Below are 144,179 nucleotides of genomic sequence, written 5' to 3'. Positions count from 1 at the left end.
ACTGTTTGGTACTGTTGAACTTGGGTGCACGTCTGTCCACTATTACAATACCAAATTGGAACTGCTTGAACTTGCTGTATCACTTATGGTTTACTTTATTGCTCTATATGGTTCTGTGTTGGTATGTTACCTTTCATTACATTAATGTTTCAGTTGTCCTCACTATATCTCTACTTTTTGGTACTGTTGAACTTGGGTGCACGTCGGTCCACTATTACAGTACCAAATTTGGTACTTTTTGGTACTGTGTTGAACTTGGGTGCACTCCTGTCCACTATTACAGTACCAAATTTGGTACAATTTGGTACTCCTTGAACTTGCTGTATCACCTATGGTTTACTTTATTTCTTGGTATTTTTCAGTTTGTCTATTCGTATTTGATACGACCACCTTGAACAATGTCTAGAACTACATTGATAACATGAAAGGTATGCCAAACATAGATGCTATCTGCCTCAAAAATTAAAATGTTGGGCAACCTGGTTAGCTCCAAGAGGTTTCAACAGAATTAGTCAGAGGTTTCAACAGTAGAGATCAAGATACCAAGACAGTCTGAACAAGAGAAGTGGTTTCCATTATGTATAGTATCGGGTTACAAAATTCCACTATTTACATGATTATGGAAATCTGCTACCTCGGGGGATCAAATTTATAGGAGTACCCCTCCATCTGTATGAAGTAATCAGTAATGTACCCACAAATTGAAGGAGTACGAGCGGAAGTGCGACGCGAGAGAGTGCGAGAAGAAGAGCACGACGATATGGTGAACTCGCTCTACTGTAATGTGTAGAGCATAGTGAGTTCTTATTAGGTTTTTACAAAAGAATATGTGTACATACCTGGCGGCCCGCCCACTTACCTGGGCGACCACATTGGGCTTTATACCCCAACAACCTCCCACTTAAAGTCCAATGTGGTACTTTAAGTGTGAGAGAAGCTACTATACAAGCTAATATACAAGAGATGTAAAGAAGTGATGTACTACCCTACACCTAACTGCTTGCGAAAATGCGCAAAGCTCTCTGAGGGAAGTCCTTTTGTAAGTAGATCAGCAGGATTTTCTGTGGTGTGAACTTTGACAAGCTGAAGTTGCTTATCCTCGAGCATTTCCCTGATGAAATGATACTTCACATCCACATGCTTTGTCTTTGAGTGATAAACTGGATTGCGAGCCAATTGTATAGCACTTTGACTATCACAATATAACACAGGCATCTCTTCTTTGATTCCCAAATCTGTTACTAGTCGATTAAGCCAAATTGATTCTTTGCATGCCTCTGATGCTGCAACATATTCAGCCTCTGTAGTAGACTGAGTAACACAATCTTGTAATCTAGAACGCCATGATACTGCTCCACCAGCCAATGTAAAGACATACCCTGACGTAGACCTTCGGTTGTCTAAGTCACCTGCATAATCTGAGTCTGTAAAACCCTTTACACTTAGCTCCTGACTCCCATAGCATATACGCATACTCTTTGTAGCTTTCAGGTATCTCAATATTCCTTTCACTGCCTCCCAATGTTTCTTGCCTGGGTTTGACATGTATCGACTTACTACTCCCACTGCAAATGCAATGTCTGGGCGAGTAGCAATCATTGCATACATCAAACTACCCACTGCAGACGCATATGGAATCTTATCCATTTCAGCCTGTTCTTCCTCAGACACAGGACAATCTTGTTTGCTAAGTTTCACATATGGTGGCAATGGAACACTCAATGCCTTTCCCTTCTCCATATTGAAACGTTGCAAAACCTTGTCAATATACTATGTTTGAGATAACCAAATCAACTTCTTTGATCTCTCTCTCTCAATGCTCATACCAAGTATATGACTTGCCTCACCCATGTCTTTCATGTCAAACGATTTTGCCATCTTTGACTTCAAAGCTGAAATTTCTTCCAAGTGCTTGCCAGCAATCAACATGTCATCCACATACAAAATAAGGATCAGCCAACTACCATCCTTAGCCTTCTTTGTATATAGACATTGATCCAACTCACTACGTTTGTAGCCTTGAGAAAGCATAAACTTGTGCAATTTATGGTACCATGCCCTCGGTGATTGTTTTAAGCCATAAAGACTCTTTAACAACTGGCATACCCAATCTTCCTTGCCTTTCTCAACAAACCCTTCTGGCTGCTGCATGTAAATTTCCACATCTAAATCACCATGCAAGAACGCTGTCTTGACATCCATTTGGTGCAACACCAAATCTAATATGGCAACCAATGCAAGAAAGCATCTCAATGTAGTCATCTTGACCACCGGAGAGAAGACTTCATCAAAGTCAATGCCTTGTTCTTGCTTAAAGCCCTTGGCAACAAGCCTTGCTTTGTACTTTGGCTGACTATCATGAGCGGTGATCTTATACCTGTAAACCCATTTACAAGGTAGAGCCTTTTTGCCCCGTGGTAATTTAACTAGCTTCCATGTCTGGTTTTTATGCAGAGCTGTCATCTCTGACTGCATGGCCAATTGCCAATTCCCGGATTCCTTCATTTGCACTGCTTCCTTGTAACAAGAAGGCTCATTGCAATCAGTCAACATGACATAGTTCATAGATGGAACAAACCTATCAGGAGGTCGCGTGATACGTCCAGATCTGCGCACAATAGGTGGCTCAGGCTCAGCCCCAACTTGTGGTTCCAATCTATCCTATCCTTGCTCCTCTTGAGCCCTGACATTTTGTCTTGCACGTGCAGGTCCATCTTCTTGGAAGACAACTCTTCTAATCTCCTCAACCCTCTCTGGTTTAGAATGATATTTGGATTCATTAAAGTGAACATCATTGCTGCGGACAACCTTTCTGGATTCGGGATCCCAAAGTCTGTACCCCATCTCACCAGAATTACCATAGCCTAGAAAGATGCACTTTCTACTCTTTGGCTCAAGTTTGTTCCTAAATTCCTTTGGAACGTGAGTATATACCTCACAGCCAAAGACTCTGAGATGCTTGTATGAGAGCACCTTGCCTGACCATACCATCTCTGGCACTGAATCCTTCTGCAAAACCTTGCTAGGAGATCTATTTACAAGATGAACAGCTGTTGATACAGCTTCAGCCCAAAACCCATTTGGCAGTTGTGCATTAGACAACATACTTCTGACCTTCTCTTGTATGGTCCTATTCATCCTCTCAGCAACACCATTTTGAGGAGGATTGTAAGGAGCAGTAAGTTCACGTTTTATACCTTTTGACTCACAAAAGTCCTGAAAGGCCTTTGAAACATACTCTCCACCATTGTCAGTGCGTAAGCATTTAAGCTTCTTGCCACTCTGATTCTCCACAAGTGTCACAAACGTTTTGAAAACACTAAACGCTTCATCCTTGTGCTTGAGAAATTAAACCCATACTTTCCTCGAGTAATCATCTATAAATGTCATAAAGTAAGAAGCTCCCCTAGAGATAGGTTAGGCATAGGTCCACACAAATCGCTATGAACAAGTGCCAACTGTGTATCTCTTCTACTGCTTCTATGCTTAGGTGGCTGCTGTGTTTGCTTACCATACAGACAATGTTCACAGAATTCAAAATCATTAAATGAAAATCCAGGCAAATAACCAGAACGAGACAAGATTTCCATTCCCTTCTTGGACATATGTCCTAACCGGCTAAGCCACAAAGAAACGTTCGGCTGCTCGGTTACATTGATTACATTTTTAGAGACATTTGATACATAAATCATGTTAAGTCCTCAGACTTTACTCCATGTGCTACTATCATAGAACCCTTGGATATCTTCCACATGTTCTGTCCAAAAATGGTGACGTAGCCAGCATCATCAAGTAAACCTGTGCTGATCAAGCTCTTTGTAATTGCGGGAACATGTCTCACATTCTTCAGCGTGAAAGAAGAGCCATTCTGAAACTTCAATTGAACATCTCCAACACCTAAGATCTCACATGTCTGCCCATTTCCTAGCCGAACATGATCTTTAGTGGTCACATAAGAAGTAAACCACTCCTTGTTTGGAGACACATGAAGTGATGCCCCTGAGTCTATAATTCAGTCACTCAGTGCATTTCCATCAGATGCTGTAAGAAGAGCTGAGTCCATTGTATTCTTCAAGAAGTAGATGTCTCCTGACACTAGATTGTCATCCTCTGCAACAGTGTTTGTCACATTTATTTCTTGAATCTTCACTGAGGACTTGTTCTTCTCACCATGGTCTTCAGCTTTCTCTTTGCCTTTTTCTGCTTTCCATTCTCTGCAGTCTCTTTTCATGTGACCCTTCTTGCCACAATGGTAGTATTCTATGTCACTCTTGCCTTTAGCACTGCGGGACTTGCTACGAGACTGATTCCTCTTTCCACCTTTGTACTTTTCTTTGGTCCTTCCCCTGACAACTAAGGGTGTTCCTTTGCCTTTGTCCATTGTCTTTCTATTGGTTTCTTCAGTAAGCAGACTTCCTTCGACACCTGCTATGTTCAAACCATCTGGAGGTGCAGAATTACTCAAAGCTATGCGAAAAGTGTCCCAACTTTCCGGCAATGTGATCAACAGGAACATAGCTCTAACAGGTTCATCAAACTTGACACCTTGAGCTGACAACTCACTATAGATTGTGTTGAATTCATTCAGATGATTGGACATAGGTGTCCCTTCTTTCATCTTCAAGTCAACAAGCTTCTTAAGCCAGTATACCTGTGAAGCTGCACTCTTCTTCTCATAAAGATCACTCAGCTTTAACCATGCTTGATAAGCCGACATCTCATCTACTACATTGAAGTAAACGCTTTCTGCCAAAGTCAGCATAATGGTAGAAAGTGCCAATTCATCCATTTCGCTCCATTCATCTTCGTCCATATCTTCTGGTTTTATCCCTTTGAGCTTTATAGGTTTTATCTGCTTCTTTTGTACCAACACGTGCCAAATCTGCTTCTTCCACAATGGGAAATTGGTTCCATCCAGCTTCTTGATATTGTAAAGAGCAGTGTCCTGTGATCCAGCCATAGCTACGCTTCACAGTGGTTTACTTTCCTGGGAAAAATTCGGCAGAGTTTCCTCTGTAAACTGACCTGTGAACCAATATCAACTTGTCAAATGAACCAAGAAAGCTTCAGATTCTGCATAAATTTTGGCAGAGTCTCCTTTGTAAAATGGCTCTGGTGTACTCAAAAACAGACCAAAAAACAGCTCAAAAACATTATCTCTCTGACACTGTAAGCTGCGGGTAAACCTGTCCTGCACCTGTATTGTCTCTGACTGTCCTGTCACTGTCCTGTAATCATAGACTGCGACAATGCCTCAACGGCAGTAAAGCAATGATGCAATCCCAACTGTCTAACTCACAGTCAATACATCCTAGCTACCTATCTAAGGGTGCTCGAGGGATCGCTCCAAGACCTGTATCACCGAAAGGATCTCAACATTCGAGAATCCCCTAGCTCAATAAAACCTCACTCGACCCTCAACAAAGGCTGCAGTAGATGTGACAGTACATAGACTTCCCACAAAGTCATACATCCACAAATTTCCCACTGTATGCTGTAACCGCTGCGGCGGTTGTTTGCTGCGTGACTCATAGCCAGCAAATCTTCAACAAACATAGATCATCTCTGACAATACATCCCATGTGGAAGTACCTGCAATGTCAGGATGAAATCTGGAATATCAAGCAGCAAACACAAGCTACCTGATGAACTAGTGGATGTCGCCTACAGATTGTGTGTAGATGCGCCTGTGTCGTATGTGACACGCCTCCAAGAACTGTGAGCCGTCCTTCGATGTGTAGACAGCCACAAATCAACACTCTGGGATTGTCGATATCCTCAGCACCTGCAGTCGTAGGCCGAAAACCCCAAATTTGCAGAGTCGGATCTGCACCCGCCAAGACCACATAGTCGAAAATGGCCTACCCGGACCTTTGTCGAAGCCGAACGGTGGACAAGATGACCTCAGAATGAAAATCTGAGAACACCAAGTCCTTCGGGTATTCCACAGGAGTTGGGGCCGTGTCTTCGCCTGTCGAATTTCACTCCAATCTAAGCTGGTGACTCTAGCCTCCTGAAGTGCTGCCCCGAACCTCGATCTGAGCTCTGATACCAATTGAAGGAGTACGAGCGGAAGTGCGACGCGAGAGAGAGTGCGAGAAGAAGAGCACGACGATATGGTGAACTCGCTCTACTGTAATGTGTAGAGCATAGTGAGTTCTTATTAGGTTTTTACAAAAGAACATGTTTACATACCTGGCGGCCCGCCCACTTCCTTGGGCGACCACATTGGGCTTTATACCCCAACAGAAATATCGTCTTCAGTGTCAAAGACTGGGTTTTTGCGAGTGTACGTTGTTGGGTACCGATCCCTTATCCGCCCGAGCAACCAAGGCAAAAGAAAATCTAGCAAGTAAAACGGGTACTCGATTACTACTACCATGGGATCGTATGATCGGATTGCCATACAGTTTTCATAGTCATTTTAAAGAGACTTGTATCTACAATCATCTACAAGAATAGTGTTGCTGGCATCGTACTTCGGGTGCCTTGCCCACAGCGTCCGTAGCTTCTTCAGGAAAACAGGCTTATCGCCCATGTGTTTGGGCACAACCGACACCTCCGACATACGGTCCCGCCATATTTCACAGTCCTCTTGGGAGAGAATATCTGCTAATGCCAAAAAACGAGGTTAGAGGTATGCGTAACTTATGTCCTGCAACATTCAAAGCGGGCATGCTTTACCTGCAAAATATTTTTGCCTTCTATGGTTGGGAAAGCACGCGTTCACCATGTGTAACAGTTTTTCCCTTTTACAGCAGGACCACAACACTAGGCTGGCTTTCTGTTTAAGCCGTAGGATGAACTGCTCCGCATCCAGCCTTACAAGACAAATTACATTCCCTACGAGATGGACTACCCGTGGCGTGTGCTCCTTTGGCAGGCACTCAAGTTCCTCAGGGATTTCGCTGCAGCTGGTTAGTAGCACGCCATTAAGATCAAGCACAATCATCCGCCCGTGTCTAGCAGCCACATCAGGCTGCAACAATGTGCTTGCCGGTGTCTCGTCTAGCCACCAACTTACTACAGCACCAACAAACATAATGACACCAACAAACATAATGAGTGGGGACAAATACACAGTGCAAACATCATATCTAAAACAGAAAACTGGTCCAAAAACTACCAAATTTGGTACTGTATTGCACAAGTGATAAGGACTATCCGAAATCACAAGTTCAAGAAGTACCAAATTGGTACTGTAATAGTGGACAGACGTGCACCCAAGTTTAGCAGTACCAAAAAGTACCAAATTTGGTACTGTAATGCACATATAGTGAGGATAACTGAAACAATAATGTAACGAAAGGTAACATACCAACACAGAACTAGATACAGAGAACAGATAAAGCTCAGGGCCAAAAAATCAAGTTGACTAAGTCACTAAAACGCACAAAGTGGGGAATACAATAGATTCTCACTGGCTACAGTTTGCATGCACGGGATAATTGATCACGGGTGCGATTGCGCTTCTTTCTCTGCAAACAGAAAAGTTCGTGCAGGGTCACGGAATCAGGGGAATCACCTCTCCGCTTCGAAACAGCATCGACAACAGTAGAGTCAACGCCCCCGTCGGTGCTGTCCACAACAATATCATTCGCAAGTACTTCTTCCTGCTCATCCTCGGCCTCCCTCCGATCTTTGTTGCCTTCCGACCCCTCTTTGACCTCCCCTTCACTCCCCTTTGTGGTTTCCACCCCCTCCCCAACACCCCCCTTTGTGGGTTCTTCCTCTCTCTTCTTGGTCGTTGCTTCATCGAGCTTTGTGTTGACAGCATCCTGGCTTTCCTCCGCATCCAGCTCCACAACAACAGGGACTTTACCTTCCTCCTTGTCCTTAGTCTTTTTACCATCTCTGGCCTCCTCCTCAATTTTACTTTCGCTGTCACCTGTCTTTTTATCATCTCTGGCCTCCTCCTCACTTTTACTTTCGATGTCACCTGTTGCCTCACATCTTTGTCCCGTCACATTGTCTTTCCCTACAGAATTACCTTGCTTCAGATCGTGGAGAACATCTGATATCTCCCTTGTCACCTCATCCACGTCCCATATTCGACTTGCAGCCGACTTTGTGGCGTGCTGGTCAGCAACTGCAGCATCCTGCTCCTCTGCAAACACAAAGAAAGACAGCACATACTAACTTGTATGAAAACCTCACTGAGTTGCAAGTGCGCATATGTATTCAAAAATGCACACATACTTACTCTTGAAAACTTGAAGCCCACTGGCCCAGGACTTTGCCAAATCAAAGATTACCATATTACAACCCGGCTTGACACACTGATCCCTGCTTTGTAACAGAGCACTGAAGCACAAGGGATGATACTGGTGTCGGCACTCTAGCATGAAGGTTCCGACTATATGTGCGCACTCCAAGGGCTCACCGCATGCAACACACATACCAAACACCGGGATCACATTTACCGAATCATTAACCTGGGGCCTAGGATATAGTAGGAACCTCTTCCCAAGCCTGATATCAGACAACATCTCCTTCACAAATAGAGTATGCTCTTGACCTTCCTTCCATTTTTTCTCCAGAGTGTCATACTCAGCCTGTTGACAACCAGCGGTCCCAATTAGTTTCAAAAACTACCAAGAAGTCATACCGAGACTGGTACTTCTAAGTACTGTACTACGAAACAAAACCCAAACTACCAAAACCACCAAAACTACCAAACTCGGGAATCATATGGTACCAAAAACATATAAATACCCTCAATGCAGAACTAAACTACCCAAACCTTATCAAAACCTCACTGAGTTGCAAGTGCGCATATGTATTCAAAAATGCACACATACTTACTCTTGACAACTTGAAGCCCACTGGCCCAAGACTTTGCCAAATCAGAGATTACCATATTACAACCCGGCTTGACACACTGATCCCTGCTTTGTAACAGAGCACTGAAGCACAAGGGATGATACTGGTGTCGGCACTCTAGCATGAAGGTTCCGACTACATGTGCGCACTCCAAGGGCTCACCGCATGCAGCACACATACCAAACATCGGGATCACATTTACCGAATCATTAACCTGGGGCCTAGAATATAGTAGGAACCTCTTCCCAAGCCTGATATCAGACAACATCTCCTTCACAAATAGAGTATGCTCTTGACCTTCCTTCCATTTTTTCTCCAGAGTGTCATACTCAGCCTGTTGACAACCAGCGGTCCCAATTAGTTTCAAAAACTACCAAGAAGTCATACCGAGACTGGTAATTCTAAGTACTGTACTACGAAACAGAACCCAAACTACCAAAACCACCAAAACTACCAAAAACTACCAAACTCGGGAATCATATAGTACCAAAAACATATAAATACCCTCAATGCAGAACTAAACTACCCAAACCTTATCAAAACTATCAAAAGCCACTTTTTGCAACACTTTCAAATAGTACCTAAAAGTACCAAAACCACCAAAATCAAACTACGAAAAGTCACTTTTTGAAGCACTTTCAAATAGTACCTAAAAGTACCAAAACTACCAAAATCAAACTACCAAACAAGCTTTTTGCATCACTTTCAAATAGTACCTAAAAGTACCCAAAACTACCAAAATCAAACTACCAAACAAGCTTTTTGCAGCACTTTCAAATAGTACCTAAAAGTACCCAAAACTACCAAAATCAAACTACCAAACAAGCTTTTTGCAGCACTTTCAAATAGTACCTAAAAGTACCAAAACTACCAAACCCACTTTTTGCAGCACTTTCAAATAGTACCTAAAAGTACCAAAACTACCAAATCAAACTACAGAAGCCACTTTTTGCAGCACTTTCAAATAGAACCTAAAAGTACCAAAAGTACCAAAACTCCCAAAATCAAACTTTCAAATAGTTCCAAAACAACCAAGACTACCAAAGAAACACTTTTTGCAGCACTTTCAAAAACTACCAAAATTACCAAAATCAAACTACCAATTACACTTTTGCAACACTTTCAAATAGTACCTAAAAGTACCAAAACTAGCAAAACTACCAAAGCTATCAGAATAAAACTACCATAACACCTTTTGAAGCACTTTCAGAAAGTACCTTAAAGTACCAAAACTTCTTCATAGTACCAGAAATACCAAACCATAAAACAAAAGTAAACCATAAACTACCTAGAATAAAAACATTTCTACCATGAGAACCTAATACTACCAATCCCACCAAACCAAGCATAAACAGTTCTATCAAAGGTACCTAACACTACCAATCCCACCAAACCAAGCATAAACAGTTCTACCAAAGGTACCTAACACTACCAACCAACCAAACCAAGCATAAACAGTTCTACCAAAAACTACCAGCACCTGTTTCTCTAGAATCTCCTTGTCGAGCAATGACGTATCTTCACTGATTCTTTATCGACGTAGCATCCTTCGACTGGCAACCAAATCAGCTTCTATCACATTGATTTCTGCGTCATCGCCAGTGTTGGCCTCTCTCAATGTTTCCAGTTGGGTCTCATATTCCTTGATGTCGTCCATAATCTGCTTGACAAGTTTATTGGAACCCTCTGCCCTCAAGAGTGTTTCCTTCTTCTGCTTCAGAGACATTGTCAGCTCTTTTAGCCTATCGGCTACCCCGACACATGTCCGAGGGACTCTCCCAACCATAGCTTCAAGGTCCGCAATATAATCAGGTGTCTTCTCCTCATGACGCTGTGGGGGGACTTTTTGTGTAGGGGGCATACTACCGACTGGCGTAAGTCGGGGCTTCTTGGTATTTGACGGGTGGCCTCCTTGGGACGCACCGTTTTCCTTTCGCCACTTCTCAACCTTCTTTTCCAAGCCTCCTGGTCGGGAGGAACACATGTTGAGTACACTCTCACCAAACCTGGCCCATGCAACCCTATGGCTCGCAGGGTCCTTTGTGGCTGCATGACACTTCTCATATGCAAAACAGCGGGAAAATTTTGTAGTGATCTCCCCACATGATGGTGGGGCTTGGTACACCTTATGGAACAAGAACCTGCATTCATTCTGAAGCCGTGGCTGCACGTGATTTAAGTAAATCTTTGTCTTCTTCTGGCTGGAATACCTGAATACAGTGAGCCACTGGTCATCGGGGATGTCATCTTCTGTAAGATCCTTTGGCAGCACCCCCTCCATGCTCAAACCATACTCATCATGAAGCTCTTGTGCTGTATAGCAGAACTTTGTCAAGATAGGCTACTCCTCCATCTTGTTTTTTCCTGCGATGTGGAAACAACACGCAAGTAAAGACATGCCCTCATTATATGCCTCATTTCAGTTGTGCAAAACAAAACACATGGAATGAAATGAATGTATCTCATTCAGATGACAATTACAAAATTCAGTTGTGTACAAAGCCAAATTTGGTAGTGGTTAGTATCAAATTTGGTACTGGTTAGTACCAAATTTGGTTATGCTGACATCCCTACTGAGCTTCAACTTTGTGCTATGCTCATGCACAACATATACTGATTTTTGCACTTGCATGCATGCAAGTTAGCAATCTAAAGAGCAGCTTATACATGTAACTTTGTAACTTTCCTAAACCCTAAATTCCTAAGAAGATCCCAAACATGCACATGTACTTGTTGCATGCAAAAAACGCAAATGCAAACCTCATCAGATAAAAGACATGCAGAAGCTTGCATGCATGGAAAAGAAAATAGGAAAATCACAAGAAAACGCACAGCTCTCATAGCACCTACCTTTAGATGTTGTAGATGACCGTGGAGTCTCATCATCGGCAAAAAGAGGCCCAGGCTTAAATGAAGTCTCCATGGACACAACAGGTTTCTCCCTCTCCACAAAGGAGGCCCCCTTGCTAGCCCTCGTATTTGGGGTGTCGATGTTCCGAGGGGATTTTGCATCCATTGTCCTCTTCTTCTTTTTCCCATTGTCCGGTGACGCTTTGGCTGCTGATTTCCTCGGTGGCGTCCTCATCTTCCTGATTGTGAGTAGCCGGGGAGCTTGTTACCTGCAACTGTAGTGGTTTGCAGAAGGCGATGTAGTAAGAGAGCAAGGCGGAAGCTGAAAAATGTGTTGAGCAACTGTGCCACTCACAAACGCGGTCTGTGATGGGACTTTTGGCACGGTTTCAAAACACCACTCCCATTACTTATTGTCCCACCCACGTTTTCTTTCACGGAAAATTTAAATCATACAAATTTCCCTCCTACCATTCTTTAACATAGATGAAAAAAAAGGTTCCCTCCAAAGTGTGGACATATGTAGAAGTACCAACCACGTAGAAGCAAAATAGGTCCTTTTTTTGTACCACCAAACCATGCTTTCACCCTTCAAGCTATGATGTGCTTATTTTTTATGGCATGACTTATGGCTTATGCTTCTTATCATTTTATTTGGGGCATTGAAAGTTCCCTCATGTGCTCTTGTGTCCAACCGCACACTCTATTTCACCCTCCACTATTCTCTCTCTTCTTTTCCTTCCCGTGGCAGCATGAGGCATGCATGTTTATTCACCCTACACTTTGTGCTTCTAAGTCCAATTTCACTCATGCACATTCATGGCTTAAACTTAATGCTGCATCAAACACGAGGATTTCCTCCCCAATCTTTGCTTTCCCACTCTGACGTACTACAAATTATTGTATAAAAAAAGATGTAAAATTATATATTTTTTGCATAAACCCCTAGGGAGGGGATCTCTCAATGTGCTAATGGCTTTTACCAGGTGCAATTTAGGCCTCTCTTACATAATCGATTTAAGAATGCACAAAAATTGTTTGCTTGATAAGCCTACAAAACAACTCCTCAAAGTAGCATTAATTAAAGATCGATCTTATTTTATAAGGGTGCAATACAAACCAATGTCTTAAGAGACGACTCCTACCATTGCTCTTAATGCCATTCCAATGCCATGGAAAATCTAATAGATTTAAATAGATCTTACCTCTAACAAACTGAGATCTATCATTTTGCAAATCCACCTAGTTAGAACAAACAATCATAAGAAATAAAGTTACTATCATATGGTTTGCTCAATTCATAATAGAATTTTCTATGAATATTAGCTTTAGAAGTTGGGTAAGTTTGAGTAAAAGAAGACTTATGTCATAGTCCTATGTATAATGTTAGTGTAAAGTAGTGAATTTATTTATGTTGAATACATTTAGGAACTTATTGTGTCCATTTTGCTAGATTGTCCCTGCTCATCTTTATTACTCTATCTTCGTAAAGAGAATAGCTCGACAACCGAGCCCTTGCGGTGAACATAGATATCGAAGATGGCATGCAAATATACAAAACGTCACTTATGAACAAGACCAGGTATTCTCTTAAAGGCAAACAGAACAAGATAATCCTATTTTTACAATTTATCTTTAAAAAAATAGAAAGCACGAGAAGAAAGGTGGGAATAATGAAAGAGCCGTATAAAACTTTTGCAGAATGTTTTGTGAAGTTGAAAATGTCATCAGACATTGGGCTTGTAAATGATACATATCACACCATCTTTTGGCAAAGGATGGGTCTACAATTGTTTATCTAATAGGCGTGCCCAATTTTCAAGCAGGTCTCATTAAGAGGAATCAAGCAAGATTCCTCGAGTGTCGAGTGAGGAGAGAGAAAAAGCAAGGAAAACTTGATATGACGGTGCCCACCCAGGTGGCAGTAATCGACTCTCGAGCATTCAGGTGGCAAGTATTGAGAGCAGTGCAGAGAGAGAGAGAGAGAGAGAGTGGGATATTTGCTTCTGCATGAGATTGGGAAATGCAGACAGTATTCGGATCTGCCTGTATTTGTGCACGTGTTGAGCGTGACGGATGCGTCTCTCTGTCTCCTACTATGGAAGGAATGGTACGTGCTGCCTTGGCCTGTCATAGCTGCAAATCGGCGCGAGTGTCTTGTTTTTCGTAGAGCTGGGCGCATCGTGGAGGGTGATTACCATCGGAGTTGCAGGGCAGAACGATGGCGCACCAAGCGGGGAAGGGACAGGGGAGAGAGGCGCGATATTGCGCGCTTTTTTTTTGGGGGGGGGGGGGCAGATCTACGCAGATTCCCATTAATAGGTGGCCAAAACGTTTTTTTCATTTGTTTTGATAAGAATCTAGCAAGATGCTTGGTTTGCATTCGAGGAAAAGACAAACTTTTCTTTGTTTTTTATTTTCAGACTGATGTAAAGGCATTGGAAAAGTTGAAATTGAATACTTTGTGCATTTGTTTTAGCTTAAGAGTTTGTTTAATCTCAATACTTCATAAGGGAATACGTAGGTGCTGGACAAGAGGCACGATGGCACGTGGATGTGAGAGAGAGAGAGAGAGAGAGATAGGGTAAAGGGAGATTTGAAAAAAAAAAACGGGGTTGAGTGTATTTTTACCAACTGAAATCGTAAAACCTCAATTAGATTTGAGCTTGCATTGAAGAATAGAGAAGTTTTAGTGCCCTTATTTTCTTAGGTTAGGGAAAATGTAATTTTTTAACCTTGAATTATGGGAGGACAAATCTACGTAAACAAGGGCATGACGCGTGGAGCACAGAGACAGAGCCATATCCTATGTCAAGGCGAACGTGCAGAGAGATTTTCGCATTGCTGTTTGCAATTGGGAGAGGCCAAAATACAGAGGAGCGTAGGCACAAAGGGTTGCTCTCACGAGGCTGAGACTCAACATGTTCAAGCTACCTGTGTGGTAACGATCCAGGAAAGAAGCGATCGACGTCTCCTGAACAAGTCAAGAGGAGGATGGAGCGTTCGGCTTGAGGTGCGGCTGAGGTGGATCTCGCTGTCATTTGTTTATAGGTCAAGCCCAAGCTAGAGCCCGAGGATGTGTGTGTGTGTGTGTGTGTGTGTGTGTGCGCGGGCGCGCGCGCATGTGCACGTGCGTAGGCCCCAATCTACAGATGGCATGAAGCGGCGAGGACAGGACTGCGCCATCGATATAGGGAGGGCTGGTGCAAATAGGAGAAAGGGACGAGGACTGTATGCAATGGCCTGCTTGGAGGGGAACTCCAGTGATGCTAGCATTAGCAAGTGACCAAGGGGGGTGGGGCAAAGCTGAGGCAATGCTAATAGCAACAGTCAGCATGCGAATGTGAGCGTGCGGTGACGAGATTGCATGAAGAGAACCAAAGCGATGGGTATGTTGTGCTGTATAGGAAGCGAACATGCAGAGGTAGAGGGGAGTAGAGCAAGCGTAGGAATGCGCTTCACCTCGTTTTGCTTCTAGATAGAAGATTCCAAAAGCATCGAATCTTAAAAATTAATAGGTTTCTTTCAAAATGGACCCACTAGCAGCTCCTAGTAGAGAGAGGAGTTGCCTCTTCAACAAGCTTAGAGAGCTTTGGGTCACCGAACGACAAAAGCATCATCAAGAACTCGTAACAACCTTATCCTTCCTAATGCTATTACCTTGCGAGCGTTTTTCCAAGCTATTAATCTATGTGATTTTTTTCAATTAGAGTCATGTTGCCACGATCTTAGGAAAGTGGTTTATTTGAGGGAATCTTATAAGATCCCCCTTTAAAGTGTTCACAAACATCCGACCTTTAGTGTAGTTTTAATGGACAAATTTTGAAACTTCATGGCCAGTTTGGAAGGTCGCCTTGATGGAAACCGGCTAGATCTTAGTGTAAAAACCGGCAAGGAGGAAGAAGGGGCAGGAAGAGGCGAGGCATGCAGCCTACAAGCAAGGAGGAGACTTTTGAGCAAGACAAGAAGTGAAGGTGTTTGCAAGGTGGCATGAGGCAAAACAAAACGCAAGCAGCAGAACTGAATATTGACGCTGGCATGCAGAGACAACGTTGGTTGCGTTCATGCTTACATGGAGGATACAAAGGGAGAGCAGGGTTGCGTCATTCAGAAGCATCTTGCACGGAAACTAATGGGTTTTTTTTTTACACCATAAATGCCAATTTTGGGATCATTAGTTTTGCAGGAATCATAAGAAGACGCCATTCAGAAAAACCGATCAGGGAGAAAAGGAAAAGCCTTGCCAAGTGGACGTGGAGTGATTTTGATTTGGGAAAATTACCAAAATATCTCTTTAATTTGTGGAAATTCTCAAATTATCCCTCAAATTTCAAAAATTCTCAAAATGCCTTTGAATCTATTTTGGTCAGATTGTTCAAGATTTTGTAATCTTTATTCCTTTTTGACAATTGAGATCCGTTTTTGAGTGCTTAGCACCTAATTTGTCACAAATTGTCTCGCAATTATGTCTAAAAATGACGATGTGATTCATCTCGAAAGCCTAGCATATTATAGTGATAGACAATCAATCTCTTTCTTTTCTTTTTTAAGCAAAACTCACAATTGTGAGTGAATTAAATTAAACAACCCGTCATGCTCGTGTTGAGCCATGACATCATCCAGGGACCAAAATTACACCAGCTATCAAGGCAGCCATCCTAACCAACTCGCCCCCTTATCCTTGATACGTAAGGTCCATTATCATGTTCTTCTAAGATCTTTTAATTACCAAAAGCCAAGATTTTCCCCCGTCCTAGGCATACCCTCTGCTGACCACAAGGCACAAGTAGTCCTAGACCAATCCTCCGAGTGTTGCTTGCGCCCGAGCATCCATATTAGCACTTTTCTTTCTTGTATAATTTATTTTGCCACCTCAAGACCTCCTTCAAACACACGGCGGTTCCTTGTCTGCCATACATTATGTAAGAAGAAGTACCTGACGATTTGTGTGCTGGTGAGGATGGCAAGACCACCTGAATTCTTCCCTCCAAGGAATAGCTCAGCCTTGTAAAAACCGATTTTCCATGTTCTTTGGACCCACTTGCATATTTTCCTTGCGAGGCCTTTGATAGTTGGGCAATCCATGAAGAGGTGGTCTAGATCTTCACTAGCCAACCTGCACCCCAAGCATGGATCTGACCCAATCCCTCTTTCCTGAATCTTCACCCCCGTCGGTAGAGCACCCCAAATTACCTTCCATAAAAATACCTTCATGTGTTGCGGCACCTTTGGCTTCTAGATGTTCTCCATTACTTGCTCCCACCTTTCCTCCGGCCATTGTTTTTTCCATATCTTGTTAAGGGGGCTAGACCAATACTTCTTATGCATCATTGTACAGTAAATGTCTTTAGGATGGGGTTTCCATAAGAGAGTACTTCCGGGCCATTTCCATGCATTCCAGTCAAAAACTCCGAATCACAGATAGGCATCACTATGTTGTCAAGCTCTTTCCTCACTTTGTGAACCAACATGACCTCCAAGCTATTCAGTTGGTACTGGGTAACCAGAAGAATGGTGGTTTTCTAACTCTTGTTGTCATTGTCCCAGAAGTGCCCCAGTCGATTCAGACCCTTATTATTCAGCTTCCTGGCTGTCTCTATTCAATAGGGAATTTGTGGCAAATCTACAACTTTGGAAAGCCAGGGGGACCAATGCAAAATGGAGTTCTTGAAGTATCTGATTTTTTCTTCCCACTTTAAGACTCCTGCTGCTCTATTGCATTTTCTCACCAATTCTCTTGAGCTGCCCCCCAGTTTTAGGGTAGTCCACGTCGGGGCTAACAGCTTGTCATGAATCTCCACCCCTCTCCACTTTCCACCTTTTGAGCCAAGTTTAGCTGCTTCTATCGTATCTTTCATCATGACAACCCAAACTTGATCTTGTTTAGCCAAGGAAACAACAAATTTGGCGCAACAGGCTTCTGCATGGGCCACAGAGTTCAGAATTCCGAGGCCTCCTTGATTCTCCGGCCGAGCAACTAATTCCCAATGGGCCCATTGCCATGGCCTGGATGATTTTGTGTTGTTTTTTCATAAAAACCTTGTCGCTGGTTTTAAGAACTCTTTCCAATGGCACTTAGCCATCTTGAGAAGCGGGCTAGTGAAGGCAATATAAGGAATCATAAAGGCATTTATCACTTTTATCCAACTTGGGAATGGGAGAAGAGCATACTTCCACCTACGCATTTTTGTTTTGATTTTTTTAAGCACCCACTCAAATCTTTGCTTGTGAGTTACGTCCACCCCCAAGGGGGCTCCCAGATGTCTGAAGATATTCCCTTTTGTGACAATCGCCCAAGACCAGTCAGAAGGGTCACATGAGCCATTTTCCAATAGGGAGATCAGCCTTAACTTCTCTATATTACACTGGGACCCCGAAGCTACTGAGAATAGTTGTACAATCTTCAGAGCTTTCCTGATGACCTGGGGGCACGCCTTCAAGAAGAGGAGAGAATCGTTTGTAAAACGTTTTGCTAGGAGTTGGCTATTTCCTGGCAAAGCCAGGCCTTGCAACTCTCCTCGTTCCGCACTAGCTTCGAGCGTCGTGATTAAAGGATGTGATCCTATGGCGAACAACATGGGGGCCAGAGGGATCCGTGCTTAATAGACCTTTTGACCTCAAAAGAGCGCACAATTATATCATTGAAAAGGAGCTCTGACTGGCTTCCAGCTCCCAGTACACTTATCAGGCGACATAGGCACGGCCCAAAGCCCAGAGCTTCCACGACGGCTTCTATATATGTCCATGTTATTCTGTCATAAGCCTTATCCAGGTCCAACTATAGCAGTACACACTCTTGATTTGTAAAAAGATACAAACTATTTTATCTTTGGAGAAAGAGGTGTGTGTGGTGGATTGTCAAAAAAGGCAAGGGGTATTTTGGGAATTCTGGAAAATTTGAAGGACATTTTGGAATTTACGATAAAGTATTCGAAGGGGGAAAGTGTAGGGCGCAAGCAGCGGAGAGATAGGAAGAGAGAGGAGGAGATTCAGGGGAAGATTTTTTCCATGAAAGACACAATGGCAGCGACCTGCACACACACATAGATGCCATTGATCTGTAGAGCAAGCGTTGGATAGAGCCATTCGGACAGTCTCTCTCTCTCTCTCTCTCTCTCTCTCTCTCTCTCTCTCTCTCTCTCTCTCTCTCTCTATGTTGCACCACCACAGCCCTCTGGATGCAGTTGAATAGCAATGAAGCTCAAGCTAGTTCTATTTGGCGGGCCACGACCGTCTCGATCTCTCTTAACTATTGTGAGCTCCATGCCTTGCAAGTGTCCATTTGCATCCTTTGCATCATCTCTCTCTGTACAAGGCATGGCCTGCTTGCATTGCATTGCTCGTTTCTATGTAGAGGAGCAAGTAGGAGTGCGACATCGCCATCGTCAAGGAACTCAAGGGGGAAGCTTTGTTGAGGCGCATCTGAAGTACAGGGATCTGGAGGGAAGCTTTGTATCTTCGCAGGGACATGGGAAAAAGTGGAAGGTATGGTTTTGCAAGCTAATGAAAAGGTATCTCGATGACTAATTAATTAATTATGTAGCTTGTCGCCTTCGCCTCCGGTAGAGCAGCATCCTCTCACATACAAGGCCTCATCACTATATCACACGAGCATGCTCAAATGGGATCAATGGTGGAGGAAAAAAGCGCGGGGCACGTCAATCATGGGCCGTCAGATCTCACGTTGCCCCGAATTTATTAATCGACCCACATTTACAATATGAAATACTCGAATCACCTATATTTCAACATACGCATGAGGGCATAGTGGTTATTGCACATGGCTCGTGGTGGGGAGGTCGGGGATTCAAGACATGCGGTGCGGATTGACCCGAATTTGCCCGAATTTACTTTTCTCCCCAAATTACTAAATGCCCCGAATTTACAAATGTGCATCTGACGGCCCAAATCACCTCAGCCGTCGATCCCATTTGAGCATGCCCGTGCGAGATAGTGTGGAGACATACAAGGTGCCAACGTCAAGCCGTGTGTGCGCCGCACTAACCTTCGTTTTGGTCAACCGGCACTTGACTAGCAACAGGCTCTGGACTTCTTGCCATGAGAGCATGCAGCCCCATATATAACCAGTGCCAAATTTGGAATATTTCATGCGCCAAGTTGCATATTGTGGTGTGCTCACATGTGGACAAGAGTAGAACCCAAATGAGCGTACCTTGCCTAGAGCAAGCACCTCCTTATATTATGCTAGAGAGTTGGTTACAACCATAACATGTCCGACAACACTAGGTGGCCGGACTCTACCTACACGATCACACACCACACCTCCCCTTTTAGGGAGAAAAAGATGGACATCTTTTTACAAGATTGAATTGAAAAGGGACTCGACATGATTGAAGGGACTGCATCAACTTCAACGCCTCATCTGAGGGGAGTGAGCTTACAATGGCTTAGGCGCTAGAAATTGAACTTGGGAGCTAAACTCGATATCATGCCAATCATCATCAAGGCATGGAACTCGTACATCTTGCTTATGCAAACATTAGGTCGCTATCCCAATGAAATGGACAAGACGAGGAATGACTATAGGAGCGACGGTAAAAGACACAACTTTTTTGTGCGACATATTGTATCTCCAAAAGGGGCTTGGTGTGTGATGATAACAAATACTAGCTGCAGGTGAAAAAACTCTCACTAAAAACATAAAGAAAGGATGAACTGTGTGGTTTTGTATGATAACTATGAGAGCATAAAGACTGGGCACCTCTGCAACCAAGATGTAGCAACTCCCGTTTCTTTGATCATGCTGGAACCAAGAACATTTGAGAACCAGTCGTAAACTGAACAAAATATCCCGAGAGAATGGGCTCGGTATAGTAAATTGATCATAGGGTGCTATAAGAAACACTCAGAGAAATCAACATGTGATAACCAGTTGGCCAGTGTTTTGGCTGGCCTGGCTTGGAAAAGACCAAGCGGAGGGTCCCGGGCTATTGCATCTACTGCCATCGGCTATGTCCTGGGAGTTGCAGTAAAGCCACCTCGTTGTATGCAACTTTCAAAACATTTTCTCTTCGGGGTCTTCTGCGTACTAGGCCAGGTGCAGAGTCTTGCAGAAATGTGTTCTTCTATAATCCCTTGTTGTCGGCATCGATTTCTAGCCAAGTGTGGATCTTTCCTGCGTTGCAAAATATTGTACCTTCTGGCTTTTCTATGGCAAGAGCAAGAGCACTGTACTCAGATTCAAGAACCGGACTTGTCTGCAGAAAGAGGCTGGCTAGGTTAGCTTGTGGGACACGAAGCAAAACGTGAGCAAACGAGAGAAGGCAACAGGTAGGATTGGCTGCTTGGAAGGATTGTAGCATTGATGGCGAAAACTCAAAGCTTAACGAATCTACCCAATTTCTGAGCTGCGCTAACATCAATTTCTTGAAATTAGCAAGGACACCCTTATACTTAACGTCTATGTATTTGGCCATGGTGTAGTGACTGGACCCAGATTTCCTTCCATGATGCAGCAGTCACCTCCAAGCTCATTTGAAGATAATTGGGGTAAGCATATTCCAATTTGCTCTTTACTGTAGCAGACTTCTCCTTCTTGGGAGCGGCTTTCTTCACCGTCTTCTGTGCAGATGGTAGCTACAGTGATGGTACATGTTGACGTTCAGCAAGAAACATGCAGATCAGTCGATAGAAGTGCAAAGCTATTGTCGAGGGCGGATAAAAAACACAACAAAAGATGGTCGCTGCCTATGTGTGAGGTGATCAAAGGGGAGAACAGAGGCTGGAGCTTGTTCTTCGTCCCCAATCATGCAAGTGACATACTAATCAGACAACTAGTGATGAAAACTGATAGCAGGGCTTGAGAGGGGAGAAGCATGGCTAGCGAAGCTACAATTATGGCTTGAATTACAAAAAGGAAGGAAAGGGTCGAAGCATCATCAAAAGGTAGGCCTCGGACTGTTCAATGGTTGCACGAGTCTAATCCTAATGGCGAGAGCAGTACAAGAAAGGCCTACCCGGGCTTATAGATTATACTCGCCATAGCTACCTAAGTGCTATAGCCGAGAAAAACCAAAGTGAAACGAACCAAGAAACTCTTTACTTGCCCGTCTCCTCCACCAATGTGGTGTGTTCACATGTGGACAAGAATAGATTCCAAATGAGCGTACCTTGCCTAGAGCAAGCACCTCCTTATATTATGCTAGAGAGTTGGTTACAACCGTAACATGCCCAGAGCAAGCACCTCCTTGTATTATGCTAGAGAGTTGGTTACAACCGTAACATGCCCGACCACACTAGGATAATATCAGGAGGTGCTTGCTCCAAGCAAGGTACGCTCATTTGGATTCTACTCTTGTCCACATGTGAGCACACCACAATATACTCATAGTATACATCCGCAAGCAGAGAGGAGCTTTCTTACGTTTAATTTACATAGTTAACATTAATTTTTATATATTGAAAAGACTCTAATCAATCAAAAGAGATACTATCTATCTTGTGCAATTAACATGCATCTCTATACAAGCAAATGCATAGCAACCTACAAAAATATACGAAATAGCATACAAACGAGGAACATAGCAAAACATGCATACCTCCAATGAAAATCATGTGATGCAAGAAGAGAGGGTGAGACTAAGAGAGATGCAATGCGAAGAGTGGACATGCATGCTTCATGAGGATACGACTGTAGACTGCATGCGGAGCAAGACATGGCATACACTCTTCATGCAAAGGAAGAAGCCCCGTGCATGCAGAGGAGTGATAAGCCACCAAGTGTGGGGTGGGAATCGCAAATGACAAGAAAAATAGAAAGGCGGAGAGGTGGCGCTACAGGGGCTGAGGGGTACAAAGTGGAGCAGGGCCGCCAAGGTTTGAGGGGGAAAATGCGTGAAGAATGGGCTGCCTGTGGCAGTGAAGAAAAGTCGCCATTTGCTTTGGGAATGAGAGAGAGAGAGAGAGAGAGAGAGAGAGAGAGAGAGAGAGAGGTCTGTAGAGGCACCGATCAGGGCATGAAGGTGAATAGAAGTAGAAGAGGTTGCTAAGGATGTCGAGACCAGCTGAGGGAAAAGGGGTGTTGATTCCTTATGACAAGAGGCCATGAGCTACCGGCAGCACCAAGGGGAGACTCCAGATGGGGGCCAAAGGAAAGTGGTGCTATATTCTACTGGTATGAAGGGGGGTTGGAGAGCTCGAGGGGCTGAGGCCAAGGAGGAGGCGTGGTTGAGGGGAGGGAGCAGAAACCGACAGCAGAGGCACCGAATAGGAGCGCCCCAAGCCCTGCACCAAAACTCGACCCTGCATCGCCCTCATTCGACGCCTCTACCTGCCCTGGAGAGTTCTGCTTACGCCCACAGCGCTGCCTGCCATTGCCTATTCTTCAAGCTTTCCTTCACATTTGGGCGCCCATATTAAGCCCTCAAATCCTTCTTTTACCCCCCAACCCTCTTCTCAAGTATTCGAAGCCACTATTCTTGCCGCAAAACTTCATCACCGCTCCACCGCTTCATTGATCAAAGCACTGGATTCACTCAGAATGTATTAGATCTGCTCAGGACCTGGAATTTGTCTTATGTATCATGGCACGAGCCCATCTCCACCTTCGCCATGTTCGTCATTGTTGATGTTACAAATGATGTTTTCCTATGGCTATTGCACAAAAGCTCTCAAATATTCAAGTTGTCACGGTTATGCATGGATTGCTACAACAAGGTTCTTTCAAGATTCAAATCGAGCGATTTTATTATCAACAATGAGCACCAAATCGGCTATTCTCTCTCTCGCTTCATTATTGCATGAAAAATTCACCTTCTATAGCCTAGTGGAAACACAATTTCCTCCTGTTTTGGCATGTTTATCTTCTTTCAAGCTCTTTCTAACAACCAAAGCTCCATCAATGATCAAGTTTATATGGAATTTTTGGGACCACGTTTCAAAACTGATGGTGATCTTTCAAGTGCACAAAACGCACTTGTTGCAACTGCCACTACGGATCTTTGCAGCTACACTAAGTTTTCTTTTTCTTCCATACGTTTGGACTTCTATATGATTGGCAACTTATCTTGCGGTCAAACAAGCGCTTTTCTCTCGATGACAAGGACTCTTGAAATCCACTTGCTGCTGACATGTTTACTATGATAACAATTTGCAATGTTTTATTTTGCAACCTCATCGTTGTTTTCAATTTTTTGCAGGATCCAAATACCTCCACACTAAGTTATACATACCCAGGCTCAGACACACCAGATGAGCTCTCCTATCTTCATGCAACCTCTTTCACATCCAACTCCATATACTTCCTATCTTCATGCAACCTCTTTCACATCCAACTCCATATACTTCTATGATTTCTTCTTATTCTCTTTAATAGATTTTTGGTACTTGCATTGTATGTTTGGGTGATACACATAGCCCAATTTATACCCCCGATCTACGGCCTCAACAATCTCATTGTCTATGGCACACCCTCATAAGGTAGCAGCTTGATATTCATATTTCCAAGTTTATGGTTATTTTCAAATTTTTGCATGATACAGATTTTACAGTGGGAAGTTAATTTGCCACATCCATGCCATGTCAAGCTAGCAACATGTAAGAGGTGTTTCTTGGAAGTACCTCCCTTCCATTGATTTTTTATATGCATTAACGATGTACACCTATGGGGTCACACCTCTTGGAGTTTATTTATGGACATATGCAATAAACTTTTGTCATGCGTTTCTGCTATGATTGGGTAATTCCCTCACACCATTTGATCTTGCCAATCCTTCTCTAATCAAATTGCTTGCACGTTACGGTAATTGCTTCCTATTTTTCCTCCCTGTTTCAACAATGCAATATAGTGTCACCTCTCTCTCTCTTATTCTAGAAATTTGGTCATGCATACACCAAATCACCGCTTATAACAATATACACTTTTTTGGGTAACGAACATCACCGCTCCTAAAACTATCTAATTGCTTCAAGCCTCTTGCACGGAGACTAGACAGTTTGATATTAAAGTATTCTCTAAACTCTTATTGTGATTCACAAATTTTCACACACAACTTACGCCATTCTAAAGCCCTACCATCCCCAGATGGCTATCTATACGGTAATGCCACTAGATGGTCCAATTTAAGATCCTTCGGCATGCCAGTTGTACTCCACACTTGGCGACTTGGTAAATTGCTTCCTCTCCTCCTCCTCTCTAACACTTGTTCTTGTAAATGTCATCATCACTTATTTGTTCCTAATTTTGTTTCGGCTACCATCAATGCTTTAAAACTTACTCTCAGCTATACAATACACCTCACCAAGCACACCCTCAACTGACACAAACCCTTAGCCACATTACACAGAACACTGGTCGAGACATTGTACATTGTTAGCATGGGAATGGGATTATATGGTTTGGAATCTACTGAATGGAAAAATTTCTACACATGTTAGAGCTCTTACGCCTGAAGAGGGCACGACTCTTTGCTCCACACCTTGTTATGGAAACTTATGGTTATTAATACATGTGTATTATGTTATGGAAATTTATGGTAGTCGATACAAGTGTACTAGAGTACCTACTCCTAGTAAGGTAGGACTCTCCATGGTTACATTATATGTGAGAATGGCCCACCACATTTGGTATGGATTGATACGAAAGGATATGATGAAGATGGATTGGTATGGCAGGGAGGAAGGGTGACAGATGGTGATGGCAGGGTGGAAGGGTGACAGATGGTGATCTTATTGAAACAACAATTTTGACCAATGTTGCACTCCGTACCTATGCACTTTTACTTTATTTTTGTACCCCCATCAGACCATACACATTTTTGCACTTTTAAATTTCTCCCTGCTAATCATTGCTAATCTTTTGGTTTTTAGCTACACATTGTGCTATCCAAGAATGTACCCAGTACCTCACCACACCATGCTACCTTGCACGGGACCCCACCACTTATGTACCTTGCAACTGAGGATAGTTGCTTTCCCAACCCTGGAGCATGTTATGGATAAGAGAACTTAGAATGTGTACCCTGTGTAGGCTAAGGATGTGTATAAGCATTGATCTAGCATCGTTATATGGTAGAACTAGATCCTAGGGCTCACAATGAATGCACACTTGTGAAAACCTTAAATGGATTGTATAAAAGAGAGGGATCCCTCTCACTTGCTCATGATGATGGAATGGAACACTCAAGAATATGCATAGGGGAGATGAGCTCCTCCTATGCAGGGGAGATTCAACCCCATGCTATGTTGTTCTTCTCTCTCTCTCTCTCTCTCTCTCTCTCTCTCTCTCTCTCTCTCTCTCTCTGCACAACATCCTTGCTCTAGAGGAATGTGCAGATGGGTGTGCAAGAAGACCTTCTCGGCAACCAAGCCACCCTCTCCACAACACTTTCACTACAATCGCCATCTTGGGTCTGGATCATAGAAGGTCATGCATAAGACTTTGAAGGTTAATGAAAGTTGTGTAATATCTGTCAATCAGTCCCCGATATCCATATCAATGCTCATTGCAACCTATGTCAGTATATCCTTGACAAGCACCTCTACGCTATGTGCATATGCATCATAAGAACTACTAGTGCATCCTCTACATCATCATGACTACTCATTAGATGTCGTGACATCACCATATGAACCTCTAGCATGTAGAGGAATGCATCAATTTAACAAGGCTACAATTTAACACCTCCCATGAAACAACTAGGTTGATACTTAACAAGCCACTTTCCTAGAATGTACATGTGGGTGCTAAAGCAAGCTTAGAAAAATACAAAAAGAAGTCTCATATATTATCATCACCTTTGGCATAGGTGCAGGTAAAACATGACAAACTATGTTTTTCAATATTTGCTTAAATATGTCGTCCTTGTCAGATGATATATGGGCGTCCATACACCAATCCTTATATAATATTGCTTGCATGTTTAACAAGTGGAAAAGAAAATTGCATTTATTTAAATAAGTGATGTGTCTCAGTTTTTGTAGTTTTGCAAAACGAGAGGCATAGCATGCTTTTCAACCTTTCTATATTTGTGTGCATAAAATACCTTTGCTTGGTTCAATACTAGCAAAAACTCCTATCCTGTACATGGTGCAAACACAATCTTGAAAGTAATAGGAACCTTTACATATTAACAAAACAATTTTATCTACTTTATTTGTTTGTGCAAACAATAGTCATTCTTCGTGTATTCTCCATGTATCATCCATAAGCGATACATTTGAGCCATATGTCTAATAGAAACCAAGTTCATTTGTGATGTTGGGGACTTCCACCCCTCGTAAGCAAAGGCACATTTCTTGTGGGCATTGTCAAATGTGCAAAAGCCAATATCATCCCTAGTCTATTCATATCAAAATTCTCTAGAGACTACAAAATTTCAAATTGTTGGCCTAATAAGTAGTTATTTTATTAGCACACCCAAATCCATATACCATACATTGTTACAATTAGGTATACTTGTTATGAGCTCTCTACAACATCTACATTCGTAATTGTTGAGGCATGGTTACTTTGCTACTTTCTACCATTGATCCCTTTTCCTAAGACTCAAAGTAAGTTAATGTGCTTTTTGTCCCTAGGATTTTAGATTAATTTTTTTGGTACTTTGTGCACCAATTTTTGCGACCCCCCTCCATCTCTAGATAGTGCTTGTCCACCTCTACAAATAAGATGACTATTGGTGACCTGGATCACCTGGACCATGACAATCTCCTTAAACTTGAACCAGTCCTCTATGTGTTCCTTTTCTTGGAGACCTTTTGACACATGTATACCCTCTTAATGTGAAACTAGGGTATTGGACACATCTCTACTTTCTTGGAAAAAAACTTGTATTTACGTAGTGGGTACCTAATGCCCGCTCGGGTGCCCGAAACCTTGAACATCCATGTGGTTTTTTTATTCTTCCTTTTTACCTTTTCTTTGTCAACTATCCCATATCTTCCTTTCTATCGTAGCTGCTTCCAACAATTCAATATTGTTAGGGTAAAAGTGGTGCGGCTTACCCCGGGTTGAAAGTGTCAGATTGTCCAGTTATCTTCCCCTTATTCCTTGTACATATACAAGAGAAGAAAAGTCTCTTAGTCTTCTACTTGAGAGGTTAGCTTTACCCACACACAATCTCCATCTTTTCCCCTTCTCTCTCTCTCTCTCTCTCTCTCTCTCTCTCTCTCTCTCTCTCTCTCGCGCACGCACATCCGCACACATGCTCTTTTACTAACAAAGATGTCACATTTGCCTCTAATGTTCCTCTTGCTTGTACATTTGGCATAGGAGGTTACATTCTTTGCCTTTGGTTGCTAGATGAGAATATAGTCTTTCATACCACATCATGTCCCGAGTGGTTTAACACTTTCTCTAGTGGGAGTCTTGGTTGAGTACACTTGGCCAATGGTTTGACATTGGACGAGTAGGAGATGTATGTATGCTATTACCCAATGATGCATCATATATACTTCAGCATGTACTTTATATTTCTTAGCTAAGAGCAAGTTTGACTTTGGTGAGATAATTAGCAAATGGTGGATGCCAAGTACTCCTTCAACACTATGAATCAATACTTCAATAGGTTTCCCTCTCTATAGGCCTTTTGGTATGTGATCAGCTTGTAAATTCCCAATGAAGACCAATCGTATGATCGAACTAGGTAGGAGAGAGCATAGAATTGGATAGACTTGGTGTTGATTTAGAAGATTAAATGATTGTGGGCTATATGGCTACAACGGTGCCCCACTTATGTACTTTGACATCAATGTCACACCCCTTCCAAGTGACCTTAATTTTTACATCTCATGTTTTGATGATGGACAAGATGAAAGATTTCCCTTGATTTTATGATCCTCTAGGGATGTGTTCATTGAGAAAATGGAGCTTGCTATTTTTTTAATGACCTTAATAGCTTGCTAACTCACTGAAGAGACATGCTGATTTGTGAGTCAGCCTAAATAATTGTATCTTAAGGTAGATTATATAAGAGCATGTTCATGACACTAGGGACACTGGATCTTCGAAATTCAAGAATTTTTCTTTTTTTCAAAGCCAAAAGACATTGTCAGCTGCTCAAGTCCTTCACTAGATTGTCAGCTTGCTATCTTATCTATTCCACCTTACACTATCAGCTCAATTTTTTTCAAATCCAGTGCAAAACTTGACTCCTTCAGGACAAATAAGATTGACACCCCTTGGACAATTGCACCTTTTTCAAAAGATAACCTCATACATTACTAAACATAATTGCCAATTAAACCACTAATGCGATGTGCCAAAGGTTCACTCTTAGGAATTTGACCATATGCCCACCACAAGGGATGGAGTGGGACTGTCAGGGAGCATTGAAAGATGGCCAAGCACCTCAATCCACAAGCTTATTGAGACGAATGATAAGAATGGCCACACCAATTCTACGAAAAGGATACTGTACAATCCTACAAACATGCATCAAAATAAAGATGCAGCCTTTAACACCCCTGACCGAAGGTCAAATATACCAGGCGTTTCTAGCAAATAGTTGTTGCCATTGGGAGCCCTGAACATATAAGGAAAGGGAGAAATGTTAGCTAGGAACTTTGAAGATAGTTTCCCTCTACAAACTATTAACGAGGCACTTACTGGTCCCAATTTCCCTGGCCATCCGTCACCACAAATTCAAGTCTGGCAGCTTTGATCTTGAATTCCTGCAGCAGCAATGATTGTTTTCAATTAGATTGTCAAAACTTGGGCTCTTTTTTCTCATTTTTCGGGCTAGAACCGGCAAGCCCACAAGGGGAAAAGAGCCTCCAGCCGCCAGCAAGCCAGCAGGGGCAGGAAGAAAGTTCATCCCCCCAGGGGTGGGTGGAGGGGCGGGGGGTTAAAAAGTCTTTTCATGCCATGTCATTTATTACATGTCCCCTTGTTAGTCATGCCACCTGGAGGTGACGTCGGGGGATGTGTGTGGGCTTTTCAAAACCAAACCCCAACCTTGTTGTTTCAAAGAAACAATTGCTCAATCAGTCGTCCCAAGTTCCAGCTCTCTCTAAACCTCAAGAACTCAATCATAGAACCATTCATTCTCAAAGGTTGCTGATCAAAAATCTATAACCCCTCAGCCACCCATTTACCACTAGGGGTGGTGCGATTTGCTTCATCCTTCAAAAGCCCTTTATATATTACTCATACCTTGATGGATCAGTAAGATGTTGGCCTTAACAGTAGTTGCAAGCAATGCACCACTTCTTTCATAATTAAGGCAAATATAAAATGATGGAAGAACCACTGCTAGGTTTGAGTTCAAACACTATCTCATACACTCATGGCTCCCTGCTTGAGATTAGGTTGTTCAAGAGTGCTAAAAATATTTCATGGTCATTCACAACAATCTACTCCTCGTTACCTGCTAACATTCTACCAATCAAGTACTTGGTTCCCAGCACAACGAGAATTTCTTCTCTGAACGTTCAAGCTTAGTCTCTAGTACAATGATGAAACTAGCCAGAAACTTACCTTCCGGTACTTTCCTTCAGAGTCGCTTGCATCCTGCATGAGAATACCAGGTACTTTTGTCCACCTGCATTTACGAATTCTAGGACAAATTACTACATTTTCATTTTCTTCTGTCTCAGACGTTTATGATGCATATAATCATACAGAACAGGAAACCACAGCCCTTGGCTACAGCAAATCACACCAGGATTCAGGACATTTGGGCATGACATCAATGCCATCTCCTAGAAACGAGGCAGATGCAGACAGATGACCCTGTGGTGATATGCCTCTTTTTTTTTCATTTTTGAGAATAAAAAGTAGCTGTATACTGAGTACAAGTTGACCTCTAGGGATGCTCATGTGAGCCTGTCACACAGAGGAAGTACATAGTGCCATGTGAGGTGTCCTTGATCCATTCAGAAGAAAAGTTAAAACTGGAGAGTGAACCCACCGCTCGAGAAACTCTAAGATGCTCTACCACTGCCCTACAAGAGCTAGCTGTTGTATCCCACTGACTACGCAAAGTGTGCTATGCCTCCTCCTTTTCTCGGCTAGTATGCACCATAGTCCCCATATACTTTTGAAACCTTTTATATAGAACGGGTTTCAAAAATATTGAATCATTTTTTCATCAAAGTTTGCTACGTCTCCATAGAATGCACCTTCCCCTTGAGAGAGTTGATCTCTTCTCCTTAAGGCCGCCACCTCCTTCCACTCTTGTTTTGGAGCAGCAGGAGTTGTATTCTGAGACTTCTAGGGATGCTCATGTGAGCTGGTTGGGTTTGACCGCTTTAACCATTTTTGAAGGGCCATTAAATAGAAAACCCGCTTTCAACGAAGGGTGAGTTTCCATGTCACTCCGTAATTTTCACGAGCAAATTGCATATGAACCTATAACAGGTTACATTCCTGCAAAATTCAGATTGTTTGAACTTTAATTGCCTCATGAATCGGCATTGCCAAGCAGTGGAAGTTGGAAATTGGTATTTCTCCAGAGTCCAAAAACAATGAGAGAAAGAAAGAAAACCTTTTAACGTCTATGTGAGGTCGAAGTCAGCCTATGAGACAAATCAAGTATACATGTGTGTATATCCTCTGTTTGTCGAAAAAGACAAAACAGTTCAGACTGGTACAAAATAAAAGAGAGAAGGATGTCTTGTAGGTGATGAGATCTATGGGGATGGGTGGTGCTCTAGTACTAGGGATATGTGCATGTCTATATGCTGAGGGTAGTCAACCATGCAAATGCATCAATCTAGGTAGCTCCATCCTGTGCTAATGGGGGGGTGTAAAATGTAGTACATGGGGGGGGTTGAGAGCAAGGGCTGCCCTGATGAACGCCTCTAAGTGAGCCATCATCTGGGCTATGACTGTCCCCCCCCCCTCCCCCGCGGGGGACTCTATAGGTGGCTGCAGAAGTGTGTCCCTGTGCCTCTGTATCTCTAGCAAGTAGCACCCCAACTGTCTCTGATCTCAAGAGTGCATGATATCTCGAAGGGTAGGCTACTCTCTGAATAGGGGCTCGTATCAACCTTTGATATCCGCATAAGCTTTGCATCTACAAACAAAATGCTCCTCACTCTCCTCTTCCTCTCTGCATACTCTACACACTCTCTCCTCCATGGGAATTTCATGAGCTCGCCCCACCTTGATCTCTAGTCTGTGTGATGACACTCTGAGCTGACCAATTGCCACCCATGAGTTGTGTAGCATGTAAGTGTCCATATAGCATGATCGTTGTATGAACCTGTCCTCCAGTATGGTAAGAAAATGTCTCTGTAGTGTGACATCTACAAGGGAGATGTGCTCCAAGTCTGTCTGATATAGAGCTGCCAAAGGTCCTGTCGGATCACTATGTTTCTCTCACTCTCTGAGAGATGAAGCTGGGGGGAGTCCGGGTCGTACTGGAAAGGTGGCAAGCTCTCTAGGTGAAGACTGTGTGCTCCGAACCATCCTCTAATATGTGTGTACCATGCTTTGTCGTATCCAGCATCTAATATCTGTATAGCTGACTCAAGTGCTCGTTGTGTGGATTTGTCGGTCAGGAGCTTTCTCACTCTCTAGATGAAGCAGACCGTCTGGAAGAGTGCCTCCACTACCATTTTTGGGGGGGGGGGGGGGGGGGGGGGGGGGGGGGGGGGGGGGGGGGGAAGCTCTGTCTTGATGATGCCCGGCGGCATTGTGTGCTTTCCTTGAAACAGGCAAGAAATTATATAGATCTGTGGTCTCTCAATCCATGCCCAGTAAATCCTGGTGCCCACATTGTTGCTGCTGCGTACATCAGGGCTGGAGTGACTAATGTGTCGAGTAGCTACCCCTTCGTGCGGGGCTCCTGAAAGTGTGCCTGATGTCATCTCATCTCTAGCATGGCCAGTGCTGCACATCCTCTGGTGAATCTGTCAGTGGCGGCCGAAGCCATGGAGAAGGGCCCCTATCTACTGGTGAATGTAACTCCTAGGTAGATGTAGGAGGTAACCACCTCGACTGGTTCTCATGCTGCTGTAAATGTGGTTGCTTGTCGAGCTGCTCTGGAGGTGTGGAAGATCATGATCTTGGTTTTCCCAAGATTCACTATGAGTCCCCTGTCTGTACAAAACTCATCCAAAGCTCTCAAATGGCTCGGTAGGCCTTTTGGCGACTCTGAAATCAGTACATTGTCATCAGCATATAGCATGATGTGGACTGTGGTACCTACTAGGATCCCTCGCTCCTAGGATGTAGTCTGCAATCTCGTCGATATAGAGTCCGAAGAGGGTTGGGGAGAGGAGGCATCCTTGCTCAACACCAATAGTGCTAGCAATAGACTCTGACATACCGCATGGGTAGCGAACTCTTCCAGTCACTCTCTCATAGAGAGCATAGGCCCATATCATCTCTGAGGGTATCCCCAAACTCTAGAGTCGTCGAAAGAGCCTCTCTCATGGGACGATGTCGACAAAGCAACAGTAAAGCCTCTTCTTCTGCACCTTTGCCCCATCAATGAGGCAACGCACAGAGAGAAAGAAAGAAAGATTTTTAACGTCTATGTCAGGCCGAAATCGGCCTATGAGACAAATCAAATGTACATGGTGTGTATGTCATCCGTCTATCGGAAAGACAAATGAAACAAAACTGATACAAAACTGAACTGAATGTAGGTAGTGGAGTATCTGAGGAGGGATGGAGCTCTATCTCTAGGGGTATATGCATGTCTATATGCTCAAGGTAGTACAATCATGAGAATGCATCAAGCTATCTAGCTCCATCCTGTACTAATGGGGGGATGTAAGATGTGGTACATGGGCAGGTATGGTGCCAAGGCTACCCGGATGAAAGCTGTCGGGTCGGCCCTCATCTGAGCCACTCGCTCCTCAGTGGCACGGCGCTCCCGGGCTCGGATCTCCTCGATCTGTCGGTGGTGGGAGCTCGCGCCCCTGTAGCCTGTGACTCGTGGTCGTCGTCTAGCTCGGCTCACCTCCGCCTGTGGGAGTGTCACTCCCCTCTGAGTGTCTGGTGAGGGAGGGGCGGCAATCCTCTGAAAGAAGTCTGTGAGCTGCGACTGTCTCCCCTGTGTCTGTGTAGCTGTGTGTGGCTGTAGTAGTGTGTCCTGATGGCTCTGTATCTCTAGTAAGAAACGTCCGAGCTGTCTCTGATCTCGAGAGTCCATGATCTCTCGGAGAGTGGGTTGTCCTCTGAATAAGGCCTCATACCTGCCTCTGATCTCAGTGTGTGCTCTGCATCTACATACAAAGTGCTCCTCACTCTCCACCTCCTCTGTGCAGGCTCTGCAGACTCGCTCCTCCTTGGAACACCAGTATGTCTCCCGATCTCAATCTCTAACCTGTGTGAAGCCACTCTCAGCTGACCAATCGCCACCCGTGAGCTATGTGGCATATATGTGTCCATGTAGCGTGGTCTCTGTATGAACCCCCCAAACAATATGGTGAGAAACTGGTCTCTGTAATCTGACATCCTCGTCCCCAAGCCAGGTGACTCCCAGACTCTCCTAGTGTATAGCTGCCACAGATCCTGTCTCAATACCAAGTTCCTCTCACTGCGAGAGAGGTGAACATATGGTGAGTGGGGGTCGTACTGGAATGGTAATAGGCTCTCCATGTCAAGACCGTGTCCCTCAAACCATGCTCTGACCTGTGAGTACCATGCTCTCTCATGCCCACTCTCTGATAGCTGTATAGCTGCCTCAAATGCTCTACGAGTAAGTCTGTCAGGAGGTAGCTCTCTCATCCTCTGGATGAAGCAGACTGTCTGGAATAGTGCCTCTACAACCATAGGTGGTGTGGCGAGCTCGGCTCTAATAATGTCATGTGGCACTGTCTTCTTGCTGCGGAGCAAGCGTGAGATCATACATACCTGTGGCCTCTCAAGTTGTGTCCACTGGTCAGCTGTCAATCCTGGTGCCCATACTGCCGCCGAGTACATCAAGGCCGGGGTGACTAAGGTGTCGAAAAGCCACCCCTTCGTGCGGGGCTCCTGAAAGTGTGCCTGGTGGCATCTCCGCTCTAGCATGGCCAGAGCTGCATATCCTCGGGTGAGCCTGTCAGCAGCAGCTTGCCTCATAGTGAAGGGTCCTGGTAGGCTGGTGAATGTGATGCCAAGGTAGACATAGGAGGTGACTACATCAACCTGTCCTCCTGCTGCTGTGAAGGTGGCAGCGCTCCTCACTGCACTGGATGTGTGAAAGATCATAACCTTGGTTTTGCCAAGGTTCACAGTCAACCCCCTCTGTGTGTTGAATTCGTCCAAGGCCTCAAGATGGCGTTGCAAGCCCTCGGGTGACTCTGAAATCAACACAATATCATCATCATATAACATGATGTGGACCGGAGTACCTGCCAAGTCGCTCCCCTCTCCTCCTGCTCGGAGTATGTAGTCGGAGATCTCGTCGATGTAGAGCCCAAAGAGTGTCGGGGAGAGTGGGCATCCTTGCTTAACACCAATGGTGCTAGCAATGGTCTCTGAAAAACCGCCTGGGCAACGAACTCGACCCGTCACCCTCTCGTAGAGAGCATATATGGCCCAAATCATCTCTGTTGGTACCCCAATGCTGTGAAGGCGCTGGAAGAGTCTCTCGCGTGGGACTGTGTCAAAGGCCTTGCGGAAATCCACAAAGCAGCAGTAAAGCCTCTTCTTCCGCGCCTTTGCCCCATCAATGAGGCAGCGCAGAACGAAGATGTGATCAGTGGTGGAAAAAGCTCGTCTGAAACCTGCCTGGCCTGGAGCTCGTAAACCCTCGATCTCTGCGTAGCAGCTGAGCTGTGTCTCAAGTACTGCTCCATATAGCTTGGCCATCGTGTGGCCAATCATGATAGTCCTGTAGTTCCCTGTGTCCAGGGTGTCGCCAGATTTGTGGATAGGCACTATGGTGTGCTGTGTCCACTCCTCTGGGAAGCCCTCCCCTATAGCCCGGTTGAAGACATGTGCAATCAACGGGGCTATAGTGGAGGCCGCATAAATGATGTGCTCACTCTGTAATCCAGTATGGTCAGCTGATCGTCTGTGCTGCATGCGGCGTATGGCCCTCTCTACCATCTCTGCTATAAAGAAGGAGGAGCACGTGGGGCGTGGCTCGTGTGGCTGTGGGATAGGAGGCTGCCCTAGCACCTCATAAAGTCGCTCTGCATAATCATGCCATATTTGTGGATCCTCAATAGCTGTAGTCGGACGTGGCTCGCGCAGGGTGCGCCATGCCGTCGCACTATCCATGCTCATGAATAGGCGGTATAGCTCAAGCTCCTGTGCCTCTTCGAATGCTCGCCGCTTTTGGCGTGTCAGCGTCTTCATATGCCGTCTGGCCTCTCTCTCTATGATCTCTCCTAAGGCTCGCCGTGCACGGAGGCGTCGGTATAGCTCTCTGCACTCATCATCATACCAGCGGTTCTGAGGCATAGTCCCGGGTGGGGGGGGGGGGGGGGGGGGGGAGTGCGTCCTGTGTGAGTGGTGTGTGGAAAAGAGCTAATAGCTGAAGTGTGGAGAACGGAAGAGATATGTGATGTGAGAACTCAGAGTGGTGTGGATGGGTGGAGGAGGCATAGGCCATGCTCGACCTCGGCCGAGTAAAGAGAGACTAGCTCTTGTGTGAAATGGATGGTGGTGTGTGGAGTGTGTGCTGTGGAGCTGTGTGGGATGGTATCTCCGGTGATGGAGAAAGAGAGGTATGTGTGGTCGGCTCCGATGGGTATGGGTGGAATGGTGAAGGATGTGATAAGGTGTGTAGCCTCCCTGGGTCCCAGAATATAGTCGACTGTACTCCCCCCTCCCTCTGCAACTCCATGTGGCATACAAGTCAGGCCCCCTGAGGTGGGCCACTGGACCATCCCGTTATAAATAACGAGACGGTGCTGGGAGCCAAGTCGAAGTAGATGTCGTCCGTAGGCTGTGACTGGAGCTCTGTCTGCTGTATCTCTCATAGTAGCCTCCTCATCTAGAGTGTGTAGTGCCTCTGGGTCCTCGTGGTCATATGCCTCACACTGCTCACTGCGCGTACGAGCATTGAAGTCTCCCATAAGGAAGACTTCACCCAGTGTGGAGTACTCCATAATCTCCTCCGTGAGGCATGCGTACGGTGACTCCTGCTCAATAGGGGCGAATCTGGAGCCTGTGGGAGCAAAGTAGCAAAGGGCAATGTAGACGATCCTGTCTCGTGAGAGCTCGAGGCGAATCCACATGTAGCGGGCCTGTGGGTCCCGGGCAACAATCTGTAGTCTGCTGTGAAGCCCCTGTCTAAAGAGTATGGCCACTCCTCCTGAGCCGCGAGTGGTGTGCTGGCGCATACATCCCCGATGTAGAGACTCCCACTGGAATCCATGTATCCGTGGTAACCCTCTCTCTGGGCTCTCGTGTGTCTCTGTAAGTAGAATGATGTCTCGACCTCTCATCACCTCCTCAAGTCTCTTTGGGTGTGTCCATAGGTCTCCATTGCAATTCCAAACCGTGACATGAATCTCCTCGTGTGTCCCACAGGCCGCGAGTCCCTATGCGATGGTCTTGCCATCAATGATAACCCTACCATCTCGATATACTGCCTTCTTCCCTTCTTTGCGGGCTTGGTGGACTCTAGGCATGCACGCGCGACGGTGATCTTGTTGCATCTTTGTGAGGTCATCATCAAGATAAATCGGGGGGCCTTCTAGCCCTCTCAAGATGACCCTCTTTCGGAGGAAAGAAGTTCGAGACTCCTCGGAGGCGAATTGGAGGATGAGAGCTCTCTTCTTTGGATCTTTGCCGGCTCTCCAAACTTTGGAGAAAGGGATCTCTTCTTCCTTGTATCCCACTTTCTTGCATAAAGCTTTCCCATCGCTCTCGGGTGTAGACCCTTCTTCTTCTTTGATGCCGGTCACTCGCACATTGAGAGGGCGAGCTTGTCGCATCTTCTCCTCCTCGATGGTTGTGTGTACGATGAGTACCTCATCTTTTTGGGCTTCCTCTCTTGCTACCTTCTTGATGTTCTTTTTGACCACTTCGACCCATCCTTCTTTGGTGGCCTCTAATTTGTCCTCAATGCTTGCGGTGAGGGCTTTGGTGATCTCCTCCTTGAGGGCTTCCTTAGCCTCCTCTTTAATCTCTCCTTCCTCGGGGGTGAGGGATGTGATGGAAGCATGAAGGAGATCGATTTGTGCCTTCATCTCTTCTTGCTCTTTCCTCCATCTCCCTCTCCTTCTCGTTCTCCCATTCCCTTCTCTCCTTCTCCTCTTTGAGATTTTGGATTTCCGCTCTCATGTCCTCCTTCTCTTCGTTCCATAGCTTGATGAAGGTGGCTTTCTCCTCCTCCCATATCTCTCTCTCCATCCGCCATTCTTTCATGTCCTTCTCCAATTGTGCAAGCCTCTTGTTCGTGAGCATGAAGGTTGTCTTCATTGTCGATGTCGGCGTCTTGATGATGGGGGAAGACATGGTTGTCTTCGTAACTACCCTCTCTTCATATTGTGAAGAAGAGGGGAGAAAGGGAAGAGAGGGAGTACGTGTGTGTATGCGTGTATGTGTGTAGTGTGTGTGTGGGTATGTATCCGTGTGTGTGTGTGTGTGTGTGTGTGTGTGTGTGTGTGTGTGTGTGTGTGTGTGTGAGAGAGAGAGAGAGAGAGGCTGCGTGAGAGAGAGAGAGAGAGAGAGAGAGAGAGAGAGATGGCTGCGTGATGGGGAGCGAGGAGGGGCTGCGTGAGGGGGAGGGAGGGGCTGCGTGAGGGAGAGAGAGAGAGAGAGAGAGAGAGAGAGAGAGAGACCTGCGCGCTGCTTGGCACCTTTGCTCTGCGCGCCCTCTGTGCCAGTGGACCTTCCCTGCTCAGCAGCCCGCCAGAGAGCCCTTCACCCTCGCGCTCAGCAGTCCCCGCCACAGAGAGAGAGAGAGAGAGAGAGAGAGAGAGAGAGAGAGAGAGAGAGAGAGAGAGAATTTTAACATCGTAGGAAGCTATCCCAAGAGACCTCAAAGATCTATCCAATGAGAGTTGAACTCAAGACCTGTTATTCAAGAGCGAAATGGCATAACCAATCTACGACATTTGGGTGATACAAAAGTTGTACCATTTTCCTCTTCCTATTAACACACTCATACACCCACATATACACACACCCAAGAAGAAGAGAATTTTAGCATCGTAGGAAGCTATCCCAAGAGACCTCAAAGTTCTATCCAACAAGAGTTGAACTCAAGACCTGTTATTCAATAGGGAAATGGCATAACCAATCTACCACACTTCGGTGATAGAAAGGTTATACCATTTTCCCCCCCTAACCCCCCCCCCCCCCCCCCCCCCCCCCCCCCGAGAAGAAGAGAATTTTAACATCGTAGGAAGCTATCCCAAGAGACCTCAAAGATCTTTTCAATGAGAGTTGAACTCAAGAATTGTTATTCAAGAGGGAGATGGCATAACCGAGAGAGAGAGAGAGAGAGAGAGAGAGAGAGAGAGAGAGTCTATGTAAGGTGCAACGGAAGTGAATGTTGAACTTTGCTCAAGATGAGTGCTCCGAACTGTGCTCAAGGTTCCTTTTACTTACGGAAGGGAGAGCCTTCCGTTCCTTTAGTGAGAGAGTGCAAATGATCACAAACAAAGTGGCAAACACTGTGAATGCAGGTGCTCATACTGAGAGATAGAGAGAGAAGAATACAACACTAGAATGTTGTCAAAACCCTCCTCCGAAGGCCCCACTCTCTATGGCGAGAGCGGTCTAATGCTATTGATTGCACAAATCTCTACAATGTTTTGAACTTACTGACGATGTTGACGACGATGAGGACGACGACGAGACGGGACTGAAATCTGAAAACGCTAATGGCTGAAATCTGCAAATCTTTATTCATTGAATTCTAACTCTATGTCGATGACGACGGCGATGCCGACGCGCTGAAAATGCAGATGCTGAAATCTGCGTTTTCCGGGCTGAAACTGTAAATGCTCGTTGAAGTGACCGTGGAGCGAGGATCTGCTGCGAGAAGGTGAGATCTGCAAAGTTCGGGGGTTCTACTGCGGAGTCTTGATGCTGAAAACTGAAAATGCTGATGCAAAGGCTGACTCTGTCGCGGAGGATCTGCAAAACGCTAGGATGTTCTGCAAATTCAAAAACGCTAGGGCTGATGTGTGTCCTGCTGCACACGCTAATGATCTTGATCTGTCTACTGTCGCCAAGCTGCTACAAATGCAAAACGCTAGGAGATCTGCAAAGCTGAAGAAAACGCAAGCTGTTCTTGAGTGAAAACGCTAAGTCATCCGTCCCCGGGGGGGGGGGGGGGGGGGGGTCTTGCTGAGAAGGTGCACTGTTGGATGTCAGGTCCCTGCTGCCTCTTCTGCAAGAAGTGCTAGCGCTAGGTTTCTTATGTACTTGCTTATCAAAATTGCCCTACTTAGTTCCCAACAAAAGTCACTTAAAAATAATAAGTGAAAATTGGCTAAAATAGGGAAAATAGATCTATGCACTGTAGAAATGCTCCTGATGGGTTCTGATGGAAATCTGATGATCATGCTGGGTGCAACCAAAGGATATGCATCTACTCTTGAGTGTCTGGACATTCACGATCCGCGAACAGACTCACAAAAGTGTCAAATCACTTCCTAATCTAACTAAATTGAACCCATGCCATGAAGTAGCTTGTCCACGTACACATAGGGTTAGATGTGCACGTGACATACCCTCCTTTTCAAAGTGAGGTACTAATACCAAACTGTATGGCGTCGAGGGAGATCGCCAACAGTGTCTGGAATCCTGTGAAGGACTCTTCGCCGGCCCACTCCGATGTGTGGGTCATGCGATACTTGAACTTCATAAAGGTCTGCAACGCTTGCTTCTTTGGGCCGTGCCGAAAGCGACTAAGTCCTTTGTGACTCCTTCAATGCTTGAACTTCGTCTATAGTCATGCGTCTACCTTTTTCAAGAATCTTCGAGGATTAAAATTCCTGAAACCACTTCCAACACAAAAACATGAACATACCCATTCCACGTAAAGTGATTGGAAAAATTCTAGTCTTCTCTAAAGACTATGCATGCAATGTAGATGAACAAAGAGAGGGAGTGCCAAACCGTTCATCAAACACACGCAAACAATGGGGTCGAATCTTGACTTTCTGATCTAAATCAATCAACTGTGGCAAATCACAATGGAAATGCCGATGCTTGATGCTCAATCCTTCTTGTGCTCTTTCGGATACTGTGTCATGCCAAGGAAGAGACATGGACTGTGAATTCCTTGAATGCAAACATTTCATCTTTTGATGAGTAATCCGCATACATCCGTGCTCATTCATGAGTGAATCGTGCTCATCGTGCAATATGTCATGCCTATAAAAAGGGATCACATAAGGACGGTGACTAAAATACAGAAGTATCACGAATGAAACACTCATACAATGCGTGCTGACTAATCATTCGTACACATAATACTTCCTGTGGGGGTTCTTTGGAACTCGACTCGAGAGCCAAGATCAATTCTTTGTGATCTATAGAATCTACAATGAGGTTAGCTTAACTAGAAAAAGCATCAACTAAACCATCATCCTTGTGAACAATCACATCATTATCCTGCAAATCATCATGCTCGTGAATAATCACATCTTGATCATGCAAATCATCATTCTCGTGAATAATCACATCTTTATCATGTAAATGATCACGCTTATCATTATCATGCAAATCATGTGTGTCATGCTTTGGAAAAGAAGAGACTGAGAGAGTCTCCTTCTCCGCATTCTTTTCAATCTTCGCCTGCATATTAGAAATGAAAGATGAAGAATGAATAACTTGCTCTCCACGAATGACAATGGGAGAGTCACTTTTGGCATTGAAAATGAACGTATTTTCCGCCCAATCAATGAGAGGGTTATGCTCATGAAACCATCGAATGCCCAAAAGCATATCACATCCTGAAAGAGAAGAGACTACAAATTTTCTACGGAAGGACGATTGTTGAACAGATAACAAAACATCAGGTACTCTTGCGTGATGAGAGTCACTTTTGGCATTGAAAATGAACGTATTTTCCGCCCAATCAATGAGAGGGTTATGCTCATGAAACCATCGAATGCCCAAAAGCATATCACATCCTGAAAGAGAAGAGACAACAAATTTTCTGCGGAAGGAGGATTGTTGAACAGTGAACAAAACATCAGGTACTCTTGCGTGATGAGAAAGTCCATATCGAAAGAGAAGCATGACATCTCGAAAGGAAATTTCTTGCTAACCTCCAAGCGGGCTCTTTCGACAAGAGAGTCAGTAACCAAATCATGCATACTGTCTGGGTCAAACAATATGACAAAACGTTGACCCTTCACATGACCATAACACTTACTGAGAGACTCATCAATGGAAGGATCATGATAAACTTGGGCCACACTCGTGTTCTCATTTATTCCATTGACAAAGGAAGTGGGTTCTGTGGGTTCTTTAGATTCATTAGAGTCAAGCTTACGACATGTTCTTTTTGATGTGACAATGAAAACAACCACCTTCCTTAGAATAAATGCTTTGTTCTTCCGACGTGATGTATCCTCCTAAAATCCCTTGTTCCGCCTTTTCATTTGGAGTGAGCTTAGGTTTAGCAATTGTGTTAGCTTTACCCTTAGGTTCATTTCAAGAATTCTTTTCTGAGAGACTATTGGAAGATTGGTTAGAAGAGTTACCGTTCTCACCATTCTTACCGTTCTTACCTTTCTAAGGAATCTGAGTGGTACTTGTAGAAGTCTTGTTTTCCTTAGGCTTTCCCTTGTTGTGCTTCATCTCCTGTGCGAGAGCAATCACTACCGCCTTGTCGAGATCGATTGGATCGAGGACTTTGACATCAAACCTGATATAGTCGTCCAATCCGAAAATGAAAGCCTCCTTGCGCTAATCATCCGATTTACGTAAATGGGTTCCGAGCTGCAAAACAAGATTAGAGAAAAACATAACTAGCACACCATTTTGCTTGAGACTTCCCCAATCCTCTTTCAACCGTGCGAGGTACTGTGGTGGCATAAACCGCGCCTTGAGCCTGTCTTGGAAGTCGGCCCAATGGAAGGAAAGAGGCGTGCCTTCCTCGACTTCCTCTAGGTGCGTGGTCAACTGTGCCTCTTGCCATGCGTGGTACCAATTAATGGCATCACCGGCAAGGTACATAGCTGCCATCAAAACCTTGCTATTTCCTGTCTTCTTAGTTGTCGCAAAATAAGCGTTAAATTGATGCAACCAAGAATGAATAATCGTAGCATCCAGCTTACCATCATACTTACTGAACGTGATCTTCTCTATGACAGGGTTGTTGGACCAACTCTTGCATGCATAAGTCTCTTTGTATCTCACGCTCGGCCGCCAAGGCCGCTCGTCTTTCTTCGGTCGCCTTCTTTCTTGGGTTTCCTGTCACTCTTCAAAAACATGATTAGGAATCAACACGCCCAAGAGGACTTGGGTTACGTGCGACCGCAACAAGCAAAAAAAAAAATTGTGATTCTTTCTTTGAGTGATACAAAACACTGCCAAAGCTCTGATACCAATGTAAGGTGCAACGGAAGTGAATGTTGAACGTTGCTCAAGATGAGTGCTCCGAACTGTGCTCAAGGTTCCTTTTACTTACAAAAGGCAGAGCCTTCCATTCCTTTAGTAAGAGAGTGTAAATGATAAAACAAAGAAGCAAACACTGTGAATGAAGGTGCTGAGACTGAGAGATAGAGAGAGAAGAATACAACACCAGAATGTTGTCAAAACCCTTCTCCGAAGGCCCCACTCTCTATCACGAGAGAGGTCTAATGCTATTGATTGCCGACGATGCTTTGAACTTGCCGACGATGTCGACGACGATGAGGACAACGACGAGACGGGCTGAAATCTGAAAACGCTAATGGCTGAAATCTGCAAATCTTTATCTGCTTCTGACTCTATGTCGATGATGACGATGCGACGACGATGCGCTGAAAACACAGATGCTGAAATCTGCGTTTTCTGGGCTGAAACTGTAAATGCTCGTTGCTCTGACCGTGCGACGAGGATCTGGTGCGGGAAGGTGAGATCTGCGAGGTTCGAGGGTCTACTGCGGAGTCTTGATGCTAAAAACTGAAAATGCTGATGCAAAGGCTGACTTTGTCACGGAGGATCTGCAAAACGCTAAGATGTTCTGCAAAATCACAAACGCTAGGACTGACGACAAGACCGGGCTGAAATCTGAAAACGCTAATGGCTGAAATCTGCAAATCTTTACCTGCCTCTGACTCTATGTCGATGACGACGGCGATGATGACGATGCGATGACGACGCGCTGAAAACGCAGATGCTGAAATCTGCGTTTTTCGGGCTGAAACAATAAACGCTTGTTGATCTGACCGTGCGGCGTGCGGCGAGGATCTGCTGCGAGAAGGTGAGATCTGCGAGGTTTGGGGGTTCTATTGCGGAGTCTTGATGCTAAAAACTGAAAACGCTGATGCAAAGGCTGACTTTGTCGCGGACGATCTGCAAAACGCTAAGATGTTCTGCAAATTCAAAAACGCTAGGACTGATGTGTGTCCTGCTACAAAAACGCTAATGATCTTGATCTGTCTCCTATAGCCAGGCTGTTACAAATGCAAAACACTAGGAGATCTACAAAGTTGAAGAAAACGCAAGCTGTTCTTGGCTGAAACCGCTAAGTCATCCGTCCCGGGGGGGAGGGGGGGGTCTTGCTGAGAAGGTGCACTATTGGATGTCAAGTCCCTGCTGCCTCTTCTGCCAAAAAGTGCTAGCGCTAGGTTTCTTATGTACTTGCTTATCAAAATTGCCCTACCTAGTTCCCAACAAAAGTCACTTAAAAGTAATAAGTGAAAATTGGCTAAAATAGGGAAAATAGGTCTATGCGAGAGACCTCAAAATTCTATCCGACAAGAGTTGAACTCAAGACCAGGAAATGGCATAACTAATCTACCACACTTCGGCGACAGAAAGGTTATACCATTTTCCTCTTCTTATGTCCCAATTGACCATCAAACATTAGAAATCAAGTGGTCTTGGATGGGCACACACACTCGAATTTTGCCCAATTTTTTTGCAAATAACACACCCGCACACACGCACGCGCGAAGAAGAGAATTTTAACGTTGTAGGAAGATCTCAACTTCCTTTGTTTGTTCTAGTGACTGGAAATGGACTATGCATCCTAAGAGATCATGGATGCAATGCAGATGAAAAAAGTGACGGAGAGCCAAACTTTTCAAAGAGTGCTTGCCAAAAATGTGATTTAAACTTGATTTTCTACCTAAAACAATCGACTCTCGTAAACCACAAAGCAAATACCAATCCTTGATGGATAATCGTGCTAATGCTTGTGATGTGACTGTGTCTACCAACTTCCAAGAGCATGCAACACGTTTTGACACAACAAACAATGGTGAAAACACTGTATTCCTTGAACGCAAACTTTCTACCTTTTCGAACATGATCTTTATACCTTTGTGCTCACTCGTGAGCAAGTTATGTGCATCATGAAATATGGCTTCCATATGAGAAGGTAACACATAATGATAGCGACGATAATACAAGAGACTTTCTATCACGAATGAGAGACTCGAAAAATGCATACCGACTTTTCATGTGAAGAAAAGATACTTCCTGAATGGGTACTTTGGACCTCGATTGGAGAGCCAAGACTTATCCTTCATGATTGAATGCAGCTGCAATTGGGTTCGCTTTACTAGGAGCCACCAAATTACTCTACATAGGGAGGCCATCTAGCTTGAGGCGCAGGAGGTAGTACGGACTAAAGCCACTTGAGGGCTTGATGTTCAATACTGACACTAAAATCTCTAACATAACAAAAAAATGCTTCTTGTGCTTTAGAGAATGGGACGACAAAGAGAGGTCCTTATCATGCAATGACTAATTCTTTTTGGAACTATTTGACTGTGTACTGAGAGATACTACTACACTGCGTGTTTTCTCCTCTTTCAAAACATGAGAGTGAGATATAAATGACGGGAGCAATACTCTACTTGCAGTGAATGGCCATGGCACCTTAGAGAGAGAGAGAGAGAGAGAGAGAGAGAGAGAGAGAGAGATGAAATGAAATGTTATATTAACGTCTTCAAAAGGCCAAAGTGACCTATGAGATAGAGAGAGAGAGATGAAATGAAATGAAATGAAATGTTATATTAACGTCTTCAAAAGGCCAAAATGACATATGAGACCAATTTGTTACAAAATGGTGAATCTAATACCATGTCTGGGTACAAAAGAACTAGATGCTACTACTAGAATCATCCTCATCTGCACTCTGGATATCGAGAGAGTATGGCTCGAATCCTCTCCTCTCCTCGATCGTGACCGTCTCGATCTCCGTAGCTCCAATGCTCGGTCGATGAGAGTGCCGGTAGTGGTCGAATGAGTGTAGACCGAGCTCTACAATGATGGCTGCTCCTCTTGCTGTCCCATATCTAGTGAAAAAAAAATCTGTAATCTGTCTCTGGGACTATCTCTCTCTAACTCTCCCCAGTAAAGTGTCTCTATATCTGTGTAACTCAAGTAGATATAGCCCAAGACATCTCTGATCCTCATAACTCTTTACCCTAGAGGAAGGACCGAAACCTTCTCTGAATAAGCAATGGAAACAGCCCCGTATCTCATAGTACATTGTGCAATGACATATGTAATGTAGCTTTATCTCATATGTAATGTAGCTCTGTCTTTGGCTCTAACTGGCATAAGCGGCATATCCTGTTGTCTACTGGTATCCCTCTAAATCTACGAGTCTCAATCTCCAGCTGATGTGAGGATGTGCGTATCTGACCAATGGCACACCGCAAACCATGAGACATCTGTGTGTCCATGTAGCTGGGTCGAATCACAAACCCATCTCTCCTATGAGGTGGAGAAGATTCCCTCTATAGAAAGCCATCGTCGTGCCCAACTCCTGTGGCGGCTCTATCCATGTCCTCCTGGTATCCAGCTAGATCAGGTCCTGACGAATGAGTCTAGTAATCTCCACGCGTGTAAGAGACATCGAGAGTGCTTGAAGAGAGTACTGGAAAGGGGGTAGCCTATCCATGGTGAAACCATGCGTCTGAAACCATGATGTCATTTGTGCATACCGGCATGAAGTGTCCCCCTGAAGAGCTAATTGTCTGGAAGACTCAAGGGGCAGTCGAGCATATCGGTCTCTAGTAGTATCCCAGACACAGAGAGAGAGAGAGAGAGAGAGTTTTCTTTCCAATTAACTTGTGGATCAAACTCAATAACCACTTTATTCCAAAAATCCTATCACATCCAACAAGAGAAGAAACAACAAACTTGCAACGTAAAGATACTTGTTGAACAGAGACAAGCACACTAGGATATGCGTGAGAGTTCATTCCAGAAGCAAATCTGGAGACCAGAATGGGATCCACTAGAATAGCACCTAAACGTGCTCTCTTCACAAGAGATTCACTAATCACATCATGTATACTGCTAGGATCAAACAAGATCACAATGTACAAAACATTCAGATGACCATAATACTTCATGAGAGACTCATCTAGATGATCATTAGAAACTTTGGGCACATTAGTTTGCTCGTTTATGATACTAACAGAAGATGTGGGTTTTGTAGGTTCTTTTGTGAGTTCGTTCTTAAGAACTCTTTTCGTGTGACCTTTAATGTGACACTTAAAACACCCACCTTCTTTTCCATACTTGGTTCGTTCTTCAAGACTAACCAAGCTCCTCCTATTTCTGAGCAGATTTTTCATCAAGTGTCAACTTAGGGATTTCCTAAGTTTTAATCTTTCTTTATTATCACTGTTACGTGAAGAATTCTTTGTTTTAGGTATAGTGGAAGATTGAGAAGAAGAGGTAATGTGCTCCTTACCGTTCTGCTGACTCTGTTGGTTCTACACAGTACTGTAAGAAATGCGGAATACAATAGGATCTAGTAGCAAGGAGAGTAGAGAGAGATAGGATGCAAAGTAGATTAGTCGTAAATCAAAAATTTGATTTGTACTTATTACAAAGTGATGGCGTCATCCACCCATGCGCTCTCAAGGTAGAACTTATATGGCGATTTAGACAACTAGAGCAAGTAAGAAATACAAGGGGCTACCTATCCTTCAATAAGGATGTGTTTGTGTGTTGCACCTCTAGTGTATAATGGCTCAGATGAAAGGGAACCTCTAAACGCCCATGGGTAGCCACCCTTAGATAGCCAAGTCCAAGTAGAACTCGATCATGCGTCCATGTGTGTGGCCGTCCTTGTGTAACCAAGTCCAACTAGAACTCTCCTACGCGCCCATGTGTAACAGCTCTTGGGTAGACAAGTTCGCCTAGAACTCGACCACCGGCCGTCCACCGGCCACCAGTCAAAGACCACGGGCACCGGCCACTGGTTGGCCGTTTCCGATTACCTTCTGGCCGTCGTCCGGCCAAGATATTCCGTACCATCCACGATCACAAATAAAGATCTCATCAGCATGCAAAGTTGGAATCCACCAAATATATGTGCACTATTGGCTTGTCCTCATGTGGGGGCCTTACAAACTGTCCAACATATATTGTGGTGGCAAAACTGACAGGTGGGCATTGCAAGTATACTAACAGGTACAAGACTTGTTCTCCTTAGGCTTACCTTTGTTGTGCTTCATTTCTTGCTCGAGGGTGATTCTGACGGTGCCATTGTAGTCAATGGGTCGTAGGGCTTTCACATCATATTGATGTACTCATCCAAACCAAAAAGGAAAATCTCCTTGCAATCCTCATCCGACTTACACAATCGAACACCTATTTGCAAAATACGAATAGAGAAAGACATAACGGCAGAGTTCCCTTTGGCTTGAACTCTCTCCTATCCTCTTTCAATCAATCGTATTACGTTGGCATAAAGCGATCCTTGAGCTTGATTTAAAAGTCAACCCAACTGTAAGACAAGAATACGGCCTCCGCGGCATGCTCGGTGCGCAACTATTTGTGCCTCTGGCTAGGCTTGATACCAATTAATGGTATCACCCAACAAACACATGGCGGCTATCAACACTTTATTGTTATTGTTCTTCTTGTTAGTCGCAAAGTATGCATTAAATTGATGCAACCAAGCATAAATCACAAAGCGTCCATCATACTTACTAAAAGTCAGCTTCTTAGAGACTGGGTGGTTGGAGTCTTCATCTCTACTTGAGGTGCGTGATGGCTCGCCGGTCTCTTTGGAAGGATCGACCCTCGAGGAGAGGAATTGATTGACCAACTCTTGCATGCATTGGTCTCTCTGGGCCTCACGCTATTGCTCCATAGCTACCCTCTTTCTTCAACAGCTATACGTAGAGCTTCACATTCGCTCTCTAAATCCATTCTTTCCCTTTCCACTACGGCCCACTGAGCATCTTGCTCTAGCATAATCTCCATCATGGGATTTATCAAAGCCTCCACTCAGCTTAGTGCAATCCATGGCCGGGATGGGGATGGAGGAAGATTTGGGACAGTCCTCTTGGTGTAGGGATTTCTTCTTCTCAAATTCCACTCTCATCACCTTCATGTAAAGTATCATTCCCGCTTCTAGTGATGACCACGCACTGAGTACTTGAGGGGTACTTGGGTTCTTGGGGTACTTGGGTACTTGGGGTTCTTGGTACTTCAGGTCCTTAGGTACTTGGGGTTCTTGGTACTTGGTACTGCTTGCAACCTACTTTTATGAAGGCTTTTCTCGCACCCAAGCTTGCGGGCGCAGTGCACACCAAGGTTCCTTTCTCTCACCTCATGTTGATTGGCCTGCCGCAATGTGCAAGGTCCGCTCTCAATGAGTGGAAAAGAGGAATGAGGGGAGGCTAGACAAGCCCTTTTTTTCTAGGTTACCAATCACTCTTCAAAAACATAGATTAGAGAGATTGACACGTCCAAGTGGTCTTGGGTTACGTGCAATCTCAAACAAGCAAAAAAATTTGTGGTTCCTTATGGCTTCATGGCCCTTAAGACAGAACGATGAAGATGCAAGCACGCATGATGCGCGATGGACTAAGAGTGGAAGTGGCTAATAAGTTCGAGCCAGGGACACGAAGATTCTTTGATTTATTTATTTATTTAAATGAGAGAGGTTCTTTAGGTTCTTTCCTTGAGTTATGATACCAAACATTGCCAAAGAGCTTTATAATGTGCAGCAGAAGTGATTTATGGTGATAACTCACGATGAGTGCTCAATGAGTACTCAAGGTTCCTATTATTTCATGAGAGAGATGTGCAAAGACTATGAGAGAGGAGAGAGATACTGTGAGTGAAGGTTCTAAGAGTGATAGAGAGAGAAAGAAGACTAACACCAGAGGGGATCCCGAACCCCCCTCCAAGGGCCCCCCACTCTATCGCTAGGGAGGTATTTGCTTTAAATTGCACAAATGTTGATACAATGGAACTGGATGATGAGATGCTGATGCGATCTTGTGGTTGGTGTTGGGATCTGCGAGGCTAAGGGCTGAAAACTGAAAAGGTTGGGCTGATTTGACTTGGATCTGCAAAACTGACAAGTCATGACGAGGCTAGGGCTGAAATTGGAAAACGCTGGGCTGATTCTATTGCTGAAGTTGGCGATGGCTGCTCGCTCAAAAACGTTGAATGTGGTTGTACTTCGTGTACTTGTACTGCGGGTACTAGATGTGTCTAGAGAGGTGATGCCAAAGGTCACCTATATGAGAAAAAAAGCTGGGTCGAGCAAAAATAATGCTAGAACGCACCCCACGACTTGGCTAATTTAATGATGCTGATGTCACTTATTGAAAAATAGATCAATTAAAAATAATGCTAGAACGCACTCCACAACTTGGCTAATTTGATAATGCTGATGTCACTTATTAATAAATAGATCCTTATTTATAACCAAACTTGCGGCCAAACGGCCACATTAGCATCCATAAATCGCGGCACATTTTGCGGGTCCGTAGAGTATGCCATGTCATCATTTCCAATCAATATACCACGTCATCACTTTGTGACATACCCCCCTCTTAAAAGAAGAGTAATCGCCCGCAACTTTACCTTCATGTATACATGCCAATGATCATCAAGACTAGACAGCACGTTCTCTAGCATCCATTACACCATACAGTTCCACAATAAGATTTCTATCCAATCATCTCATCCTCATCAAAACTCTTAATATTTGCGCATAGCAATATTAGCGATCACACCCGGATAACACTAATTTCTCAAGGATGTCTAGATGCACTAAGACCACATACCATAGTTATGGGAAGGGGAGAAACTCCATTTTTCTTTCCTTTTTTTTTTTTGTGTGTGTGTGTGTGTGTTGGGGGGGGGGGGGGGGGGGGGGGGGGGGGGGGGGGGGGGGGGGGGTGGTTTACGCCCGGAAAAAATAGAGAAACATGTTTCCCCAAAAGAGACGTTCCCTTTCTGGGGAGACGACAGAGAAACGTGTTTCCCCATGAGGGAATCCCGTTCCCTTGCCATTTCCCTACAGCTCAAGGGGAAGGGGAAATGAAATAGATGAGGAGTCGTCTCAAAATGAAGATACACACCATCAGTGTTCCTTGGACCTTAACATATGAAAGACTGTGGGTTTGCATTTTAGGTTTAAGTTTTTCAATCTCCTTTTGTCATGTCTTGTTGTATCAGATTCGTCATGGCTGGTAATGTATGAGGTTTTTGCTTGTGTGATAGTCTCATTCTTCTGTCTTCTACGCACAGTGCAATCGTTTAGTTGTATCATCTACTTTGTATCAATCTCTCTATTGGTTAATTGCTCTTACTTCCGAATTCCCCCTCCCAATCATGTGGTGTTTCCCATTTCCCCCATTTCAAAAAAAAACGTTCCGGAATCCGTTTCCCGTTTCCCATAACTATGCCACACCCCCAATCTATCTCATCAAAAATGCACAAAAACATATCCTTCACAAAATGCTTTGCGAATGGCATAGAATGCACATAAACAATCACAAAACACATCTGGACAGTGCTCAGACCGCAGTCTGCTCGTACAAAGCAAATACAACTAAATGATCCCCAGGCCGCCGTTTGCGCCACTCAAAGGCTTCCATTTACAACTAAACATTCCCCAGACCGTAGTCTACGCCGCTTAAAAGGTCCATCAAACAACATTGAAACTAGCATTGCAACCAGAACTAAACAAGTTCAATTGGCACCAAAACACGTTCAAAGAAGATATACTCTATTTCAAACAAGTCCCAAAACTCTCTAAATACAAAAACAATAGCAAAAATCATTATGGGTTAGGTTTTGTAAGTCGAACTCGAAAGACGACAGCCTTGCCGTCTTGGTTCAAAGTGATGGTTATGCTGTGGATATAACTGGTAGCATCATTTTGATGATGCCAAGGCATTCCCAAAAGTGTGTCACAGTGTCCCCACTCCATAATGTGAAAGTCAGCCTTGCCACGGTACCCTTGAATGGTGGCAGGTCGGGTACCAATAAGAGGAATAACTATATTGGTATCTCTAGTAGCTAGCTCTGCCTCTATGCCTCCAGCAAACTTGTACTTAAAATCCATGTTTTTAGAAATTCTGGATGGATGAAACTTTTAATGGCTCTGAGATCAAAGAAGATGAGTGCTTTGAGGCCACAAATCTTTCCACGGGCTCAGCATAATATATTAGACGCATCAGCTGTAGTTAATGCATAAATATCTTAAACAATTCCGGACTGTGGTTCAGGCCTTCTTGGCGGGAGGTTGCTCAGGAGTTTTATCCCCTATGTGTGGACAAACATAGGAAGTGGGTCCCATCTAGAAATGTTCGAAGCGCCTACCTTCTTGTTGAAGAGTTTCTCGTTGACGAGCAGTAAGGCAAGATCGTGCAAGTGGAGTCAAAGTGTCACAAGAATCCTTTGAATTAGAACATCATGGCTGAAGGATTTTCTTTAGGAGCTGCTTTGTGTTCTGTTGTAAATTCCAGTCTTCCCTGCAATAGTTTGTACCCAACAACAGCATGGTCCAGACAATATTTGTGAAGTGGAGACGGTGATCCGATAGTGTAGCGTGCACATTGGTCCTCCGAGGTTAACATTTCGAAGAAAGAGACAGAAAGATCGATGTCCGAAAATTTTCTGATTCTAACCTTCCATGGTTTCAGTGCCCAGCATTTTCAAATTACCCCTTTCTGTCAGAAGTTAAACTTCAAATAAGGAGGTCAGGTAACTTCAAGCTTGAATATTCTTGAAAGCTTGCCGAGTCCTTGGAGCACGAGGCTCTGTGAATAAAGAATTTCACTTCATAGCGTTTAAGAAAAGTGAATGCTCAAGAAATTTTGGATTCTTTTGTGTCGTTCCTGAGTAAATAGATGTTGTCAAACTGCTGAAGAAACTACGTGCTTTCTTCCCGTCTTTCACTCCCGAAAAAAAATGACAAATTTTACTATAGATCCACCATCTTTGAAGTCCTTAGGTAGAGAAACTGCAAGAACCAGTGGTGAATAATAGGGATATGCATATGGTTTCCAACTATAAAACACAAGAGGCGGTGGAGGAGATGGCAGCAAAGATGGTGCAAAATCAGGTGTTGCAACCATCTAACGAAAAACTCCCCCCAATTGAATAGAAGCTTCTATAGACTGTCAAGAAGAAAGTCTTTCACTATCTGGTGCCGGAGGATAAAACCCTAAGGCAGCAATGGCGGTAGCATGTAATTCAAAGCTTTTGGAAGTTCTGCAAAATAGGCAAATTTTGTCAAGGATGTTTCGAGAGGATGTTGTGAAGCTCATCGATAAGAAATGACAAGTACTCACTAGAATCCAAAAATGTCATATTCTTTGTTCCAGTACTGAAGGGGTGGCAAGACCATATGCACCAAGGAACAGGCACACATAATCATTGTCCCCAAACATCAGGATAGAACAATCACGACATTCTATTGAGCAGCCACCCTGTCTGTGGAATGCCCCAAAAAAAAAATTAAAGAACCCGTCCTCAAGAGAATGATGCCAGATGCGACACCTCAGTCGATCACACCATGAAGAAAAGCTGATCATATCCTGCTCCAGTATGAAATCTCATGTCAGAAAATATCCACAGCCTCCAATTCATCTGTGCAGAGAGCAACATAAGGCCTAGGAGCACATGGGTAATATGTAAGGAGACCCATATCCCTCTTCCGCTGACAGGAGTGTCATGGCGCTTTCACAGGGGACCTAATGACATCCCATGGACATGTAAACACCACCACTGTGAAACATAGCTCCTGCAGCCAAGAGGTATATGGGTTGCCAGGAGGCAACTTCCTACATCTTTCTACATGAGCAAATCTCTTGCACCAATAGTACATCCAACTGAGGAACCAGGTGTTTGCAAAAGAGCTACGTGACCCATAGCCCCGCTCATGTGCAGAGCATTCACATTCTAGAACACAATGGCAACGAATCCTCACTTGAGGGTCAAGATAATTTACTTTGCAGGTTACACCTTACAAGAAAAACTCAAACACATGAAGGCATTCAAAGGTTCTCTTATGGTATCTCAAGTCAGACACCAGTGGATTACTAAGCACTCTTTGCATAGACCCTGTGTTAAATATATTATGTTCTTCCAAAAGCCAGCCCCAAGACCTTACAATATCTCAATGTTACAAATATACAGCTTTTAACCTGGTTCCATCCTCTTAGTTAAAAACTATGCCCAACCTTGAGGAAACATTTGATGCAAGTTACGAGGATGCACATACCCAAGATTATCAGCACAATAATGAATGAAAGCTGTCTTCCAAGTACTATCGTACCGCAATACAATATGCTGTTTTTGGTTCCCTCCATCTGCTTTCAATAACACAAAAAATTTCATATATGATAGAACAAAACCTTTCAACATTTACATGACACATGATTTCTTGAGGACTTCAAAGACCTGGAATGGCCTTTTCCTAGCTTTGACCACAAAAACCTTTACATACGTTACAAGCTTATCATCTCTATGGATCTAAACTAAAGGAATATCCTGATCAATAAAAAAACATAGGTTTGAAAAATTATACAGCCAAAGGAGGTGACCATGCCTTGAAACATATGAAGTTTTCAAGAAATTATAACGAGCTAAATGGTTTCCGCAAAATTGATAGCTCATATCAAGTCCAATTCAAAATTTCAATGCACTTCAAGCAACCAAACATTGAGGTATCATCAACTAGAGTAATTGAATAGTAAAGTTGACATAGTAATCTAGATCGATACAGAGAGGTACTACACACTAACATCTCCTCTGCAAACGGATATCTTACCCCGAGGCAATACAAGGGAATTAGAGAGATCAAGCCACACCATCCGGTCCGGATGGATTGCACGTTCTCATATTCCAAAGCTATTCTTTGTGGGCCTTTCACTCCCTACCCTCCCATTAAGATATCCTACACCTGCATATGGTACCAAATGGAGCTAGCTAGATAAACATGCATTTTATGCTTGCACTTTGTGAGTTGTATGACAGCAATGAAATAGAATAAGTCATTTTGTGGTATCCTTTGCCTCATGCTCTCTCGGATTTCCCTTCTTTTAAGTGAAGGTGACAATGTGTCTTTAAATCAAGGAAATTCCTCAGCGACACTCTTGTTCTCTCTCTATGACTTCTCAACAACACTTTAAGCAAATTGTTTCTAAACACGCTACACATCAGCTCCAGCAACTAATACAAGAATATCATCATGTTTTTCCTAGTACTTCAGCACTGGTATCATCAAAAGTATCCCAACATTCGAGAACACCCCATCTCAAGAAAACCTCATGCAAACGGCCCTCCAAAAGGCTAAGCAGACTCAAGACTAGCGACAGTCTCAGAAAGTGCTCTTTCGGTCCGAGACTCAAAAATGGCCAAGAAAACTGCAAAAAATGCCAAAAAATGGCTCCACACAATGTACAATAGGGAGTAACCGTAGCTCAATGTATAAGAAAAATCACGCACAAACTGGTGTCGAAAAACTGTTGCATGCAATAAACAAATCCTTGCGGGGATATTTGCTCTCAAAAGAGCTAAGTAGCCTGCACCCTTTAGTCATCCCGAAGCCATGGAAGTAGAATGGCAGCTTGCCGATTACTTAAGCCGTGTTTTCATGCAGCCAATGTAACGTGCAACGGAAATGAATGTTGAACTTTGCTCAAGATGAGTGCTCCGAACTGTGCTCAAGGTTCCTTTTACTAAGGGAAGGGAAAGCCTTTCGTTCTTTAATGAGAGAGTGCAAGTGATCAAAAACAAAGTGGATGAACACTCTGAATGAAGGTGCTGAGACTGAGTGATAGAGAGAGAAGAGAATACGACACCAGGAAGTTGTCAAACCCTCCTCCTCCCAAGGCCCTTCTCTCGATGGCGAGAGAAGTCTATTCTATTGATTGCACAATCTCTACAATGCTTGGCTTGCCGGCAATGAGGACGACGACGAGACGGCTGAAATCTGAAAATGCTAATGGCTGAAATCTGCAAATCTTTATCTGCAGAATTATGACTCTATGTCGATGACGATGTCGATGGCGCGATGAGACGATGACGCGCTGAAAACGCAGATGCTGAAATCTGCGTTTTCCGGGATGAATCTGCAAACTATGCGGGATCTGACCGTGCCATGAGGATCTGATGCGGGAAGGTGAGATCTGCGAGGTTCGGGGGTTCTACTGCGGAATCTCACTGCTGAAAACTGAAAACGCTGATGCTTCTTGTTGATCTTGTCGCGATGAAACTGCAAACCGCTAAGGGTTGAACTACAATTCAAAAACGCTAGGGCTGAATTGTCTTCCTGCTATGGAATCTGCTAACGCTAGGGGATCTTCTGTCTACTGTGGTCGCCGGAGCTGCTCTGCTGTACAAAACGCCAGGGCTGGTCTTGAATCCAAAAACGCTAGATTCTGTCGTCTCTTGCAAAAACGCTAGGCCTCTGTGGGGGTCCTGCTGAGAAGTTGCCTGTTGAGCAAGGTGCTCCTGCTGCCTCTTCTGCCAGAACTGCTAGCGCTAGGTTTCCTTATATATTTCACTACTCAATTTGCCCTACCCAGTTTCCCAACAAAAGTCACTTAAAAATAATAAGTGAAATATGTCAAAAATAGGGAAAATAGGTCTATGCACTGTAAAAATGCTATTGATGGGTTCTGACTGTAATCTGATGATCATGTTGTGTGCAACCAGAGGATATGCATCTAATCTACGTGTCTGGACATGCACGATCTGCGAACAGACTCACAAAAGTGCCAGATCACTTCCTATTGTAGACTGACTTGACTAAACTGAACCCCGGTCATGCTGTAGCTTGAGAAAAAGATGGATCTATGCATATGTGAGTAGAATACTGTGCTTTAAATCCGAAACCATCGAATGCCCAAAATCATATCACATCCTCAGAGAGGAGAGACTGAAAATTTTCTACGGAAAGCAGTTTGTTGATCTGTAAACAACACATCAAGGCACTCTTTCATGTTGAGAGAGTCCATACTGGGAGCGAAGCCAAAGACCTCGAGAGGAGATTTCTGACTAACCTCTAGGCGGGCTCTCTCAACAAGAGAGGACTAATCACATCATGCATACTGCCTGGGTCAAACAATATGACAAAACACTGCCCCGTCATATGACCATAACATTTAATGAGAGACTCATCAATGGGAGGGTCATGAGAAACTTGGGGCACACTCGTGTTGTCATTTATTGCATTGACAGGGGAAATGGGTTCTGTGGATTCTTTAGATTCATTAGAGTCAAGCTTAGGACATGTTCTTTTTATGTGACCCTTAATGTGACAATGAAAACAACGACCTTCCTTAGAACAAGTGCTTTGCTCTTCCGACGTGATGTATCCTCCTAAAATTCCTTGCCCTACCTTTTCATCTGGAGTGAGCTTAGGTTTAGCAATTGTGTTAGCCTTACCCTTAGGTTCACATTGATATTCATTTCTGAGAGACTGTTGGAAGATTGGTTAGAAGAGTTAACGTTCTTACTAGTCTTACCGTTCTGAGGATTCTGAGAGATACTTGTCAAAGTCTTGTTCTCCTTAGGCTTTCCCTTGTTGTGCTTCATCTCCTGTGCAAGAGCAATCACTACCGCCTTGTTGAGATCGATTGGATCGAGCACCTCGACATCATACTTGATATACTCGTCCAATCCATAAAGGAATGCCTCCTTGCGCTCCGCATCCGATTTTCGTAATTGAGTGCCGAGCTGCAAAACACGATTACAGAAAGACATAACTAGCATACCATTTTGCTTGAGACCGCGCCAATCGTCCTTCAACCGTGCTAGGTACTGTGGGGGCATAAACCGCGCCTTGACCTTGTCTTGGAAGTCGGTCCAATTGAAGGAAAGGGATGCGCCATCCTCGGCTTCCTCTAGGTGCGCGGCCAACTGTGCCTCTTGCCATGCGTGGTACCAATTAATGGCATCACCCGCAAGGTACATGGCTATCGTCAAAACCTTGCTATTGCCTGTCTTCTTAGTTGTCGCAAAATAAGCATTAAATTGATGCAACCAAGAACAAATAATCGTAGCATCCATCTTACCATCATACTTACTGAACTAGATCTTCTCAGTGACTGGGTTATTGGAGTCCGAATCTCCGCTTGCGTCACTTGATGAACTACCAACATCTTTGGTTGGCTCGAACTTCGAGGCGAGAACATGTCGTACAAACTCTTGCATGCGTAATTCTCTCTGTGCCTCACGATCGGCCTCCAAGGCCGCTCATCGTTCTTCGCGTGCTTCGTGCTTGCGCTCCAAGGCAAAGCGATTCGCTTCTTGCTGTGCCATCATGTCCATCATCGACTTGACCAAAGCCTCCATAGGATTTGGTACAATCCGTGGCGTAGATGAGGAAGGGTCAGAAAAACCTCCTGGTGGGGAAAAATTCTTCTTCACCACCCTCATGCTCATCACCTCCATGTTCGGGTGATGACCATCCACTGAAGTCTTGGGTTCTTAAGTTCACGAGGAACTTGGGTTCTTGTGGGTCTTGAGGTTCTTGGGGGTCTTGAGGTTCTTTGGTTCTCGAGGTTCTGAGTTCTTGAGGGTCTTTTTTCGCCTGCAATCTATGTTGGAGAAGGATCTTCTCTTCACCCGAGTTCTGCTCTTTTCCGCAGACGCACCCCTTGGCGGCCTTGCGCTCACACCAAGGTTGCTTTTTCCCACCTCACATCGATTGGCCGGCGGCTAAGTGCACGGTCCGCTCTCAATGAGTGAAAAGAGGCACAAGGGGAAGCTGGACAAGCTCTTCTTTCTTGGGATTCCTGTCACTATTCAAAAACATGATTAGGAATCGACACGCCCAACAGGTCTTGGGTTACGTGCAACCGCAACAAGCAAAAAATATTCTTGTGGTTCTTTCCTTGAGTGATACAGAACACTGCCAAAGCAGAAATGAATGTTGAAATTTGCTCAAGATGTAGCGGAAATGAATGTTGCTCAAGATGAGTGCTCCGAACTGTGCTCAAGGTTCATTTTACTTAGGGAAGGGAGAGCCTTCCGTTCTTTAATGAGAGAGTGCAAGTGATCACAAACAAAGTGGATGAACACTGTGAATGAAGGTGCTGAGACTCAGAGATAGAGAGAGAAGAGAATAGTTGTCAAACCCTCCTCCCAAGGCCCTTCTCTCGATGGCGAGAGAAGTCTATCCTATTGATTGCACAATCTCTACAATGCTTGGCTTGCCGACGATGTCGACGACGACGAGACGGCTGAAATCTGAAAATGCTAATGGCTGAAATCTACAAATCTTTATCTGCTGAATTATGACTCTATCTCGATGACGATGTCGATGGCAACGATGCGACGATGACACGCTGAAAACGCAGATGCTGAACTCTGCGTTTTCCGGGATGAATCTACAAACTATGCAGGATCTGACCGTGCCGCGAGGATCTGCTGCGGGAAGGTGAGATCTACGAGGTTCGGGGGTTCTACTGCGGAGTCTGACTGCTGAAAACTGAAAACGCTGATGCTTCTTGTTGATCTTGTCGCGATGAAACTGCAAACCGCTAAGGGTTGAACTGCAATTCAAAAACGCTAGGGCTGAATTGTCTTCCTGCTATGGAATCTGCTAACGTTAGGGGATCTGCTGTCTACTATGGTCGCCGGAGCTGATCTGCTGTGCAAAACGCCAGGGCTAGTCTTGAATCCAAAAACGCTAGATTCTGTTATCTCTTGCAAAAACGCTAGGCCTCTGTGGGGGGGTCCTGCTGAGAAGTTGCCTGTTGAGCAAGGTGCTCCTATTGCCTCTTCTGCCACAACTGCTAGCGCTAGGTTTCCTTATATATTTCACTACTCAATTTGCCCTACCCAGTTTCCCAACAAAAGTCACTTAAAAATAATAAGTGAAAAATGTCAAAAATAGGGAAAATAGGTCTATGCACTGTAAAAATGCTACTGATGGGTTCTGACTGTAATCTGATGATCATGTTGTGTGCAACCAGAGGATATGCATCTAATCTAAGTGTCTGGACATGCACGATATGCGAACAGACTCACAAAAGTGCCAGATCACTTTCTATTCTAGACTGACTTGACTAAACTGAACCCTGGTCATGCTGTAGCTTGAGAAAAAAGATGGATCTATGCGTATGTGAGTAGAATACTGTGCTTTAAATGCAACAAATATCCTCTCCCAAGGGTAGATGAGCTATGTGATAGGCTAAAAGGAGCCTGTTATTTCCCTAGGATAGATTTACGCTCCAGCTATCATCAAATACGTCTAAGTTTACCAAATATTCCAAAGAGTGGTTTTCATAAAAGATTTGGATATGATGAGTTATTTTTTCTTTTGGTTTAACTAACTCTTTTGCCACTTTTATGACTGCTATGGATGATACACTATGACCATCTTCAAGAAAATTTCTCATTGTTTTTCTTGATGACATTTTGGTTTATAGTGTTACTAAAGTAATACACTTACAGAAACTCAAGCTCGTTTTTTAGTTAATATGAGAGCATTAAGCAAGTATGATCTCTTGAGAAAACAAATCTACTACTTGGGACACACTAGTCATACAACTAAGGTAGATGTAACTATACGATGGCCTCATCCTAGTCATTTGGAAGAACCTCAGAGTTTTCTAAACATAGTAGGTTAAAATTGTGAATTTATCCAGGATTATGCTAGGATAGCAGTTCCTATGATGGACCAATTAAAGGCTCAAGGCAAAGCCTTTTGTCACCTTTTGGCCACTTATGTGGTCCAAATGTTATGCTTGCATTGAGGAAAATAAATGATATTACCTCATGCGCGGAACGGTGGACTTGGCTTTCCGTTGGGACTTGTCTTCACATGCAAGCGCCCCGAAATGCCTTGTGTGCAAGCTTTCCGCAGGTCTGGAACGATTGTGTACTTGCGCAGGAACATCCTCTAGTCAATAGGCTCATGAACAAGGACCATCCATACCGATGTTGCAGCATAGCATATTTATATACTTGTGTGCTTAATTTTTGCATGCTCCCTTCTTGCACGAATGTTGTCAATAGTTTCGGAAAACGGGAACGCCCACTTGAAATTGCCATTTGTCGACACATTTTCTGTCTTGCAAACAAGTGGTAGGTATAACCCTCCTTTCGGGATGAGAAATCCTAGGACTAGAGCCTTCGGCAACCAAAAAAGTCACTGAGAACATTGATAAATGTGTGTTCACGCACTTTTTTATATTGGACATAAAGAACTTAAATTAAAGTCCTTTGACCAAATTGAGAATTTGACAAGTGGCAAGTCTAAAAAGACTTACTCATAAGAGAATTCGGAAGTTTGAGCTTCTAGGGCATTTTTAAGGCTCTGTTTTTGCAGTGTTTATATGCACTTTGAAGCTTTCCATAGCCATATATGTTACACGTTTCGACATTCCAAGCAAGAAATTAATAGCACCATACGAACAAAATCTACAAATAGTTGAACTTGAAGAGAGAGAGAGAGAGAGAGAGAGAGAGAGAGAGTCAACACGAACCATCAGAGTTCCCCATATGCATTGGCCCCAAAGCCCGGTGCCCCTTCCGGTATTTCTTTATTATTGCCTCACCAAGGTACAACTCCCTGAGGGTCCAATTCTCTCTCGTCCACATGCTCTTTGAAGACTGGCCCCAAGGGCTCTCTTACAAACTGTACAAGGGATGCCCAACAACATAGCCCCAAAAGCTCTCTTCCAAAAGCACTCAACATCAAAAGCAACTCACTCCCAAAACTAGCGCAAATTTGCCCTGCTCTCAATTGCAAATTTATGGAAATTTCAACAAGTCAACCCACATAATTTTTGAGGTTCTTTGTCTTGTAGGGTTTTAGGCCCATCGTTCAATGTCCATAAGTGGTTAGGGTTAGGTTTTTAAATCCCTAATTCCTTTAGGTCCCACGGCGATATCTTCAAGTTCTTCTAGGTTAAGAGTTTTAACTGTGAGGTCCTACTGTGATCTTCTCGCGAGAGGAAGAGGAGAAAAAGAGTGCGATGGCTATAGGCTGCTAGCACAAGGAGAGAGGAAGGAGACGGAGCGCTAGGAGAGAGAGAGTATGCGCAGGTAAGAGGGCTGCACAAGGGCACCGCGAGAGAGAGAGAGAGAGAGAGAGAGAGAGAGAGAGAGAGAGAGAGAGAGAGAGAGAAAGAAAGCTTTATTAACGTCTTCGAAAGGCCGAACTCGACCTATGAGACAATATCATATACATGTGTTGATGCTCTAGGCATCGGAAAATTAAAAAAAAGGGTACAAACTGAAATGAGCCTATACTATGCAAAAGGGTGTGGTAGGGTGGTGCATGTGGTGTACAATGTATAGTGTGGGTCCTCGTGTCAAGGTGTGCTCACGCATCATCAGGCTCAACTAGGGGCTGCAAGGTGATACCACCATGAGATGATAGGGAGGGTATCTAAAAACAAGCAACATATGTAGGGTAGAGAATGTGGTACATCGGTGGTGGCCTGCTCAGGTATCTATGGAATGCTGGATCCCCTGGTGCTGGTACATGACTCTGCTCTAGATACTGATGGTGTAAGGTTAGTATCCTCGAGATCTCCCTCTGGTGACACCCATGTAGAGAGAGAGAGAGAGAGAGAGAGAGAGAGAGAGCTCGTTGAGTTTTATGGAAGCCCACAATTCTTTAAATTTTGGGGCTGCCTTTAGCTTATGAACATTGAGATGACCTTTTTGACTTTTTAATTTAAGTCCCCGTTCACACGGTCGGACACTGGAAATAGGCCAAAGTGCCTTTATTCCCTGCATTAACTCTAACCCCTTGTCCTCTCGGCCAGTCCTTCTAGTTGGGCATGCCACATCACAAACTTGTGACAATGTCTACCTTGGGGAAGCGGTTTTTCATCAAAACATTCCATTACATTATTAAATTCTCTGTTTTTCAACACTTTTCTTGCAATTTCAGCCATCACCCTTCAATGGAGATCGTGTGGAAGCTCTCTCCTCAACCTATGTCGACAATGGAAGAGTTTCATCACAAAGAACTACATCCGAATTGAAGATTTCAGCCATTCAACTACTTCCATCACAAAGGCTTCATTCAATCTACTCTAGCATAGACATTCTCTTGTCCAACAAGCTTGCAACGATGTGGCTTCTTGTTTAGACGACAATTGCAAGCACATGGGGGAGAATGTGGGCATTTGAGAGAGTACATAGAAGGAACAAGCGGCTTGGAGAGTTGGCATTGACATTCACTTGTTTGCGATGCTGAATTTTTCACTTGCATCGATATAGAAATCTGGCATTGTTGTGCACGATACTATGTACAATCCTCCCATAAATAAAGAAAAGTTTGAGGGAAGGGCCAGCCGTTCCAGCTCATTGTGTACATTGTTTCTTTTCAGCTTTGTCTTCTAAGTATACAAGATTTTGTCCTCTTGGTGTCCAACCTAGTAACACCTTTACTTGGGGCGAAGAGCAACTTAGCATACGTAAAATTGCTAGAGGAAAGAATATAGCCGTCGTCCTCCTATGATAAAAGCAGCGTGCTTTCGAGGAGGCAACGGAGCTTAAGCTTCACCACCTACTCATAACTATTGATAATGCGACAGCATGGCGAACTCTTAGAGAACCCCGCCCAATCACACCCATTGAGGCATGGCATGATGATGCAGAGAGGAGGTATGAGGTCCTTGGGCAACCTCTGATCCAAGAGCCATTCGAGCCACGACCTAGCATCTCCACTTTCTTCACCGCAAATATGGTTACAGGAGCCATACACCAACTATAGCACTACAAATTTGTTGACCACACAGGACTAAAAAGTAAGCACTTCATTCACACAACCGACACCATAGCCCCGTTGATTGGTGACACCTTGGATCGAGGGAATTACAGGACCATCCATCACGATTTACCACAACATGGCCAAACTCTACGGAGCACTACTTGAGGCAGAGTTCACCTCATATGTTGAGGCAAAACCCATGTGAGAGGAATCAAGGGCTGAAAGTTGCCTGCAAAAACGCAGATCTGGCAAGCAAAAAGCAGCAAATCTGTCACGCTACACAGGGCTGAAAATGTAGATGATGATGCTGTTGATGGACAGCAATGGGAGAACTCAATGCGGCGAGGGAATGGCCGAGAAGAGGCTCAATGAGCTGCCGATGTCAAGTGCACATCTAATGTCACAAGACGGGCACCACGTGCCAATAGAAAAGAACAAACTCAACAGACTTTTAGCACTTCAATAACAACTAAACTGAGAGAGAGAGAGAGAGAGAGAGAGAGAGAGAGAGAGAGAGAGACGACACGCAGCACAGAGTGGCGGAATTTCACCCCAGAGAGTATTGGCCCCAAACCTTGGCGCCCCTTTTATTTCTCTATATTGCATCAACACAAGACAAGCCGGCTCTGCACCTTCTCCAAGAAGCATGCCAGAGAATGAGTCCTTAGCACATATTTAAAGGCCCTTGGCCTATGAAAAGCAGTTTACATGAAAAGCTTTCAAACTCAAAAGCTTTTGGTCCAAAAGCAATGCCAAAAAGCTGCCAACGTAAATCACGGAATTCCGTACAACTACCACATCAGCATTGTCAGTGCATGCGGAAATCTGCCACGTCAGCATTGTCAGCGCAAAATTCGGAAACTACTCGTACAATTGCCACGTCATCAGTTTTTGGCGCAAGTCTTTTGTGTGTGTTTGGTCCAGCTTTATTTGAATTCCTTTGTCACTTGGGGCCCCATCGGACGGGGTCCCCATAAGTTGGTAGGACTTCTTCTTCTGTTACTTGTTCTTCTTAGGGTTTAGGCCCCTCAGCTGGCATCTGTAGGTTGGCTCCATTCTTCAGAGCTTTCACATGTCAGCAATTTGTGACATCCCCCCTTCTTGAAAGAAAGTAATCGTCCACGATTACAGCATATCTACAAAACAACTCAAGTTAGCTCAAAAAATTTCCGAGGGACATTCCGAGGGACAATCAGTTTGCTCATTTTTTTGTTAAGGAGTTCGCATCTCTTTTCGCCTCTTTTGATCAAGGAGTTGGCTTCTCCTTTCGTCCAGATCGGAACTCTTGATATTCCGCCGTAGTAAAATTAGCCATCACACCCAGACCGCACTGATCTTCCACAGGTGTCTTGATGCACTAAAATTACATACCCAGGCAATCTCATCCAATTAGGAATATTCAGTGATTAGCACATCACAATGCAACACAAATGCTCACATATGCATGTTACAAGACATAGAAACATAAAGTCGCCGATGAACACTTCTCCCTCCTCCCGCATCTCCTAATAAGGTCCGGGCCAGGAGATATTCAACGACTCCCTCATCACTCCTCCCGCATAACCTAAAAAGGTCCAGGCCGGGAGATATAGAGGCCTTTTACAACCAAACGCACCCCAGACCGCAGTCTGCGTCGTTTGAAGATGTTGAGAGTAACCACTGCTCAGACTTCTTAATACTCCTCCCGCATAACCATCCAGGTCCAGGACGGGAGTCACGACAACAATATTTTTCAAGCATACAACCAAACGCTCCCCAGACATCCCGTCTCCGTCGTTCGGAGGTTTCTATTATACAACAAAACTCTCCCCAGACATCCCATCTGCGTCGTTCCAAGGTTCAAACAATACCAAAACAGTATTCTCACTTCTCCACCTGGGAGTAAAAATCACCAATTAATGAAACCAATATTAAAACCAGAGTTAAATATTTCAAATCGGCACCAAAACAGGTTCAAAACAAACACCATCCATTTCAAACAAATTCCAAACAAGATCACCAAACAAGTTCAAACATAACTCAAAACTTAAAAGCAATCTCGACAATCAGTCGAGCTCGAAAAGTCGACTGACTTTCCATCCTGAAACCTGCATCAAAAATAAGGGTTAGGTTCCATCCATAAGGTCGTAGACAACCACAACATGGTCCATCAACTCTTGGACAGATAGTGTTCCTCTGCCGGCGATGGCAGTCCGAAGACATAGCAATCACATTGGACCTCCAAGGTCATCAACTCATGAAGAGACATCTATTGAGAAATGTCGAGAAATTTCAAGATATAATCTGTTAGGGTTTCCATGGCAAGCATTTCACGATACCCCACTCTGCCAAAAGTTGCACTCCAAAGGAAGATGTCAGAAACCATACAACTTCAAGCAAATATTTTCTTGAAAGCTTGCCAAGTCCTTGGACATGTGTTGCTTGGTAGCTATAGACATCAATATCTGCATGGCACTGCTTTTGAGAAAAACAATGACTCGAAACAAATCTTGGATCCTTCTGTTGAAAGTGATCTTTTTGGCTTATGCCCTGTAAGACATGAGCGGTGAAGACGGGAGCGCGCCCGATACGCGATGTATGAAGGGTGGGAGTGGCTAATAAGTCAGGGGTCGGGGCACGAAGATCTTCAAATAAAATTCCATTAGTCTCTGGTTTGCTTTGTCTGCTCTTTGGTAGGACCGGTATGCTTTCAGAAAAGCACACGATTGATGCTCTGATATCACTATCACAAGACGTGCACCACGTGCCAATAGCAAAGAACAAACTAAACAGACTTTTAGAACTTCAATAACAACTGAACTGAGAGAGAGAGAGAGAGAGAGAGAGAGAGAGAACACGCGGCACGGAGTGGCGGAATTTCACCCCAGAGAGTATTGGCTACAAACCTTGGTGCCCCTTTCGGTATTTCTCTATATTGCATCAACACAATACAAGCCGGTACTCCAAACTCTGCACCTTCTCCAGGAAGCATGCCAAAGAATGAGTACTTGACACATATTTAAAGGCCCTTGGCCTATGAAAAGCAGTTTACATGAAAAGCCTTCAAACTCAAAAGCTTTTGGTCCAAAAGGCAATATCAACTCAAGTTGCCCAGTCATTGGCTCATACACAATGCTTTCCATGTGAGCCTACTAAAGCCTTACAAAGGAGAGCCACCTCAAGAACCAACTACTGAAGACCCACCAGAGATCGAGGACCAAGAAGAGGTGCTACAACCCGAGTCCATTCTCCGACATGAAGACAAGATATTGAGAGGCGATAAGATTATCCGACGATATCTTATTAAGTTTAAGAACTATCCTTTTGAAGATGCGAGATGGACTTGTCAATGCTTACAATGCTTCCTTAGAGTAAGCAAATGTTAAACTGATCATTTAATATGGGGAAGTACCAGGGGAGAAAAAGCTAGTATATTGGTTAGGCTGGCAGACCAGTCACAGTAGGGATCCAAAGAAGGGAAAATAGCAAAGGAGGGAAATAGGGATCCACAGGGGGAGCCATCTGCAAAAGAGCAATGTGCATCAATGGGCTTCAAAGACCCTAAGGTTCAGCCCATTAAGACTTCCAAAATGCTAAGGTTCCAAAATAAGGTTATTTCCAATGGTCCAGCCTTAGGGTAAATTGGATGCTTGTGGGAAGACTCAAAAGTCTTCCCACATCCCTATCTAGGAGGGGGCGAGCCTTTTATTAAGGGGATGAGAGAGAAACACACACACTCTTGCAAGCTCCCTTTACACAAAGGGCATAGTGGACACATGTTAGCTCCCTAGCTTAGTTGCCCCCAAGGTGCATTCAAATCCTATTGGATGGCCATAGAGGTGGATCAATGAGAATTAGGCTAGAATAAATTTAGTTTAATTCATTTAAAAACACTTGATAAAAGAACCAATAGAAATTAAGCTCTCTAGAAGACTATTGGACAGTCTCCCAAGGGGTCCAATGAGCATTCAGCAACCCAATGGCTTGCCTGATTCCTATTGGCCAGAAGTCCAATGAGAGTTTAATTGCATTATTTAAATACCTAAATCTCTCACAAAAGGGGAAAGGGAGACACATGTCACAAGGCTATCACTTATGCTTCTTAATTGTCATTGGCTAAGCTTTGCAGGGGCCAATAGGAAGCCAGCATATGCAAATAGCAAGAGGGGTTGACCAAGAGAGAGAGGAAGCTGATTTTTGCAATGGATTATCACACACACACTCACACAATCTCATGTGTGAAGTAAAGAAGACTCTCTCTCCTTCTCAAGCTTTACTGGAAAGCTCATCATCTACTCCAAGCTTGTGAGAAGAGAGGCCTACACCAACAACTCTTGGCTTTGTGATGCAAATCCAACCAAGAGCCAAGCTCCAATGCATGCTCATCTCCTCTACCATGCTCATTACTGCTTAAGCTATGCTAAGCTATTATGAGTGATTATGTGAGGAGACATACTTCTTTTTCGTAAGAATACTCCCTCCTCTCAAACTACTCTCATACCCTGCTAGCTCTCACCATCTTCGAAAGTGTGTGAGGTCTTGGGTCTGAGACCGTGAGGGAATTGATGTTGTGTTTTACAAGTGTGAGCTTGGTGCTTGAAGCTTCCATCTTCATTGCAGCAGCAAGTTATTGAAGGAACACAAAGTATTGTATTGTAAAATGTCTCCCTTGATGGGGAAACCTATAATACAAAACCTTTTGGAGGGGGGACCGGCTCCATGTAAATCCGGTCCTCAACTACTGTCAATAGCTTAATTTCTCTCTCTTTTTGAAGTATTGTTCGTGCCTATCTAACTAGGTGTTATGCTTTTGTTGATCTCTCCATCCAAGCACTCTTGCTATGCTCATTAGGAATCTAGTCTTAATGAAATGCTCACTATGTCTATGTTATTTTCCGCTACACACAAGTTACAAGACCATTAAATGTTGCATAGGAAGTACCCCGCAAGCCGAGAGACAGCCAGCTTTGCACCGGTATTATCACACCGGCTAGATATAGAGAGGTGCTCAGACCCCCTTAGCTGAGAGGCTCTGCCAGCTTTGCAAGGAGAGGGTGATCAAGGACAAGGAGCACTTTGTCTGCACATGTAGAGCATATGACAATATCAGAGATAGATATGAGGCTCTTTCCACAGGACTACCCACCCTACGACGAATCATGCAATCTAGAGATCAGCACCATTTTGGCCGTTTTCTAGTGGATATACATAAACATAGAGAGACATTGTTGGCACCTATAGCAACACTAGATGGTGGCAAACAATCGTACCTTACAGACTTCTTCCAGAGTACCACAGCCCTACTCACCCTACAACAGGCTGAGATGGTCAGAGCTAGGAGATTCACCTAAGCTCCCAGATACAGAGCTTCAAGACTCCATCGCATATCGATCCACGAGATCCAGACTCACCATGGTATTTGTTTCTCAATTTCACAACGATGTGCGAAAGAACCGTCCTTCATGCTCATGTGATGATGACAATACCTTATAATCCACTTCAATGACGACTTGGTACCGGCTGTACGCTCTCTCTAAGGCTCCAAACTCGCTCTACATTGTATCCCCAAGAAACTCCTACAGCAAGGCACCTCCTGGGGCTGATCGATCATCGGGGATGACTTTGACCTCTAGATCTTGCTTCTATTTGGCTGAAAACTCCTCTATCGCTGAAACCTGCAAACTCTTGGACTGATCTGATTTGGAACATTCAAGGAACTAGTCCGGTGTCGTATCGAGGGTAGAAATCAGTGACAAAGCACAACACACACCATGCTTTGCCGCCAGTACGTGACCCCAAATACAAGTCTATTGATATATACCATTTATGCCGCAGGTTGCCTGATTGCACCGTGTACTGTCATTTATGCCAAGAGGGTTATGGAAGGGCTCTGATTAATCTCCCAGAACTCTCTGGGCGTGCAAGGACTCAAAAGGGTGTTGGTACACATTCCCTTGGGGTTGTCTAGTCTAGGGTTTAGTTGAGTTGTAGTAGCATGTCCACACAGCACATCGAGCCCATGTGCATGTGACATGAGACCTTCTTCAGCTTATATATGAGAAATAGAACACCCGAATCCATAGAGGAGCTAACTCTGGCACAAAAGCAACACCTTTCCGAACCTCTTCCACCCCCACACTCTGAATGAGGTCCGCCAAAGATCCCCTCTACTTCTCTCAAGATTCCACTTGCCCTTGTCTTCCATTCTCTTTGTGAAAGAGTTCCCCTCTTCTTTCTTCACAGTGTGCTTCAAAAACCATGTGAAGACTCTACTCTATGCACATTAGATGTCAAATAGCTCTAACTGCCTACCAAACTTCAACATGCCTGGTGAAAAGGTTAAAAAACTGTTTTATATAGAGTCTCACTGCATCAGGGTTTGCTCTTATAGTCAAGTTAGCCGTCTTAACTTTTAACATTAGCCTGTAACAAAAAGCGGCTCTAAGGGACTTTTGTAAAAAAAATTGCCAATAAGTCTCGAGATGTCTAGACCAACGACCCTTTCAGGAAAATACTTCAAGTCATACTAATGGCCATCTTCAAGGAGTAATTTATTGAGGCACACAAAATTTTACTCAATTCTCCTAAGGTAGATCAAACGATTATTTAGCAGGCTCAAACTTCTTTGAAAAATATATATCTACATGTATGTAATAGAATTGTCAAACTTCTATGATACCTACATAAAGACTAACGCCATTTAATACCCTCTCTGAGTTAAATAGTAAAACGCAGTTTTCTGCAAAATTGTTATTTTTGGAAACGTAAACTTTTATTGTTTCACTCTTGAACTCAAAGACGATTCTCAAAAGTCTTCTTCACATCTTAAACTCATGCTCAACAAGTTCTAGAAAAAGTTATGCAATACCCTCAAATTACTAGAGTCTTCACATGAGCTAAAGTGGGCCCATTACAAGACTAGTACCAGTGAGCATGCATGGGTTCGTGTGCACGCGCACGCACATACACACACATGCATGTGTCTGTAACTGCGCTGTTTCTGATCAGCATAAGGGAACCAAAGAATAATGATGTTGGAATATCCCAATTTGATTAAATAGCATACCAGGAAGAAAACAGACCAGATCTGGGGCGAAAAATCATGCATCTCAGAAAAGTTTCCATTTTGCACAGAAATGGTCTGAGAAACCAGTGGATCCACTAACCTGTAGTACAGGGATTTGTCTTGTCCATACTACTTGAGGTAAGACCTTGAGTGGAATCTGCCGATTGGTGAAGGTCATTCAATGGCAAAGTCTGAGCTGACGTATCATCCATTTTTTTAAGCTCTTCTCTTATTAAGTTCCCCATGACTGAAAAGAAGGCCTCTAAGGAAGCTGTCCCTTTATCGCGGACTTGAGCTCCTTCCTGTATGGCCACTTTACGTTGATCATTTGTTGAAACAGTAACACTTAATTTTGAGCCTAACGCATGATTGCTAGAAGAATTTTTCCTAAGGTATCCCCCATCTTTGACGGTGGCATTAGATTCTTGAAGTGAGACAGACTCTTGAATGCCATCCCTTTGATGTACATTAGAGTTTCTCAACAACTCATCCACTAAGATCCGAACTTCCTCCAGCAAATCCTGTTTTTGCACCTCAGCATCCTCATTCATTCTTCTGAGCAAATCCAATCCTTTACCCTCTAACACAACCATCTGCTGCTGCGCTTCCAACACTACAGATCTTTCATGCTTCTGCTCATCTTGCAATTCACTCAATTTGTTTTTAATGGTTGAGAGCTCCAATAACACACCCTGATTTTGAGTTGTTTCCAGAAATACTAGTTTGTCTTCCACATCCTCGATATGCCTCTGGAGTTCTTTTCTATGAGCTCTCCACTCTTCTTGCAACAGCCCAAGAGATGTCGCAGTCTTCACTTGTTCGGCACTGACACATTCCATACGTTCCTGCAGTTTCTTACTTTGCATCTCTACTTCATTTAACACCTTGTTCAACATATCCTTCATGTCCCCTTCCCACACTCTGCCTTCAACTTCAGAGGTAAGCTTCTTTATTTGCTGAGCATTGCTGAGGAGGGACCTCTCAAGGTGCTCTACTTTTGTCTGCCAATTAGCGAGCTTAGATTGCTCAAATGATTGGCCTTCTTGTAGAGCAGTTAATGTAACTTTAAGACTTCTAAGCTCTGCTAGCACGCTCTGGGGGCTGAAACCTTCAAAAACACCTTCTACTTGATGCAGCCTGCTTTCTAGCCTTAAAAAACCTGCTTGAAATTCCTGCCTTATTTTTTCCTGTTCATTGCGCCATCCTGCCAGAATTTTATCTTTCATATTCAGGTCAGAGCAAAGGGACGCAAGCTGGCTTTCTATACGCTTCAAATCCTCCTCCCTGTCAAGAATCACCTTACCAAGTGTATTGCTTAATTGTTCTCCTGTCAATCTTTCTTTTACTTCACCCGACAGCTCATTAATCTGCTTTCAAGAAACAAAGATTATTATCTCACATCCACGGACTATTTTCATTTAAACGACGACTTAATAATAAAACCCTCTGACCAGACCTTATCTGAAAGTTTCCTTTGTTCACCCATCAACTTCTCCTCAAGAACTAGTAAACTGTCTTCTCTTTCTTTCAAATTCTTGATTACATCTGATAATTCCTCTCTTAAGTCAGATAACATTTCATCAAATTTTCTACCCTGCACGCAAAATTTGCTACATTAATTATCTCCCCTACACCTGAAGGGCAGTACACAAACTACAATCATGGAAAACTCAGAAACAGACCTCTGTGATGTAAGAGCATGCACAAAATTTTCAAGGAAAAAAGTGTACAAAGACATTTTTATTTTTTTTCTTTGAATCTGGGAGACTAAAATCTGGTGTTTTCCCGGCCCCCATGGCATAGATAAGTTCTAAGGAATAAAGTACAAAGCCATCAGAGCAACCAATTTTGGAGCCTAAAACCTGCTTTTGCCTGGCCCAATGGCGCAAGCGGGTACAGAAATAAGAAAAAACTAAGTGCCTGTTCTTTACAAAGCGCTAACACACTGAATATTCACAATGTCAACCTGTCAAGCATTCTGACTAACTTTGATCATCTACTGCAGCCACCCACAAGATAGCCAAACAATACGAATATACATTATCCATGCTTTTGGAAATCTCCTTGTGTTAGCTGTCAAGGTTCAACAAGTCAATAGTACATTATACTTGACCACTTTGAGGATTCAAGTATGTTATCATTAGTTTGTGTGTAGAGACCTCTACCAAGAAGGGACTACATTAAAGGCCAAGGTGTTAGTTTCATACAAAATATGCGCAGCCATAACCACTGCCATCGCTTTTCCAAGAGACTAAACTTCCTGCGAATTCTCACTCTCTCTATTGTAGGCATCGATACTAACCGTTTGCTCATGCAATTCAATTGAGCTCCCACTTTCCATCTCCCTTCTTCCTACTTCAAACTCTTCTTCCTCCTTATTACACACTGAATGGGCATCCACCATCCTGCCATCAAAGCAAAAGCTGATCAGCAAGTCGGAGATAGAAATCTAAACAATGTGTTCAATCCACCTAAGCTGCTTAATACAAGAATTGAGTGTTTTTACTGTTGATAAATAACATTAACATTTTATTTGAATGCTGTGCATTCACCATATGTAGGCACAGACTAGGTTCAAAGCAGGCAAGGTAAGTAATGCACTGCTTATGATCATGTGACTTTGCTCACCCAATCTGGAGAGACATAAGCGGGATGCAAGAGTGATGTCAGATCGGCTGGGGCACCTTTTGTATGATGTTACGAGGGGGCCGGGTTCATTTATGCAGCAGAGATACCGTATATAGCATCCTTTATTATAAGAGATTTTTGAAGTCTGTCTTCAAGAGGATGCATTTAAAACCCCTTAATCTGCCTTACTATGGGACCCTTTAAAGAAAAGTATAAACAATTCAGCATTGTGGCTAGCATCAAGGACAGATTGTTTGGAGAGAGGCAGCCAATTGGGAGGGTAGCAAACCTGCTGAAACCGGTTGGAACTACTAAACAGGCCGTGTACAACTGTACAGACTTGAAACAACACTTCAACTGCAAACGATTTCACTCTGGAAAGATATAGAGAGGTGCAGTGCCCCTCTGAGACTCGTTGGCCCCTATAATAGATGCCCCTGGAGGTATTTCTTTCCTTACTGATAGTTCAATAGAGCAAAATGGCTCTCCGCACAGAGGATTTACAACACTGTTCTCTGTTAGAGCTGGTACCTTGACCACACTTTTCTATTTCCCGTAGTTGCAGAGGCTCCCTTGTGGGGTATATTGCTGAAAAGCAATGAATCACAAAAAGCACCTGTTAACAAGCTGGTATGTACCCTGCCACATCATCTGCCCGTTCAGTTTGTATGCTGCCACATTATCTGTCTTGCCATGTCATCCATCATTGACGCCCCCCCCCCCTTTCACATAGCAAAAGAAGAGTAGTTGTCCCCAATTACAGCTAAAAATTGATAGACACTTGCATTATCAAGTTATGCTCAATGCCATCTATCAAGGACAATACACATATTGCATACACACCACGATGCCATCTATCGAGGACAATACACATATTGCATACACACCACAGGGCATGCATAAATACACATTCTAGTTCCGCATTCTTAATGAACTGCACATCCTGGTCCAGCATTTCACATTAGACTCATCCAGATGTCAAAACCGGTCATATCATCCTGGTTTGACATCTCACATCAGACTCATCGAGATGTTCAGATGGACTAGTTACTTGGAGATGCAATGGTACAGGCATTTCATCCTTCAAACTCAGTTGAATCAAAAGTTTCTCTTGACTAAAAATTTGAAGTATCAATTATTTATTTACATAAATAGAGTTAGATACGCAAAATATGTTACCATATTATGGTAATGATGTGTGTGAACACACATAGGACTGTCGGGCACCTTTTCTCCTCATTACAAGGTTTTCTCCTTCGGCTTGTATATGCGCCCATCATTCTAGGGCAAGCTTTATCTTTGTCTTATCTAATACTACTTCCTGTGTTGTGCGCTCTTGAGCTTCCACTTCGTTGTCGCTTGCATTCTTGCAACCGTATTTCTAACAATTTGTATAAGGGCAAGATTTGACATCGGGGGCAATGGCAACATCACCAACACCCTTCTAGCTAATGTTCTCCGATTGCAGCGACTTTTGGTGAGCATTTGCAAGGCAACATAACCTTCGGGGCTCATTCCGGACTTCATTTCCACTACTAGAAGGACTACACAAGGAATTTCATCTTTTTGGGAAGGTTTTTTAATAGTATAATTGTGCTATATAGCACAGATTGCAACTTTTGCATCAAGTGCAGTCACTAGCCATGGCTAACAACAATGATGTTTTCCGCATGCTGTCTGTTGATGACAAACTAGACGGGGACAACCACCCACTTTGGGCATACATGATGCAACATGTCCTTGTTGCGAGGGGTGTTTGGAACATTGTGCATGGTAATGATGTAAGAGCAGGCTCTGTCGATACAAGTTCTACACAGCAGGCTTCAACATCTGTGGCAGTGATAGCATCGCCAACACCCTTGGCGCTAATGTTTTCCAATTGCGGAGACTTTTGGTGAGCCTTTGCAGGGCAACATAAACCTTCATCACCCTAATCTTTGGGGCTCACTCCGAGCTTTATTTCCACAGCTAGCAGTACTACACAGGCAAGTTTTTTTACATTACAATTGTGCTATATAGCACAATTTGGTTTTGTGCAATTTTTCTTCTAAACATACAGCTTTTGCATCAAGTGTAGTCACTCGCCATGGCTAACAAAAATGATGTTTTCCGCATGTTATTTGATGATGACAAACTAGAAGGGGACAACTACCCACTTTGGGCATACATGATGAAATAATAAATATGTCCTTGTTGCAAAGGGCGTTTAGAACATTGTGCATAGTTATGATGTAAGACCAAGCTCTGTGGATACAAGTTCTATAGATGATGATGCAAGTTCTAGCAGTTTTGTTGCTAGAGTTGTTTTGCCTACAGCTGAACAGGCCAATTCGGATGCTAAGGATGCATAGGCTCATGCATTGATTGTACTTTCTGTAAAGCCTTCCATTACTCCACACATTTGCTCAGCATGAACAGAAAATAGGATAGACTAGCTTCTTTGTCAAAAATTGCTTACCTACATAAGCTGCGGGTAGCTACTCTTTCACACTTTTCCATACTTTGCATATGCTTGGAATCAAGAAGAAACTTTTGTTTGTATTTGCACTTGCAAAACTTTGTCTTGTGGTTAGGTTTGTGGCTGACAGATGTCCTGTGCATGATCTCAATTTTGGTGATACTATTGTGGCATCTAGCACTTTGTTGCGTGGGCTGCATAAGCTCAATGCTTACAAGAAATGTGTGGAAGATTGAGGATGCATAGTAGTTTGATTCGAAGGCTGTTCAAATGCAAAACATTGGCATGCATGTTTTGGTCATTTGAATTTTATAAGTTTGATACGTTTGCAGAAATCTGATATGGTTGCTTTATTGTTGCCACTTCTTAAGACAACATTGAAACATGTATGTATGTGAAGGTTGTATGTTGGGAAAAATACAGGGTTCCCAGTTTCTTGAGGATTGTTCTATGCGGGCTACTCACAAATTACAGCAAATCAATAGTGACTTTGTTAGACATTTTTTGGATGGGCATAAAGTCACTAAGTCATGCCAAAAAGCTTGCCCACTAGCCTCATGTATATATGTGTACATAGCCTTGCAAGTTTTGGAAGTGGCCCTGTAAAAATTCAAATACAAAGGTGTGATTTTGCCAAGCTTGGGTGCTGATGTTTTGGGTTTTTCGAGTCCCTAAAACATGGCTTTTAATAAATATTTTCAGTCGTGCTTTATAGCTCGTAAATCGGACATATACATCATGAGTTATGAGCATCCGAAGTGAGCAGTCTCAACTTAGAAAGTGACTGCAAGTGCATGCGACAAGGGCAACTGGGACAGCTTGATAATTTGAATTAGAAATGCTGAGGTTTAATAATTCTAGATGTAGCCGAGATGATGGGCTTCGAGCCGTGTGTTACGGTGTGTCATTCGATGGAGGAGCAGCAAGTTATGCTTGAGGAAAGTTTGTGCGAGAAGCTCTTATGCTTTGGGGGAAATCTGGAAATCTATTGAGCTTGTGGGAGTTGGGAGGAAGTTGCCATGTGGCATAGGAGTTATCCCACATGGGAAGGGAAAAGTGGAGAATGGAGGGTATATACCATAAAGGGGGAGCCCATTATGGGTGTATCAAGTGAGAGGAGCTCACAAGGCTTGGCTATGGGGGGCTCGTGGGCTTCATGGGGGAGAAGGGGCACATTTTTTGAGTACACACTCAGCTGGACTGGCGACTGGCTCCACTTTTTGGTCCTCGGCCACTTGCCCCTACCCCATTCCCTTGGTCAAAGGGTCACCGACACCTCAATTTTTGCCCAAAAAAGGCCAAAAATGAGCCAACTAACAGATGCCCACAAAGAAAGCCTTGTCGGTTGAAAAGAGAGGGAAGATTTTTGGGGAATAAAAGATAAGGGAGCCCCCATTTTAATAGCTGCAACACCTACACAACTTTCAAAGAGCTCATTTTTTAGCAAGAAAGAGAACACCCCCGGTTTCAAGCGGCCATAACTTCTTCATCTTTCATTTGTTTTTTGCCTATGGATACTCTACGGACATCTCCATGAGACGAGCTTCATCATGATGTCCTCGATTTCTCCTAGTCTCATGCTTGAAAGGTTTTTCATAAATCTCTACACGTATTTTCGGCCGTGCAATAGTTCTTCCTTTCGACAGTGTGACTCGTACAAGGCTATAGAGGCACTCATTTTCCTTTTTGTTTGCACGCTAACATCGTTTTGGTACCCCCACTGAGAAGCAAGTGCTCCCATGCTCCAATTCTTGTGAAATCCAATTCTTGTGAAACATGTCTATTCTACAAGTAGAGAATGTAAAAGGAATGTGGGTCCTTATAGACAACCGTCTTATGTATGTGAAAGTTGTGGACAGCACTTGAGGCGGTCGTATAATTGGATTGCACCCTTTGGAGAGTCGTGAGGTTTTGTGAAGCCAAGCATTGGGAGCCAGGTTACCCAGTGTGAGGTGGATTAGGTACTCGAGCGATCCATCGACGTCCCTTGAGCTTTCGACGTCACATGTAAGTGTTTTTATGGCAATCGAACATAGCGGACGAGTTCTCACAGTTTCGCGGATTACCTAATGAGAATGCACAGACTTTTATTGAAAAATTGGAAGTCAATTGCTTACTGCAAAATATATTAGACCAAGCTATTTGTTGCGGCTGCTGCAATACAGTTTACAAGATGAGGCAAAAGTTCGGTTACACAATCATGAAGAGTTGGTGCAGGCAAAGACTCCAGAGGTAGTTTTGGACTACAATCGTGTGAAGCAAGCTTTCCTGGCACAATACAGGTCCATTGAAGTGCCTGATGAAGTTTGGCATGAAATTTTGGGGTACACTCAAAAGTTTAATCAAAGTGTTAATGATTTTGTCATGCAGTTCACCCGTTTATGGGATAAATGGGCCCGAGCTTTGGGAAATGAAATCCCTTCATCCATGTCAAAGAAGGACCGTTTGTGGCAAACTTAAAAGAAAGCCTAAAGTTCAAAGTTGAGTTGAAAAGGCCCGCCACCTTCGAGGAAGCAGTCACTATCGCCAGGGAGAAAGAACGGAAGGCTCAAAGACTTATTGAGTATGGGAAAGCGGTCCCTGTGCAAAGTAATGGTGGCCAAAAGGAGAAAAAGCAGGCAGAGACTGGAGCCCAATCTGCTCAAAGGGTTGCTAATATTGAACAGTTACAGCGAAATATGCAAGACATGATAACCATGATGCAGAAATTGTGACTAAGTGTTCTTAGAGGTGAAGGTGGTCGTGGTCGTGGCTTGTGAAGCTCAACATAATGCTAATGTGGGTCGTGGACAAGGTGTCTTTAAGACGCAGAGGAGGTTCATCATTACCTGTTATAATTGTGGTGAACTTGGTGATATCAGCACTTATTGTTCAAAGCCAACAAGGATGGGAGGTGATATGTTTCCACTTCCCCAGCAGATTCCTAACACGGCTAATGATTATGCATTGGATATACGGGGAGAACAAGGTACTGAATAGGAAAATCAGGCCTCACCCTTCGGTGGTCATGTGCATATTGTGCAGGTTGAAAAGAAAGAAGCAGATATGATGCCCGTAGACAAAAGAGAGAGGGAAAGCTATGACGCACCATGTCCTAGCAAAAAAGCTAAATCAATCAACTGTAGCAATTCACAACAGAAATACCCATGCTTGGTGCTCATACTTTCTTGTGCTCGTTCTACAACTGTGTGTCGTGCCAAGGAAGAGAAATGGAATGTGACTTCCTTGAATGCATACTTTTCAGCTTTTCATGAATAATCCGCATACATCCGTACTCATTCATGAGTGAATCGTGCTCAACGTACAATATGTCATGCCTAGAAAAGGGATTACATAAAGACGCTGACTAAAATACAGAAAACGATCACGAGTGAAACACTCGAACAATGCATGCTGACAAATCATTTGAACACACAGTACTTCCTGTGGGGGTTCTTTGAACCTAGGCTCGAGAGCCAAGATCGGTTCTTCGTGATTGGTCGAATCTACAATGAGGTTAGCTTCGCTAGGAAAAGTATCCACTAACTCATCCTTCTTGTGAACAATCACATCTTCTTCATGCAAATCATCATGCTTGTGAGAAATCACATCTTGATCATGCAAATCATCATGCTTGTCATTGTCATGCAATTCTTCATGCTTATCCTTATCATCCAAATCATCATGCTTATCATTATCATTCAAATCATCATGCTTATCATCATGCAAATCCTGTGTGTCTTGCATTGGAGAAGAAGAGACAGAGAGAGTCTCCTTTTCCCGAATCTCTTGCATCTGTGCCTGCACTTGAGAAAAGAATCGGAACAAGGCGGCTTTCCTTTCGTTGTGCTCATGCACTATGGCTGCCATTCTTTCTTCGTGTTCACGCTCTATTTCTGCTTTTCTTTTTGCGGCCTCCAAGCGTGCTTGCTCGCGCTCACACTCAAAGTCGGCCTTTCTTTCTGCTTTTCTTGCTTCTCGTTCTAGCTTTCTGTCCATAAACATCTGGTCCAACTCCTCCATAGAAGTGAGTGCAATCCTTGTCATAGATGGGGAAGGGGGAGGGTCGGAAAAACCTCCTGGTGGGGAAAATTCTTATTCGCCTCTCTCATGCTCATCACCTCCAAGCGAAGTATCCATTTCGCTTCAAGTGATGACCATTCTGAAGTCGTGGGTTCTTGAGGTCTTGGGTTCTTAAGTTCACGAGGAACTTGGGTTCTTGAGGGTTCTTGAGTTCTTGAGGTTCTTGAGGTTCTTGAGGTTTTCTTTCACTTGCAAACCGCGTTTGAGAAGGATCTTCTCTTCACCCGAGTTCTACTCCTTTCTGCGGGCGCACCCCTTGGCGGCCTTGCGCTCACACCAAGGTTGCTTTTTCCACCTCACGTCGATTGGCCGGCCGCTAAGTGCACGGTCCGCTCTCAATGAGTAAAAAGAGACACAAGGGGAGGCTAGACAAGCCCTTCTTTCTTGGGATTCCTGCCACTCTTCAAAAACACGATTAGGAATCGACACGCCCAAGCGAACTTGGGTTCGTGCAACCACAACAAGCAAAAAAATTCTTGTGATTCTTACGGTTCTTTCCTTGAGTGATACAGAACGCTGCCAAAGCTCTGATACCAATGTTAGGTGCAGCGGAATGAATGTTTGCGCTTTGCTCAAGATGAGTGCTCCGAACTGTGCTCAAGGGTTCCTTTTGTTCTTATGGAAGGTAGAGCCTTCCGTTCTTAATGAAGAATGCTATGATCACAAACAAAGTGAATGGACACTGTGCGTGAAAGTGTATGAGACTGAGAGATTGAGAGAGGAGAGAGATACGACACCAGAGACGTAAAACCCTCCTTTGAAGGCCCCACTCTCGTCGGAGAGAGTGGTCTACTTATGATTGCACAAAGTGGTACAATGATGATGCATGGAAACTGATGCAACTCGTGACTATGTCGGTGACGACGACGGGGATGGTGACGACGACTTAAGGGCTGAAATCTGCGGTCTTCTATCTGCTGTAATTCGGGGCTGATTCGGACTGCTAAAAAACGCTGGTTTGCTGCGTTTTTTGGGAGGCTGAAAATGGGGGTATCTGCAGGTGCTTAGGGCTGAATCTGCTGCTGTTCTTAAGGCTGAAAACGCTTCTGCACTTCCTGCACTTAAGGCTGAAAATGAAAACGCTGGCAGATCTGGGGATCGTTAGCAATGCTAAAAATGCCAGGGGTTTGGGGAGGTGCTAGCGATATCCAAAAACGCTAGGGCTGAGTGTGGCGACGAGGTATAACCAAAAACACCAAGGGGTGCTGAGGGTACTGCGGGGTTCTTGCTGAGAAGATGCCTGTTGAGCGGGGAGCTCCTGCTGCCTCTTCTGCCATTTAGTGCTAACTTGGGTTTGCTTATATATTAACTTAGCAAAATTGCCCTACCTACTTTTGTTGGGAAGTCACTTAAAAATAATGAGTGAAAAATGTCAAAAATAGGAAAAATAGGCTAAAATCACTGGAAAATTCCCCTAATTGATTCTATTGGATTCTGATGGGAATACTGATGATCATGCTATGTGCAACCAGAGGATATGCATCTACACTCTGTGACTCAGCATGCACGGTCTACGAATAGACTCACACAAGTGCCAGATCACTTCTAATCTAGATTGACTCGACTGACTGAACCCTGATCATGATGTAGCTTGTCCACGGACACATAGGGTTGGATGCGTCGCGTGACAGGTCTCCTATTGATTGCACAAACTGGTACAAACTGAATGCATGTGACTGATGCAAGTTTAAGCTAGATCGATGACGACGACGGGGATGGCGAGACCGATATAAGGGCTGAAAACTGACGCTTTTGTACTGCTGTCCAAAGACGCAAATGGCTGAAATCTGACGCTTTCTATCTGCTGTCCAAAAACGCTGATAGGCTGAATTCTTAATGGCTAAATTTCTGCTAGTCTTTAGGGCTGAAATCTGCTGGTCTATATTTGCTGAAATCGCTATGCAAATGGGGGCGACTTGGGGGTTTCTTGAAAACGCTAGGTCATGAGGTCTTTTGCGGTGAAGCTTGTTGATGAAAAACGCTACTAATGAGAGGCTACGGCGATGACTGCTTGCTGAAAACGCCAAGGCTGATGTTGATGGAAAACGCTAGCATGGGGAGTCTTTCTGCTTGGAGGGAAAACGCCACCAAGGGAGGTTCTTGCTAATAAGTTGCCTGTTGAGCACTGGTGCTCCTGCTACCTCTTCTACCAATTAGTGCTAGTCTAGGTTTGCTTATATATAAACTTACTCAATTTGCCCTACCTACTTTCCAACAAAAGTCACTTAAAAATAATAAGTGAAAAATATCAAAAATAGGAAAAATAGTCTAAATACACTGGAAAATTCCCCTGATGGATTCTGATGGGAATGCTTATGATCATGCTGTGTGCAACCAGAGGATATGCATCTACACTAAGTGACTGGGCATGCACGGTCTACGAATAGACTCACAAAAAGTGCCAGATCACTTCTAATCTAGACTGACTGGACTGATTGAACCCTTGTCGTGTTGTAGCTTGTCCACGGACACATATGGTTGGATGTGTCATGTGACACAAGCCCAAAAGGGCGCTCACACATCGAAGGGGCTGCACAGACTTAGCGCTCCATCTGTTGCTTCCTATAACCTATGGCCTCCGAATCGAAGACCGAACTGACAAGCCAAGCAAATTGCTGCCACCATTCTTGACGCCAAGCAGGCCAACAATCGGCTACTAGCCGCCAACTAATTGCGACTGGCGTTGCTCGCCAACAATCGGCCACTAGCCGCCAACTAATTGCGACTGGCGTTGCTCGCCAACAATCGGCCACTAGCCGCCAACTAATTGCAACTGGCGCTGCTCCTTTTTCCATCCAATCGACGGACACCAAGCCAGGTAATAAGCTCCATTTAAAAACATGTTCGGGTCCGTCCCAAAGGGGACCCCCTTCCCACAACTTTTGTCCTTGAACTCAAAAAAGGCCTCTTTAGGGAGAGTAAGCTTGCTCTAATCGGATCCCCTACGAGCCACTAAGTGGCCAATTAAAACTTGCAAGATTAGTGCATTTTTGCTCTCTACAGAACAGCAAACTCAAGAAAATTGTGTGTGTGTGACACGTCCACACCACCAACTAGTGGAAACCCCTCCTACTTTGGAAGCCTACATCTCTGACATCATCGCTTACGCCATTAGATGCTCTCTCCCTACTCTATTGAAGAAGCCTAAGCTACACACTTTGCATCCAAACATAACCCCATCATTTGAATCCACTTTGTACTCATCATTTGCATCGAGTTTGTTATCAATCTACTCTGCATTTTGCTACTTCTATTAGTGTCAATCTCTTTCTCTCTAATCTCTTGTCATTAACACACTATTTACACCATGAACGGATCACTCTCGTTCTCTCCATAACGCAATTCCTTTCATGTGGTATCAGAGCTTAAAGCTAGATTGTTTTTATTCTAGCACTAGATCCTAGCAAGCTTGCATTTGCATCAAAGCCATTCTAAGCTATACCATTCAAGCTCTCTCTCTCTCTCTCTCTCTCTCTCTCTCTCTCTCTCTCTCTCTCTCTCTCTCTCTCTCTCTCTCTCTCTCTCTCTCTCTCTCTCTCTCTCTCTCTCTTGTATTGGCCGTTGCTCTACTTCTTGCATTGCATTTAGGTGTAGGAGTAAGATTGGATTGATTGCCATTTTTGTGTGTATGAGAATTCTATTCATTTTGTGCTTCAATTTTTTGAGCCCACCATGGCTCCAAATATTTGCAATTTTTGTGCGTGCAAATAGTACTTTACCATGGCTTTCATATGAGCTGGTAGGCCTAAGTAGTAAGCTCACTCCTTCACAAGCTCAATTACTATAGAAGCCGACACCCAGACAAGGTAACGAGATGGGCGGTGTGGTTAGGTGACACAATACCTAAAATTGGTGGCGCGAGGTCTCTATGTCAAATCTCATATCCTTTTTTTGGAAGCAACATGTGGGCAGATCCGAAACTCGGAACCAAATCGAGCTCATAAAGCGACAAATCCATGAACGATCGACCAGCATCCCCGCTTATGTCCTCACGCCAACCAACCCAATCCGGTGCTTCCTAAGCATTCACCACCTGATCACAAAAGCCTCGCCCTAAGCAATCGGCAGCCCCATTTGGCCTAGCAGAGGGCGCTATCCCACATGATATAGCATCCATGCTATATCCCGTTTAGCCGCAACAAAGGTTATATTGAAAAAGACCCACTTCGAGGCCAAAGTTTGAAAGGTTTTGTATACTCTTGCAAACACTCACCAAAAGAAGCTAGATCTTTCTCCAAAGATTGTGCAAAGGCAAAATTTATACTTCACACAACCCTTGCACTTCTCTAATCCCCATATTTGAAATGTATGCTATTATCCTCTATGGAGATGATAGCCTAATCATTGTAAAATTACATGAGGATTAGACGTTGCCCCCTAAGTCAGGTACAACCTTACTCCCACGCACTTCTACGAGCGCACCATCTTGTTACACGCACATTTGGCACGCACCATGGGCAAGGATAATCTCACTGTTTTTTATGGCAAAGGAATCCACACCTGGCAAATCAAAACAAAGGGGTATGTAATAAAGAAGCAATTGTGGTCCACAGTCAAGCCATTGGGAAAGGAAGAGAGGATCATACTAGGCAATCTCAAGCACAATTCACAGCACGAGATGAGCAAGCATTAGGTATTCTTGTCAATGCAGTGGGAGACAATTACATCCACTGCTTAGATGAGTGCACTACTTCCTATGATGCATGGGTCACACTAGAGAGACACTGGAGCCCTAGCCCACTGCAGCAATATAGTCTCACCATGGAACCAAGACCTTCTTTTGTGAATAGAATAAAGAGCAGATTCGGTCAAATTGTCATTGTACTCAAAGAAAAGGAGCTTTTGTTGCTATACCATCAAGGAGTACAACAAAGAAGAGATGAAAACACTGCAACCGCACCAACCACACATCTAATAAATGTTCAGAATTCAGCAGAAACAAGATTTGCAAATTTCAACCCTTAGCGTTATCAGATTTCAGCCCGTCTCGTCGCCGTCCTCGTCGTCGTCAACATCGTCGGCAAGTCCATTGCATTTAGACCATTGTACGAGATTTGTGCAATCAATAGCATAGACTTCTCTCACCATCGAGAGAGGGGCCCTTGGAGGAGGGTTTGACAACTTTTCTAGTGTCGTATTCTTCTCTCTCTATCTCTCAATCTCAGCACCTTCATTCACAGCGTTTACCACTTTGTTGTGATCATTTGCACTCTCACTAAAGAAACGGAAGGCTTTCCCTTCCATAAGTAAAAGGAACCCTTGAGCACAGTTCGGACCACTTATCTTAAGATAAGTTCAACATTCACTTCCGTTGCACCTTACACTATCATCATGAATGCAAACCTAATCTATCCTCTCTACTTTACACGAAGGGAATTGGATTATGGCAGAAACGACAATAAACCGTTCATGGTGTAGTCAATAAGTTAATTACAAGAGATTAGTGTCACGAGGACGGGCACCACGTGCCAACGGAAAAGAACAGATTGAACAACTTTAAGCACTTCAAATAACAACTAAACTAAAAGAGATGCATGACACACGAGACGGGGAGTGGCGGAGTTCCACCCCAAGCACTAGCCCCAAAACTTGGCGTCCCTTTCGGTATTTCTTTATATTGCTCGAATTCAGTCGATTGCCGATATTCCATCCTCTGCACCTTCACACAAAAGCATGCCACAGAATGAGCACTTGGCTCATATTTAAAGGCCCTTGGCCTATGAAAGGGAGCTACATGAAAAGCTTCAAACTCGAAAGCATATGGCTCAAAGCTGCCCACATAAACTGTGGAAATCCATACAATCTGCCACGTCAACAGTCAACGCATTTCGCGGACGTTCGTACAATGCCACGTCAGCATGTTAGTGCAAAATCCGGAGCGTCCGTACTGGCTTGCCAAGTCATCAATTGGTTGCACATCTTTTTTTTTTGTGTGTGTGTGTGTGTGTGTGTGTGTGTGTGTGTGTGTGTGTGTGTGTGAATGTGTGTGTGTACGTGCGTGTGTAGGTCACATAAGTTGGTAGAAATCCTCTTTAAAAATAGGCAACTCGTCAAGACTTTGCTAGTTGGTGAGACTTCTAGTGGCTTGACACGTCAGCAGTTTGTGACAATTAGAGAGAGAGATTAACACTAGTAGAGGTGGAAAATCTTCTAGTAGATTGATAACAAACTAAATGCAAATGGTGAGTATAAAGTGGGCTACAATGATGGGACAAATGCTTGGATACAAAGTGTGTAGCTTAAGCTTCTTTTATAGAGTAGAGGGGGAGCATCTAGTGGCATAAGCGACAATGTTAAAGTCTAAAGATATAGGCTTCCAAAGTAAAAAGGGTTTTCACTAGTTGGTGGCGCGGATGTGCCACACACACCAACAAGCCTCCCCGTGTGTATCATAATAGCACCAAATGATACAAAGTTTCCTCCCCTAGAGAATTTGACAGCAGGATGTAAGAACAAAGCGCCTTTCCCTAGAGAATTTAACAGGAAGGTATAAGCCAAAATACACCTCCCCTAGAGATTGGTGGGCAACTAAGTGGTAGATCAAATACAAATAGTGCTTCATCCGATGTCGGAAGTCAAAAGGTTAATGCCTACTAAAAATCTTCAAAGTAATTTGTCTTTGTGTTTTGTTGCCGATGTCGGCTGCAAAGTGGTTTGTGTCATCCATATTTCTCGTGGCCGATGCTTCTCCTCTCCTCAAAGTGTGTCGTCAAAGTGGATGGCCATGGCCGTATAGCATACAAATTAGACTTTGTGCAAATGTGTGTCATTAAGGATGGTCTCACCCAAAATCGGGCAGTGTTTGATCCTTTTACAGTTGTTGTCTTTATTAAGGCAAATGTGATCACGCTTTGTATGTAAGCAAATGTGAATGCAGAGAGTTTGTGCGAATGCATGGTGTTGGTGCTAATAGTGCTTTTGCTAATCTTGAGATTAAAAAACATATGCATATCAAGTAGAGCACTTAAGCTTGGAGAAATGATCTCGATGAGTCTCTGCTCTAATGCTGCGGGAAGCTCCTCTAAGATAGAGTCGAGGAGAATTTTTGAGCTCAAGTAGCCGCGAGGATCTTGGCCTCAAAGGGCTTGGGGCCATCAAGTGGCCAGTAGAAGTTAGAAGTCCTCCTTGATATAGCTTCTTGGGGCATCAGTGGTGTTAAGGGCTCCTTGAGATTGCAGGGCTGCGGAAAAGGGGGCCCCTTTGGGGCAGACCCGAAATGGCTTTCAAATGTAGCTTATCGCTTGGGCGAAGTCTATCAATCGGACAGAGAACAACGCCGGTTGCAGTTGGTCACGAGTAGGAACTCAAGGAATTGCTGGCACAGCTGGTGTAGGGTGACGACCAGTCAAGGCTGGCCGTTCGGACCCAAAAAACGTTTATCCAATTTGCTTGAGCGCTGTCTTTGAGACCCATCAATTGTTCGAGCGCCCAAATTGGGTAGTTCCCTTGTGTGTGGCCACCCTTTGGTCAACTCCTATTAGTAGGAGGATCTTCATACGGTTGACAAGCAAATTCCCATACACACCAATTCTTGGTGTGTGCATACACCCCCAAATTTAGGGTCTACACTCCAGACTCTCGCAAGGAATTGCGAGCTAAAAACTATGAGATTTCTTCATTGACTAATTGAGCAATTAACTCCCAATACTTGAGCCAAAAATGGCATGGATGGAGGCAAGTGAAAGCTCCTGATGAGCACTTGTTTCACACACAAATGATGCAATGATTTATGGCTTGGAGCAAAGTCAATTGGAGTTGCAAAATATGCAAAGAATCAACACCAAAATGCACACTAGATGCAAGGAAATTGTTCTAATTAATGAGAGAGAAATGAATCCTAAATAATTGCAATCTCATTAACCAAGAAGGGTGGTGGCCAATTGGTCTTTCCAATGACTTGCCCAAGCTTGATTAAGAGCTTGTGATTAGGAGTTTTATTAGAGGATGCTAATGCAATCGATTAAGCTATTGGCAATGATCAAATGAAGAGATTAATAGATTTAGGTGTGAACCATCGGCTTTGATACCATATGAAAGGGAATTCGGTTATGGCAGAAACAACAATGAACCGTTCATGATGTAGTTAGTAAGTTAATTACAAGAGATTAGAGAGAGAGAGAGAGAGAGAGAGAGAGAGAGAGAGAGAGAGAGAGAGAGATTAACGCTAGTAGAGGTGGCAACTCATGAGGTAGATTGATAACAAATTAGATGCAAATGGTGAGTACAAAGTGGACTAAAATGATGGGGCGAATGCTCGGATACACGATGTAGCTTAGGCTTCTTTTATAGAGTAGAGAGAGAGCATCTAGTAGCATAAGCGATGATGTCAAAGATTCCACTAGTTGGTGTGCGAATGTTCCACTAGATGCTTCCTCCTTACTCTATAAAAGAAGCCTAAGCTACACACTTTGTATCCAAGTATATCCAAGCATAACCCCATCATTTGAGCCCACTTTATACTCATCAATTGCATCTAGTTTGTTATCAAATCTACTTCATGATTTGCTATTTCTATTAGTGTCATTCTCTCTCCAATCTCTGGTCATTAACACGATAACCTCATCATGAACGGCTTACTCTCGTTTCCGCCATCACCCAATTCCCTTTCATGTGGTATCACAGCCGATGGTTTACAACTAGACCTACTAATCCATTCTATTTTTCATTATTAGCTTAATCAATCACATCTAATCCCCACCACATTAGTATTGTAGGTTAATAATAATCCTACACTTTGATCACCACTTGGGCATGAGATTGCTCCACTACCCTTTGGTAATTAGGTGAGGAAAAGATTGCACTTAGCATTTTAGATTGCTATTAGTGTTGATTTTGCACGACTCTTGCTCACCTAATTACTCTCTACCTAAGGCTCAAATCATTGCATCATTTCTGTGTGGAGGAAGCCCTCCCCAAAAGCTACCCATTGCCTATTTGTTTGCTCTAATCGGATCCCGTACGAGCAACTAATTGGCCAACTAAAATTTGCAAGATTAGTGCATTTTTGCTCTCTACAGAACAGCAACTCAAGAAAATTGTGTGTGTGTGTGTGTGTCTGTGCGCGCGCGCTTAAAGGCATTCAATGCCCACGATATTTTTTTGGTGGAAAGAAGCTCCAAGTTGCTCTTTAAAGTCTCCAAGGCCACTAGTGTAGACCTTACCTCTATGGGAACCCCCCAAAACGGTAAGGAAAAGGCAAGCAAAGGGCACTCACACATTGAAGGTGGCTGCCTAGACTTAGCGCTTTATCCACTGCTTCCTATAACACGTGGCATCCGGATCTGAGACCGAACCAACCAGCCAAGCAATTGTTTCCGCCGTTCCATGCCCAGCCAGCCAACAATCGGCCACTAGCCACCAACTAACCACAATCACCGCCGCTACTTTTGACTCTCCGTCCGATCGGCGAACACCAAGCTGGGCAGTAAGCTCCATTTGAAAACATTTTCGGCTCCGCCACATAGGGACCCCCCTTCCCACAACTTTTGTCCTTGAACTCAAAAAAAGCCTCTTAAGGCTATAGTTCCACGCTGCCATCGGGGGTTTTAAGCACCAAAGCAATGTATGTAACACTCAGTCCCAAAATTTTGAAAACCCTACTAGCATCAACACCACACATTTTCACAAACTTGCATTCACATTTGCATTCTATACAAAGCATGATCACATCTGGCTTCACAAAAACGACAATATTTGTAGAAGGATCAGACACTGACCTATCACGGGCAAGACCGTCCTCACTTGCACAAATTTTGAGTTGTATGCCATGCCACCATCGACAACTAAGTGGTAGGTCAAATACTTTAAGGGAAGAAGAAGCATCAACAACACCAACACTTTGCAGTTAACATTGACAACAACAAAACACTTTGAAGATTTGCAGTAGGCATTTGTCTTTGACCTCAACATCGGAGGAGGCACCATTTGTATTTAACCTACCACCTAGTTGCCTACCATTTTTTAAGGGAGAGGTATTTTGGCTTATACCATACTGTTAAATTCTCTAGGGAAAGGCGTTTGTTCCTACACCCTGATGTTAAATTCTGAAGGGGAGGATACTTTGCTTTTGGGTGCTACTATGACACACACGGGGAGGCTTGTTGGGATGTGTGACACATTCGCACCACCAACTAGTGGAAACCACCTCTGCTTTGGAAGCCTACATCTCTGACATCATCACTTGTGCCATTAGATGCTCTCTACCTACTCTATAAAAGAAGCCTAAGGTACACACTTTGTATCCAAGCACATGGAAGTATAACCCCATCATTTAAGCCTACTTTGTACTCATCATTTGCATCTAGTTTGTTATTAATCTACTTCATGATTTGTTGTATCTATCAATGTTATTCTCTCTTCTTAATATCTCGTCCTTAACAAACTAACCTCATCATGAACGGCTCACTCTCGTTTCCGCCATAACCCAATTCCCTTTCACTCGTTTAGGTATGCCTCTTATCCATCAAATTGTTATGTTTTTGCCGTGTCTAGTATGTATCATGCAAGTGATACTATGAGTTGTCAGCTATCCATCTCTATCATTCATCTAATCTCTATCATTCATTTGTGAGCTGAATTCTCTCTATCATTCATCCATCTTTGTCATTCATCTAATCTCTATCATTCATTTGTGAGCTGGGTCAAGTACGCTGTCCAGGAGGTCTATCTGAGACCCTTGCTAGCACTATTGGTGTGAAGCAAGGATGCCCACTATCTCCCACTCTCTTTGGGCTCTACATCGACGAGGTAGCTGACTTCATCATACACAGAGGAGGAGGAGTTGACATCTTAGGTACACTTGTCCATGTTATGCTATATGTTGATGACATCATTCTAGTGTCTGAGTCACAAGCGGGAGTCCAGTTACACGTACAGGCTCTACTCTACACAGAGGGCTGTCAGTGAACCTTTGGAAAACCAAGGTTATGATATTTCACACATCTGGACACATTAGACGACAGGCGATCTTCACCCTTACAGGAGGCCAGATTGAGGTGGTGGATTCATATGTATACTTGGGTATCACATTTGCTAGCACAGCGTGACGCTTCTCTATGATAAGAGCAGCGAGGGATAGATTGAAATGAGGATATGTTGCTCTGACCATGCTTGAGCGACAGTGTCATCAGGCACACTTTCAAGAACTCCGCACAAAGGGGTGGCTTTTTGATACTTTGGTCACACCAGCATTGATGTATGCAGCGGCAATTTGGGCACCGGGGCTCTCTACTTCTTTTTGGACACAGATTGAGAGACCACAGATCTTGATGTTCTCACGGGTGATTCGCAGTAAACCTTCAATACCACATGACATTATCAGAGCAGAGTTTGCTGCCCCGCCCATGCTAGTAGGGGCTCTCTTCCAAGTGGTCTGCTTTATTCACCGAGTACGAGATATGGACCCTGATAGACTATCTCGCAGAGCTTTTGAGGCATCTAGATAGCTAGCGGAGGATGGTGACACAAGATCATGGTATGCACAGATGATACAGTTATTGACTCGATGTGGGTGGGACATAAACCGCTTACCACCTCTTCAGTACGATCCAGATGCCCCACATATACAACTCTCACATAGTGTCACGTGACACATCCCAACCCTACGTGTCCGTGGACAAGCTACACCACAGCAAGGTTCAGTCAGTCCAGTCAGTTTAGATTAGCAGTGATCTGGCACTTTTGTGAGTCTATTCGTAGACCGTGCATGCCCAGTCACTTAGCATAGATGCATATCCTCCGGTTGCGCACAGCATGATCATCGGAATTCCCATCAGAATCCATTAGCATCAGTTAGGGGAATTTTCCAGTGCATTTAGCCTATTTTCCTATTTATTGGTATTTTCACTTATTATTTTTAAGTGACTTTCCAACAAAAGTAGGTCGGGCAATTTTGCTAAGTTAATATATAAGCAAACCCAAGTTAGCACTTTCTGGCAGAAGAGGTAGCAGGAGCTTCCCGCTCAACGGGCAACTTCTCAGCAGTACCCCCCCTCAGCACCATCGCCTTGCCTCTAGCAGACTTGGTGGTTCCCCTTCACAGCAGATCCATCACCATCCCCCACCCAGTGCCTGGCGTTTCCTCATCCAGTAGACATCGCCAACAAGTCACTTCAGCCATAGCGTTTTGGACTCGGACAATTCAGCCCCATCATTAGCGTTTTGAAGATCGTTAGCACATCAGCCTGCAGCATTTTGTAGCGTTTTTAACAGCATGGACCTCAGCCTATGGTGGCGTTTTTGGCAACAAGTTTGCAGCCCATAAATCGCAGCCATAGCCAGCAGTCCCTCAGCGTTTTGACATCAGCCTATTGGTGTTTTTGTTCCCAGCAGGCCAGCGTTTTGGCAAGGATCAGAGGCAGCCAGCGTTAGTGCATTTGCAGCCCAACCGCGTCAGAATGCACAGCGTTTTCAGCCTACGACATAGAGCAGATCAGCCCCAGATCGGTTGCAGAAGTCCCCCCAACTTTAGCCAAGAAAACGCAGCCAAAACAATCATTTTCAGCCACCGAAACAGTCCCGAATTTCAGCAATTAGAAGATCCCAGATTTCAGTCATCATCACCGTCGTCGTCATCGGCATAGTCCAAGTTGTGTTAGTCCATTGCATTCGCATTGTACACCTTTGTGCAATCAAAGTAGACCACTCTCGCCGACGAGAGTGGGGCCTTCGAAGGAGGGTTTTACAAACTCTCGGGTGTCGTATCTCTTCTCTCTCCTTCTCTCAGTCTCATTCACTTGCACGCACAATATCCACTCACATTGTTCGTGATCATAGCACTATCCATAAAGACGGAAGGCTCTCTCCTTCCCTAAGAACTAAAAGGAACCTTGAGCAATAAAGATCACTAATCTTGAAAAAATACAACATTCATTCCGCTGCACCTTACATTGGTATCAAAGCTTTGGAAGTGTTCTGCATTACTCAAGGAAAGAACCACAAGAAACCACAAGAATTTTTTTGCTTGTTGCGTCACACGAACCCAAGTTTACTTGGGCGTGGCGATTCCTAATCGTGTTTTGTTGAAGAGTGACAGGAATCCCAAGAAAGAAGGGCTTGTGCAGCCTCCCCTTGTGTCTCTTTTCACTCATTGAGAGCGGACCGTGCACTTAGCGGCCGGCCAATCGACGTGAGGTGGGAAAAAGCAACCTTGGTGTGAGTGCAAGGCCGCCAAGGGGTGCGCGTCCGCAGAAAAGGGTAGAACTCGGGTGAAGAGAAGATCCTTCTCCAACGCGATTTGCAAGCGAAAGAAAACCTCAAGAAACCCAAGATTCTCACGAGTCAAGGACCTCAAGAACATCAAGACCCCCAAGAACCCAAGTTCCTCGTGAACTTAAGAAAACAAGACCCGCAAGAACCCAAGTTCCTCGTGGACTTAAGAACACAAGAACCCACAAGAACCCACGACTTCAGAATGGTCATCACTCGAAGCGGAATGGATACTTCGCTTGGAGGTGATGAGCATGAGAGAGGTGAAGAAGAATTTTCCCCACCAAGAGGCTTTTCCGACCCTTCCCCATCTACGACAAAGATTGCACTAACTCCTATGGATGAGTTGGACCAAGAAAGAGAAGCAGAAAGAAAAGCCTACGAAGAAGACATGGCAGCCATTGAGCATAAGTACCAAGAAAGAATGGCAGCCATAGCGCGTGAGAACGAGCAAGCACGCTTGGAAGCCAAAGCAAGAGAAGCAGAATTTGATCAAGAGAACAAAGAAATGCAAGCCAAGTTTGATCGCGAGAACAAAGCAATAAGGCAAGAGATGTTGCGACTCTTTTCTCGAATGCAGGCACAGATGCAACAAGATCGGGAAAAGGAGACTCTCTCAGTCTCTTCTTCTCCCAAGCATGACACACAGGATTTGCATGATTGTGTGAAGCATCATGATGATTTGATTGACAATGACTTGCATGATGATAAGCATGATGATTTGAATGACAAGCATGATGATTTGGATGACAAAGATAAGCATGATGATTTGGATGACAAAGACAAGCATGATGACTTGCCTAAAGAAGATGTGATTGTTCACCACGATGATGTGTTAGTGGATGCTTTTTCTAGCGAAGCTAACCTCGTAGATTCGAGCAGTCACGAAGATCTGATCTTGGCTTTCGAGTCGAGGTCCAAAGAACCCCCACAGGACGATTCGATCATTCAGGACGAATCGATCTTTGCTCTCAAGCCTTGGTCCAAAGAACCCTCATAGGAAGTATTATGTGTTCGCATGATTGATACGCACGCATTGTTCGAGTGTTTCATTCATGAAGGTTTCCTGTATTTTAGTCAACATCGTTATGTGATCCCTTTTACTAGGCATGACATATTGTATGTTGAGCACGTTTCTCTCATGGATGAGCACGAATGTATGCGGATTTTTCGTGAAAAGCTGAAAAGTTTGTATGTAAGGAAGTCGCATTCCATGTCTCTTCCTTGGCATGACACAGTTTCCCAAAGAGCACATGATTGTATGAGCACCAAGCATGGGCATTTCCATTGTGATTTGCCACAATTGATTGATTTTGATCAAACAGAAAAGATTCGATCGCATTGTTTGCATGTGTTTGATGAACGGGTTGTCACTCCGTCTCTATGTTCATCTACATTGCATACACAGTCTTTAGAGAAGACAAGATTTTTTTCCTTCACTTTACATGGAATGGGTATGTTCATGGTTTTGTGTTGGAGATTGTTTCAGGAATTTTCGAGAATGGAGATTCTTGAAGACGAAAGAAGCAGTACTCTAGACGAAGTTGAAGCAAGGAAGGAGCCACAGAAGACTTTGTGTCGCTTTCGGCGCGGCCCAAAGAAGCAAGCGTTGCAGACCCTTATGAAGTTCAAGTACCGCACGACCCACGCATCAAAGTGGGCCGCCAAAGAGTCCCTTCCAGGATTCCGGATGCTGTTGGCGATCTCCCTCGACGCCATACAGTTCGGTACCAGTACCTCACTGTGAAAAGGAGGGAATGTCACGTGACACATCCCAACCCTACGTGTCCGTGGACAAGCTACACCACAACAGGGTTCAGTCAGTCCAGTCAGTTTAGGTTAGCAGTGATCTGGCACTTTTGTGAGTCTATTCGTAGACCGTGCATGCCCAGTCACTTAGCATAGATGCATATCCTCCGGTTGCACACAGCATGATCATCGGAATTCCCATCAGAATCCATTAGCATCAGTTAGGGGAATTTTCCACTGCATTTAGCCTATTTTCCTATTTATTGGTATTTTCACTTACTATTTTTAAGTGACTTTCCAACAAAAGTAGGTAGGGAAATTTTGCTAAGTTAATATATAAGCAAACCCAAGTTAGCACTTTCTGGCAGAAGAGGCAGCAGGAGCTTCCCGCTCAACAGGCAACTTCTCAGTAGTACCCCCCCTCAGCACCATCGCCTTGCCTCTAGCAGACTTGGCGGTTCCCCTTCACAGCAGATCCATCGCCATCTCCCACCCAGTGCCTGGCATTTCCTCATCCAGTAGACATCGCCAACAAGTCACTTCAGCCATAGCATTTTGGACTCGGACAATTCAGCCCCATCATTAGTGTTTTGAAGATCGTTAGCACATCAGCCTGCAGCATTTTGTAGCGTTTTTAACAACATGGACCTCAGCTTATGGTGGCATTTTTGGCAACAAGTTTGCAGCCCATAAATCGCAGCCATAGCCAGCAGTCCCTCAACGTTTTGACATCAGCGTTTTGGTGTTTTTGTTCCCAGCAGGCCAGCGTTTTGGCAAGGATCAGAGGCAGCCAGCATTAGTGCATTTGCAGCCCAACCGCGTCAGAATGCACAGCGTTTTCAGCCTACGACATAGAGCAGATCAGCCCCAGATCGGTTGCAGAAGTCCCCCCAACTTTAGCCAAGAAAACGCAGCCAAAACAGTCATTTTCAGCCACCGAAACAGTCCCGAATTTCAGCAATTAGAAGATCCCAGATTTCAGCCATCAAGTCATCGTCGTCGTCATCGGCATAGTCCAAGTTGCATCAGTCCATTGCATTCGCATTGTACACCTTTGTGCAATCAAAGTAGACCACTCTCGCCGACGAGTGGGGCCTTCGGAGGAGGGTTTTACAAACTCTCTGGTGTCTATCTCTTCTCTCTCCTTCTCTCAGTCTCATTCACTTGCATGCACAATATCCACTCACTTTGTTCGTGATCATAGCACTATCCATAAAGACGGAAGGCTCTCTCCTTCCCTAAGAATTAAAAGGAACCTTGAGCAATAAAGATCACTAATCTTGAGAAAATACAACATTCATTCCGCTGCACCTTACACATAGTGAGAGGAACAGAGTTATGAGACAGGACCTGTTACAGCGATACACGACACGGACCTGGATCACACCACACCAGCCCCTGCCCACGAAGATGCTATACTACAGAGACTCCTTTTTGAGCATCTCCGAGGATGGGTTTATCCAGAGGCCCAGATATATGGATGTATGCATGCCCCACAGTGCTTAAGTGGCGATTGGCCAGCTCAAAGTAACACCACACCAGCTTGAGATTGAGGCAGGCAGAGCGGCACGGGTCATTAGAGCAGAGAGGATCTGCAGACTATGTCAAGAGGAGGTTGAGAGCGAGGAGCATTACGTATGCAGGTGAAGAGCATACAGTGACATCAGAGACAGATACACTTCCTTGTTCAGTGGACACCCCACGCTACGCCAGATCATGGAGTCTACAGACCAGCGCCGATTTGGCCAGTTCTTGACGGAGATACAGCATCATAGGGAGATGCTACTACAGGATCCTATTACAGGGAGGGCGAGACGGCAGCTCCAGCTCACTGACTTCTTTCAGATACCTACTACAGTGCATATGCCGACACAGGAGGGGGTTACCCTTCAGCGAGCTGAGGACCTCCGAGCCAGACGGAGACCGAGAGCATCTGGTTACCAAACACCTCTACTACATGAGAGGGAGATTACAGAGATTCGGGCTCGTCATCAGCGCCGTATCCAGGAGCAGATCGCTCATTTACATCTACATCCGGAAATCATGTTACAGGGGATTTTTACTTCGCCATCGCCTATGTATCACATATTACATCCTCATTATGGGACTGGATGGAGCTAGCTAGTTTGCATTGCATTCTTGTACACCCCTACGCATATATTTCACATACCCTTAGTGTTAGTGCTCCATCTCCCACCCCACTCCACTCATCACTCCTATCCTACTAGTTTAGTCCTATTTTATTTTATTTCATGTTATATTTTGTACTTTTTTTGGTCACCCAGAGGTCATTGACAGTTGTACATCGATTTTGTCTCATAGGTCGAGTTCGGCCTCTAGTAGACGTTAATAAAGCTCTCCCTCTCTCTCTCTCTCTCTCTCTCTCTCTCTCTCTCTCTCTCATTCATTCTCATACATACATACATACATACATACATACATACATATATATATATATATATATATATATATATATATATATATATATATATATATATACCTTCATAAGTTCAGAATAGTCTGAACTCACGAATTATAAGAGGGAATAAAGCACTCTAAAACTATAAACGCAAGGGACACAAGGAAAGAAAAGAAAAACAAAAACAAGCAAACAAACTAACTAAATCACTTAGTTTGCTACGAAACAAAACTAAATAAAACAAAACATTATTAACTTAAAAATGTTTTTAGAAAAGGCATGTGTAAAATAAGTTGACGCAACTTACTTGGCTTAAAACAAGTACTCAACTTTAAGCAAAAAAAGATAAGACATCTTAAAAACTTAATCCTAGAAATCAAACTTCACACAACAATTTCTAACGGAACACATTCTTAAGTCCTCAGGTAAGCTAAATACGAAATCGAAAAATGAATACTAGTACAAACCTACGAAGAGCAAAGAACCAAACTTGACAATATGTGATCTCAACTTCACTGCTTGTCCAAACAGGAAGAATAAGAGTATCACCTTTATCATGCATAGCTTGGACAACAACTATGACATTCCTACTCACATCGTCAGTGCCCAAGAGTAGGTGCAGGTTTATATAAAGGTCATTCATGCTTTGAACGTACTCTACAAAACCAACGAGCTGAGTTTCTATCACCCTCCGGAGGTGATGGGCATACTCAGCTATGATAAAGGCTAGCATTTGTCAAGCTATAGTAAAAATACTAGAAGCGCTAAAGATCAAAACAACAACATAAGGTGTTATTAAGTCAAACAAAAAGTGGGCTTTTTAGCTCCCCACTTCTATTGAATTTACTACTGATTATCTTGAACATTCCAAAGGAAGAAACATTAAAAATAACCTTACTACGATGCAAAAATGAACGAACGTTTTTCATGATTCTTTTGAATGAGTATCCTTTTTCAACTAGTAAAGAAATAAGATAGCAAGATTGAACAACAAAAGTAGATTTACTAGAACAAAGACGAGAAAATCTAAATAGTTGAGAGCAAATGACACCATACTTAGCTAAAAGAGAAATGTTCGAAGAAATGTGAGGCATACGGATGATTTTTAGATTGGCATATTCTAGTTCAAGGCGCTTATCATAGATATCTACTTCTAATCCCAAGGGAGTCTGAAAAATCTTAAGGTCTAAAAAGACACAACAATCACTATTTGTGATACAGTTAAGTTCACAAAACTCCTTGGGATAAATTCCTCTGCCTACAGAACTCGAATTCAAGTACATAAAATCTTGAAAAGAAGGAACGTCGGGGACAAAAAGATCATCTACAAAGCGTCTTACATTGCATAACTTGTGCAAAAATATTGGGCAAGTGTTAGCAAGGACAAGACGCTCCATAAAATCAAACTCATAAGTAAAAAGATAGAAATTAGCAAGAAAAACAGCACAATTGGTACCCATAGGGATACCAATTGTTTGCTTGAAAAGAGAGTCGCCGATGGTTATATTAAATTGTCCAAAAGAAAACCTAACCAAGATATGATGTCATTGTCATCTACAATCCTGGTGAATCTCTTTCTTCCTTTGTCTATATCTACATTCTTATTTTCAGCCATAAGAAGTCAAAGTTCAAGGTTGACTTTTCTACTAGCAATGCCTTGTACCTATCCTTGTCAAGCTTGTATACAAAAACTTTTGAAATAAGAGACTTGACTCTAAATTTAAGGTCCTCAAATTTAGCTTCGTGTATAGCGTTGTAAAGTCAAAAGTTTTGAGACATAAAGGAGAAGATTTCTCCTTAAAGCTTCTTGAAGAGTTCAAAAACTTTAAAACAGGAATCACACCTACTGAATCATTTAAATCCAACTTGAATCGGTGGGTACGTCTGCTTCCTTTAGCATATTTTTTCACAATTCATTTACGCTAGGTAAAATGGCTTTGAAACAATAACTAAGCCATTTGGAAACCTCGGTGAAAGAGGTGTTACAAGAAGCAGCTATAAATCTAGGCTTTATAGGGTTCTTGTGGAACTTCCAAACGGTATATAAAAAAGATAATTTAAGCTGACACTTGAAACCAAAAGACTAACAAAAGTCTTGATGTTTCAAGATAACCTCTTTCATTGAAAGATCACAATTATTGTAAGTATGAGAGTTTACTTCACCTAACAAGCATTCTAAATAGAACTTTTTGCACGTAACAACAAAGTTATTAGAGCACTTATCTACATAAGAGATTACAAAATCACGATGAAATTTCCTAAGAGCATCACGATCAGAAGAAGATAAGCTATTCCTTCCTAAAGAAACATTCCGAGAGCAGGATGCTAATTTCAAAGAAGCTTTCTTGAGAGCTACAGACTTCCAATGGGTAAAAATACCTTGAACTCATAAAGACTCCTCAAACTTTACTAAAAAACTAGAAATTCCTTTTTCTATGGCTTTGAGAAGGCAAGAGTCGTTTGAGGAAGGGAGCCTATATTTAATACCTCTTGAGAAAAGGTCTTTCAAGGAATCCAAAGGAAGGATACAACAATCGGCAGTAACTACATGACCCAAAGCTCCATTTACCTAAGAAGAAAAGACAGTTTTACTACAAGGGCAATCAATACTTGAGATTGCTAGCTTTTCTTGCTTTTTAAGATTGCGTCCTATGTCACTATAGTTGAAATCTTTTTGTCCTAAAGTTTTCACATATTTGAAAGCTACGACAGGATGGTTCCATACCTTTCTCACACAAGGAGGGAGAGCATCTAAAGCTTCTTGAGGTTTCAAAATAGAGCTTAATCCAATCTTGTCTAAGTCAGGGGAGGTAAAGATAGTTATCAACAAATCTTTCTTTCCAACCAAGGGATTTTTCAGACTAGGCCATTTGGACTTTAGAAATTTGCCTAATAGTACTCGAAGTTGAGTACTATGAGACTCTCTTAGCTCCAAATCTTCATAAGAGTAGTTCTCAAGGGTATACAAGAGATTAAATAGGATCCTTATATTATACCTTTCAAATAATTCATAAGAAAAAGAACCCAATTCCATGGCTCTAGATAGGTAAATCAATCTCCGTTTGAAATCTCTATAAGCAAAAATTCTATGGTTAGAAGGGTCATTACTCTCAATTCTAGAGATTGAAGCCCTAGGGAGACCTTGTACTCTACTAGAAATAGTGTTGTGCAAGACAACTGGATTGATTTCAGGGATAGAAGGCGGATCTGAACGAGAATCTTTAGGAATCCAAGTTCTTTTAAACTGACTTGAAGGGAGAACTAACTCGGGTTTGGGATGCCTTCGCCAAAGCATAGGTTTCTTATGGTAAATTGTCTTATTTTTACGTAAAGAAGACTTTCCTTCCAAGTTGAAACCTTTAGGGAAAAAAGTATGCAAAGTTCTCATCCAAAACAACTCTCGAGGCCACGCTGATTTATAGAACTCATTAGAGTTTCTAAAATTACCCTCTATGTGCTCAATGGGAAAACAACGGAAAGACTCAAAGCCATGTTTTGCTATTGCCGCATAAAAGGGTTTCACACTTTCACGTACGGTGCTCTTACTTTGAACTTTTCTCGCTTCTCTTACATGTTCCTAAAAACAGACAAAAGTTGTTCGAAAGGTTTGGCCAACATACATCATAGAACTATCATGAATATTATAAATAACATAAATAACTTGAGAGGTGTGAACCGGACTTAGAGGACGATCTACCACAAGATGTTTTTTCCTTAAACGCCTCAAACGATTGAGGGCTTATATGGAAGAACTTGTGTAATGAGTACTAACTGAGACATACTTAAAAGAAGCCCAACGAATAGAACCATCACCAAAAACATGCAAATTCTTCAAATTAGACTTAGCTAAAAACTTAAATCTTTCTTGATACAGATTATGACTACTTCTAGCTACTGAAAAGAAAGAAGGGTCGAAAAGATGTACCTGAGAGTCATCAACATTGCTGGTTGAAGCTGAAGAAGAAGTAAAAGTGTTTTTCATTTTTGTAGTAAGGTCAATGTTTCAGATCAACGCCCGCCTCAAGGCTAAAGATCCTAAGGCTAGATTGGTGCTAGCCACACCCCTCATTTGTATAGCAGGGCTGCTACCAAGCAGTGAGGTCCTTAAATAAGGCTGCTTGCTACACTCAAAAGATCATCGACAATAGCGTGCAATCAAGTGCCCGTGATCCCTTGCTAGAATCACTACTCAACCTCTCCTCTCACAAGAGATATTTCATGAAACCACACAAGAAACCCTTGATCCAAGAGACCCAAATTAAGATGTTATTTTTATTTTTTAAAAATTTTAAGAGAAAAACATTATTTATTAAAAACATGCAATCTACAAAGTTAGATTTATAACTTTCTCACAACAACAACCAAAGAGACACACACACACAATCAAAAGCAAAAAACAACAAATAGATAAATCAAGACAAATTAAAAAATAAAAGACATAACACTCAAACAAACCAAAATCAAGACGAAAAGAAGCTCTACACAATACAACCAAAATTACAAAGAGACCCATTACTTATAAAAAAGTTTATTTAAAACAAGGAATAAAAGTAATACACATATAAAATCACATCGACACATGAGTATAAGATCGGTAGATGTTGGGGTAATATATATATATATATATCACTTATCTTCTAGCTCTACCGGCTCACATTGTTGACCTAAGGCATCAAAGTAATACAAGTAGTAGTAGACTCAAATTAGTTTCCACCTCTTTCACATTGAGGAACCCCTTGCATGGTTGTAATCTATAGCAACATGGATAACTCCTCAAAACAAGAACGACGAGTGTCCAAGCTCGCTTGAAAGTTGCCAAAGAACTTATCTCTAGACCCTGCTTATGCGACGCATTTTAGGATTAGGATTTTTGCTCTAGATCGGAATCACAATTGATGATTGCTTACATCTGTCCATCAAAGAATTCCTCTCTCTGGAAAGGTGGTCACTACCAAACTCTAAGTCATAGCTAGCATCTTCCCAAGTATGCATTGACTTTCTTCTCTCCTCACCTAAGAGGGTGTTGATTTCCTCTCTAAATTTGATTTTTTGTAATTCTCTCTCAAATTTCGATATCACAATATATTTGATATCAGCAATATTTTTTGATAATTTGTATGCCTTCACCTTTTGAGTTTAACGCATACTTTTGGAGAGTCCCATGTTCCTAAAAGTGTTGCTTTTGGTGAATAAAGGCACTAAAGAGACACACAACACGCAGGAAGCGCGCGCACACACACTGGAGTGTATGAAGATTGCAATTTGAAGAACACTTGGAAATTCCTGGTATCTATTGTACACACTCTCAATCAATAAACAAATACCCAACTAGGGGCGCCGACAATGGTGGTCGAGGGCCACCAACTTGTCTACGAAGGCATCCCGCTCCAAAATCTTCTCCATCTCTCTTTACTCTCTTTTTATGTTTAGTCATTCAATTGTTTTTGTAGTGTTAAAGTAACCCAGTCATGTAGATTGTGATAGTTCACTCTGTTCCATCTGAGCAGTGTTTAACCTTCTCACCTCTTCCACCACCATTTTTATCTGCCCTCTATGAATCCCATTGATGAGATGATGACAATAATGATAAGAGATCGTGATCTAACTAAAGAATCCCAATGACAAGATAATATATGTTAAGGCAAAAAAAGCTCATTGGTGAGACAGAGAAGTAAGGGGACCTGCGAGGATTGTCCCCTTGCATTGATGAAGCTATAACTCACTGTGAAGTCAACAAGGAGGAAAGACAATGGGCATTGAGCAAGCCTGATTGGCAGCCAAAGCCAAAAAAAAAAAAAGGAACAACTGTTGACTGCTAAAGCCAAAAAGGAGATAAGACGCTTGGTGAATCACAGTAGCTGAGAGAAGGCAAACCGCTTGGCAGTCAAGCAAGCTGCTTTTGGTTACCGAGGCTAATAAGGTAGCTGCTAGAGAAAGGTCTATTGCATGAACTCTTAGTCATCTTCATGTTGTGAACGGGACCTATTAAACCTGATTACGAGAAACTTGCTACCATCATAGAGGCCTCTACCAAGCCTCTACTGCATCAGCTACATCTCAACCCGAGAAGATTTAGCTTAGTAAACATGATTAGCATGGATGCTTCTCTGATGTAGTCTTGGTTGCACTATTTTACTGCTTCCTTTTCAAATGCCTAAGAGTGATAATAGAAAAGTTTTACTTGTATCTATGCATTTATCTAGTGATTCCATTCTATATACCAAGATGAATCCAGGATAAGTTCAGTCGGATAAGAAACACATTGAGCATGTTAGTCTTATACGGACCTTGATCATGATACTCCGGTCAACTACAAGTGGATGAGTTTAAGAGGACCTGAAGACTCGCTTTCTCCCTTCAAAAATCTCGGTAGGCTACAGGATGACTTTCATGCTCTTAAACAAAATGCAAATGCAAACAAAGGACCCACCAATTTGGCCATTCTGACAAACCTAAGGTCCCCTTCCTCGAAAAGGAGCAAAGAATATCTTTTTTAGAATATTGACTAGTCAAGAGTTTTCGGTGCACATACTTTCAGAAACCACATCCATTTTAGGCCCCTACAACGTAAATTTGATCCAGGTTCCAGCAAAACTTACTGCCCTCTATTTACTTTTCAAGATGGAGCCAAGTGTGTACAACATGCAAACAACTTAGAAAGACAAACTTCTACATCAGCCAAAAGGGGAAAAGGTGTCTGTGACCCTTACAAGTAGCAATAAGGCACCAAATTCTGTAGAGTAAAAATATATCAAAGACTGCAAACTGAGATAAAGCTGTTGCATCACTTACGAAGCTTTGCCCATCCGTACGGCGTTGTCCAAATCATTCTTGTCTCCTCCCAGGCATCTTTGATTTACACTAGGAACTTTCTTGTCCATCACAAAATTAGCTTACAGTGTAAGTTTACAAGTGAATACAGTGCCGCTGCTCGATGACTAAATAAGATACAAAATGAACAAGCAAACTTAAAAATGAGGAAGGCCAAAGCGGAAAACCTGAAACTCCTCACGTCGTTTTGTTAACTCTTCCTTGGAATAAAAGCGGCCCTGCTTCTTTGAAAGCTGTAACAACAGGGGACGTGTAAAAGCAACAGTGACAAGCGTGCCTCTCTAATATGAGGCCATTCATGTGGAAGCTCGTTGACTAACCTGCTCCATAACCCTACGTTCTATTTCTGCTCGAACTGCAGAGAGTTGAAATGAGCCCTAGGAAAGCAGAAAAACTCTTACAGAATCAACATAGAACCACCCTTACATAAACCTTTCAAGGAAGATAAACTGCAATTACCTCTCTGAATGGAGTTGACATGACATACTTTGGTCCACTTAAAACTTCTACAGGGGTTCCATTGTCTTGTCCTCGTGCAAGTTCCACATCTACAGTGTCAGCTACATAGCTCCTAGACAAGTCAGCCTTCTGTGCTACCACGGCTAGGCCAGAATTTTCTAGATTGTTTCCCTCCTCCTCAATTAGAACAGGTCCTGCTTCTGTTGCAAGCCGAAGAATGTTTTCTAGAGAACCATGTTCTCTTTGAAGGGCCTGGAGACAAAAATCACATGTTTGAAAGAACCTTTATCCAGGAAAACTGTGATCAAGATAGACTTGAAGATTGTTGAGTGAAAGTAGATGCCAAGCAACCCATGATGTGAAGGAGCAAAAACTGCACTGGGCCTCTTGGAGGCCAAAATGCTGCACCTCTACATGGGCATGTTGCATGGCATCACATTCCTACACCACATTTGAGCAAATAGACTCTAAGTGCTCCGTCTGAGTAGTTGGCATCCGCCTCTCTTACAACAGGTCAATGATCATCTAGAAAAACCTACTTCAGGTGCACATGCCTCTGTACCATTCTTTTGGGCCACTGGTAATACCGACGTAGGATCACATAGCCCAATACAGACATTGTTTGTAGTGAAAAAAAAAAACCTGTGAGCTCATTTTCAGCTTGCAGGCGGCAGTGTGACATATATGCATCTAATAGATAAGTAATTACATCAAGTACTCATTTTCTTCATAGTTGGTTTTGAAACATTAGTAGACTTGTATTAATCAAAGGGGACCTCCATGCAACACCAGGTGGACTAGCCCAAAGATGTGGTGCACCTAGAGGCAACTGCAAGACACTAGTTGAGACTTTAAGATAATTTGAGCCAACAGCCTTGGCTCAACCACTCGAACACCTTACCTAGTGAACTTGGACTCGGTAAATGAGAAGATCACGGTATTGTAACTTTTACATTATCAGAGCTATAGTTCTTGAGTATACAGCACAATGAAAATCGCTCTGATGAATAGTCCTGTTAGTGCCCACCTTCCCTTCATTTAGGACAAACAGAAACTCTTAATTGAAGCATTCCTCTGGAAGAATCCATGTTGTACCATCTACAGGAGTATATACCACTAGAGTGGTTGCCAATGCACAGATAACTGCTCATTCTGCATGTTTTGGAATTTAGGATAAGGTGCTCACTTTCAATGAAGCAATGAGCTGTGACGGTAGTCGGCCACCCGGACCACGAGCAGCTCGTTCAGCACTCTGCTTGAGCATGCGGACACGTTTGAGCAAGTGATCAACTCGATTTCTCATGTCGGTACCAACTCCGGAGCTGGCAGATGAGTCTACGATGACCTTGAGCTGCTCACAGCTATCGAACAACATGGCTACATCCTCTAACCCATTGCTCTCCTGTTCGCTTCTCTTATCAGAGCTTCCTGCTGAACTACTATTGCTGATAATTGCTCTGACAGCCTTCCATGCCCTGGTTCTTTCCTTGCTTACGTAAGCACAGTGCAGACGTGTACCTGCTGGAGCAGCCAGCGGGAAGCTTGACCCTCTCTGGAGACTGGAATCTGGGAGAGAGGTGGTCGCGGCAGTGCAAGCTTCCATCGCACTTCCGCTCTTCCTACAGAGCTCACATGCTGACACGTTGGACAGGAGTGTGTATGGCAGGCACTTGTTTCTTGCAGGTAGAAACCCAACACAAACAAGTGATAAAGTCACGAGGCCTGCCTTTTAGATTAGAGCAGCAGTGAAAAAGGCAGACCATTACAATTTATTTTATTTTTATTTTTTTAGCAAAACTCACAATTGTTAGTGGATTATATTGAGCAGCCCAAAAAACTACAAGGTTTTGTCATGCTCATGTTAAGCCATGACAACATCGAGGGATCGTAATTACAACGGCTATTAGGGCAGCCACCCCTACCACCCCGCCTCCACATCCTTGATACCCAAGGTCCATACTCTTGTCATTCAGAGATCTTTTTAATTACCGATGGCCAAGATTTGCCCCCATTCCAAGCATTCCATAGCTGACAACAAGGCACAAGTAGTCCTAGACCATTACAATTTTAAAAAGAAACAAATTTTTATTGTCTTGAACTATAGTTTGTTTTTTCTTAAATGATATATTGTTGTCTTCAATATTGTAAGTTCGTAATATTAATATGTATTTCGAAGAAGTAAATTGTGTTTGCAAATTAACCGAAGACAATTTTAAAAAATCCAAGAATAAAATGTCTCTTAGAGCAAAGAAGGATCATTTTTTTGTTCTATATTGTTTTAAGTAGTACTAAAAAACGTTCTTTTTCTGTATTGATACTACATAGTACTATAAATCGTAGCCATCTGTCTCAGCTATTTTTTATTTTTTTTTAATCTATATGTAATTAAGTGAATTTATGTACGTAGTTATTAGTAGTTTATCTATGATTTGTAATTTGTTTTTTATTACAAGCTGTTGTAAGTTTGGTTATCGGCAAGATAGTCTAAGATCTTGCTTTTTTGTTTTAATATGGCAGAATACATATTGTTAAATGTTTGCGATTCTGATATGTATTAAGATTTCTTGTTCCTAAGAATGTTGCGTTGTTAGAAGATGAAGAATATTTTTTTTTCCTATTTGGGGAGAGGGGGAGAAATGAAATGAAATGAAATGTTATATTAACGTCTTCAAAAGGCCAACATGACCTATGAGACCAATCTGTTACAAAATGGTGAATCTAATACCATGTCTGGGTACACAAGAACTAGATACTACTACTAGAATCCATCCTCATCTGCACATTTTTTGTCCTATTTGGAGAGAGAGAGAGAGAGAGAGAGAGAGAGAGAGAGACGAAGGAGGAGAGGGGCACTTTTGTGTGTGTGTGTGTGTGTGTGTGTGTGTTTGGGGGGGGGGGGGGGGGGGGGGGGGGGGGGGGGCGGCTAATTGTTATTCTATCAATAGCTTGCAATAGCCATGAGTACACATGTGCGTTTATGTGAGTAAGAAAATAGCATATTTCTTGAACTCGTGATTAGACGAGTAGAAAAAAGCCAACACTTCTATACATGGTGTTGTTTGAGATGAACTTGCCTTTGATGGACATCATTGCACTAATGTGGCTTATATCGTACCCTTCCCCCTTATGGTTCAATTCCTTGAATTGAGATTCCATATGCGGTTTGACTCCTATTGCTTCATCCCATGCATGCATAACATCTTTCTTAATTCAAAGTCATCTTTTATATTTTTTTGTTCTATACAGGTGCATCACACACCTACCCAAGTGTGGTAGATTGGTTATGCCATTTCCCTCTTGAATAACAGGTCTTGAGTTCAACTCCTCGCTAGATCTTAAGGTCTCTTGGGATAGTTTCCTACGACGTTAAAACTCTCTTCTTCTCAGGTGTGTGTGGGTGTGTGTGCCAACAAAACAAGGAAAATGGTATAACCTTTCTATCACCCAAGTATGGTAGATTGGTTATGCCATTTCCCTCTTGAATAACAGGTCTTGAATTCAACTCCTCGTCGGGTAGATCTTTAAGGTCTCTTGGGATAGTTTCCTACGACGTTAAAACTCTCTTCTTCTTCTTCTCTCTCTCTCTCTCTCTCTCTCTCTCTCTCTCTCTCTCTCTCTCTCTCTCTCTCTCTCTCTCTCTTTCCAATGCAGCCGTATTTAACCTAGTAGACAGCAGTTCGCTCTTTTGATCATAACTTCTTCATCCGAACTCCAATTTGGGTGATCTATAGCCTCAATTGAAGAGCACAACACCCTCTATGCATTATTGTAAATACAAAAACATTGAGAGCTATGGAAGGCGTTTTTGTAGCAGCATTTCTGAAGTGAACATGTTCAGGAAAGTTGACTCTCTTCTCTTATTTTACATACAATGTCTTCCGGCGCTCACAAGGGTTCTTCTTCTTCAACAAGGTCCACAACCATTGTAGAAAATGATCCAAAATCTCCTAAGTGTGGAGATACTCAACCAACGACATCGAAAACCATGATCATGGCATACTTGGTATTGTTGCAAGAGACTGTAAACAAACAAGGTGAAGACTTATGGGCACTTGCAATGGAGAATGGCACGCTAAGGGTTCTTGTGATTGAGAATGAGAATCTCAAGAGGACACTTGAGATGCAAACAACACGTTTAATGCAACTTGAAGAGGAATTCAAGGAATGTAAACGCTCTCTTGTGGACTTGAATGCTTTGAAGGAGTGCATGAGCAAAGTAGAGCATGACCATGTATTGAAAGAGGATAAATTTGACACCATGATATGAGATGTATGTGACATGAAAAATGTATATACAAACAAATCTTGGGCTGATGTATTTGGTAACAATGTGGTTTCTAATTTCTCCCTCAATCAAACTATGGCTCAAACAAAGAGTGTTGAGAATGTGGATGTGGAAGAGTTGAAAGAACAGGAGCAACGTTCTAGGAACATTGTTATTCGTGGAATTCCCGAACAGAAGTTAGAGACACCTATTTCTCTTGCCATTGTTATCGAAGATTTCTTCAAAACCCACTTTGGCATGTCCATAGTTATGGTCTATGGAGTACATAGAGTGGGTAAGCAAGGAGCTCCTCGCTAAGGAGAACGGCCAATTGTATTCGCCATGTCGGATGAGACCAAACAAAAGATTATCCTTGATAATAGTTGGACATATTTGAGGGATACAAAAATTTTTATACATGAAGATCGCACTATACGTGAAGATCGCGCTATTAAGAAACAAAATATGCTTTGCAAGGCAAGAAAAACAAGGAGACCTCTCACGAAGAAAATGTACCCAAGGAGGAAGCAAGTGTTGAGGAGAGGAATAAGAAAAACAAGGAGACCTCTCACGAAGAAAATGTACCCAAGGAGGAAGCAAGTGTTGGGGTTGTAGGCCTAAGGGGGCTGAAGCCTGAGAAAAGCCATGGCAAGGAGGTGTGGTGTGCAGAGAACGAGAGCGAGATGGAGAGAGAGAGAGAGAGAGACTCGGTACTTAGAAGACAAAATAGCATGCTATATTCATTGTATTGAAATCCTTTGTAAACACTTACAATATAAAAGACAAACTTTCCATGCATAACTTGGACTCCAACTGAAGCTACTTGCATGCTTCATAAAAGGGGAGTTTCCCACAGGCTAGATGCACACTGGGCTTGCATACCAACCAACCCTCCCCTCAAGCCCAAACCACTGACAATGGACTCGAGACAGACAGACCATGGCATAGTCCAATCACCTGAAACCATGAGTAGAAGTCTCCCCTTGACTATAGCATAGGTGTATGTGTGTGTACTTCCCTCGAACAACCATCAGCGTGAGACATACCAGAACTCGACCAAACAACAAAAGGGCGGTCTTACCATTTTACTTTTTCTATGGCAATGTCTATAACCCGTACAAAATTTGGACATGGCTGTACCTAACATTTGACAAGTTAAAAAACAGGGCTTTTAACAGAAAATATGCTTCAATTGAAGACAGATAATGATGTTGATTGTAGAAAAAAACCATAATAAAACTATGACACTGGAGAGGTAACAACAATTTTGAAGTATTTTACCACATTTTTGAAGAGATCTTCGTGTTCTTCATCACTTTGCCTCATTGCTAGCTGTATTTCAACCAGTGAACGAACGGATTTGGCATACATGTATTTTTGTTTTTGTCGGAACTCATTCCCAACTTTCCTAAGATCCTCCAACCTTTTGACAAGTTCAGTGATCACATCGGCTCTAAGCTCCTCCATCTTCTCATTACCCAATAAACCTACTGGTGACTCCCTTCGTATTTGTTGGACCCTTTTCACCAAATCAACAGGCTTTTGCCTTCTTCCAAATGTCCATTGAATTTGTGATTGTGAGTATTTTACTGAGAACAACGCATGAAAGGACCTTCGGAAGAGAGTAAGGGTTGAGCTAGAGGACACTCACACCCTCAAGTTTCGAGCTCGATGCGAACGGATTTGGCATACATATATTTTTGTTTTTGTCGGAACTCATTCCCAACTTTCCTAAGATCCTCCAACCTTTTGACAAGTTCAGTGATCACATCGGCTCTAAGCTCCTCCATCTTCTCATTACCCAATAAACCTGCTGGTGACTCCCTTCGTATTTGTTGGACACTTTTCACCAAATCAACAGGCTTTTGCCTTCTTCCAGATGTCCATTGAATTTGTGATTGTGAGTATTTTACTGAGAACAACGCATGAAAGGACCTTCGGAAGAGAGTAAGGGTTGAGCTAGGGGACGCCGAGAAGAAGTAGCTAGGTCTTAGTAATCGCAAACGTAGAGGGCTGTGATTATGTTGCGTGTGCACACCAGTACCATGGCCATCTTGATGGAGCATCGAGCTCGAAACTTGAGGGTGTGAGTGTCCACTGGCTTAAAGGATTAATTAGGTTGGCTAATTTAAAAGAAAGTGGGAAATAAAAACCAGTTGACGATTTTCTGTTGGAGACAAACAGAGCGATGCCGAAGAAGCTTACGGGATGTAGCAGGTTGGGAAGGCAAAATTGGCAGGAGATCGTGTGTCGAGTTGGTCGTCTCACCCAACGCGCCCCTATTGAGGGTGGTTAGACTCGCGTTCATGCAGGTCAACAAGCTTCGTCCCCCCTCTACAAGCGGCGACTCCTGCACATGCTGTATTAACTCAAGCTTGCCAAGGTCCAGAGCACAAGCTCTGATACCAGTTGTTGGGGTTGCAGGCCTAAGGGGGGTGAAGCCTGAGAAGTGCCATGGTGAGGAGGTGCGGTGTGCAGAGAACGAGAGCGAGATGGAGAGAGATACTTGGTACTCAGAAGACAGAATAACACACTATATTCGTTGTATTGAAATCCTTTGTAAACACTTACAATATAAAAGACAAACTTTACATGCATAACTTGGACTCTAACTGAAGCTACTTGCATGCTTCATAAAAGGGGAGCTTCCCACAGGCTAGACACACATTGGGCTTGCATACCCAACAGTAAGTCCCTCGAGCAAATAGGAATGTGCGCCTATGAGGCCGACTTACAAGTGAAATTATGCTTTTGGAATTGCAATGGATACCCATGGAACGCGGAGTTTGGCATTGATGAACTAACAAGCAAAGTCGATGTTGTACTCCTGGTTGAAACTTGGGAGCATGATACACAAAGGATTAACGGCTTGGAGGATTATAATGTACATTCATTGGTGTGGTCAAAGTATCTCGAGCAACAAAGAGGTCAAGGAGAGGTAGTATGTATGGTTAAGAAAGGATTGGAAGATTTTGTATCAATTGTGAAAGATGACAAGTACAAACATTATGTATGGGTGAAAATTCTGACATCAAAAATAGCACCCATTTTTGTAGCCAATTGCTACATTTCTCGTCATGATTCTCCCTTTTATGCTTACATGGATAGAGATCAATCATTTTTTGATTTAGAAGAGGACATTGCTTATTTCAAAGGCGAAGGTGATGTCATTGTCTTTGGGGATATGAATGCACTCACAAAAACATTCCAACATGATACTCAAAACAATTTGATATGCCATAAATTTCAAGGGAGTTACAGGAATTTCACTTGTATGATTGTACTTCAATGGATGAGAAAGAGCCGGATCACTATGCAAAGTTACTTTTACACATGTGTAATAGCAAGGGTATACTCATTGCCAATGGTGTATCTTTGTGGAGTGGAACCAAAGGATTTACATGTATAAAATATAATGGAGATAGTGTGATTGACTATATGCTACTCTCCGAAGCCATCATGTATCAAGAGTTTTATGTTTGGCCAATGGACCTTGGAATCAGACCATCGGACCTTATGTATTGACCTTGCATGTGGAGAGAAGTTATCACTATGTATAGATTTCAAACGAGCACCAATGTACATTGAAATGGTTGAGAAAAAGATATGGATGACAAAGCTTCAATATGACGCACCATTGGAAACTAAATGGGAAGCTTTCAAGAAAGTTATTTGTTCTTGTGCCAAAGAATGCTTTGCCACAAAGGATGTCCATGGTATCAACAAGGATAGACCACGCAAAAGGTGGTTTGATAAAGAATGTCAAGATACTCGAAAGTCCTTGATAAAGGTTGATGCAACTATGGATAAATACAACTATCAAAGTCATTTGCATACATACAAGGCATTGATTCAAAAGAAGAGAAGAAGATCAACAATTTTTCCAAGTCCAAGAGAAGGCACATGCATGTGAAAGATTTTGGAAGCAGGTTGATAAATTTTTGATAACTTGAGTCTTGTGGATATGTACACACATTGTAGGCAACTATAAGAGCAACCGAATGCTGAAAAAATGCCATTTTATGGTTCGCTCCCATGTATGCTCTCTTTTTTTCACTATTGAGGATATATACGGTAGGCTTGAAAAGTTTGGCCAATCGCAAAGCGAGAGATCTTAAAGGTATCAATCCGGAGATGATTAAATGGACAAGAGATTTCACGCATGAGTAGATGTGTGATATGTTCAACCTTGCACTTCAACATGGTGCGACTTATGATTGGAGTACTAATTAGCCTTTGCATAAAGGAGGGGATGTAAAGAATGTTAACAACTACGAGACTTATGGAAATGTTATTTGGGTGCATAATGGAGATGAAATTGAGTGATTGGGCTGAAGAGAATGACCAACGTGTGAAAGGACAAGCAGGTTTTTGTCGATGTCATAGCACCATTGATCATCTTGTCACTCTTCATGTTCTCATGGAGGAAAGTCGGTTGAAAGGCAAGCGATTGTATTATTGTTTTGTGGGCTTTAAGAAAGCCTTTGATATGATTCCACATAACCATTTGTGGAGAGGGATGGAAGAACACCAATTGCCAAGTGAGTTTATGCTTACGGTTTTTCGAATCTATGAGAAGGTGATGTGTCAATTATGCATGGGAAGAGGAATTTCAAAAAAATTTGCAATCACTATTGGGGTTAAACAAGTATGCCTGTTTTCACCAACTCTCTTTGGTCTATGCATCGATCAATTGGAACAAATGGTACTTGACTTTATGCAAGAAGAAAGGCATTGAAGAGGTCACTATTTGCAATGCTGTAATCATGCTTTTGTTGTATGCAGATGACGTAGTGCTTATAGCACACAATTTAGAAGATGCACAAAAGCTTATGGTTGTCCTTGAGAACTTTTGCTTGCATAGTGGGCTGAATGTGAATGAATCCAAAACAAAGGTTATGCTTTTGAAAACCAACCATAAGGAGAAGCCATGCATTGTGTACAACAATGAGACACTTGAAGTTGTTGAGAGGTTTAAGTACCTTGGCCTTGAGGTTCTAGCCAATCACAAGTGGCATGAATGTGCAATGCGTCATTTGGAAGCGAGAAAGAGAGCGTGCTATGCATTTGAGAACATGTGTAACGCGGGCAACATCAAGTGTTGGGTTCTCAAGAAGTATCTTTTTGACACATTGGTGACACCGATTGTTGTTTATGGACTTGAAGTGTGGGGCATGAGCATCTCAAAGTCTACTTGGAAAGAGTTTGAGAATGTCCAAAAGCGTTTTCTTACAAGTTTTCTTCAAGTTAAGACACAAACATCATATATGCTCCTACTTCTTGAGTCAGGATCTCTTCCAATTGAGGTTATGGGCATGGAAAGGGTTGTGGAGTACATGATAAAGATGTGTCAAAACCCCTCACATCGACTTCCTACAATCGCATGGGAAGCAAGAAAAAAAGTTCAAAAGACGCATAAAAGCAAGATCTTGAGCACGTGATGGATGCAAGACATAAAGAAGTGGTTTGGGGGATGGGATGCTTACACTTTCTACATGATGCCTCAATTGAATTGCAAGTGAATGGAGCTTTTCTACAACGCCAATATATTATGGCTTGGGAGGAATCCGGTGAGTCACGCTTCATACATTACACCACCCATATTTCCCCCAACTACAAAACCATGTTCTTCGCTGAAAGGGAAAACCGTACTCACACTTACATGCTTGAGTCTATCCCCTTGTCAGTGATACGCACTATTGCAGCCATTTGGCTTAGCTCCCACTCCCTTCTGTGTGAGATAGAGCGTTGGGGCAATGGAGAAGAGGCAAATCAATTGTGCACATTATGCTCATTGCAAGTTCGAGAGTCTGAGTAACACACACTACTAGAGCACTCAACTTTTGGTCACATCCGAACTTGCTTCCCTCACATTTTTAGCCCTGACTTAGACCTACACACTTTTCTCTCCCAACCACAATGTGTGCTCTTCTTTGTGACTCTCATCACCACAATTCTGGAGCATCGAGAGTCACTCATCAGCCACACACATACTACATCACATGTGACTTTGGTCCCATAGGTCATATTTGACCTCTGAGGACGATAATAAAATCTCTGTGTGTGTGTGTGTGTGTGTGTGTGTGTGTGTGTGTGTGTGTGTGTGTGCGCGCGGATTACATTGATCACCCTTGTTTTGAAATTATCCAAGATTCCACTTGAAAAACATGTCTCAAGTTCAAGACTTTTTAGATAAATCTGAGGTCTCTTGTAATTGTCCCTTGTGATGTTAATATTCTCTCTCTCTCTCTCTAGTTTCCTCTGACATTAAAATACTCTTCTTCTTCTTCTTCTCTCTTGTGTCAGGAGTTCGAAACTCCTCTATTATCTTTCAAAATTTCTTTGAAGCATTAGTGTACTTTTTTTATTTTTAGGGGCATTTTGCGTCAGTCAAAGATATCGACATGGCTAAATCTGTGAATTCTTAAAGAAATTTTTAGAGATAGAAGAACACAAAGAGAGAGAGAGAGAGAGAGAGAGAGAGAGAGAGAGAGAGAGAGAGAGAGAGAGAGAGAGAGAGAGAGAGAGAGAGAGAGAGAGAGAGAGAGAGAGACTCGAATTGGGCACAATGTAGTGCTGAATGTTGATTTAATAATAAAATAGAGAAAAATGTTGATTGCAAAATTCAAAGTGCAATGCGTTGACATGAGTTGGTGGCTGTATAAGTCTAGAGTCTTAGAAGGTTGCATTTGGTTTCACAGAAGGCTTTGAGCTTGGTCTCATTTGATTCATGAGAGATTGAGAAAGAAAGAGAGCAGGAACTTGGTTGTAGGGAGACACTTGGCTAAAAGATTTGAAAGAGGAAAGGCGCATTGGTGTGACACCGTGTCCCCACCCAATGAACATGTAACAGTGAGGGTGTCCCGTGACAATGACACCTAGAATCACTCTAAGCAAGCCAACCTTCATATAAGTAGATCAACTACACCCAAGTACATGCGGCCACACTCTCATTGTTATCAAGGTTATCAACTCCAAGCTTATTTTGCAAAAGGCTCACCTTGATGGTACACATCTTCGACATACCCATCTCTATGTCTTGGCTCCAAAAAGACTCGCTAATTGCCCCCTCCTCTTGACTGTCAGCACCTAGCAACAATGATTTTGACAATTTGTATTCCGATCCTGTTATCGCTCCACCTTGATTTTCTCTCTCTCTCTCTCTCTCTCTCTCTCTCTCTCTCTCTATATATATATATATATATATGCACACGCACACACACGTGTCACGATTCACAGGTTCACAATGGTCTCTATGTCTCGGCTCCAAAAAGACTCGCTAATCGCCTCCTCCTCTTGATTGTCAGCACCAAGCAACAATGATTTTGACATTTCCTATTGAGCTGTTGTTGTCAATCAAACTTTCTTTGCTCTCTCTCTCTCTCTCTCTCTCTCTCTCTCTCTCTCTCTCTCTCTCTTCCCTTCCCCCCCTCTTTAGTCTATGCATCAATCAATTGGAAAAAATGGTACTTGACTTTATGCAAGAAGAAGGCATTGAAGAGGCCACTATTTTTTGCAATACAGTAATCATGCTTTTGTTGTATGTGGATGATGTAGTGCTTTTAACACCTACCCACTTTAGAGGATGCACAAAAGCTTATTGTTGTCCTTTAGAACTTTTAATTGTGTTTGAATCCAAAACAAAGGTTATTCTTGTGAAAACCAACCATAAGGGTGTTGACTGGATATTATATGGTAAGTCTGAAATTGGGATGCTGCTCGGAATATTGCTGACTTTGAATATTACTGAGTTTGATATTTGGTTAACCAAATATTTGGCGACTCTGATTATTGCTGAGTCGGATTATTTGCTGAGTTAGAGCATTGCTGGGTCGGAATATTGCTAGGTTGGATTTTGGTTAGGTCGGATTTTGGCTAGGTCAGATTTTGTTGACTCTGATATTTTATGTCAAGAACATTTTTTGGGTTGGACAGTTATAACCATTAGCTAGCACTTGTATTGGGATGAGTTCTGAGTCTGTTTGCTGACTCTGAAGTTATCTGAATATGTCTTTTGTTGAGTCTGATCATGGAGTGAGTGTTTATTCTTTGTTTGATAGCATGTGTGAAAGAGAGATTCTTGTGTTGTTGAACCCCAATACATTTGGCAATCCCGCTGGTCCATTGAAGGTTTCTCCAACACATTTGGTGACCCTACTGCAATTTTTTGTGTGTTGTGTCTGACATTCTTGGCTTGTTGATTACATACTATAATGGTATGTCTGATGGGTCTGATTACCTTCTGTGTTAACATTCGAGATCGATGTTTGTGTTTCACAAGAGTAATGATGCTATGAAAGAACCTATCCCGAAGGAGAAATTGTTAGACTAAGGAGCAAAAATTTAGGAGGAGCAGATCATGTTTGATTAGAAGCGTTACCACAGATTCAAATTTCAGATTTTACTGCTATAAGTGCTGCAAATTTAGGTTGCATAGATTCAACAAGGTGTTGCAGATTCAGGTTGCACACATTCAACAAGGTGTTGTAGATTTAGGCTGCACAGATTCAGACTGTGCAAAATGGCAAAAATTTGGATGATTTTGCAGGGGCAAAAGAACAATTTCTTGAAATCAGACAAAGAAATTTGATGCTAAATCTGATGTTGATAATCCGATCTGTCGAAGCAAACAAACTCAACAATGGTATCCTTTACTGAATTTTTTCAAACATATAAATACATTACTAAACTAAAATATCCCAATCAACTTAAGCAGCCAATCAAATGGACTAAGCGGATCCCGATACAGCATCTGTGGCTCTTCATTTAGCGAATTTAATGGGTCTCGAATTGGTGTGGTGCACCGATCTTGAGGGCTAAACATGATTGTTGTATTTTAATGAAGTGAATGTTATGGGGGGTGAAAGGAAGAAAGAGAAATGTGAGGTTTGCATGAGTAAGAATCATGAAGTGGATAATTGTCCCTGTGTAGTTGATGAGTTCTCAAAGAGAGATGCTTGTAGGAAGTGGTGCATGGTAGATTTGTGCACAAAACTTCATAAAATTAGCCACAAATTGCATAAAGCAACTTTCTATAACAAAATGGAAAGAGCCTTAGAGAAGCTAGATGATTTTGAAGATGACTTGGAGAATGCATATAAATGGCTAGATGATCTTAAAGGGGATAGGCGAAAATCATGTTCTAGTAGAAGGTTTACAAGTTGCAAAAAGCGTGTGAGAAGCTGAGGGATGCATATGAGAATGAGTTTGAAGGGGATTCGAGTGATGATGATGACGATGATGGATGGGGAATGGAGCCTGTAATCCACCAAGTAGGGATACCAAAGATAGAGGAAAAGGAGGTGCAAAAGGAGGTTGGCCAAAAGAGCCTAGAAGAGCCCCTAGATACCCTTAACCTACCACTAGTGTATACCCATGGAGTGAAAGAGGAAGATCCATTGCTTAAACTTATGTTGTTTGCATATAAAAAATGTCGTTACCCTATTTGTGAGGAGAAACATGTCATACATAACCATGATGTTGTTCATGTTATTCAAAGCCCACTTGAAGAGGTGGATAGTGAGATGAATGCACTGGAGGAATTGCTATAAATCAGATTTGTTGAGGAGGAAATTTTGGAAAATATATCAGTTCAAGAAGAGTCTCCACCAAAAGGATCCCTACATGTGAAAATGTTTCCAAAAGCTCTTGAAGGAGCATTGAAGGAGTTTACTGATGCTGATTTTGATCATCGACAAATTTAGACGAAAAATCAGACCATTATGTCAAATGTTGCGGATGATCAAGTGAATCAGAATTTTGGTTTTGAATGTTTTGAAGGACAGGTTTTGATGTCACAGTTCGATATCAAGCAAGGTTATGCTTCAGCTGCAGAGAATTTTAAGAAGCATATTGATTGTTGTTCCAATCTAAATCGGGATGAGTCATGAAAAGGTCTCACATATCAGATTGAGCATGAGGAATGTCAAGAGCAAGTCTTTGAGGAGTATAAAACAGGTTTAACAGGTTTTGTGGAGCATGCAATGATCTTTGAGATGCAAAATGATGAAATATCAATGGATGTGCATTCTGAAATTGATGGGACAAGTTGTTCTCAATCAAAGCATACTTTTGTTGGAAGATGTGTGTTTTAAAGCTGATGAGATAGTAGAAGTGGATTCTTACAGGATGGACTATCATATATGGATGGTGGTTTATCAGAATTCAGGATTTTATGTGCTACAGATTTTGGAGTTGCAAACTGGGCAAAGAAGAATACATTACAGGAATGTTCATGTCTTAACGATTGGATTAGGTGGAATGTGCCTTTTACAAGTTGATGATCTGATTTTGAAAAATACGGAGGATGATTTGATTTTGAAAATTTGGACTTGGAAAATTTTCAATGTAATGACAGAAAGTTCACAATGCAAAAAGGCAGCAATACATCAAATCCATCAAAAATGGAAAGTCAATCAGTTGCAGCAGTGGGTATTACATAGGAGCATTTTGTAAATGGAAAGGCAGTGGATACTCAGAATTTTAAAGAGGATATTCAGGGTTTGGTGCTTAGATTGCGAAAACCTTATTTTCAAAATTAGATTCTCATGTTTCAGAGGTTGATTCTGCTAATGTTTACTTCATGCTCTTGGAGAATGGACATACTTATTCAGTTTTGGTTTCATAAGTCTATTTTTTATGAGCTCTCATGTGATATGATCCCTTGGGAAAAGTTTGGGCGATGTTTAGTTTCTATCTATGATGTATTTTGTGTATCTTGGTTTAAGTACCAGGCACTACACTTTGCTTCATATGAAGATCCTAGCATTGAGTTTGTCATAGTGTTGTATGGTGTATTTGTATATCTTGGATTAGGTTCCAGGCACTATACTTTATTCTATATAGGACCTATGGATTTTTAGAAAACAGGATAAGGCATTTGATTTTGATCAAGGGATGTGTGGATCCGAGTCGGATTTCTACGAAATCCACCATCGAGACGTGCCATGTGTTGACTAGATATTATACGTTGAGTCTGAAATTGGGATATTGCTTTGAATATTGCTGACTCTGAATGTTACTGAGTCTGATATTTGGCCAGTCAAATATTTGTTGACTCTGACTATTGTTGAGTCTCAATATTGCTCAGTTGGATTATTCGCTGAGTCAGAACATTGTTGGGTTGGATTTTGGTTAGCTCGGATTTTGTTGAATCTAATATTTTATGTAAGGAACATTTTTGGGTTGGACAATTATAACCATCAGTTAGCACTTGTATTGGGACGACTTCTGAGTAGGGGAATATGAGAGAAGCTTTAGCCATGGTGTTCTTTTCTCTATCTGATCTTTTCTCTATGTTCTATTTGCTGACTCTAATCATGGAGTGAGTGTTTATTCTCTGTTTGAGAGCATGCGTGTGAGAGAGATTCTTGTGTTGTTGAACCCCAACAAAGGAGAAGCCATGCATTGTGTACAACAATGAGGCACTTGAAGTTGTTGAGAGCTTTAAGTACCTTGGCCTTGAGGTTCCGACCAATCACAAGTGGCATGAATGTGCTATGCATCGTTTGGAAGCGGGAAAGAGAGCGTACTATGCATTTGAGAACATGTGTAATGCGGGAAACATCAAGTGTTGGGTTCTCAAAAAGATACGAGGTTCTGGCCAATCACAAGTGGCATGAATGTGCTATGCGTCGTTTGGAAGCGGGAAAGAGAGCGTACTATGCATTTGAGAACATGTGTAATGCGGGAAACATCAAGTGTTGGGTTCTCAAAAAGTATCTTTTTGACACATTGGTGACACCAATTGTTCTTTATGGACTTGAAGTGTGGGGCGGGAGCATCTCAAAGTCTACTTGGAAAGAGTTTGAGAATGTCTAAAAGTCTTTTCATACAAGCTTTTTCCAAGTTAAGACACAAACACCATATATGCTCATACTTCTTGAGTCAGGATCTCTTCCAATTGAGGTTATGGGCATGGAAAGAGTTGTGGAGTACATGATAAAGATGTGTCAAAACCCCTCTAGTGGAGGTTTGTCTCTATGGATTGGATATCTTCAAAGTGGATCAAATCAATAGCAATACCTGGAGAAAGAAATATCTACATCAAACATTTTCTCATTCAGTTGAGGTTAAAGCTAATGTAAACTATTAAAAAAAACATTTGACGGGGTTTTATATACATGTAACGTATATTTTGGGTATATTGTCAATGTCCTTGTACATTTATCATTACCCTTATCCATATGTAAAGTATGATCTACTCCATTGTATGGTTCAATTGTTTGTATAAACAAACTATCGTTAGGATTTTTATTTCAAACACACACACACACACACATATATCCTCCCCCTCCCTCTCTCTCCCTTCCTCTAGCCTCCCCCCCTCCTCTCTCTCTCTCTCTCTCTCTCTCTCTCTCTCTCTCCCCCCTCTCCCCTTCCCCCCCTCCCTCTCTCCCTCTCTCTCTCTCTCTCTTCACCATGCTCACAAGTGAGCGCTCACTTGTGAGCATGGTGAAGAGAGAGTCCCCCCCTCCCTCTCTCCCTCTCTCTCTCTCTCTCTCTTCACAAGTGAGCTCTCACTTGTGAGTATGGTGAAGAGAGAGAGAGAGAGAGAGAGAGAGGGAGGGAGGGAGGGAGGGAGAGAGAGGGAGAGGGTTGACAAAGAGAGGGGGGGAGGAAGGAAATATTATATAAATAAATAAATGTATATGTGTGTGTATATATATATATATATATATATATATATATAAAATGCATAAAAGCAAGATCTTGAGCACGGGATGGATGCAAGATATAAAGAAGTGGTTTGGGAGATGGGATGCATTACACTTGCTACATGATGCTTCAATTGACTCCCACGTGAATGAAGCTTTTCTACAATGCCAATGTATTATGGCTTGGGAGGAATCCGGTGGGTCACGCTTCATACATTACACCACCCATATTGCCCCCAACTACAAAACCATGTTCTTTGCTGAAAGTGGAAACCGTACTCACACTTACATGCTTGAGCCTATCCCCTTGTCGGTGATACACACTATCGTAGCCATTTGGCTTAGCTCCCATTCCCTTCGATGCAAGACAGGGCATTGCGGCAATGGAGAAGAGTTAAATTGATTGTGCACACTATGATCACTGCAAGCTCGAGAGCATGAGTACCACATACTACTAGAGTGCTCAAATTTTGGTCACATCCAAACTTGCTACTCTCACGTTTTCAGCCATGACTTAGACCTACACACTTTCCTCTCCCAGCCACAGTGTGGGCTCTCCATTACGACTCTCATCACCACAATTTTGGATCATCTAGGGTCACTCATTTGCCGTACACATACTACATCACATGTAACTCTAGTCCCATAGGTCACATTTGACCTCCAAGGAAGATAATAAAATCTATCTATCTATCTATCTCTCAATTTGTCTCTCTCCCTTTCCCTCTTCCCTTGCTACTGCACACACCAATTTTTTACTTCTTCCCAAAAGAGTCACAATGACACCCATATCAATGATTTCCTATTGGTTACAACACTTGAAAAACTATTCATGGTGGTCGCATCAACACTTCTCTCTCGTTCCTTTTCAAAACTCTCTTCCTCTGTCCCTTAGCCCATCCATCTCACACTCCCACTATCATTGGGTGTCTCTCTCTATCTCTCTTTGCACCTCTATTTTTTCTCTTGTGTTCTTCTCTCTCTCTCTCTCTCTCTCTCTCTCTCTCTCTCTCTCTCTCTCTCTCTCTCTCTCTCTCTCTCTCTCACACTCATGCGCGCGTGCGCGTGCGCACACACACACACAAAGGCAATTTCATTTGTGAAAATGCATAGAATCTTCAAATAAAATACAACTTTTAACAAACAAATTATTAGTAGAAACTAAAGCGCTAAAATTACTTTCGTGTACTAGTACACTTAGAGAAGGATAGGAGAGGGAGGAGGATGGAGGGAGGGAGAAGTAGATGGAGGGGGAGTAAAGGAGAGGTCCAAAGGAGAAGGGCTAAGAGAGAGAGATTATCCCCCACCCCCCCGAACAAAAACACCACAAGCGAACTTGCTCTTGCAAAAATAATAAGTAAATAAATAAAATTTTGCAATGGAGTAACCCTATTTTGTGCCATGTATGGTCAAGAATGTGTCTCGTACCCAACTTTTCAAATCCTACCATAATAATTGAAGCGTCTAAGAGGATACTTGAAGAGATGGAAAACCATATAAAGGCCATTCAAAAGGATATTCAAGCAACTCCGGATTGCCAAAGGTACTATGCTGATGGTAAGAGATCCACAAGAAGATTCAAGGAAGGAGAAAAAGTTTTTCTTTAGATTCACCCAAAGAGAAGTAATTTATCACTTGGGAAGTACAAGAAGCTTAGCCCACACTATTGTGGTCCTCATGAAGTAACCAAGTGTATAGATACTCAAGCTTACATGTTGAAGTTGCCAAATCATATCAAAGTCCATGATGTGTTCCATGTAAACTTATTGAAACCCTACATCCTAGTGATGACCAACTCCTCGATGATGAACAAATTGTCATGCCCACCTAAAGCTCCAACCCTCTAGAATTTTTGAATCTTGAGAGAAAGTCCTTCGGAATAAAATTCTCAGAGAACACCTTGTTCAGTGGCAAGACTATCCTGAGAAACATGCAACACGGGAAGATAAAACCATCTTAAAAAAGGACTACCCTCACTTATTCTCGAGATGAGGCCTCGAATTTCTAAATTGGGGAGTATGTAATGTACCCCAAATTTTATCGATAAATTTTCTTTCCACTCAAGGTCCTTATTCTAAGCTTTGGAGCATTTTTAAGTGTATTAATAATTGGAGAGTTGTCCAAAATAATCCGTTCTAAAATCGGACATTCTATGCGCAAGTTATGTTAAGTCTATGTTTTGTATTTTAAGGAATAAAGAGAAGGTTCTAAAGACCTTACTTTTAGGAAAGTGGGGTGGATTATTTTGTGGCTCTCGGATAAGCCAGAGAAAAGAACTCCAAAAAGAGAGGTTGATGTGAACTCATAGCTAAAAACAGAGGTCGGCCGTGGTTGACTACGCGAAAAGCAGTGATGCAAGAGACTTGAAGCCAAAAATAGTGATACGCAAGTAGGATCCAACAAGTGTGTGCCAAGAATAACGCACCCCAAAAGCTTATATAAAGAGATAGAGGATGAATGTAAAAGAGATAGAGAGCAAGAGTAACAAAACTCTAAGGCTACGTTACATAACTTCCTCAAATATGTCACCATTCAAGAAAGTAGTAACAATGTCTGTATGATGTACTCCCAACCAAAATGAGTTTCCAATGCACATAGAAAATGCACAGTAGTCATATGACAAGTGGGAGCAAAAGTCTCTTCATAATCTATGCCATTTTGTTGTGCATAACCCTTTGCAACAAGTTGAGCCTTATAGCGATCAATCTCACCATTTGGCTTGCGTTTCAACTTGTAAACCCACTTCCTACCAACGGCCTTTTTGCCAAGAGTCCAATCACATAAATTCCATGTGTCATTTTCTATAAGTGTATCATATTCTGATTGTTACCATATACATGTGGTAGTGAAGTGTGTGAACACACTAGGACCGTCGGGGCAGACTATTACTGATGCAGATGTACATGATGTACTGGATGAGGAAAGGGCTGAAAATGAGCAAGCTAGAGGTATGCCAAAATGGCTGGTGCACACTTTGCATGACAGTAAATTGGATGCACCTTTGTCTAGTTGTACTCGTTCAGGCTCTCGCCATGCATCTTATGCACCAGATTGTTATGCTTTGGTTGTGTATAGCTTACATGATGTTGAGGAGCCTCTATCTTTTGATGAAGCACAAAATTCAGAAAATTGGAAGGCTGCCATGCAATCAGAATATGATGAACTTAGAAGAAAATGACACGTGGACTTTATGTGATTTGTCTCCTGGCAAAAAAGCCATTGGAACGAAGTGGGTTTACAAGTTGAAATGCAAGCCGGATGGTGAGATCGATCACCATAATGCTCGACTTGTTGCAAAGGGTTATGCACAACAAAAAGACATAGATTATGAAGAGACTTTTGCTCCCACTTGTCGTATGACTACTGTGCGTTTTCTATGTGCATTGGCAGCTCATTTTGGTTGGGATGTACATCAATCAGACATTGTTACTGCTTACTTGAATGGTGACATATTTGAGGAAGTTTATGTAACGCAGCCTCTCGATTTTGTCATAAAAGGACAAGAGGACAAAGTGTGCAGATGTAAGAAGGCTTTGTATGGGTTGAAACAATCTCCTCATGCTTGGTATGAGAAAGCTGACACTCATTTGGTTAAACGAGGCTTTCGTAACAGTCCAACAGAAAGCACATTGTATGTAAAGCGTGAGGGTGATGTACTTCTCATTGTAGTTCTTTATGTCGATGATTTGCTGATCACTGGACCAAATGAGAGACATATTGCTGAATTTAAGGCTGATTTGAATGCTACTTTCAAGATGAAAGATTTGGTGCTGTTGCATCATTACTTGGGTATACAGTTTAAGCAGTGTGATGGTGGAATTGCCTTGTGTCAGAAAAGTTACATAGAGACATTGCTATGTAAATGTGGACTTGAGGATTGCAAACCTATTGCCACTCCCATGGAAACAGATTTGAAGTTGAGTCTACATGATGTTGGAGATCCTGCTGATGTCACTCTTTACCAGACTGCGGTTGGCTGCCTCATTTATGTATGCAAGACGAGACCAGATATTCAGTTTGCAGTCTCACATGTCAGCAGATTTATGCATAGCCCAGGGTCTAAGCATTGGCAGGCTGTCAAGAGGATTTTCCGCTACCTTAGTGGCACTTTACATCTTGGCTTGTTTTATCCCAAGGGGGGATCATTGCTGCCAGACTTACATGCTTTTTAGGACTCATATTGGGCTGGTTGTTTTGACACACGAGTGTCCACAAGTGGTTTTTGTTTCATGCTTGGCAGTTCATGTATATCATGGTTGAGCAAGAAGCAACCTACTGTGGCCACTTCGAGTTGTGAGGCTGAGAATAAGGCAGTCTTCACAGCTACGGTTGAGTGTGTATGGCTCAGACGCCTTATGGCTGGTTTGAGTGTTGGAAAAGACACTGCCAACACTATCTACACTGACAGTCAGAGCGCATTGGCAGTTGCGAGGAACCCAGTTTTTCATGCTCGCACAAAGCGCATTGAGGTGCATTACCACTATGTCAGGGAGAGGCTCTCAGTAGGAGAGATCAGCTTGGCTTATGTGCCAACACACGACAACCTTGCGGATCTTTTCACAAAGGCATTGTCTTGTGAGAAGCTTGAAGCTTTCCGCAAAGCTTTGGGCTTACTCCCCTTTGTGGACTGATCATGTCCTTATGGCATGGCACTTCCCTTTACTCATGTGCCAGCTCTCGTTCACCGCATCACTCCAGGGGGGATTTGTTACCATATACATGTGGTAGTGATGTGTGTGAATACACTAGGACCGCCGGGGCATTTTTTCCCCTCTTTAGGAGGTTTTCCCCCCCGTGCATTGTATATACGCCCATCACTCTAGGGCTATCTATCTTTCCATTGCACACTAAGTAATACACTCTCTATTGTGTGCCTTGAGCTTCCTTCGTCTTCTCCAAGCTGTGTGCGTTTCTCTGCAACCCTAATTCCAACACTGATTGCATGGCATCCATCAAATATTTTGAATTTTGTGCTTCATCAAACGATAGAGGTTCCTCAACATCACATAAACTTGACACAGCCAAAGCATAAAAATCTGATGCACCAAATGCATGATGTGAGAACCTGAATGAGTACGACTAGACAAAGGTGCATCCAATTTACTGTCATGCAAAGTATGCACCAGCCATTTAGGCATACCTCTAGCTTGCTCATTCTCATCCCTTTTCTCATCAAGTACATCATGTATATGTGCATCAGTAATAGGCTGATTTGTAACATTTTCAAAAACCCCCATAGGCTATACATTTGCCTCATTGGAATTTCTCCATTGAAAAGAGGCAAAAAAGTGTCATGAATGTCGTGCGAGCTTACATTATCATCTCTAGTACATGACAACAAGGGCTGAACAGAATCTTCCACAAAAAAACATCCTATGAAACCAAGATATGCTTTGTTTGTGGACGATACAACTTGTAACCTTTTCTTTCAGCACTATAACCAACAAAAATACATTTAACAACCTTCTCATCCAATTTTTTGTGTTGTGTTTGTGGCACCAAAGCATATGCCAAACAACCAATAACATGCATGTGCTCAATAGAAGGCTTTCTATCATGTCATGCTTCACATGGAGTCATAGAGTGTAAATCTTTTGTAGGACACCTGTTAAGTACATAAGTGGCACACATAATAGCCCCAAGCCAAAATGAATGTGGTAAAGCTTGATTTTTGACCATACATCTTGCCATTTTTGTGAGAGACCTATTTTTCCTCTGAGAAACACCATTTTGCTAAGGTATATATAGAACTTTACATTGGTGTTTTATCCCACGACTAGCCAAAAATGCATTAAATTCATGAGACATATACTCCCCCCCTCAATCAGAACAGAGGGTGCCCATAGTACATTTCAAGACATTTTCAGCCATAGCCAAAAATTGCTTGAAGCACAAAAACACTTCAAACTTCACCTTAATTGGATACACCCATGCATGCCTGGAGTAATCATCAATGAAAGTTAGGAAGTAAAGGTAATTACCCAAGGACGACTTTGCATGAGCCCACAAACATCACTATGCACAAGCTACAACCTGCATGTGCACCTAACTGAACCATTCTTTGGAAACTTTGAAGGCTGCATCTTACCCAAAATACAGCCTTCACAAACATGTTTGTTTCAAGAGACGACAAAGAAGCAACCATATCAGGTTTTTGCAAACATAGCAAACTATCAAAATTCAGATGCCCAGAACGTGCATGCCAAAGTTTTGCATCTAAAATAGCCTTAGGATCCACAACTGCATTTGCAAAATTTTGCACACACTTTTCGTACAAAGTGAGCTTATACAACCCACGACATAAAATGCCAAATGCAACAGTTTCATCACCAAAATTGAGATCATGTACTATACATCTGTCATCCATAAATTTGACTACAAGACCAAGTCTTAAGTGTAGATACATACAAAAGATTCTTCTTGATCCCAGTTACATATAATGCATCGACATGTGTGAAAGAATTGCCATTTGCAGCAATAAGCACAATCTTTCCAACTCTTTGGACCAGATAAGAGGCATTGTTGGCACAAGTAACTGAATTCCCTTGAGGGATAGACTCAAGAGAGGTAAACAAATCATGGTGTGAGGTAACGTGCTTTGTAGCACCAGTGTCAAAATACCACACATTTGAATGTGTAGCAACTGACATGCATGCATCATGGACAGAAGGATCATAATCACAGAAGACTCAACAATAGCTGCATTTGTAGTGGAGCCAGCCTCTTTCTTCTTAGCCTCTTAGCATTCAGTTTAGGACAATGCTTGATCAAGTGATGATTAGCTTTACGATAATGGAAATGCATCTTCTTTTTGCCCTTTTTACCAAAATTCCCAGAGAATTGTTGCCAGCAGAAGCATTAGGAACATGTGATTTACCACTTGTAGAAGAACCATGAGAAGTGGCTACATTGATGTTACCACCTTTTCTTTGTTTGAGAAGTAATAAAGGTTTATTCAACTGCACGCTGTCTAGTCCTATTTTTCCTGTAAAGTGTCTCTTGCAATAGCAATGTGCATAATGCATCAAACTTGACAACTTCTGGATTTCCTTGGGTCATAAGTCTCCAAGTGATAGCAAAAGTCTGGTAAGAATTTGGAAAAGCATCAAGAACAGTCTGCACAAGGAAACTGTCAAAAATGACTTTGCTTGTAGAAATAAGTTGCTCATTAATATCCTTAACACCAATAAGGAAAGTTTCCATATCATCTTCCTCATGCATAATCTTTGACTCCATCTCTTTACGCAGCAATGCAATTTTTGCCTCATTGCGACTTGCATAAAGACCAGCCAGAATATCACTAGCCTGTTTTACAGATTTTGTCAAGAGAATGTGAGGAGTAATAGTGTGATTCACCTAAAATGTGATCAATGCATGAGCCTGTGTATCTGTTACATCCCAACAAGCTTGCTCAATCGTAGGCAAAACAACTCTGGTAGCAGCAACCCTGCCACCAAAACCTGCAACATCACCTACATCCTCAGAACCAGGACATACATCAATGCCTTGCACAATATTCCAGACACCCTTAGACACAAGGACATGTTGTATCATATAAGCCCACATAGGGTAATTGTCCCCATCCATTCTATCCTCAGCAGTAAACATCTTGAACACATCTGAATTGTTGTCAGCTATGGAAAATGTTACACTTGATGTGAAAACTGCTCGAAAAGAGGAGAACTGAAGCGGGAACAACATATGTTATACAGCACAAACTGGAGGATACTGTAAGGGACCTGTTATGTAGAAAATGGAACTGACAAAATTTTTGCATAAAATGACAAAAGAGCCTGTGCAGTACTACCTATAGTGGAAATGGAGGCCGAAATGAGTCAGAATAAAAAATTTGAACAGATCAAGCTCTACAAGCTTACCCAATATATTTTTTGATGTGCAGATGCTTGCCAAAGCTCACAAAAATCAAAGAAAGTGAGCAGGCATGTGTGCTGGAGCTGCTAGCGACTAAACTCGAGAGGACGCAACCTCTGATACCAATTGTTGGCATTAGGGTTGCAAGAAAACATACACAGCTTGGAGATCAAGATGAAGGAAGCTCAAGGCACACAACAAAGAGTGTATTACTTAGTGTGCAATGGAAAGATAGATAGCTCTAGAGTGATGGGCATATATACAATGCACGCCGGGGGGGGGGGGAACCTCCTAGTGAGGGAAAAATGCACGTACGGTCCTAAGTGTACTCACACACATCACTACCACATGTATATGGTAACACCCAATATTGTTTGTCAGGAGAGTGCTTAACCGCAATGTAACCAACAATTGAGTTAAACCTCCTTGCTGTCTATATTCTCAAAAGAATATGGGGTTAATCTTGAGTTTTCTGTCTACCTAAGCTAAACCATGTGAAAAATAAGCATATAAAAGAATATCTAGGATTAGCTAAGCATGCATATATGTGGGTGTATTGTGGATACGTGCACTAGTAATTAGGGAGTAGAATCCATTGTTTTTGTGTGATTTTCTTTACCTCAATCGCCGTCCGTCTTGTTATTATCTCTCACTAAATACCCTCTTTTTTATCACTTGGATGTGGAGTGTAAAGCATGAATCCCCTCCTACGTAAGGTTGTGTAGGCAATAGGAAGTGTTCTTAGATAAGTGGATGCATAAAACTCGCACTAGAATTGTATGCTTAGATAATTTAGTTGTTTATAAACATATCTCTTTGTTGTAACTAACAACCATATGGTTCCGATTGATTCTAGTATTACACCCTTTTATCTTCTCTTTGTACTGCGTGAGAAATGTCCACAAAAGGAAGAGAACACAAAGCTTCAATGTCGTGCATGAACCTCCAATGAATCCTCAACCTATCGCACCAGAGAATGAGGGTGTTGGAGGCCATTCTCAACCACAAGCTGGTGTTGCACCTACTCCTAACTTGGTAAGTCAATTATCAATTTTTGCATTGTTCATTCATAAGTTGACCTTAGTAAGAGAAGCCTACGATGTTCTAAATTGACCAAAAATGTGATTATCATTACAAGAGACAAGCATGTCTTTTCAAAAATCAAGTTGGAAGAATTTTTTGATAAAAGAGTCGTGAAGCAAAAGAATTTATTGATCTAGGGGAAACTTGTTTGATTTCTGTTCTAAATTGACCAAAAATGTGATTATCATTACAAGAGACGAGCATGCCTTTTCAAAAATCAAGTTGAAAGAATTTTTTGATAAAAGAGTCGTGAAGCAAAAGAATTTTTTGATCTAGGGTAAACTTGTTTGATTTCTATGGAAAGTTATACCTACAAAAGGAAGTTATTGATATGGCATACTCTTGCCAGATGGAGCTCATGGTTAGCAAGGAAATACCATAGTCAGTGGAGAATCTATGGTTGGTAGAACGTGTATCTTGCGGTGAGCGAGTATCCTTAGTGGTTGGCAATAGGGAAATTTTTGATTGCAGGCTTTGCGGTTAGCGAATAACAAAACCTTTGTAAAGTCTCTTTGGTTAGATAGAGAAAGTCCACAGGTAGCGGCTAACTCATAAGATGGGTGGACCCAATTAGTCAGGTATTTTTCACAAGTCTACTTATTAGTTAAGAATAAGTCTCATATCACATTTATGAGTGGCGCTCGTGCCTTTTAAAAAATGGAAAAAATTGTGTTTGTTATTAATCATAGGTATGTCAATGAGATTTTATTTTTGTGATATGAAGACCTAGCTCCCATTATAACCTTTGATTTATTGACCTAGCTTGTGGTGTATGACCCTTACACCCATGACTGCGATGGATAGAGGACTTCTTCTCTTCTATTGCTCGTATCCTTGCTTCATTGAATTGGAGTAGGGTGTCTTCAATGGAACTTGAGAATAAAGAAAGGCCAACTATCAAATCGCCCCAATCACCTAGTTGGGGACCCTATATCATTGGTAATATAGATCAATAAGGAGTAGTAGGCATTTGAATCCTCGTTGAGAGCTCCACCCAAAACCCTTTGCATTCTCCTTCCTAGCACAACATATCAAGCACGCATGCATCTATCCCTGCACTCTTCACATGTAGTTGATGTTATGCCTATAAAAAAAGCTAGGGCGAGAAGGACATCCAAAGAGATTAATGAAAGAAATAAGAAGAAGGATAAGCCTTGAAGGAAGAGAGGGATCAAGGGTCTCTCTATGGATGAATCTTCTCAGTCATATGATTTAATTGATTTCATATCTATGTAGGGGCCAAACAACATTAGACCCTAGCTTAGTCATATGTTTTAATTGATTAGGTATCTATGTAGGGGCCTAACAACATTAGACCCTAGCTTAGTATAACCGACTTGTATCATTATATAAAAGTCCAAATACCAAAAATATTCCAACATTTTTCTACATGTCAACAGAGGTTAGCTTTACCATGTCAAAAAACTGGAATGAAATAAACGTAAGTAGCTGCATCTTCTAGTCCTCTCAAAGTAAGATATATCTTTTGTTAATGACCGCTCGGTTATTTTGGCTTAAAATTCTAGGTTGCAAGATTATGCATAATGCTCTGAAATGCACATCATAAGATAGCATGATCGACACAAATATGTTCTCGTGCATTCAATAGGCTAGTAATACAACTACATGTGCTACTTCACAAAAGGTCAAATATGTATTTTCTATTGCTCATTCTAGAGCTTCCACGTTCATGATAATGTGATCTACTAGCTCTAATCTACTTGATAATACAAACTTTGAATGATATTTTATTAGTGTGTGCAATCTATTGATGTTTCTTTTTGTGGTCATTGGAGTAGATGAATGAGCGATTATTGATATGAGATCGAAAGCATTTGTTTGGCTCCACCTCCTCTTGGTATGGAAATTAATCATTCAGTATTTTGTTTATGTGCAACCAAAAATTGTAATTTGGTCTTGCACTCATTTAGGCTAATTTATTTAGGCCTGGCTATTTATTTATTTATTTATGGGTTGATGGATTTATTGGTGGACATTGCCCAACCCAATCTTGATCGGGCAAGGCTAAGGAACACTTTACCCTTACATTGTATATGTTGCTTGGTCATCATGATAGAGGGATGATCATTGCTCTCTCTCTCTCTCTCTCTCTCTCTCTCTCTCTCTCTCTCTCTCTCTAAACCCCCATAAGAACATGGCTAATTTTTACCGCCGTTCTCACATCCCTAAGCAAATCTAACTACATTAGCAACATTAGACAACCCTCAATCATGCCTCGAGCTGGCCTTAGCAAGCTCAAGGCATGATTTGACTCCATGGTGGATCTTGCCACTAACAAGGTGAAGGAATCCAAAGTAAAATTTACCCAAGACCATACATCGAGGATAGCTAAAGTGGAGATTTGTGTGACAATGAAGCTCCAAGAACGATGGCTCCAAGAAGATAATGCCCGCAAGGTTTGCATTGGTGGGCTACCCTCAATGCGGGAATCGACCAAGAATGAATTCTCCAAGTGCATCAACTTCCTCAATAGGATCTTAAAGCCAATAAACCTTCACTATGACATGGTAGAATGTATCACCGCCAAGGGCCCCAACAAGTTGTCACCAAGCGGGCATGCCATTCTTAAGTGCACGAATAGGGAAGGTTGGCTTTGGCTACTACAACTACTACATCTTCTCATAGACACCAAATTTTGGATCACAGAGGAACCACCCTCTACAAATGGTGAAGAGATCAAGAAAGCACATGTGGTGCATGTTGGTGTAGGCCAGGTGGCTAGGGGAATCACCCCTTACATTACTTTCTCTATAATGAATATAGGGAGAGAAACTAAGAGTGGACTTGAATCCTCGCTTTCCTACTCCACTAATCCCAAGCTCTGTGTGTTGTGTTTGCTTCATCCCCCTCCTTCCCTCTCTTGCATTCACCGCACGAGATAATCGATCCTCCCTACAACTGGTATCAGAGTCCTGCCTGAGCCTCGGCTACCCTGCGTATGCAGCTACCCTAAACGAGGAGGGGAATCTTGGGGGGAGAGAGAGAGAGAGAGAGAGAGAGAGAATCGAAGGCTTTGGAGATGAGAATCGAAAGCCAAGCGAGAGTAGCACCGAACTTGCAGTAAAACCAAGGCAAGCGAGGCTCGGACGCGATCAACCGAGCAAGTCGGTGGCAACTCGTAGGACATTTAGTAGGAGCTGCAAATCGATTTGCAGGCAGTCAGTCGATAGCTCGCAACAGAGTAAAGTTGGGCAGGCTCTGGATTTTCCGCGAGCAAGAGTGGAGCAAGAAAGCTTGGAATTGGCTCTGCAAGAAAGTCAAGCATTGCAATTTCAAACGGAATCGAGCGAGGGAAGCTTGGAATCTTGCAGAGAATCGGGTTTGCAAGGAGAGTCAGGCAGTAGAGGAGCAGATGAAGAAGAAGGCTTAAGCAATCTAGGAAATCAAGCAAAAGGCATTGGAACCTTAGTGCTTTGGGAAGAATCATCAAGCGAGCAGCACTGGTAGCAATTGAAAAGGCTTTGAAAAGGCGTCTCAAAGTGGCCATTGTCGAACCGTGTAGATCCAGGGGGAGCTTGGGAACCTCAACAAGGTTTCGAGCAGAACAAACGGGGCCGCAGAGAGAGGCACCAAGGGCGTATATTGAGCATCAACCCACACTCAGAGTTTTTTTACTGCTTGTCAGATCTCGTCGGTTTTGATAGAGAACAAAAAATTTTATTAAAAAAATGAGTTTTGTGTGCAAGCAACCACTCCCACCAAAAGTGCCTCGACAAACCCGGCCCCATTCCCTTTGGTTCCTTCCAAACCCTCAAAAACCAGAGTGAACAGAAGAAGAAGATTGCTTTTACATCGTAGGAAATTATCCCAAGAGACCTTAAATATCTATCCGACGAGGAAATTTGAACTCAAGACATGTTACTCAAGAGGGAAGGTGATAGAAAGGTTATACCGTTTTCCTCTTTTTATCACCACGCGCACACACACACACCCCGAGAAGAAGATTGTTTGTACGTCATAGGAAACTATCCCAAGAGAACTTAAAGATCTATCCAACAAGGAAAGTTGAACTCAAGACCTATTATTCAAGAGGGAAATGGCATAACCAATCTACCACACTTAGGTGATAGAAAGCTTGTGAGAAAGCGAGCAAAATAGAGAGAGAGAGAGAGAGAGAGAGAGAGAGAGCATGGTTTTGAGGCCGATGCCTCGACTTCTTAACAATATTGGCATACAGGTAGAGTGAGAGAGCACCGTCGGCTCTCGGCACTTCAAGCATAGGTGTCTACGGCTATTCGGCTAGCTACTTACGTCCGATGGCGGAAGGAGACATCGATTTCATTTTTTGGCATCGACTTTGTCGACGGTTTTACTCATGGCATGTACGGGCGAGGTACCTTTGTCATAGATGAGTGACACCCGATATCCGCATCGAGTACATTTTCGTCTAATGGCAAAAATCGACATCGACATTCCTGGTCTACATCGACACGTAGTTTTATAGGGGACTTTCGAGCCCACATTGACCACCCTTTTTTGCAGTCTCTTGAGAGACGCTTTGCTTGAGCACACTGCTCGAAGATGGAGTTGTCAGCGTCGACATTACAGGTGGTGTACGCGTTGGAGACCCAACCGACGGACATTTTCCAGTTGAGGCATAGACTTGGGCTACGACCATACAGGTGGTGTCTTCACAGTGGTTACAATTTTATGATATTCGCTCTTTTGAGAGTCTGATCCCCGCAAGGATTTTGTCACTTGCAGATTCTATGTACGCATGTTGCGGATACTGCCTATGCACATTTTTTGTGGAGCCATATTTGGCCAGCCTTAGCAGTTTACCCGGCCACTTTTGAGACTCGGTTTCGGAAGAGCCCTTTTTCAAACTGTGACTAGTGTCTTTGAGTTTGCAAGCCTCTGGAGGGTCGATAGCGTAAGGTTTTCTTTGAGTTGGGGTGTTCTCGAATGTTGAGACACCTTCGATTATACAGGTGGCTGGAGTTCCCCACTACGTATCCTCGCCATAGAAGATATATCTCATGGAATTTTATGCTTGACGTCGTTTATGTTAGTCCATTTACAGTGACAATGGTAGTTTTTTTTATGCCCAACTAGTGCAGTTGGCGCATTCTATGCGTTTTTGAGTTGAGTTTTGACTCCTCATACAATGGAGACTTTGTCAAAAAAAATTCGGGAGTCGTGACTTTCATTGTTGGGACTTTTGAGCCTATTTCGACTGAGATTTTTTCCTTGATACAAAGGTTACTCTACCCAAATTTTTGCATCTTCTCTCTATAATTTGGCACCTCTCAAACCCCCTTGTCAGTGATGTCTTCTTCTTCAAAAAAGGAGGAGTATTTCATCCGCAAGTTCGATGGCAACAACTTCACCATGTGGAAAGAGCACACGAAGGATGTTTTGACTAACAAAGGTCCATCAGAACAGCTAAAAGAGTGTCCAAAGGGTGATGGTTATACGCAGGCTCAGTGGGAACTTTTGGATGCGATGGCTACGATACGTCTACATTTATCCGAGTCAATATTCTTCACTATCATAGGGAAGACAATAGCCAAGGCTCTATGGGATATCTTATGTTCAGCATGGGAGGGCAAAAGTGCATCCAACAAATCTTTTCTCATGAAAAATCTTATGAAGCTCATCACATGAAAGAAGGTAGCACAGTTTCCAGACACTTAAATGAGTTCAACTCCTTGTTCATTCAGTTGACATCTTAGGGCTTTAGTGAGTTTGACGACGAACTCAAGTCTATATTCTATTATGCTCTCTACCTAGTTCCTGGGACATTATTTTCACAGCCAATAGCAAGTTAGTGTTCAATGACGGTCCAAATGCGTCGCTCACTAAAGAGATTGGCACAAATCTCTTGAAGGTGCTAGTCATGGAGATGCATATATGGCTGGCAGTCCAATGAAGCAAAGAGGCCGTGATAATAACAAGAACAAAAGCAAAAGTAGAGAGCGAAATCCTCGTAGTCCCAACAGAAACAGGAACTCTAGTAGAGACCACAGTGCTAGAAATGTCGAGTGTTACTATTGCCATACAAAGGATCATTACAAAAAGGATTGTCGCAGTTTCTTAAGAGATTAAAAAAACATACAAAAATATAATTCTGGTAAGGAAAAAAATACGGTAAATATTGAGGATTGTTGGGGTATAAAGCCCAATGTGGCCGCCCAGGTAAGTGGGCGGGCTGCCAGGTATGTACACATATTCTTTTGTAAAAACCTAATAAGAACTCACTATGCTCTACACATTACAGTAGAGCGAGTTCACCATATCGTCGTGCTCTTCTTCTCGCACTCTCTCTCGCGTCGCACTTCCGCTCGTACTCCTTCAACTGGTATCAGAGCTCAAATCGAGGCTCGGGGCAGCACTGCAGGAGGCTAGAGTCACCAGCTCATATTGGAGTGAAATTTGACAGGCAAAGACACGGCCCCAAATCTTGTGGGAGCGCCCGTAGGTCTTGGTGTGCTCAGAATTTCATTCTGAGGTATCTCAGTCACCGTTCGGCTTCGATAAAGTTCTGCGCAGGCCATTTTCGACTACGTGGTCTCAGCGGGTCAGGCAAAATGCCCTCATACAAGCATCTCAGAGTCTTTGGTTGTGAGGCATATACTCACGTTCCAAAGGAATTTAGGAACAAACTTGAGCCAAAGAGTAGACAGTGCATCTTTCTAGGCTATGGTAATTCTGGTGAGATGGGGTACATACTTTGGGATCCCGAATCCAGAAAGGTTGTCCGCAGCAATGATGTTCACTTTAATGAATCCAAATATCATTCTAAACCAGAGAGGATTGAGGAGATTAGAAGAGTTGTCTTCCAAGAAGATGGACCTGCACGTGCAAGACAAAATGTCAGGGCTCAAGAGGAGCAAGGACAGGATAGAGTGGAACCATAGGTTGTGGCTGAGCCTGAGCCACCTATTGTGCGTAGATGTGGACGTGTCACGCGACCTCCTGATAGGTTTGTTCCATCTATGAACTATGTCATGTTGACTGATTGCAATGAGCCTTCATGTTACAAGGAAGCAGTGCAAATGAAGGACTCCGGGCATTGGCAATTGGCCATGCAGTCAGAGATGACAGCTCTGCATAAAAACAAGACATGGAAGCTAGTTAAATTACCACAGGGCAAAAAGGCTCTACCTTGTAAATGGGTTTACAGGTATAAGATCACCGCTCATGATAGTCAGCCAAAGTACAAAGCAAGGCTTGTTGCCAACGGCTTTACGCAAGAACAAGGCATTGACTTTGATGAAGTCTTCTCTCTGGTGGTCAAGATGACTACATTGAGATGCTTTCTTGCATTGGTTGCCATATTAGATTTGGTGTTGCACCAAATGGATGTCAAGACAGCGTTCTTGCATGGTGATTTAGATGTGGAAATTTACATGCAGCAGCCAGAAGGGTTTGTTGAGAAAGGCAAGGAAGATTGGGTATGCCAGTTGTTAAAGAGTCTTTATGGCTTAAAACAATCACCAAGGGCATGGTACCATAAATTCCACAAGTTTATGCTTTCTCAAGGCTACAAACATAGTGAGTTCGATCACTGTCTATATACAAAGAAGGCTAAGGATGGTAGTTGGCTGATCCTTATTTTGTATGTGGATGACATGTTGATTGCTGGCAAGCACTTGGAAGAAATTTCAGCTTTGAAGTCAAAGATGGCAAAATCGTTTGACATGAAAGACATGGGTGAGGCAAGTCATATACTTGGTATGCGCATTGAGAGAGACAGATCAAAGAAGTTGATTTGGTTATCTCAAACAGAGTATATTGACAAGGTTTTGCAACGTTTCAATATGGAGAAGGGAAAGGCATTGAGTGTTCCATTGCCACCATATGTGAAACTTAGCAAACAAGATTGTCCTGTGTCTGAGGAAGAACAGGCTGAAATGGATAAGATTCCATATGCGTCTGCAGTGGGTAGTTTGATGTATGCAATGATTGCTACTCGCCCAGACATTGCATTTGCAGTGGGAGTAGTAAGTCGATACATGTCAAACCCAGGCAAGAAACATTGGGAGGCAGTGAAAGGAATATTGAGATACCTGAAAGCTACAAAGAGTATGCGTATATGCTATGGGAGTCAGGAGCTAAGTGTAAAGGGTTTTACAGACTCAGATTATGCAGGTGACTTATACAACCGAAGGTCTACGTCAGGGTATGTCTTTACATTGGATGGTGGAGCAGTATCATGGCGTTATAGATTACAAGATTGTGTTACTCAATCTACTACAGAGGCTGAATATGTTGCAGCATCAGAAGCATGCAAAGAATCAATTTGGCTTAATCGACTAGTAACAGATTTGGGAATCAAAGAAGAGATGCCTGTGTTATATTGTGATAGTCAAAGTGCTATACAATTGGCTCGCAATCCAGTTTATGACTCAAAGACAAAGCATGTGGATGTGAAGTATCATTTCATCAGGGAAATGCTCGAGGATAAGCAACTTCAGCTTGTCAAAGTTCACACCACAGAAAATCCTGCTAATCTACTTACAAAAGGACTTCCCTCAGAGAGCTTTGCGCATTTTCAAGAGCAGTTAGGTGTAGGGTAGTACATCACTTCTCTACATCTCTTGTATATTAGCTTGTATAGTAGCTTCTCTCACACTTAAAGTACCACATTGGACTTTAAGTGGGAGGTTGTTGGGGTATAAAGCCCAATGTGGTCGCCCAGGTAAGTGGGCGGGCCGCCAGGTATGTACACATATTCTTTTGTAAAAACCTAATAAGAACTCACTATGCTCTACACATTACAGTAGAGCGAGTTCACCATATCATCGTGCTCTTCTTCTCGCACTCTCTCTCGCGTCGCACTTCCGCTCGTACTCCTTCAAGGATATCAACGTGGTGTTAAGAAATAAGACGTAGCTAAATAGATAATCGAGTAGATTACTTAATGGAGAGAGACAGATTTGCATACACGAGATTATAGAGTAGAGAGAGAGAGAGAGAGAGAGAGAGAGAGAGAGAGAGAGAGAGAGAGAGAGAGAGTACACACGACATACGTGGTTCACCCAATGTGGGCTACGTCCACGGGAAAGCAGCCACTCAATGGCTTTAGTACTTCAAAACAAGAAGTAATTTACAAAGGGATTATACCCTTAATGGAGCTCCCGCCTTTCTTCACTCTCACCACCTCACACTCACCTTGTTGCATCAACTTCACACTCTGAAATGTGTGTAGAAATGGCCTCCTTTTATAGGCCAAAAGGGCTGCCCTCTCTTATGAGAGACAGCCATGTGTAGCCGCCCTTGTGCGAATAAGTCCAAATCGGACCCTCCAATCCGCCCATGTGTGGCTGCCCTTGAGAAGACAAGTCCGCTTTTGAATTCGGCCACCGGCCATTGAATTCGGCTACCGGCCACCGGCCACCGGCCATTGACTTTCGACCACTGGCCACCAGCCATTGACTTCCTACCACCGGCCATCGGCCATTGACTACCGGCCACCGGCCATTGACTTCCTACCACCGGCCATCGGCCATTGACTACCGGCCACCGGCCAACCGACCAGTTGTTTTCCGACCACTTTCCGGCCGTCGTCCGGCCATAATATTCCGACGAAAAAGAATATTCCGGCCTTTAAAGTTGCCCCTGATTCTTGTCCGTGAAAATTTTGGTTTCCGGTGAGTGATTTTCCTTCACGCACGATGGCTTCTCCTCATAATGGGGGCCTTACAAATGTGCGCTTTTACCACAGAAAATTACAAGGGTAAATCAGGCTCCATACTTAACAATCTCCCACTTGGAGACTGATCTCCAAACCAAACCTGTGACTGCTTTCTGTTCTGGCTTCTTATCCTTGAATGCCGATTGAAGATGAGCAAAAGCTCAACTTCTCCTTGTTGACCACCTTTGTAAACATGTCTGCAGGATTTTCACTTGTATGCACCTTTCCTAGCTTTAGTTGTCCCTCTTCCAAAAGAGTGCGTATGAAGTGATATCTCACCTCAATGTGCTTTGTCCTTGAATGAAAGGCTGAGTTCTTCGCAAGATGGATAGCGCTTTGGCTATCACTGTACAAGACACAATTGTCTTGTTTGAATCCAAGCTCTTCTAAGAATCTGTGAAGCCACAGAATTTCTTTGCTTGCCTCCGTCATTGCTACATACTCTGCTTCCGTGGTAGAAAGTGAAACCACTTTCTGCAGCTTTGAAGCCCAGCTTACTGCTGTGCCTCCAACCGTGAACACATAGCCAGTAGTGCTCCTTCGAGTATCTTTGTCACCTGCCATATCTGCATCAGCATACCCTTCTAGAAAAATATCAGTTCCTCCAAAATACAAAGCATTTGTTGTTGTCCCTTTTAAATACCTAAGTATCCACTTCACAGCTTGCCAATGCTCTTTACCTGGGTTGTCCATGAACCTACTCACAACTCCCACTGCATGTGCAATGTCTGGCCTTGTCCAGACCATAGCATACATTAAAGAACCTACCGCTGCAGCATATGGAACTTTATACATATAGGCTATCTCCTCTTGTGTCTTTGGACACATATCCTTCGTTAGTTTAAAACGACCAGCCAAAGGTGTAGAAACTGGTTTTGCATTTTGCATTGCAAACCTTTCTAGTACCTTCTTGATGTAATCTTCTTGAGATAGCTTTATTGTCTTCTTCGTCCTGTCCCTTAATATTTTCATACCAAGTATCCTCTTTGCAGCACCTAAATCTTTCATTGAAAAAGATTTGGACAGCTCCTCTTTTAGGTCTTTGATGTCTTGCATGTTAGCACTTGCAATCAACATGTCATCAACATACAACATTAGGATGATGAATTTCCCATCTCCCAAATTCTCCGTGTAGACGCAGTGATCCGAGTTGCATCTTGTGAATCCATGATCCAACATCCATCGATCAAACTTCAAGTACCATTGTCTTGATGCTTGCTTTAAACCATAAAAGCTCTTCTTTAATCTGTAAACCATTTTCTCCTTACCTTTTACTTCATACCCCTTTGGTTGAAGCATGTAGATTTCCTCCTCTAAGTCACCGTGAGGGAATGCCGTATTTACATCCATTTGCTCGAGATTTAGATCATGAGCAGCCACAAGGCTTAAGACAAGCCTAATTGAGTTCATTTTTACAACAGGAGAAAATATTTCATTGAAGTCAATACCTTTCTTTTGAGAAAAACCTTTTACCACAAGCCTAGACTTGTACCTTTTCTTCCCACCTTCTTCTTCCTTTAGCTTGTACACCCATTTGTTTTGAAGTGCCCGCTTAACTTTAGGCAACTCAACCAACTCCCATGTTTGGTTGCGATGTAGTGAGTCCATCTCCACTTGCATGCTCTTCGTCCATTCTTCTTTGGATTCATGTTGCATAGCTTCTTCATATGATTCCGGCTCTCCAGAATCTGAGATCAAGAGATGGTTGAAGGAAGGAACAAACCTTTCTGGAGGTCTACTTGCTCTTGTAGATCTTCGGGGAATAGGTTGAGGCTCCTCATTTGGTTGACGTTGTTGCACATTGTCACCGTTTGCAGTCCTTGAGTCTTCACCGTCCTCAAGCTCCATGTACTCATCACCTGTTTCTTTTGTTTGTTTTCTTTCCAAGTAATCTTTGTACATATTTTGTTCGTTAAAAATTACATCCCTACTCCTTAATATTTTACCATCTTCAGGATTCCATAGGCGATACCCAAAGTCTCCTTCTCCATAGCCAATGAAGAAACACTTTTTGGACTTTGCATCTAACTTTGATCTTAAGCTTCTATCTATGTGCATGAAAGCCTCACACCCAAACACTTTGAGAAATGCATAATTCACCGGTTTACCTGTCCATGCCTCTTCTGGAACTCCCCCATCCAATGCCGTTGAGGGTGACCGATTGATTAAGTACACAAACGTACTTACAGCTTCCGCCCAAAGCTCAAGCGGTAGGCCTGCATGTAGCCGCATGCTTCGTGCTCGTTCCATGATTGTCCTGTTCATCCTTTCCGAAATCCCATTTTGTTGAGATGTCCTTGGGGTTGTCCTTTGCCTCCGAATGCCATTGCTAGCACAAAAGCTTTCAAAAAACTTGGCTGCAATATTCGCCTCCATTGTCGGATCTGAGACATTTAACCTTGGTACCTGTTTTATTTTCCACAAAGGCTTTCCACCTTTGAAATATGGAAAATACATCGGATTTATTCTTCATGATATAAACCCATGTTTTTCTACTCGCATCGTCTATGAATGTTACATAGTACAATGAGCCACCAAGTGATGGTGTACTTGCAGGACCCCAAACATCAGAATGAACCAACTCAAGTTTTTTATTTTTTCTTTCATTTCCTGATTTTTGAAATTTTACCCTCTTTTGTTTACCATAAACACAATCTTCACAGAACTCTAAGTCCACTTCTTTCAAACCTGGTAGAAGCTTCTTTGTTTGAAGGATTTGCATTCCTTTGGCACTCATATGCCCAAGTCGGTAGTGCCACACCGCACTGTCAACTTCTGTAGTTGCTGCATAAGCTGAAGGTTGCGTGCTAACATTACACAAGTAAAGTGTACCGACTTTTTCTCCCTTGGCAACCACCAAAGATCCCTTTGAGATCTTCCACCGTTTGTTTCCGAATGCAATGTTGTGACCTTCATCGTCCAATTGTCCTGTAGAGATCAAATTTTTGGGAAGAGAAGGAACGTGCCTAACACCTTTAAGCTTCCATTCATTTCCGTTAGCAGTTTTGACAGAAACTGTACCTTTGCCGACAATCTCACAAGCTTCATCATCTCCCAAGTATACATACCCAAAATTACCTTTGGTGTAGTCTTGGAAATGTTGCTTGTGTGGTGTCGCATGGAATGAAGCCCCGGAATCTACTATCCAGGAATTAGACACATTGTCTAATGAGAGAATTAGAGCATCTTGCTCTACTTTACCTGCCACATTGGCCTCCGATGTTGGCTTGTTGTCTTGAGACTGTGTCTCTTTCTTCTTCTTGGACCAGCAATCCTTCTTGACGTGGCCCTTCTTGCCGCAGTTCCAACAATCAAGAACTGACTTTGTGCGTGACTTGCTCCGCCTTGAGCGATCACGACCCTTTTGGTTTTTGAACCTCTCCTTAGGCCTTCCTCTTGTTTCCACTGATAGTGCAGCACTTGATGATTCTCTTGTGCTTCTCCTTTGCATTTCCTCGCTTAGGAGAACACCCACAACATCATCAAACTTAAGAGTATTTGTGCCAGAGATAGAATTACTTACAGCCATCACAAGGCTGTCCCAACTATCCGGTAGAGATGATAGTATAAGGAGAGCTCGCACTTCGTCATCAAAATTGATTTTCACTGATCGAAGTTGACTTATGTTTGTGTTAAAGTCATTTAAGTGTTCTGCAACTGAACCATTCTCTGCCATCTTTAGATTGAACAAGCGCTTCATAAGAAATACCTTATTGGATGCGGATGGTTTCTCGTAGAAGTCGTCAAGTGACTTCATCAAGTCCTCCGTGGTCTTCATCTCCGAAACATTGAAGGCCACCGTTGACGCCAAGCTTAACCGGATTGTTCCCAGTGCCTTTCGATCAAGGACAATCCATGCTTCATCTGCCATTGTTGCGGGCTTCTTCGCAAGACCGCCTAGTGGCAAATAGAGGTCCTTCTGGTAGAGATAGTTTTCAATCTGCATCTTCCAATGTTGGTAGTTTTTGCCGTTGAACTTCTCAATCTTGAGCTTCCCTTCCTCCGCCATAACTCCCACTCAATTCAAGGAATTCTTTCCTTGAGATAATTTAGCTACGAGCAAACCTTGCTCTGATACCAGTTGTTAAGAAATAAGACGTAGCTAAATAGATAATCGAGTAGATTACTTAATGGAGAGAGACAGATTTGCATACACGAGATTATAGAGTAGAGAGAGA

The 144,179-nt window shown here is 42.9% G+C and overlaps 2 protein-coding genes and 1 pseudogene across 6 annotated transcripts; 1 reads left to right on the top strand and 2 right to left on the bottom strand.

Annotated features, from left to right (window-relative positions):
- Positions 1-7,366: 7,366 nt before the first annotated feature.
- Positions 7,367-8,498, bottom strand: LOC147455072 (uncharacterized). Its single transcript, XM_086515192.1, has 2 exons — positions 8,204-8,498; positions 7,367-8,107 (listed from the first exon to the last, which is right to left on the bottom strand). The coding sequence occupies exons 1-2, from the start codon at positions 8,487-8,489 to the stop codon at positions 7,425-7,427; spliced, it is 969 nt and encodes a 322-aa protein (XP_086371318.1). The 5' UTR covers positions 8,490-8,498; the 3' UTR covers positions 7,367-7,424.
- Positions 8,499-28,812: 20,314 nt separating this feature from the next.
- Positions 28,813-106,172, bottom strand: LOC147455071 (uncharacterized). Of its 5 annotated transcripts, XM_086513913.1 has the most exons (13): positions 105,652-106,172; positions 104,466-104,717; positions 104,327-104,383; positions 104,174-104,239; positions 103,968-104,047; positions 72,956-73,058; positions 72,110-72,247; positions 71,957-72,020; positions 70,754-71,857; positions 54,147-54,234; positions 30,110-30,173; positions 29,240-29,304; positions 28,813-29,156 (listed from the first exon to the last, which is right to left on the bottom strand). In XM_086513913.1, exons 1-13 carry the CDS (start codon positions 106,066-106,068, stop codon positions 29,069-29,071), a joined length of 2,586 nt encoding a protein of 861 aa, XP_086370039.1. In that variant the 5' UTR covers positions 106,069-106,172; the 3' UTR covers positions 28,813-29,068. The 5 variants fall into 5 exon arrangements, with proteins under 5 accessions (XP_086370039.1, XP_086370038.1, XP_086370042.1 ...); XM_086513912.1 differs by having other exon boundaries at positions 70,754-72,020; XM_086513916.1 differs by lacking the exon at positions 72,110-72,247.
- Positions 106,173-117,771: 11,599 nt separating this feature from the next.
- On the top strand, positions 117,772-119,356 carry LOC147455070 (uncharacterized; annotated as a pseudogene).
- Positions 119,357-144,179: the final 24,823 nt, after the last annotated feature.

Source organism: Adiantum capillus-veneris, chromosome 6, assembly GCF_014529385.1.
Source record: "Adiantum capillus-veneris isolate H3 chromosome 6, ASM1452938v2, whole genome shotgun sequence".
NCBI lineage: Eukaryota > Viridiplantae > Streptophyta > Polypodiopsida > Polypodiales > Pteridaceae > Adiantum > Adiantum capillus-veneris.
The sequence above is the reverse complement of the archived record's forward strand: the minus strand, read 5'-3'. Positions and strand labels throughout refer to the sequence as shown.

Bases quoted from the DNA above. Each gene is read 5' to 3' on its own strand.
- LOC147455072 (XM_086515192.1), bottom strand. From the start codon at position 8,489: ATGTTGTCTGATATCAGGCTTGGGAAGAGGTTCCTACTATATCCTAGG. The intron at 8,108-8,203 runs GTAAGTATGTGT...TTGTGTTTGCAG, and splicing joins TGGGCTTCAAGTTTTCAAGA to AGGAGCAGGATGCTGCAGTT.
- LOC147455071 (XM_086513912.1), bottom strand. From the start codon at position 106,068: ATGGAAGCTTGCACTGCCGCGACCACCTCTCTCCCAGATTCCAGTCTC. The intron at 72,021-72,109 runs GTCTGGTCAGAG...TCTTGAAAGCAG, and splicing joins AAAGGAAACTTTCAGATAAG to ATTAATGAGCTGTCGGGTGA. The intron at 30,174-54,146 runs GTATGTGCATCC...TCGTAAATGCAG, and splicing joins TATTGTGCTGATAATCTTGG to GTGGACAAAAGTACCTGGTA.